Consider the following 144,179-nt stretch of genomic DNA (forward strand, 5'->3'; position numbering starts at 1 on the left):
TAGTTAAATATTTTAGAAATATTCTTTATGTCAAAACTTTTTCTAAAAAATTTATCAATATAATTGACTCTTCATATTGAATTAATCGGAACTCATAAAACCTATTTTCAAATGTAAATAATCTTATTTTTATTTTGCATCTGTACATTCAATTCTTTGTTCTTATTTAAATTACAGTTTTTATTCTCTTATAAAATATTTCTTGCATTATATCAAAATATTTATCGAAGACTCAAGTCCTTTTTAAATGATGAATTCAACCATAAATTAAATAAAAATTTTAATGTTTTTCTAATTAATGATATTCATCTTATTTAGATGAGAGTTGCATTTTGTTAAAGCCTCATGTTTTGATACTTTTCTTACGTGTTGTTTACTCTATTTGAAGAATCAGTGTGACTACAAGATATTGAGATCTTCTAAGTAGATCTAAGATTCCGAGAGATTAATAAGAGATTTTTTAAATTCTATGGGTTACGAGAATCCTAGGGGAGATTATTAATTGAGATATACCTGATTTCATAGTATCAAGGTAAAAAAATTCATTATATTTATTTTGATAAATTTTTTACTTTTTAAATAACTAAAGTAATTATCGTCAATGTTTTGCATTAAAATATAAACGTTGAAATTGCTGAAATACTGATTTTGACAAAAAAAATCAAACTATTAATAATTTTTTTTCAAAAGACATTATAATAAAAAGTAGAAAATAGTAAGCTCTAATATAACATAATATATCGTTTATTTTTTAATTTGCTATGTCACATAACGAATCGTTATAAAAAATTACGTAATGTATCATGTGTATGGATATGGACATATATTTTGATTATTGAAAATTTGAAACATATAAATTTTTAACTAGCTAATATTTAGGAGAAATACTAGTTTGACTCCCCTTTTAAATACATAAAATATTTAAATATTTAACTCAAAACACTACTATCGCCTATATACTTATGACAAGGAATATTTTTATATTTATTATTACAAATAACATTTTGCTTGATATCAATGAAAACAAATAAATTTTGATTTGTTAAATACTTGTGCTTTTACTGTTGGGAGTTTTGACAGAAAAAATTTAATATGATTGTGACATGTGTTATTGAAAATCACGCATTTAATCTATAATATATTTATTATTAATATACGGATAATATATATACACATACATATAAAAAAATTACATCATATATTTAATATATCTCGTTCATAAAAGTCATGATTAAGATTTGAGGAGCATTAAAAGATGGCACACCTTATCCTTAATCCTTATCAAGGAGAACGAGGTGAAAAAACCCCGTTAATTCGAAAAAGACCTATAAAAGAAAACTGAAAATCAAAAAAACACAATCCTGATAAAATTGAGACAAAGTAAAATAAGACATAAGACAAATATTAAAACTAACAAAATAAATCAAAGATTTGTAAATAACAACCATAAATAAATGAGTGACATGTATTATACTTCCTTCGTTCCTATATACTTGCTACATTTGACTTATTACATAATTTAATACGTTATTTTAATTATTTTTATATTGAACTATAAACATCTAAAAATTATAATAAAGCTTAAACGATAAATAGTATCAAAAATCGTAATTAACCGATTATTTTAGAATGGAGTAAGTACTCCATATACCAACTATATAGCGTGTAAGGAGATTGACAAACAGTATTAAACCATTACACTGGTGCTGCTGCTGCTACTACTACTACCAATATCTATACTTGTGTGCACTTTTTCCCTTTTTTTTCAACAAACCACCTCAAAAATTCCCTTTTCTAGGGTTTTGAAATGTTAGAGAAACAACAATGGAGTTAGGGTTACAATCTTCATCTCCTTCTTCGATTACCTGTCCTTTAGGTCTTTCCATTCATCAAAATAATTTGCAAATTACCTCTGTAGAATCTGATTCTCCTTCTTCTCCTTCACTTGATCATGATCATCACCAATCTTCCGAGTCTGTTGGTGGCGAACTAACTTCTCTTTCGATTCACGATACCAAAGTTGAAGCTGACGATAATGGTGAAGGTGATTGCGATCGTCGCTCCGAGGATAGAGAAGATGAAAATAACGAAGAAGAAAAAGGGGAAATAGAGGATGAAAGCAAAAATGAGGAGAGAGAAAACGGAGTTGAGGAAGAAGGTAACGGGGAAATTGAGAATGTGATTAAAAATGAGGAGAGAGAAAAAGATTTGAGTCGTAGGAAAAGTAATAATAATACTAGCAGGTTTCCTTTGAGACCCGATGCTGAAGATTGTTCCTTTTTTGTCCGTAATGGGACTTGCAAATTTGGAATGAATTGCAAGTTTAATCACCCTTCCAATCATAGGAAATATCAGGTTTAAAACATCAAATTTGATTTTGATTTTTTAGCTTTAGGGTTTGTTTGTGGGAATATATTAATCTTTGTTTTCACCATTGTTATAGGGTGTTAAGGTGAAGGTGAAGGAAGAATCTGCTGAATCTGCTTCACAGAAGGTGAAGGAAAACGATGAATCTTTGCAAAAAGAACAGATTGATTGCAAGGTATAAAATGTCCTTTTTCTTCAGAATGGGAAATTCTTTGTAATAATTGTGTGATAATTTTCTGTGTAATCAGTAATCACTACATTTTTCATGATATTTTGATTTTAAAGGATTTTTAACTATACATCATAACTTGTATCCCATAGTTTGCTGTATGTCCAATATTGGTATTGTGAATACTTGACTATTGGTATTGTTGAGTAAAAAATGATGCTTTTATACAAGTTGTGTTTGAATGTACTTGTGTGTTGCTATAATTCTTAGATGCTCCATGGTCAAGGTACATTCTGTCTGTTGGATTGTTGATACGTGTTTATGAGTAGCTGTTCCTGCAGCCTAAAGGCAGTGCTGAGTTTTTATCATTGTAGAAAATTTGGATGTAATGTGGTGTGAAAGGAAAGATATATGTCTCCACCTATGATCTTATGTATGTTTGGAAGTTCTGAATGATCCGAGTTATTCCTATTATAGATTTTCTGGCATTACCCGGAGGACAATTTCATTGCACCGTGCTGTTTCAAAATTCCCCAACAATTTTTCAACTAGCTAAACCTGTGATTGAAGCAGTGTTACATAATTCGCTGACTAATTTGCTTTTTAAATTCGCGATTCGTTCAAAATGACCCATAAATAGCCTAAAATCGACCATAATTCGCTTTTTTCGATGTAGCAGATTTTGGGAGTAATAATACTTGCAAGTTGCAATTTATTTTAGTATAATGTGAACTCTGAAATTTATGCATCATATCATAGGATAAGAGCAAGTGTGTGATGGATCTGCCCTGGAAGTTAGAAAGTTTCAGCATGATCAAAGAGTTATTTTATCCCTAGTTAGTTTTTTTTTATTCTAATGCATTATTATTTAAAGTTAATATCTTCAATGGTACTTTTAATTTCTAATACGTCTCCATTTAGCCAGATATCTAAATCTACAACTTTATCTGAAAAATTATGCATGTATATCATTATATGATCTGTTTATAACTACAATTCTATGTCTACGACCAAAAAACACCAAAAAATAATGTCCTCTTATATTTTCTTTATTTCGAAATGATCAACATTTGGACAAGTAGGGATCTCATTTTCATCTCAAATATGTCTTTGATTTCTTAAGCAGGATCCTCATCTTTTGGCTTTGACATTTTCATTGCTCTTTAAATAGTATGTCCATTTTTGATGGAGCTGATGTACAATTTTGTAGTTTGAAATTGTATTGTTTGTTTCATGATATATCCATTTTTGATGGAACCAAAGATATATAATTCTTTAGTTTGAAATTGTTATGGACTATTATAGAATGGCTAGCTAAATTATTTCTACTTTTATTTATGTGAAATTTCCAATGTGTTTGGAAGTAAGGTAAGGCTGCATTGTGTATGTCCGACCCACAAGTCCCCCCCTAGGCAGGACCCTCTTGGCATTGGGTACTGACACGTTGTTTTCATCTTATTTTTACTTCACTAATTTTGATTCGTGAAACTGCATGTTATTGCTGGAAATTGAATTTCGTTAATTTATTTTTGTTCATTGTAGTTACTTATTTTTCTTTCTTAATCAATATAGCTGATTTTGTTACTGGTCCGAACTGTTTTCTTGATACAGAATTTTATAAACTAAAGTTGAAGAGAACAGTGCCTCACTACGTTTTGCTGTAAGAGTTAACTGACTCTTTTATTTTTGTCCCCTCTTAATGCAGTACTTTGATCGTCCTGGTGGGTGTAAGTTTGGGAAAGCTTGTAAATTTAATCACAGCAGGAAAACAAATTCCACCTTCACGCTTAATTTTATGGGTTTGCCGATTCGTCCGGTACTGAAAATAAATTTTTATTATCTCGATCTTTGGCTATTAGAATTTTGTTATGGTGATTGATTGTCCTCTTTAATGCTTCAATCACCACGCACTGTCTGCATTTTATTTTTACCTTTTCTATTTCATTTTATGTTTTGTGACGGGATTGTCTTTGCAGGGAGAGAAAGAATGCCCTTTTTACATGCGTAATGGCTCATGCAAGTTTGCAGCTAACTGTAGGTTTAACCATCCTGACCCGACATCTATTGGAGGACCTGATGCCTTGCCCAAATATGGTAATGGAGGATCTGTCTATTCGCCCAATGCCTCACAATCGAATAAGCCATCCTGGTCTCCTCCTCCTGCTTTGAATGAAAGCCCTCCTTATGTATCTATTATATTTCCGCCTACTCAAGGTGTTCCTATGCAGCCAGAATGGAATGCTTACCAGGTAGGCTCTACTAAACATGCCTATTATGTAGAATATAAGTGTTGAAGAATGACAACAAAGTCTTAGTTGACATGACAAAGTACGAATATGACCTGAACCTAAGAAGCACACCAAATACCAAATGTACATGATTATGGACTACACAGCCCGAGATGACCAAACTGAGATGTAATACCTGAAATCCGAACTCAAAGCACCAAATTTGATAGCTCTAGTCGTGGTAAATTGCCTTGTCTTTGATGCTATAAGTAGAGCAAACAAATTATAGGTGTATTCTACTCTATCTTGCTCCATGAGTACTAAACAATATCAGAAGAATGTGATTATTTGATATACCATGTTCGTGCTAATGATGTTTATCTTTGGCGAGGGGTGATGAGAAATTAAAGTTGAGAAGCTGAGAGATTTGCTACCAAATATGGAAGAAAATGAATTAGAAAAGAGAGAGAAAAAAAAAGAATTTTGCTCCTTTCATCCAAGTGTAGTTGCCACTCATGAGTTTCGGATTGGTTTGGTAGGATTGGGAAGGTAATGGAAAGTTGGGTCCACTTACATTCCTAGGGCTGTCTGAGGTGAAGTAGGATAATAGTCAAGGTTGGTTAGGTAGAAACATACTAAAAATGATGAATGAGAAGGTAATGGAAAGTTGGGTCTACTTATATTCCTAGGGTTGTGTGGGGCGAAGTAAGAAAATACATAAGGTTATGTAGAACATACTAAACACGATAATCTAGCAACTAATTTGGGACACCATAAAAGGAATATGTGGCAAACTAAACATGGATGGATGGAGTAGTGTTATTTGAGTTAACTTTCAGATTGTCTTAGCAACAATTATCACATCTTTCGTTTTTGTGCCCCCTTGAAGGCTCAGGTATATCAACCTCAGAGGAGTATGCACCTGCCACCAACGTATACAATGAATAATCAGCTTCCTGAGAGGCCAGAGCAGATGCTGGGTGATGATTTTCCAGAAAGGCCTGGCCAACCTGAATGCAGTTACTTCGTAAAAAATGGGAATTGTAAATACAAATCTGCATGTAAATTCCACCATCCCAAACGTGTGATGGCTGTGTCACCTTCGTGTCATCTCAGTGACTTGGGCTTGCCTCTAAGACCTGTAAGTTAAAATACTTCTGCAACCTTTTCTCTTTTGGGTTTATTGGTTTATGCTTATAGTATTTTTTGTGTACGAAGAACCTGCTATATTTTGCTTGATCAAACTTGATAAGGTAGATATATATTCCTCCATGTAAGGTGCAGATTATTTTGATACATGTCGGGAAGCAGCCTAGTGTTCACCAATGTGATCCCTTTTTAGACCTTCTAGGCACAGTGCAAAAGTGCATTTTTGATCGCGGTCACCGTGACGTCTCAAAACAGCTTTGTGGTCAATGTATGGGCTTTGCAGTTGTCTAAACCTATCTAGGTCCTGGTAATCTTAAAACCTCTACAATAAGGTCATGATATAATGAAGCGCAAGATATTTTTACACTTCTACAATAAGGTCGTGATATAATGAAGACCATGATATTCTTACACTATGCTTGGTGGACCAGTAAGGCTCTAAATTTGGATTGTGTTGGAAGAAAACCAATGAAAATAGCTAATAGCTGTGCACCTGTGATGATTTTAAGTATATAAGTGCTAAAAAAGATTGTCTTTGAAAAAGAACTTTAATTTAATAACGAGTTTATGGAAAAACTGTTTGCCTAACTGAGTATAAGCGATTTTGATGAATCAATTTATTGATATAAATCATAAATGTCTATTTTGTTGGGAGAAAGAATAGATTTCCACTGGACAAAACAAACCGTCTTACCATATTAATCAGTATATGTGAGAAGCTTGGTTTAATGGAACTATACCTGAAAGTTATGATCATTTATTTTATGTTTTGGATATTATATTTTTTTGTTAATTTTCTAATTTTGATTACACTTCAGGGTGAAAATGTTTGCAGTTATTACAGTCGATATGGAATTTGCAAGTATGGACCTGCATGTAAATATGACCATCCAATAAACCATGTTCATTCACCAGATCTGAGTGTCTCAGAGGCAGAGGTAGATCAGACTCCTGTTATAGGTGATTCTAGGGTCAACAACCAAGCTATCGCCATGGCAGCCAGTAGCTAGCGTCTCTAAATCTTCAGTCGGTAGCAAACATTTTTAAAAATGCCATGTAAATTACAAGCTGTAATGACATGTTTCTGGTTAGAGAGATTTTATGAAAACTTTTGCTGTTATCAAGTGCTGGTTGAGCTTGTTCAGAAGGCTGTCTAATTTAATATTTTCTTGATGGCAATCTGTAAATTATTATTCCAGATTATAGTATGTAAAATATTAACCTGAAATTTTCATTTATGGGAACTTTATGTTTAGAGTTTTGACCTTCTGATAGTCTTATCTAGTACAATAATTTCCCAAAGTTGGTATTGAGGATATGTGCACTCCGCGGTATACATCAGATATTTGGTGACGGTTACATTATCACACTTTCAGCAGTTTCATTATCTTTGGTGACGGTTTGGTATATTTGGTGACGGTTACATTATCACACTTTCAGCAGTTTCATTATCTTTGGTGACGGTTTTTTACTAATTCTACGGTTACCATCTTGTATTATATAAATATTGGTTGGAGTTAATGAAAGGACAACACAGATTATTCCCGTATTATAGTTTTCTCATGGTATCGGAGCCACGTTAAACACTAATTTTTTTTTTCTCTCAAGGATTTTTTCAGTAAAATGGTGGACAGTGAAACACCACCACCGCCGCCACCTCAGTTTGATTCCACCTCTTGGATCATTGACACCGGTGCTACACATCATGTTACAGGAGATATTTCTTGGTTGTTCGACACTGAGAGTTTTAATTGTCTTGTTGGATTGCCCAATGGTGACATTGTTAATGCTTCTTTAATTGGCTCTGTTCGCTTGTCGGATAAACTCACTCTCACAGGCGTTTTATTTGTTCCTAATTTGCGTTGCAATTTGCTTTCTATTTCACAGCTTAATGACAATCTTAATTGTACTGTTCAATTTACTCAACACATTTGTGTCATACAGGACCCAACGAAGGAGCTGATTGGGACGGGAACTAGGAGAGACAGATTATACTATTTTAGCAATACGGAATTGGTTCCTCAAGTGGGTGCGATTGAAGCTTCGTCCCTGGATTTATGGCATCGTCGTTTGGGTCATCCTTCCGAGAAAGTAGTAAAGTTGCTTCCTCAACTTCGTAATAATAGAGATGTTTTAGATAAGGGGTGTGAAATATGTATGCGTGCTAAACACTCTAGAGTTCGTTTTCCTTTGAGTACTAATAGAGCTTCTAGAATTTTTGAAAAAGTGCATTGTGATTTGTGGGGGCCGTATAGACATGTTTCTTCTTGTAAGGCTCGTTATTTTCTGACAATTGTTGATGATTATTCTAGAGCAGTTTGGATTTATTTACTTCTTGATAAAATGGAGGTCTTTAAAATGTTTATGATGTTTGTTGCAATGGTTGATCGTCAGTTTAATCAAAAAATTAAAATCGTGCAAAGTGATAATGGTAATGAATTTAATTGTTTGTTTGAGTTTTTCAATGCGACTGGAATAATTTTTCAACATTCTTGTGTGGGTACGCCTCAACAAAATGGGAGAGTGGAACGTAAACACAAACATATTTTATCTGTTGCCCGAGCTTTGAGATTTCAGGCCAAATTACCTATTTACTTTTGGGGGTAGTGTGTCCTTGCCGCTGCTCATTTGATTAATCGCACACCAACTCCACTTTTACACAACAAAACACCATTTGAAATCCTCTTTAACAAACTCCCTTCCTTTGATGCCATACGTACTTTTGGGTGTTTGTGTTTTGCGCATAATCAGCAAACTCATGGCGATAAATTTGCTAGCCGTAGTAGAAAGTGTGTGTTTGTGGGTTATCCTTACGGTATGAAAGGTTGGAGAGTGTATGATCTTGATTCAAAGGTGTTTTTTGTTTCCCGAGATGTGAAGTTTGTTGAGGATGTGTTCCCTTTTGGATCCCCGGAAGATGTCCATATTACTCCTAATACTTTTGATGGACCTATTCCTGTTCATGATGATTTTTTGGAGTTTGAGACTTTAGAAACTTTAGATGCGGACAGTCTGCAGCCAGCTATTTCTCCTTTGCAGCAGCCACATTCGCAGCAGTCAGCTCCATACGCTACAGATTCCCCGAGCGTAGGTAATGGACTACTGCAGGAGCGCGCGTCTTCCTCTCCTTCAGCTGCTGATCAGCAGCCACAGCAGCCAGACAACACTGCTTCATTGTCCCCTGAGCCTACCACTGACTTCTCTTCTCCGGAGCCTTTGGGTCGTGGTTTTCGGGATAAGTATCCCTCGGTTTTGCTCCGTGATTTTGTTGATCCTTCTGGGAAACCATTTGTTACTCATTCCGTCATTGCTCATAATTCGTCTCTTTCAAACTCTCGGTCTAATCATGCTTCTTCAGGTAATCCTTATCCTCTGGCACATTACATACATTGTCATAAGTATTCTGTGAATTATAGGAAGTTTATTACAGCCCTTGTGATTGACAAGGAACCAAAATCTTTTAAAGAGGCTATGAAATCCTTGGATTGGCAAAAATCTATGCAGAATGAAATACAGGCTTTGGAGGACAATGGAACTTGGACTTTAGAACATCTACCCGCGGGTAAGCGTGCGCTTGGTAGCCAGTGGGTCTACAAAACCAAGTTCAAGTCTAATGGCGAAGTTGAACGTTTGAAGTCTCGTTTGGTTGTTTTGGGCAATCATCAGCAGGTCGGAATTGACTATCATGAGACTTTTGCTCCCGTTGCTAAGATGACTACAGTTCGCGCTTTCCTTGCTATTGCGGCTTCTAAGAATTGGGAACTTCATCAAATGGATGTTCACAATGCTTTTCTTCATGGTGATCTTGACGAGGAGATTTACATGAAACTCCCTCCTGGTTTTGAGAGTTCTGATCCGTCCTTGGTGTGTCGTCTTCGCAAGTCTTTGTATGGTTTGAAACAAGCCCCTCGTTGTTGGTTTGCTAAGTTGGTCTCTGCTTTGAAAGGGTATGGTTTCTTACAATCTTACTCTGATTACTCTCTTTTCACTTATACTAAAGGCACAGTTCAAATAAATGTCTTAGTATATGTTGATGATCTCATTATTTCTGGTAATAATTCCGCTGCCACTGGTGTTTTCAAAGCATATCTTAATGACTGTTTTAAAATGAAAGATCTAGGTTGTTTGAAAGATTTTCTGGGTATTGAAGTTGCTAGAAGTTCACAGGGTTTGTTTCTTTGTCAACGTAAGTATACGTTGGATATTATTTCTGAGGCCGGTTTACTTGGGGCGAAACCTTGTGGCTTTCCTATGGAACAAAACCACAGACTAGGTCTAGCTACAGGAGATCGCCTTTCCGATCCTGCACCTTACAGACGACTTGTGGGTCGTCTGATTTATCTTACAGTAACTCGCCCAGATTTAGCATACTCGGTGCATATTTTGTCTCAGTTTATGCAGGAGCCTCGCATTGATCATTGGGAGGCTGCCATGCGTGTAGTTCGGTATTTGAAAGGTACTCCTGGACAAGGTATTTTGTTGAGTGCAGACAGTGAGCTTTCTTTACAGGGGTGGTGTGACTCTGACTGGGCGGCTTGCCCTCTCACTCGTCGGTCTTTGACAGGTTGGTTTGTGTTTCTTGGGCATTCTCCAATTTCTTGGAAGACCAAGAAACAGCATACGGTTTCTAGATCATCTGCTGAAGCAGAGTACAGGGCTATGGCCGCCATTACTTGTGAGTTGAAATGGTTGAAAGGTTTGTTGTTGAGCTTGGGAGTTCATCATCCCAAAGCTATTCCCCTTTTTTGTGACAGTGAGTCTGCTTTGCATATTGCCAAAAACCCGGTTTTCCATGAGCGTACGAAGCACATTGAGGTTGATTGTCATTTTGTGCGGGATGCTATTTTCGAGGGTTTGATTACAACATCTCATGTTTCTACTTCTTCTCAATTGGCGGACATTTTCACTAAGGCTCTCGGAAAGTTCCAATTTGAGTTACTTATGTCCAAGTTGGGCATTTTTGAACGCCATGCTCCAACTTGAGGGGGGTATTGAGGATATGTGCACTCCGCGGTATACATCAGATATTTGGTGACGGTTACATTATCACACTTTCAGCAGTTTCATTATCTTTGGTGACGGTTTGGTATATTTGGTGACGGTTACATTATCACACTTTCAGCAGTTTCATTATCTTTGGTGACGATTTGGTGACGGTTTTTTACTAATTTTACGGTTACCATCTTGTATTATATAAATATTGGTTGGAGTTAATGAAAGGACAACACAGATTATTCCCGTATTATAGTTTTCTCAGTTGGATACTAATGTTTTGGTATACAATACAGGAAATTTTATGTCTGGCGAATTTGCAATTGTGCAGGACGTCAACAGTTTTCAGTAGGACCCATAAAAGCTGATTCGACCTAATATGATCTGAATCTAACTCAATGATTCAGTTTGAGTTGAGATTTTTGATTCAATTAATTAAATGTATCAATTTGATCTAATTTATTTATTAAATGGGTTTGTTCAAGTTAAAATTTTAAACCTGAACTAAAAGTGCATAACCCAATTAATGTGTTAATTCCAAATTAAATAGTAATTTAATATTATCTTATTTTTCATTGTAAATATAAAATAAACAACTAAATGGATCAAGTGGATTGAAATCAATTCTACTTGATATGTTGCTGATCAAGTTAGGATTGTGATTTTCAAACCAATCAATTAAACGGATTGGTTAAAGTGTTTTGACTTGTTTATATATTATCCAAATCTGAACCTAACCTAATATGTTTGACGGACTTAAAATTTTCAACTATGCCTTGAAGATTTGTAAATAAGAATGAGAAAGGAAAAAATATAATAAATTTAGAGCATAGTCCTCAAAGTTTTAAAATGAAAACCAGCAAAAATCACTCTTTTAGCCAATATATTAATTAAAAAAATATACTCCCAAACATCACCATCGTGTAACTTTTGTCTTTTTATTATGGGCTTTACTCACTTTCTTTTTATTGTATCGTTATTTTTATTTGTTGAATTTTTAATATTGTTCTTAATGATCTTCATAACTCTGTCTCTATAACTTCTCTTTAAAAACGCTTTTAACTAAAATTTAACATTAAAACAATATGGTTGATGAATTGGATCACTTAATTAATTATTACTATTATTAATTATACTAAAAATTCATGCATATTAAAATATCAACTAAATTATTATTATTAACTAAAAACTAAAATTATTAAGTAAATAAATCATGAACGATAATACAAAAAGGAATAAAATTGGGTTAACTCATACTAAAAACTAAAATTTGACACATGTTTACTATTTTTGCTATAACTTTTGATTGAAAAATCACATTAATACAAACTTTGCGACATTAGAAATTAGACCTCTAAAGCTTTTCAACTATATATTATACACCAATTCTAAATTAAAAATGACAACACAATATAAAGGGTGACAAGTGACAACGTATAAGAATTTCAATCATTTACGGACAAGTCCACCTTATCCAAAATTTTCCATTAATCATCTTATTTTCTTTATAGTGAAAGAATTAAATAAAAACAAATTTAATTTAATCATATTTGTTCATTCGTTAATTAATTTAATAAATTTCACATATTACAATTACATTAAAAAAAGAAATAAGTAGATACATTATTTTGAAGTTACTTCATCAGAGGGGCATTATAGAGAAAAATATAAACATCAGCGATTTTGGCCATATTCATAGTTGTTGCCACTAGGGATTGCATTTGAGTTCGTCACAAGAAAGTTAACACCTTAGAAACAATACCAATTGAGCAACTCTTGTTCCAAAAAAAAAATATTCGTATTTAATAGTTAGGTTTTTCATTAATATATCACTTTCTACTAGAAAATAATCATGCAATTCAAATTAGGACCTTAGGAGTATGATTTGATTGATACTGCAAAGATGAATCATGTATTAGAGCTTTGAATGAAACCATAGTACTAACGGTCAAAATCATTAAAGTCTCATAAATATATCTGCATCTAGGCATTTACAAAAACCCCTCTCCAACCAAAAAGGGATGAAACTAGAGACATACCAAGATGCATGAGCTACAAAATATTGGCATCTGCAGAACCAGTAGAAGCAGTGCACTTTCAGATCATCCGAGCACCCGATCATTTCAAAATACATTTTTCTATGTCACAGTTCAGAGACCCGGAAGAGCTTATGACATTCCTCATAACTGAACATTGGCTTTGTTTCCAGCAAGGATCTTTGAGATTTCGAGACCTCGACTGAAGGCTTGGTTGAAGAGAAGCCGAGACTGGAAGGTTGAGACGAATGGAAACCACGACAGGATTGCTACAGGTACAAAGATGATCATACCCATCCCAGCATCATATATTCTAGCAAACTCTCGAATGGAATACCACAAACCGATGCTTCTCACCACCTTCTTCCAAGTGATTGCAAGCTAGAACATACAATATTGAAAGGTAAAAACAGGGCAGGCAGGTGAAAGGTTATACAAACAGGAAAGCAAAGCGACTAACATTCTCCATGCATAATTTGCATTTCATACAAACAGGAAAGCAAAGCGATTAACACACAAAAAGAGTAAAGGCATTTGCATTCAGAAAGGATGATCCTTGTTTGTCAACGGTACTAAACTGTTAGAATAATACCGATTCACAGTTTGTGCTAGGCAGCTAGCTATCACTGTACAGGAATATGCATAACCCTAAAAAGTCTGGTAAGTCGTAACGGAAGGGTCATTCTATATAGTAGTATATGGCTACTTACATTTCTATTTGATGAACCAAACAAAGCTAACCCATTTAACTTTACACACTTGACAATACATCATTCATATCCTTAGCATCTCTGATTGTGTATAATTAATTAAAAAAATTTCAAAAAGTTAATATTAATAAAACTTACATTAAAATGAATCAAATAAAATCTCATTTGACTATGTACCTATAGATTAACAATAATATTCAACTTAAAAGTGACAGATTAATGGTCCAAAAAACAAAAGAGACTCATAGGCGAAAGAGTATTACCTGTATTTTGGATTCAGGAATTACTATTTATATTTGGGAAAATTGTCAGAAATTACCTTATAAATTTTTTTTTCCTGAGTATCTAACAAAAAAGGTTTTGCTAAAAAGTACCTAACAAAATTTTTTCTTTTCCAAAGAATACCAAGTAACGTTTTCCTTCAGTTGACCATCAAGTATAAGATTGACTGGTCACATGAAGTTCACGTGAATACTTAATAACTCTCTATTTCCTCACTCATCTTCAATTTCCTTTCCAGTTCAATTTTCTCAATCATCTTTTTCCTCTACGTTGACTTCACAATCGAAAATTCTACCATTAAAATCGAAAATTCTCACAAGTGACAAGCTTTCAGAAGCCATGGTGATGCTGGGTCTCAAGGCAACACAAAGAAGAAAAAGGCCATCATCTCAACTCCTCCAATTCCTCAACCCACAAAAATTTTTCCCACAAAATCCAAAACACCACAAATGCATCTTTTCTTACTGAAATCAATCAAAAAAGAACAAACAAAAATGGGGAAAGATTTGAGTGATGAACAAGTAAGTTCATTGAGAGAAGCATTTATGCAGCTGAGAGAAGGATTTAAACATAATACGAAAAGTAATGTAATTAGGCATTGAAAATGAACTTTTTTGCATATTTTGAATCAATTCCCAGCATTTGTCAAACTCAAAAAACTTACCCAGTATATCAATCAAGGAATTGTAATTTTTCGGTTGTGCTGAAACCCACAATTAGTTTCGACCCAGTTGAAAAAATCAAGTGCTTTATTATAATCATTGTTGTAAGATGAGTGTTTTGAACATACAGTGATGAAATATAGACATTTGGTAGGAGATGGGTTAGAAAAAGGTTGTTCAAAGATGGAAAATGTTGGGTTTGCGAAAATTTGATGAAAAGAGGAATTTGATAAGATTGTAGGGGATGGAACGAACTAAGGGTGTTGCATAGTGTTCGAATTACGAGAATGAATTGCAGAGAAGACGAGTCTTTCCATTATTTTATCAAGTAATCAGAGACTGAGCTGAGAAACAGTGAAGTTGTTCTAGTCTAGGTTAACCTAACTTCTAATGCCGAAGAAGATGAGTGAGGAAATTTTCGATCTTTTAGCAACTGGGTATTTCTTAATTTGATGAACATTAACAAAATTGATTGAATCAAGAATTTTTTATTTGGAGTAAGAAGTAGAGGAAGAACATGAGTGAGGAAATTGAATTGGAAAGAAATTGAAGATGAGGAAGAAGACTTTTCGATTTTGACCAATCAACCCTTATATTTGACGGTCAACTGAAGGAAAACGTTCCTTGGTACTCTTTGGATTACAAAAAATATTCTTTTATTAGGTAGTCTTTACAAAAGAAATTTTTTATTAGGTATTTTTTGACAATTTTTCCTTTTAAGTATGAGATTTCGATTAGTAATAACTCGGAAAAAAAAATTCCGAGATTTTCTAAGAGCTGGAAGTCACTTTCTAGTTTCATATCGATTAAACAAAATGCAAATTTTTACTTTGACTAAAAGAGGTAGCATTATTTTCAGGTAGATACTTACACATAATATACCCCATCCGGTTGCAATGAAAGCAAGGACACAGGCTAGCACGTCTGGAATAGTGAGATCGGTGAGCATGATAACAAGAGTGATGGCAGCCACAAGTCCCAAAGCAGTGACTCCCTGGAAAAAACGCATCCACAGCTGGAATCCAGCATACTTTTTGGGACTAAAACTGAATATCTGCAGAACGTCAAAACTTCATTAGCTTTGCTTAAAAAAAAGAAATTTTTTCTATTTGAACATGAAATCAAACCTTAAATATGATTACGATGACTGATAGAACAATCCAGGAGAAGCCATATATCTGGGAACATAGCAGCAATGGTCAGGACAATAAATTTCGTCAGCAGTAGGTGTTAAATTCCATTTCCAACACAAGAAAAGCAACATAAAAACTCAAACAAACTTATTGTACACATGCACCAAAATGATAATCACTACTAAAATTGGTAAATCTTTGCTTGGAAACTTCTGTGATAAAATAATGGATCAATGCAAATACTGCAGAAGGTGAAGTGTTTCAGATTTTGATCACTTCTTGCATTGAATAAAATATCCGGATCAAGATTAATATATAACCCAGCATACAAGCATCTTGATCTAAATCCAACGTTAAAAAAAGCAAGAAATAAAAGTAAGATTTACAATTAAGACCAAGAAACTAACCGCCAAAGATGTGTTTGATGGCATAACATGGAGCTTGTAGACAATTCCATACTGAAACATGAAGAACCTCAGGCTCAAAATTGTTTCTAGAATACGACCTCTCCAAGTATGGATATGCATCTGCAAGAGCATAACAATGTTGAGATTGGTAAAAAAAATATGGGGAAATCGAAAAAACTTTTGGAAAAAAGAAAGCTTAATTCCCAATACTTATATTTAGATTAAAAAAATGGAAACAAACAATAATCAACTTGATGAATCTGCATAGCTGTCAGAAAATTTGCAAATAATCTTAAGTATGTTAAGAGAAAACGCGAACCTAAACTGATGATAATTGCCTTATAAATATTTTGAGGGAAAACATGTTGTCAACACTCTTTTAAGTAACACACATAAAATTCAGCAAAAATTTCCACACTTGCCCTTGATTTCATGAAAATTTAAATTACTCAACAGACAAATCAAATGAATCTCCATAAACTAGGCCTTCTAAAAATAGAGGAGAAACTGAAAGGCCTTGCTGCATAGGGAGTCCATGGAATGGACCTTGGTTTACGCATTCTGGTGAAACAACCTAAATTTCACTAATGTGTCTCTTTAACATGGGAAACAGCAGGACATTCAGCACTCTAAAAGTTCTGCCTCAGAGTTGCTTATTATATTTAACCATCTCATTGTCTAACGCAACAAGAAGTTCAGAGGTATAGCTGATCTAGCTTATTTTATGAAAGCACACAACGGCAATGTCTGCAAAGCAGACACAGTAACCAAGAGAAACAAGAACGACGACATACAGAATAACAATTTTCATGTAGAGTTTGGTCCTAGTTAACACAAACCTGTTCTTCATCCCACCAAGATTCCCAGCTATGTTCACCTTTAATACCAATTCCTCCCTTGTAGAGAAGCCAACTGACCCAGTCATCAAAATCTTCCACAGTCCTGATGTAAACAAAGGAAGTGACTCCAAATTAGAGATATGAAGCATAACAAAAGCAACGGCAAGTGAAGGCATCAAGGAAAAAGCAGAACATGAGAAGTCTTTTCCTGGACTGTAGAAAGTTTGCATGGCATGTTATGTAGACTTCTAAAAATCTGACCGTTGTATTCGTAGACTTGTCAAAAGCTGACTGTTATATTCCAACTTGAAAACTAAGCTCAAAAGTGAGGGTTTGAACATGAAATTGAAACCCGAATATATTAGAGGTCTAATGTAACAGGATTCGTCGACTAATTCGCTTTTGTATTCTTGATTTGCTCAAAATTGCCGAAAAATAGACCTAACCAACCATAATTCGTTTTTTTGATTCGCATTCGCAAGGAAATTAGCAAATCATGTGAAACCGGTCTGAACTCCATGAGCCTTTGTAATTTTGGGTTAAACCAGACTTAAATCCTTTCTGATACCCTTTGAATATTACATTTAAGCAATCAAGTGACAGTGAGTATTTCCCTAATTAAAAGTTGTAGTTACCTATTATTTGAGTAATTGGATTTTTGATGAACTTGAGCATCATATTTTGCACTAGATTTGCTATAACTCAATCAAGTGACAAAGTAAGTACTACATTTAAGCAATCAAGGGACAAAGTGAGTATTTACCTAATGTAAAATTATAGGTACCTTCATTTATTTGTGTTATTGGATTTTTTATGGACTTGAACATCATTTTTTATGTTAGATTTGCTATAACTTAATCTTTCAAATGTATATTTAATATGTTTTCTTGAAATAATGTAGTAATGTTGCACTAAACAATCGAAATGAAAAACTATAAACAAATGTCTTTGCCATTAGGTCAACCCGAACCCGAATGTTATAGGTCTTGAACAAGAAATCTCAAAAATGACCTTTCCCCACGAAAACCCAAACGTAAAATAGTTGGGACTAAGCTTAAATATTTTAAAATATTTTACAATAATCAATTGGCCTAAACTTAAATCACATGTCATAATTGGCCTTTTGGCAGTCTAAACCAACAAAGTCGAAATTATCTACCATTGTTTTTTATCCCCCTCGATACTTATCCGGATGGGGGCCAATTGGCATTGGTAGGTTTGTCGTTTTCTAAATTATCGACCCCCACTTATAGACAAAAGGCTAGTGATCCTAGAACTTCCTTAGATAACAATATGCCAATCCTATCATGGGAAAATTCTATTTACTAAGAATCCATAACTATATTAATCAATATCAAGAAAACAATTAGTACCAACAATGAAATATGACTCCTATTAAAGCAGGATATGATTCTGGGGAGTTCCAACTAAACTTGGCCTTCCTTTCCCACAGGTAATTGAGTTTAAATCCTAATGCATGTACTTGAGTCCCGGTAACAAAGAATTTAGCTGTAATGTTATGTATCTCTCTCCATCCTTGACATGAAGGTCATAGTTAGTGAAGCCCAAAAGCATATATTATGTCTGTTATGCAATCTCGTATTCTATTCCTTTCCCACTTGAGGAAAAAGTAGGGTTGAATAAAGATGAAGATTATATATATATATATATATATATATATATATATATATATATATATATATATATATATATATATATAAATGAAGAGAAATTAAGTGTCCTGAAAACATTTGTTTATCAAACTTACTTTTGCCATTCAAAGCCTGACGGATTAAAGATATATGGAGCAAAGAGCCAGGAAATCACAAGGAACCAACTGCTGAGTGTCAACAGCACAAAAGAGACAGCACCACCCCTTGTGTAGCCATACGCAATGTAAATAGTGAGCAGCAATGCCACTTCAAGCCTGTAGCAAATAGTGTTCATTTTAGAACATATTTTTAAAGAATGCCCATTTCAGCCAAAAATATTCAATAAGAGTAACAATAACAGTAATAGTAACAATAGCATTTGCAATAACAATTAAAATACCAAAACCAAAACCAAAAACAAAAACAAAAACAAAAACAAAAACAAAAACAATAACAATAACAATAACAATAACAATAACAATAACAATAACATTAACAATACCAATAACGATAACGATAACGATAACGATAACGATAACGATAACAATAACAATAACAATAACAATATGAACACTTACGCCTTGATGAAGTGACTTCTAGAATAAAGTCTGTAGTTCTCAGCAAACTTGATATGCTGGACAACAAATCCCCTACCAGTAGCCCTATACTGTTCACAATAATTGGCAAGAAAAAAGCATTAGTACCCATGATTTGGCAGAAGCGATACAAATTCAGTAACCAAAAAGACAGTTTATGCACAGGAGAATTAGTTAGCAACATATACTTTGGCACCTCCATGCAAGATAGTGCGACCAAAATAATGAGTCCTTGTTCCTAATGAGAAAGTGAAGAAGACTGAACATAGCTGCAGCTGCATGGTAATAAAACTGAAAATAGCCTGCATTCATCATCCATAAATCCTTTACAACTTGTAAAAACAAATTGACAAAATAAAGTAAAACAAAGAAAGGCACAGAGATACTCTCAACAGAAATGACAAATGAGATTATGACGGAAATGGACAACACCAAGAGAGTTCAAGCAACTGTTACACAGCACAAATGAACTATTTAATAACAGGAAAAACATAAGCAGTTACCTTTAACAATCCAAGCTCCAATATGAAGCCCATTATCATGGGCACTGCTGTGAAAACTCCGATTTGAACTAAGAATTGTGTATTTAATACTGCATCCAAAGCCGTGCTTCCTAGTGTTCTGGCATTTCTTGCAATCCCTTCATCAAGTCCCGAGAATGCCTGCAAAAGTATAAACCAAAGTTTACCTTAACGAAATTCGATTTGATACGAGAAACAGAAACGGAACCGAGAAATGTTAATTTATAGTTTCGGAAACAATAGGAAATGTAGGTACAGTTTTAGTCTATATTGTATTTTATTACAACTTTAAATAAATGAATAAAAAAAGTATAAAAAGAAATGATAAAAAAGAAAAGAAAGACTTTGCTAGTTGAAATGAAAATGAGCTATAAATAATAATGCCTAGTTAAAGTTTACCTACAATTTATGATAAGCCCACTATTGTAAAGTCTACTATCATTCATAAAAAAAAATAAAAAAATAAAAAAAATAAAATAAAATCAGAAAGACGAACAGATTAAGAGTAGGCTGCCCAAAAAAATCAGATGGAGGAAGAGAAATGGAGCGGCAACCCTCAAAAATAGAACGAGCAAGAGAAAAGGAGTCGCAACCCTTAAAAATCAGACATTGAACATTGATTCTAACTTCTAAAAGGTCGCCGGAAAACGGATCCGGGGATTCAAGTCGTGCTCCCCAACAATTATGGTTTGGATGTTTACAGCCGGAGACCGGAGCAGCGATCCGCATTTCGCGCTTCAACAGTGAAAACTCTTGGTACATCAATAAGAACAAAACAACCTTGACATGAATGATTCAATAACGGTTCAACTTGATAGTCCACATTGCCTAATGTACTCATGAATCTTGGACCAAATGCAATTAAATCCAAAATTATTTTGTGTTCACTGTAAATAAACTAATTTTAAGCATTCAGGTAAATGGTTCATGCTCTTACACAAAAGGAAACAGGTAAAACAAAATTATCCTCATAAACTTACCAAGTAGACCCTTCCATACAAGAAGATATATACAGTAAGAACTGTCATCTGTTTGAAAAACGAAAAGATTAGTCTCAGTAACAAAAAATAAGCAAGACTGGAAACAGACACACTCATGGAATATAAGTAATGCAAATTTACCATCGTGCACACATAATAACCCACAGTAGTGAAGTAGAAAGAAAGCATCCTGAAGAAGTCAAATAGCTGCCCCAGCCTGTATATGTCTCTGCTGAGAACCTGCTCTCCATTTCCTCCAGCAACCTTACCCTCAAAGAGAGCAATCTGGTTAAGCCCAACATCTCTTCCTTTGCCAACCTATAGAAAGAGGAATATATTAGCTTGGGTTAGTACGTAGGGTAAAAAAATTTACCTTGTCAAAAACAAATGCCATTTACAAATCTTAACTTATAAAGAGTTTTGCCAGGTTTAAGAAGAGTAGAGAGCATGAAATTTATGGAAAAATTTTCCCAGAGTAACACATAAACTATGTCATTTACTTTTGAGGACAGAGAATGTAGACACAATAAATAGTACTCTTATTCACCAAACCTGTATGTACTCATGATGTGTGACATTTCCCTGCCGCAGGGTGGAGTTGAAACCTGAAATAATTTAGAGTAAGAAATAAGCTTGTTTCTTTTTAATTTTCCTCTAGGGAGAAAGGCAAGGGGGGTGGGCAAGAATTATGAGCAAGTTCTTTATATTGTAGTTACATATCAACAACGAAAGAATCCAAGCATCAGATGGAGCTTTGCAACTAAATCAAAGACTTGAAATTTATATAATTGAAAACTACAATCTTGTCTTATCATATCATCAAGGTAAGGTATTAGCCAATGTAATCAGGTTGTAATTTTTAATCGTTGAATCATAAGTTTTACAATCCCACTACACCCATATGAGTTGAATCAAAAGTGGAATCAAACTCTACTAAATCACATGTAGAATCGGTAGAATAGTGAGAAGTCACAAAAATTGGTCGTAGAATCCTATGATTCTATGAAATTCCCTAAAAATTGAAATTGGTAGTACAATACCTCTATGCCCATATGAGTTGAGTCACAAGTAGAGTCAAATTCCAGTAAATTCACATGCAGAATCGGTAGAATCGGTAGAATCCTACAATTCTATGAAATTCCTAAAAAATCAAAGCTGGTAGTACAAAATTGGGCCCATATCACCATATTGTGAAGCTTGATGTGATTGAAACATAGGTAGACGAGTGTCACTTGATTCGTCGTTGGCTTCAATTCGTTGTACAAATTCAGGTTCATGATTTTGTAGTTGGCAAATTTGTTGTTCTCTAGGTTGAGTAGTTGAATCATGTATGTAATTCATTTGGTCCATTAGATTTTGTTTTCCAGTAGTGAATAATTCTACATAGCCCACATATAAATATTTGGGAATATTATAGACAACTTATTTGGGAACTTTATTTCACATAATATTATACGTCAAGATTTTACGATGTAAAGTGAAATTACAATCTTAAGATTCCACCTAAGGATAGATCAGTGAGAAATTTTAGTGAAAGACAACCAATGCCTAATGAAACTAGCAGCCAAAGGTGACACCATGTCAACTCAGAAGAATTCAAGTTACTATTCATTTGGCTTTTCCTTCAATATTTTAGCAAATATAAGGATGCATTATCATTATTCATCTTAATTAATGTCAAGATTTTAGATATTTCAAGAGTACCTACTCAAAAATCTCACTCATAGTTCATTAATAGAATTCCAGATTCACAGAAATAAGGATTTCCAATTCTTGGTCAAAAATAATGCCCATGTCACTATGAAAGGCTATTTTCCAACTCTCCTCTTCAGTATTTTTAATAGTTGTTTTATTTAAGTTTTTGAAACTTTTCAGAAAAAACACCTTTGCAATAATTTTTTTCTTTCAAAAACCACCTTATTGAACCTTTTGCAATAAGAATTTGATCATTAATAGGTTTTAACCAACACATGGTGGCAATTGACATCATTAAAATCTTATTTAATCAATTTTCAGACCATTTCAACAATTTCGGGCCATTTCAGATTCTTATGATTTCATGTGCTTTCACATTTGCGTGCAATTCCCCATCTTGACTAAGGGCTCTCCTCATAAAGAATTATCTTCGAAATTTGGCTAGGGCAGGGGTCGATCTTCATTCCCCTTGTTCGCTTTGTGTACGAAAGTTCTGTGAACAACATTAAATAGTCCAAGATTAAAGGAAGTTTTGGTGTAAAACTCAGCGTCGATGAGATTCCAAAACAGGCCCCTACTTTTGTAATGGACACGTCTCTTCTGTTGCAATACACCTATATTTCAGTCGGGAACTTCAATCTAAGGCTCTAAGCAGGTCCAGAATATGGAGAAGCAAAAGCAAACCCACGCGGGCAACAAATGGACAATCCTGGAGGTTATTCAGGTATTTGACGATAAGATCAATTGGCAAAGTTTGGAAAAAACTTCAAAATTAGAAGTTGTGACTTCGCTATTAACCATAGTACAAAAACACGAAAACAGTTATGATCGCGGTAACAGAATTGTGACGTGGTAACGAAAATGATGTGGCTATCAAAATGCCTAAATATTGGTCTGAAGCTTAAAATATCCTCTTATACAGTCCAAAACATGTTTTTCTTCACCTTTATAATGCGACCAATGTGATGCAATGCGACCTTGTTATTGTCCTTTGTTGTTAATAGTGTTGGGTTATTGGTCAAGGGAGGAAGATCCATTCAATAAACTTTTGGCTGCTTCAGAAACTTGTGAGTTGTCTACCTTAGAGAAACTTAGAGAATCAAGACGGTGTGCAACAGAAGTTAGATGCCTCGGCAAGGGACACGAAATGAACCCCGGTGATAATTCATTAGGTTTGTTACTGAATAATTCTATGCGAAATTTAAGGAGACGAATGATGGAGGATTATAGGGCTAGAAAAAGAGACGTGTACATAGTTTTTATTGACTTGGAAAAATCATACAAGGTACTTAGAGAAGGACTTTAGTGGACAAAAACAAAGAAGGATATTCTCAATAAATCATCAATATAGTGCAAGATATGTATCAAGAAGTAAACAAGAATGTTAAGCCATGGAGAGGGGCAACAGAGGATATTCCAAGGACAATTGGCCTTCATCAAGACCCAAACCTAAGCCCTTTTCTTTTTGCAGGGGGCCTAGATGAGATAACTCAATAGATTCAAGAAGATGTGCCTTAATGCATATTGTTTGTTGATGACACTAGAGAGAGGTAAATGCTAAGTAAGAGTGATTGAGACAAGTTGGAAACATGAGGTTTCAAAATAAGTTAGAGCAAGAAAGAGTATATAGAGTGTAATTTTAGCACAAACGAGATAACGAAATGCAAAGCTAAATGAAAAAGAAATCACTCAAAGTGGATGCTTTAAATACCATGGGTCCTTATTTAAGAGCACTAGGGACAAAAAGATGTGACCCATAGAATTAAGTGTGGATGGCAAAAATGAAGAGCGACTACAAGAATGTTATGTGATTGAGGTGTATCCTTCATGTTAAAGGTAAAGTTTTATTAAAAAGTCGTGAGTCGTTAGACCAACACAACTAAATGGATCAAGATGTTGGGCTCCTAGAAAGGATCATAGTAGAAAGATAGAAATAGCGGAAATGTGAATACTTCAATGGATGAGTAGGGAGACCTTGAAGGATTAAATTTGAAACAAAGATATAAGGGTTTAGGAGGTGCAAATATTGAGGAAAGGATGAAAGATAGTCATTTAAGTTAGTTTGGACATGTACAACGTGACATAGTAGCAAACCAATAAGGAAGGTAGAAAGTTGCAGCACAAGAGACTTAAAAAGAGAGCAAGGAAGAACGAAGATGAATTAGAGAATCTTACAAATTATGATGGTAGAATTGGAATGAACGGAGAAGAAAAATCCATGTAGACGACCTGTGGAACTGATATATTGGTTTATGTAGCTGACCCCAATCTTTTGGGATTAAGACTCTAGTATTAATGATGTTGATGTGGAATTTAGGGAGATAGTGAGGAAAATCAAACCCATTTACAATAATAAAAGCTAATTAATTTTTCAATGAATGAACTAAAGCACTAGACCTTGGAACATGAAATGGTTTGCAATTAAGAACGTGTTCCCCATTGCTCCCAACATTACGAAACACAAATCATCTTAAGTCAAATTGTTAGTTCCAGTTTACAAGAAATTCTGCAATACATATGCAACGATAAATGTTACTTTACAATTTTATTCATATTAAACTTTAGTAATGAATGTAATTTAACTAATTTATTCATCTACATTTAAGTGTAAGAATTAACAAGCCTAGCATTCTAAAAAGAGTGGCAAAGAAAATAACATGACAAAAATTAACTCTAAAAAGAGTAATATCACAGCAATGCAGTCAAATTAATTGGATAGGAAAGAGGGTGGATAGGATACACCATCAAGCATGAGCTGCATATGAAATACAAGCACCTATGCCAGAATTGTACGTACCAGCATAAATATCCTCGCTGATGTTAATAACACGAGATGCTTTGCTAATGCCACCACGAGATATGTGAAATATGCGGTCAAACACATCAGGATGTCCATAATGCATCCGTACCCTGTAATATTTTTAGCAAGGAAAACTAAAATAAGTGGTAAATGGGGAGACTGTTAATATCAGTTCATTGCAGACTGCGAGAAACAAATTGTTGGTGCGCTGTTTAGCTAACCAAGTTCAAAAATAAAAAGTATTAAATAAGTAAAGAATAGCAAAGAGATGAAACATGCACTTTTTTCTTAGTTCAACATTGGATGATGTGCTTATTTTATTCATCATCAGAAGACAGTATGTTGTAATAAAAAAAACCCAGAAAATCCTAGAGAATATTTCTGTTTTTGTCATTAAGTTTGTTAGAGAAATTTTTGCTGAGAGGTATCCTCACACTCTTGTATATAGAAGGGAGAGAAGCATGTAATGTACAGACAAGTAATGTGTTTACACATTTGGGATCCTTGAGCTGGTTGAAAAACTCGAATAGTTCACTATCCTCTATACAAAATACAAATCATTGTTTTCTATTTCATATTCTGCTTTATACCACAAATATGTGTAACGTTACCTTCATAGACCCCCACCCCATCCCATACACACCCTCTACCAAAGCCACACCCCACCACAAAAAATAACAGTTCATTACAAAATTATGCTGGATGAAACACATAAGGTTAAACTTTAAAGACGAGAACTTCTAACTTAGTTTGTGTGAAAGAGGAGTTTTTCCTTCTTTGTAGATTATTAAGGAATGGGAATGATAATATATAATCATCAAAGAGAGACCTCAAATAACGATCATATGACATTATTTTTTGATGAAGAGAATATTTTGATAAAAATTGAAAGTACACATAAAGGGGCAAAATGTGCCTTCCATAAAAAAGTAACAAAAAAACCCTCAGTTCACATGTCAAAGATCTCTCAAAGAAACATCATTTAAGAATCCCAAAGCTATCGTCCATAAAGATGCTAAATAAATAATTTTCTACCACATTATTTCATTCCTGAAAATACGACGATTCAGTTCTAACAAAATGGACCAAATGATAGCCATTAAACAAATATTCCAAAGCTTATGAAGGATAACAAAGACATGTGGAGCAATTCAAGATTTCTCTTTGATGTGAAAGAGTCTATCACACATTTCTCTTGCATAATCACTGAATGACTAAATGATCATTGAACTCCTAACTTTTACGGCACAAGATAAATTGATAAGGATTGAGAGCCAATTTGGCACGACGGTCTGAAGATTTTCCATTGTGTTTAGTTCGCCTAGAGCCACAAGCCAAGCTAACGTCCTAACCTTAGAAGGCAATCTAGCCTTCCAAATAAAATTAGCTGCCAAAAGAGGTTCATTATTTTGTGATGGACTCACTAACTAAGAGTCAAAAGAGGCACAAGAAATAGGGACCATGATGGAATATATGTCTCTCAGTCTCTATCAGGGGGGGAGAGGGGGGATGAAGAAGAAATAGGGACCATGATGGAGTGTAAGTCATCTTATTCCAAAAATAAAAATATACTATCAAGGCTGAATGAAGGGAAGAGAGATGGTACAGTCTAGGAAACAACCCACTGAGAAGTTGAGGATCCACCCACCTAGCAAAAAGAATCCCCCAAATCAATTTTAGGTCTAGTTAAAGCGAAGAATTTAGAATGTACCTATGAAATGGTTTTTCAAGGACTAGTCCATGAAGAAGCCCGGTTGACCACCATGTCCCAAGAGAGAAAATGTGAACTTTACTTAATTCTAATAATCTTAGAGCTCATTTGGTTGACAGCAGCTAGCATAGAGATTTGAACTTCCTAGGAAATGCCAAAACAGATTGTGCTGGAATAGCAATCAACAGAGATTTAAAATTCCAAGGGGAAGTTAGTTCCTACAACTTGTAGGAAGTTAATTACCAAGGTACCCCTAGGTAACTAGAATTTCATGTGCTAATTGCAAATTTCAATGTGCTGCCAAACACAGAAATCGACTTCCAAGGATTATTATGAGGGAAGTTATCTCCTAGGAAAAAATACTTCCTATGTCAATTAACATCCAAAGAATTCGTTTCTTGAGGATACCTCCAAAGCCATTTCCCAGGTAAAGAGCAATTCTCAGATGCTAGATTACCAATTTTCAGCTCCCAGTTGTTTATTGTCAAGTTCACCTTTTGCTAACCCACCAAATGATCCTTTTTTCATCTCCTTTCCCATCCCACCAAAATACATTACTAAGCAAAGCAAGTTTTACAGAAGGTTTTTTTTGTTTGTATCTTAAAGAAATAGAGTGAGTTAGTCATCTTTCTCATTAATTATTCTAAATACTAGCTTTGAATGTGTTGTGTTCAGCCTTGCTACATGAAAAATGTATTTGTAGCTAGGAAAAACTAGAAGAAAGTTTCACTGTTGGAAGTACAGAAGATAGCTTCGCTCACAGTTTGGTGAAGCTGCACATGGATACGAAGAAAGCATTAAGTTTTTGAGGGCATAGTCTCTCCTGTAGATGTTTAAAGTTTAAAATTGATCAGGCTACTGTATAGCTGGAATCAAGTTTTACTTTCTAAAATATATTCATTACTTGTTTTACTAGAATCTATATATCATAATAGAACAAGGGCATGACCCTTTTGGTACCTTCAGGCGTCTTTCAAATATATCACTCTTGCTATTACTCGTTAAAATAAGGAAAATTGATGAGATAAGTCTTCCATTACCTCTTCTTTTTTCACTTGCTTTTTTTGACACCAATTGTTATACAAATACAGAGTCAAAAGTAAGAATAGATGATAACCACAATAAGCAGATAAATTTTACAGTCCTCAGCTGTATGAGCAAATAGGAGGAGAAGAGCCTCATCACTATATGTACAGTAGACCATGACAATACTACAGTCTACAGTAGACCATGACAATAAAAGTAAAATGACCAAACACTACAGTCTATAGTTGACCATGACAATAAATATGGAATGACCAATCCTTCAAATATACTCAAACTCAAAAAACAGTAAAATCAAAAGTTTATAAAATTCAAACGTTAAGTTTCTGTAGATAGAAGTGCCACAACAAAGGTAGACAAAGATGGAAAACAATGCGTTTAGAGAGAAGTTGGCAGTATCCTTAGCTCCCAACAGTAGTGGACTAGAACTCTGATTATAATCACATATCGGATAGTGAATTACGACAACAAGGCATGCAAAAGAGAGGGAATAAATATGGGATCCTAGACTTGTCTATTCCACGATCTAAGCTAGCTGCAAGCTTGTGCATTAGATTGTAACTTTTTTTGATATAATGAATGCGGAAAAATAAGGTTTCAATTGAATGTGACAATTGACATATCACAGCTACAAGTTCAACAGGCTGATGAATGGAAAATATATATAAAAAAATAAAAAAAAAATAAAAACAATCAATAAATATGCACATGTTTTTAAACTATCATAGATTGTAAATTTGTACTACATCTTTTCCTAAAAAAGTTTTTTTAAAGCTTGAAGAATTTACTGAAGCTGTTATGCCTGTAGGGAACTGGGAAGTCCCAAAAGAAACCTGGCGAGTAAGTATGAATTCAAGCAAGTCAGGAAGTCAGGTAATTACATTCCCTGTTTCTAGTGTATCCTGGTTACATCTTTTTGATATTTTTCTCATACAAACACACAATACTACAAGCAATATTTGCAATTCATGAAATGGTAGTGGCACATGTGCATATAATCTGTATTAAGCTCAGAAGTTTCTTTTGGATTACGGAAGACAATTTAAAATACATCAGATTTACAAGCCACGTCAAATTTCAAAAAGATAAAATTGTCACGAAAACAAAACTCATCAACAAGCAATGAGAACTCACTTGAGAGGTTTTGCCAATACTCGTTGACCTAATGTCACAAAGCTTGTCTCCTGATTCGACATAAACCAAGCAAGAGAAGAAACACTGCACAGCAGTTTACGATATGGTTTAGAAAGAGGTAAGGAAAAACAAAATAGAAGTGTCACTACAGGCAGAAGAAACAGTTTTACCTTCCTGTAAAGACATGCTCCCTTACACCAAGAATAGTTGGAGGGCGTATACCGTGTTTGGCATGAAATTCCTCCAGAAGGTTGCGCATTTTCATTGCCTCCTCAAGGTAATTGTCCTGAATTAAGTATAAAAAGAAGTGATGTAAAATACAAAGCACATCAGACAATCTCATTCAAATTTTTGAAAGGCGACTTGGAATTAAGTATAAAAAGAAGTGATGTAAAATTAACAAACAAGACCTTTGACTAGACAAAGACTAAAGTGTAGGAAAGATTCCAGGGATATACAATCAAGTATTGTATCACATTCACAGAAACCAAGACCAACAGCACAAATTTGAAGCTTTACTCTCATGAAACAATTACCTATTCCTACAAACTAGCTAAACGAAACTCACACAGCTGAAAATTACAGAAATATAGGTTGATTTATTATATTCATGAAGATCTGAAGATCAACTAACCGCAAAACGGCCACTTGATTTCTAGAGGTACACAATCTCTAGAATAAAAGGTTGAATGAAGTGTCGATTGATTGTGAATGATACTCTGTCCCTCCTATTTATTACATCATTTTCCCAAGCCGCCTTCTTCCCCGATCTACCAAGCAGATGTAATTCCCTATTCCTTCATTCCCCTTTATCCACAATTCTATAAGTAAAAAGATTCTTATAATCTAGGTTCTATTTCTTTACTTGTCCATGTCTGCCACTTCAGGAACAGTTTGTCAAGATGTAGGTTTGGCAGGATTGTATAGCAATACTAAAAAGAAAGATATGAGGAAAACACTATAGTGTGTAGTCATGACTCGCCAACCATAATTGTGTCTTACACTTGAAAATGTGGTCTCAGCTTCATCAAAGTTTGGTTCTCAATTCTCATAAACTACACTTAAGTTCAAGTTAGCTAAAGACTGAAACAAAAGGCATGCTTATCAAAGTTGAGATTGACCAAAAAAGATTAAGCAAATTCACAAAGTTTTGGAAATTTATAATTGTACTTGATATAAAACAAAAAACTAAAAATTAGTTGTTTTGTTCAGAAATTTAACCTATATAGAATAATAAAGATACCCAGGAAGGCCCAAAATCATCATTATTTACCTGATTCATATCAATGGTTTGAATAGCTTCTCCACGTGTAAAAATAATAGCATGGTTCTGATTTTCAGGCTTTCCTTCACCAAGTTTTGGGTCTCCTGGAAGCTTAATTGAATATATTTCCTGTAAACATGATAAAACATATTGAAAATGCACTAGAGAACTATAACTAAAATAAAGAAATCTGGATTTATGAGCACATTCCACCTAGGAAAGATTCGAGTGGAGTAATTGAGTTAAAACTTGAAGACAATCCGACACGGACACCTGGTGGCTTTTTGGATCGGTTCTTTCAACTTGTCCAAAGAAATTTTTTTGGAAAGCATCAAATAAAAGGTTTAAACAAGAAGATCATCAGATCATCACTTACGTGACATTTTTAAACTTTCGAAAATATGTGATAAGAAATTAACATTAGTATTCTACCTCATCTCTTCCATGTACGTCCGCTTTCACAAGCTTGGAGTAATATTCCTTTATAACGTTATTATCAGCTCCAGCCTTTTCTTCAAGGTGAATAAAAGCAACCCGAAGTGCCTCATTTCTGAAAAAGTAAAGTACTACTTAAAAAAATACAGTAACAAGAAAATAACAATTTGTGCAAGTATTCTGTCAAACAACCATGCTGCAGGACAATTTGTAGCCAATTTAAACATGTCATTTGGGGTATAGTGAATACGATAAACTTCTCAATGAGAAAAATATAAATGCTATCCATGATAGAGAAACATGATTATGTTTTTGCTGATAGGTTGAACACAAAATCTGCATAACAAAAAAAAGCAATAAACCTAGAAAAATTGAAAATGAATATGAAAGGGTAAGAAGTCAAATTCAATATTGGCCTTAGTTATTTGGATTTTCCTCTTGGTGGAAAAAGATCTACTTTCCAATGAAGAGGATCACTCCAAATTTAATACTGTTGGTAAACCACTCTCCTGTACCATCTATCTTTTCAAGATTCAACTGGCTGTTGCTAAATTAAATGTTATATTTCTATGTCTGGTACTGGAAATGTAAATGACAAGAGGTATTCATTCAGTAGTTCAGTAGAGCTTCAGGTTAGATATTTCAGGTTCAATTTTTTGCATGTTCCTAGTTAGTATGTCAATTCATCTGAGTAATTACAAAATCTATTGCTCCGCAAGGGAAGTGATATGAACTTGTACTTCTTGAGCCTCAGTATCAATTATATGGGCTGCGTAAAAAATGGCTGGGATGCCCAGGGTGCTGCCAGAACTATCCATGATTGTTCCTGCAAAATAATCTTATTAAGATTCCACACTTTTTCCCATTTGGTCTAGATTAAATTTGGGTGGTCAACACATTTTTTCTCTTGAGAAGACAGAGCATCCTTGTTGCAATCATTTTCATAATCCTAAGAACATTATTCTTGCCTTCACCTAATAATATTTCTGCGTGAACATCTATATCTCAAGTGCTTAGGAACTTGCATAGGCAAACTCATGACAGGTGATTAGAGGACCCATGATTTACCAAGTACATAAGTGCAAATGCTGAAGCTTCAACGAAGGATATTCCAGCTGTTTTCCTTGTATGATTTCTTTTTTTAACAAAACTCCACACATATTTAACTTTTCTAATGGTAAAGTTCATCAATAAGGCAAAGAGGTCCCACTAAGGCCATGCCTAGATCACCCTTCAAAAAGGAGTAAAATGTTTTGCAAAATAATTCCGGGCCTAGATTGTAAGAAAATACTTCTTGTTAAAGTAATCTTTTACCCTCATATCACGAGTAAATATTTACCCTACTATACAAAAGGGTAAATCTCCCACTTAAAATTTGGATTCACTTTTTCTACCCAAATATTCTTTGCCGCAATTGTCATCTTCCATAGCCATTTGGCCACTACCATCCACCGTCATCCACAGCCATCCACTGCCATGCCATCCACCACTGTCCATGTCACCAAAGGATGGAAAGAAGTCAAATCTTTCCATGTTTTAGATTTAATTTCTCAATTTTAGAACAATTTGAAATATGTGATTCTTCCTTCTCACACTCAGATTACAATTTTATTTGTGATTACGATTGTTTTAGAATTACTAGAAGCTTTTACTTCCTTTTTTATTTTGAGAACGTTTAGTTTGGGCCTTTGGGGTAATTAAAATTTTCCAACCAAAAAATATCGATGTAAATAGTTCCCAAAAATAAAGAGGACAGTGCGGTTGGAGTAGAACTCACACGATTTTCGTGGAGTTTTTGTTACATGTTATTAGTTGTCGGAACAAAGCAACTTAAGTTGCATGATCATGGCTTATAGCAGCAAGACGTCTTTTGGAGTTATACGGCTGAGAGATTTGAATGAATTGGGCTACTTGATACTTTATGTCTTTGTGTCTAAGGACAGCTTGTCCTCTTCTATATTGTATCGGACTTTACTGTTTGTATTTATATACTTTTTGGCCTTTAGAAGAAAAGCATGTCGAACGATAGAGTGCTTTTAAAAGTGAAAATGTGAAATGCATCCAAAAGAATAAAGCATATCATGTGAGAACATGTTCTGCGATACAAACAAAAAATTAAATTTAACATAGAAGCAAGCCTATGATCTACTATGATTCCAACAATACCTCTGTAGCAACAAATTAATATCTGTAGCCTCTGGAAGGTTTTTTTGCCTTTGCTGTCCATAAATTTGGCATGAAACAACATAAGTAAATTTCAGATCTGCTTGTGCTCGTGCCTCACTCGATAACTCAAACCCGGGGCTTGCTAACTGATTCGTTATGGAGCTACTTCCCTCATCTAACCAACGAAAACATAACTACATGATACATCAACACATATTTCTCATCAAGTTTAAATCAACTTTGATATGATACCTATCAATCCTCTCCTTTCTGTGAAACTTTGAAGCATTAATGCTCTTCTGTAGTACATCATACCACGAACTGCATTTAGGCATGAAGAGTTAGTACTCTGCCACTGCTGTTTTGAAATTGGAATATGTTCAACAATAACAATTACAGTAAGAGATGCCGCCTTTCCAAGAGAAAAGGCTGACCTGTTCTAGCCAAGGTCTGTCCACGATATGAGACCCAAAAACGCAGCTCCAATTTACCACTAGAACTTTCCTCAAAATCTACATCTCCAGAGGACTCTCCTTGATTGATCCGCTCTAAGAAATTCTCCCACTCGTCTGCAGAAAAAAAAAAAAAAAAAAAAAAAAAAAAAAAAAAAAAGGAGATTACAGGGATGTGTGGGAAGTAGGTGACAAAAGTACAAGATACACAAATAAGAAAAAAAGTGGCAACGGGAACCCATAAAACCTGGAAAAATCTTCTGAAGATAAAATAGTATAGATACTCCATCCTCATTTTCAACTTGTAAATCTGAAGAGCTATACAGCACCGTCTCACTGTAGTATGGAGTGAATACACTGACATATTTGGTTCAGAAAGATAGGGAAAATATTGGAAGCACCCTGTTAGAAAGAGTAAGCAGCTTCTGTACAAATTACCTTTGTGAAATAGAAATATCAAATTACCAGAAAGGTATCATTTCTGACACAGGTTTTGCAGAAGGCATGTCCATGAATAATGAGTTTGTAAAAAATTCTAGCCGCCTCCTAGCTTCAAGGTTTTTTGGTATGTTAGCTGCCGTATCCTTCACTGTAAGTAGCAAGTGTAGTCTTTTCACTAGCTCCTTCTGCAAAATAGAAGTTCATTACAAGATAAACTAAAGTCATCTTTACAACAAATACTGAAAAAACAACAAATTGTATGATTGGATATTATACTAACAATTTCTGGATCCTTTGGCCACTCTATCCGCGAAAATAAGCGGCCTTCGTTTCTGGCTTTAGCCAAAATATTCCATGAATCAATTTGTTCCCTATGGGATCATAAAAAGATCAATACAAAGATTCTCAATATTGTAGAATCACTCAAGCCATGATTATACAGAAAAATTACCCGAGATCAGTTGACAGCAAATCATGTGTCACCACCTCATAGAAATCTAAGAGAGCTTTTGCAGCACCTTTTGCGAGTTCAGTTGTTTCATTCCTTATCTAAACTTACATAAATTGAAATTAGCCTGTAAAAATCACACTACATCATAGATTTACAGACTACCTTTTACATTCATAAACTTACCAAAAGACCCGTCAATGCAGTAAATCTTGACTGCACTAGAGGAATCTTCTTTAAGGACAACGTTATAACAAGTGAACGCTCGTTAATGCTATCGTTGATCTCCCTGTAGATCCTCTCAACCCTACAATAATATTTACATACACAGAAACTAAGAGAATGCGAAACCTATTACATAATCTTAAATTTTCAAATCTCATAATATACTTGATGTAAAAGTTAACATGAACCTGTCAAATGCTTTTGACTTGGGATTCTCACTAGAAAATAACCTTATATAACATGAACCTGTCAAATGCTTTCAAAGATAGTGTTGTTTTGGATCCTCTCATGCACCCTTTGTGGAGAGTTCATTTCCATACTACCCAGTCGACAATGCATGAAAAGATCCATTAAAAGATGAACGTGACTCTCCTTCGACAGCCTTGTCTTGGTGACCAATCTTTTGGTGCAAAAGAACATACCCCCACATCTAACATTTAAGATTTTCATCCTCTACTACAAAGAGAAAAAGAATTTGGAGCTACCTAACCTCTGCATATAAAAGGAAGAAAGAGTCTAGCCATGAAGGACCTCAAAAATATCAGTCCTTTCTATTTATAGCTGGAAATAACTTGCTGAACTAATAGTGTAAAAAAAAAGGTCGCAAAGCATACAGTGTAAAAAACAAGGTTACATCGCATTTCATCAACCGCGTCGTAACGGTTTTCAAGAAAAACGAACTGATATTTCCCGTGTATTAAAGGTGTAAATAGAACTGTGTTTTGGCCATATCAAGGTATATCTTATGATTCAACTTATATTTAGGCATTACAATAACCACATCACTCTGGTACGCGATCGCCGGCCGCGTTGTAAAGGTTTTCAAAAAAAAAAAAAAACCATTTTCCAAGTAAAGATGTGCGTTTTGGGTTGTATAAAGGAATATCTTATTGTTTCGACCAATATTTAGGCGTTAAGATAACAACATCATTCCCATTACCGCTTCACCATTCAGTTACCGCGATTGCAACCATTTCCACGATCGCAATCGTGATAACAAATTTTAAAATATATAGTTGAAACTGTGGACTTTTTACAAAAAAAGTATTAGAAATAAATAAGTCGCAGGTCGGCTAAGAAAAAGAGTTGGCTAATATGTGCAGGCTTTTAAATTTTTAGGCCCGCGGGTAGGTTTTAATCTAATGTGACAGTGGGGTAACATGAAGGAAAAATATACCAGCGTCTCCCTTCACCATCCACTATGGCGTGTAAGATCTTCTCTATACTGTAATAGCACTCTTGAACTGCATAAGCCATGTAATCATCTCTGCATATTCTATTCCATAAATCTGCTTGTGTGTCTTTGCAGTCCAAAGCCAGGTCAATAGCCATCAGAATCTGCAACATCAACAGCTGTAATGAGGTGCAATAACAAACACTAACAGAACAAACAAAAAAGGGTAAAGGAATCATTTAAATTAACCTTGCTACTCAGAAGAAAGAGAGGCCACTGAACAAGAGGAAGTGTACCCGTGTTGCTAGGCATATAAAGCAAGTCTTTTTCCCTAAAAGAAAATCCATAATAGAATGTTTCAAAACCATGTGGCACATGAATGCCGCATAGACCAATCTACTTTAGCAAGCTGGAAACCAATTTAAAAGAAAAGGGTCATGCTGATTTGATACCGATTGCTGATGAAATCTTCTTCACGTAGACTTTTAATGATCTCATTCCAGAAGGGAGCAAAAATGGCAGCATATGTCTTGTTATTCTCTTGTGCGAACTGCAAGGAATAGAATAGAACACATAAAATACCACATATAGGATCCCAAGCGACATACATTGACAACTCTTCACTAAAGCTTTATTAAAATAAAAAAAATTAAAAAAATAGAATCTGAAATTCTACAATAAATCACTAATTAGATTTCTTTCAGAGAACAAGTTATTTACGGCAATTTTAGTTGATATTATAATTACACAGACAGATCATTTCTTCAATCGCAAAATAAAACAGAAAATTGTCAGCCAGAACCAATAGATTATGAATACTGTCCCTTAACCCTTCTAGATCCAATTAGCTCACTTAATGATTCATAACAAACCAGTCCTAACCGAATAAAGTTTGCAATTCCAATTATCATCAACCAATCTCTTAAGTATTTAGTTCCTCAATTAATATCTTGGAATACCAAATATTCAGGTGGAGTTTACATACTCAAAGAGACTATACTAAGAACCATAAGTGTCATAAGCCATGTAAGATAGATGCTTTCCATTATAAACATTCACAAAGGTTATCAGATCCTCCTATAATCTTATTTCCAATTATTTTATCAAACCAAAGGTTCCGTACAAACTCGATCCATAAGACCATTGCTTTTGGGAAAGCAGAAGTCAAATATGCATCTTACACTGATAGATTTGTCCTTTTAGCCAAAGTTGGATTTGTTTTCTAATGGCTAGCATATAAAAACTTCTTCACTAATTTTAAGTACTAACAAAAAAAATACCCATCTAAAATATATATGATCCGTCTAAAATATATATAATATAGACTAATTCTAATGTAAATTGTACATACTCGTAGATTGTGTATCAAAACCCCACTAGGTACGCAACCTACTCCAAATAAAAAGGTTACAAAACAAAAGTTGTAAAAATTTTCTTTTGAAATAACAGTTGTATAGAGGTCTCTTAGTTTAAGAAAGGCCAAGGCGCATGAATTGAGGTGCACAAGGGTGTCAGAGCCTAAGAGTAAGGTGCATCAATCGAGGTAAAGGAGAGTGTTGGAGCTTAAAAAAGTCACAAGGCAAAAACTTATAATATAATTCTATAGCATATTTGAAAATTAAAACACTGACTTTCATATTAGGAAAATTTGCTCAAAATAATCTCAATTATCACTCATTGGCCAAAAATAATCCCAACTATCACTTATTTTTTAATAATCCCAACTATGACTACAGTTTGTTCATAGCATACCCCTCCCTCTTGTTACCGGTTACAACAGGTCAAAATGAATTTAATTTCTTTTTTCTTTTTTTTGTTTTACTGTACTCTTGAATTCAATCTTCCCCTTCAATTCAATACTCAACTACTTCCCCATTAATTCCCTCCATAATTTCATACCTAATTCCTTCCCAAATCTCTTCCTCCCCAAATCAAATTTGTAACCCAAAAAACAAATCTTTCGGTTTAGATTAATGGCAGCTTCTATGTTTGTTTCCATGTAATTATAATGGATTGTTGGTCTTAGTATTATGACAGCTTTTATGTAATGCTAATGGAATTTTTGCAGTATTGAAATGTTGATTGAACTCAAATGAAATGTTGGTCCAAGACTAATGGCAATTACATCTATATTGATAATGCATTGTAGTACATTGATTGCAATTACATCAAACAAACTTCTACAATGCAAACTAAGAAGAAATACAATCACAAACAAGATGAACCATGAGAACACCATGGTAGCAAGTCAAGGTTCCTCCATAAAGTGGACCCTTAGATTTGGGGTTTGAAAACTTAGAAGAACAAGCATAATTCATTAGTTTTGGGGGAAGATTATCTGAATTTGGAGGAATTTGGAAGATGTTGGAGATATAAAGTTTTAACAATTTCTAATTTTCATTTTAATTATTTGGGGGTTTTAGGGTTCATCAATGAAGGGAGGAGTAATGGGGAAGAAGAAGAAAGATTTAAATAGCTGGAAGGGGTGGGTTTTAACAGCACAATTGTAACTGATTGTAGTAGGTAATAAAGGGGATGGGTATGCTATGAACAAAATGTAGTCATAGTTGGGATTATTAAAAAAAAAAAGTGATAGTTGGGATTATTTTTGGCCAATGAGTGATAGTTAAGATTATTTTGAGCAAATTTTCCTTCATATTATTGTTGCATAAAGATCCAAAACATTTGTTGTCATTTTACTAAGCCGCTAAAATAATGTAAATTGGCACAATAGGATATTTTTTAAACCCACATTCTAAGGAATTACGTCTAATTGTTTTATATCTGGTTCTTATCACATTGTTATTCAATAAGAACATAAAAAAGATGGATACATCAAAGACAACTGGAAGAAAAAATAACGAAAATTAACATAAAAACCAACAGAATGAAGACAAAGAATCGAAGAAAAAAAATTATAAGAAAAGAACTAGAAGAAGCCAAAGAAAGAAAAGAAAAATGATAATGAATCTCAAAGTATAAAAAAAAAATTTTTTAAAAAAAAGGATATCTATAAGAAAGAAGAAAGAAAATTATAAAAGAGAAAAAACAGAAAACAAAAAGGAAAGCTACCTAATAGTACCGGATTCCAAACAAATCATCAATTTTCCTTTTTTCGTTATCTCTCAGTGAAAACAAGAGAAATCCCTCTTCATTTTCTTCATGTCTCTTCGAAAATGTTTTTTGTCTAATTGCTCTATGACAGTTTATTTAAATAGTTTATCCCTAAAAATGCCAAAAGCGCAAAAAGCAATAGAAGCACAGGGCGCAAAAAATACACAAAAGGGCGCACACCTTACATATCTTGTTGATCATAGTGAGAAAAAAAAGGCAATTTTTTTAGGACTTCTCTTAAAGGCACACTTTTTGAAATTAAGAGAGGTGCTTAATTTTCTTAAATCAGAAAGGAAACACATTTGAAATCACATGGTAGTGAGGAAGTAAAGGCTATAAAACTAAAAAGTAAAGAATAGAAACAAAAGAGTGTCATCCTACTCACTTTTCCTCCACAAAAAAAAAACTTGAAAAAGCAACCAGAAAAAATGAAAAAAGACGAGGTCTTGCTGGAAAAAATGTAGTAAAAGCACACTGAGCTTTCAACTCAAATGTGTGAGGGCGAACGGTCAGATTTCGTCGAATTTTGTGCTCATATCCATGTTTGTGTCATGTCGACACGGATACGTCTGCCATATATGACGTGCATGGGTAACATAGCTTTTATCTTCCATTGGGTAATGTTAATAAAATACAAATTGTTTATCTTTTTCTGTTTTATAAAGAAAACAGAAAAGGGAATAACCTAAAATATTACAAAAGTAGTATAGCCTTTATTCACTTATTGAAAACCCCACGAAAATATTAAACCCAAGTAGACAATAAACGCAAACTAATATTTTGATTTCAGCATAAATCCAGAAACATAAATATAAAGAAATCGCATTTTCAACATGGACATAATGACCACAATCAAGGAGATTGTTTAAGAAAAAAATTAGAGACAACTCTAACTCTTGTAAGTCGTAACTTTAAATAAAAAGTTTAAATCAAAATATACGGGTGTTCTCTGGATGAATGGTACACATATCAGATGGTTGGCCTTGTATCTTGATAAGTATATAGATATTAACAAGAATAACGTACGTAATCACAATATATGGGACCAGCTACGAGAACAAAAGAAAATCAATATGAAAGATTGTCGATAGCAAATATTGGACTTTATTTGACCCAATTTAATACTAATCTACAACTAAGAAAACTAGTTTCAATGATTATCCACATGTACTCTCCTCCTCCATTGATCCCTATCTATTGATATAAGCTCTTTCAAATGCTTATTTTTTTAATATATTCTTCACTCCTATAATTGAGTCATCCAACTTCTTCCTCTTCAAAACCCCTCGAAGTTTCAACCTTCCACTTTTTAACTAATGCATTCTTCAAACATTGCCTATTACTAAACCAACACTAACGGTTTCCTGTCATTTGCACTAGAGGAATTTTATTTTAAATACACTTAAAAAGTTAGTGTATAAGCTGCTTCCTCCTAAGAGGGGCCCAGCGATTTTCATCAGGTGGATTTTTTTTTCCATATTTCTTGATAGAGAATTCTACCAAAAAGGAAAAGGCCAATTTAGAGTAATAAATTTATTTTTTGTACATAGGAGTGCTACATAGAACAGAGCCATAGAAAAACGTGGTTTTAGTAAATATCCTGCATACTATAAAGTCCCCTTAGTGACAAACACAGGCATATGAACGAAGCAAGCAAATAAGAATTATATGTCATCTGTGTGCTTTTATTTTCAACAGAAAGGGGTATTGGCTTTTATACAATTTTTACTGAAGTAAATGATGAAGTTGAAATGCGTATGCATCAATGTACCTCAGGATTTTGCTGATCAAAAGGAATTCTGCACAATACCCGAAAAACATAAATTACATGAGAACAATGCGAGAGAAATTTGAAGACAGATATCAAGACACTATAAGAGAAACATGGACAGTTCTTGTAAACAATAGCCTACATTCCTCGCAATACTTTTCCAACAAAATTTGTCTCTATATTTCATTGATCTTCACCTTATATTTGTTTATCTGCAAAATTTATATGAAAACCCTACGGTTGTTGGTTTCCTACATGATGGACACAAGAATTTAGAAATCCACTTGATGACCCGCAGTTATAGTTATAACATAATCAGTGACCTTTACCCCTGTATTTCGTCGAGAAAACCGGAACAATATGAAAAAAGAAATAGATAATTTGATAGTTTTAAATGTCAAAAACCTTGCAAAATCAAAAAAGGTAAAAACAAACAGAAAACCTAAATTTCTCCCCCCACCCCCCAAAACTACTGCTTCTATATTCTTCATTTGCTACATTTTGGTCTAGTTGTGTAGTTTTGCACGGTGAAATTTGATTCCTTATTCAACTTTAATTCTTTGATTATGTTTTTATTTTTTGCATTGTTTGTCGCTTTCCAGTTTAAAAAAAAAAAGAGCCCTTCACCACCTGTTGCCTACAGGCTACAACATGAATCCTTACTGATTTGTGGCGGGGATCCAATGGTTTAAACAGGATATCTATACCAGAAAACCACACACACAGACGTACACTCACATAATCTGTCAAATCTTTAAACTATAGCACTATATCATGTACACCATCAGAATGCTAGAACATACCTTCTTGTCCTCGCAGATGCTAGATTTTTCGCAAAGGCTCCAGGGAAGCTCTCAAAACGTTTATGCACCATATCGATTGAGCGTATCTGCAACCAAAGCAACATAATAGAGAGGAAAAATAAAATCGAAAAATAAATAAACAAGAAAACTTAATACGAATTTGAGGAATGTTAAAACAATGGATACACGTAAGGAGTCAACAAACTTTACTCCCAATAACTTACAGTACACAGGGATCTCAATAATTACCTCGCCTAGTCGAGCTCGAGCACCCATAACACCACCAACAAGGGCCGACAAAAGTGTGTACCATATGTGAATATCCATTAGATAAATCTGTACATCAATAAAAAAAACATAAGTCAATTCTAACAGAAAACAGTCAGAACAGGGTATGTTTGTAATGAACTCGCTAATCGCTAATATGATAAGCAATGAAGATTAGAGTTAAGAGGGAGTAAAGGGATAAAAGGAACAAAAAATGCAGATTAAAAATAAGAGAGTAGGGAAAGAGGAGTTTAAGAGGAAGAATTCATTTTATAATCATTGCATAGCCTAACCAATTATTACATCATCATATCTATAGCTAACTTGGATACACAATATTCCTTTTCTAGACTCATTAAAAGAATACTCTACCCCTCATATGTGAATATTGATTCATCACAATGTTGAAGACAATTCAAATAGAAAAGCTACATTAATAGAACAATAGAAAAGCAACAGTAGGTGTACCATATCACTCCCGTTACCGCATTTTTACTCTATGTTCCTAAATTATTTCATCTCTCCTTTAAACATAAAGCTCCAATATATGAATTTCTGTGAGGAGGATAATCAATTGAGCCGGAATTTTTCCTTTAGGAATGAAACCCAAGTGAGAGATTGGCAATCTATGGTTAAAATTTTAGACATACTCCAGAATATTCATACTTTAGAGTATGGACCCCTGATCAATCTAGATACTTCTCGTGTACTTCCTTTTATTTTGTATGGTTCCCCTCCCTCGACTACCTTCTATTCCCTTATCCAGAAAAGTTTGGAGTGTGAAGATTGCACTAAAGGTTAGAGCATTTATATGGTTAGTTCCCAAGGGAAGCTTAACACTATGCTTATGTTGTATAATGGCAAGAAAGTCATGGCAGAGACTCTTTGAAATAAATGGCGAAGATTGAGTTCCCTCAAGGAAGATAGGAGAATTTCTTCAAATCAGCCATCTTGGATTTGGATATGACAGTGAATTCAAGAAGTTGTGGACAAATTGTTCTTATGCTGCTTTATGATCACTTTGGCTGGGATGGAAGTTTGAAGGATCATTTTCTCCCTAGTTTTGAGATGAAGTGAAATTTCTTGCCTCTCTTGGGGCAAAGGAAAGTGGTTATTTCGCTCATTGTCTTTTATCTAATTTATGTAAAAATGAATGGAGGAATTGCAATGTAGATCGGTTCTTTGATTTAAAAAGGCATTCCTCATCCATTATATCAAGATATATTTTTTAAAAGAAAAACAAAAATCTCCCGCATACAGTTCTTCTCTTTTAGTGTTGCTAATGTTCAAGTTTATCGGTGAGTAGCCTACAATCAACTCTCAACTTACGCAAAATAACTTATACAGAAAAATGCATTTCTCCACTGCATGGAAAAGGCAACACACTTCTTGTGTTTGTAAATAAAGTTACATATTGCAACTTACCAGGCAGGATAGCCCCTTTCACCTTTCTGTTCTCCCAAACCCACACCAAACGAAACAAAAAGAAGTAATAACAAGTGAACAAGTTATCAAGAGAGCTTACAGCAATGACAGGTGCCCAAAGACTAGCTACAGTCAGCGCATTATGATTATCTGAAAATTATATCACAAGGAATGCATCAGAAACTAAAAGGCTTATAGAGCAACCTATTAGAAGATTCCACTCTGAATAAAATCTGCTTTACAATTGAATTACACATACAACACAAGAAATGCATTATTTAGTCTTACTCTTAGAGAAGAAATCATGCCATGAGTATTGAATAGAAGGAAGTGTCACAATAATTTTTGTAGGCGTAACCAAGGGCTTAATCTGCAACATTTTGCTTCGTTACACCACATGAAATTCACAAACAAGAAAGATGCAATAGACAATTTTTTTTAAAACAATGACGTAAAAAATGATAATGAAACTCAATATTAGAGTTCCTACCTTCCAACAAAGGTGTTGGGGTTCCATTCTTAATTTAATTACCCCAAACTTCTCGGTTGGGGTGTTATAGTGGTGGTGGATAAATTTAATTAGAAGTCTAAATGACCATAGTTTCCTGGAAGCTAAGATTCTCACTTTATAAGATTTAACAGTATAACAGTCAATTAAATAAGAAAATAAAAAATAAAAAAAAAACGTAAAAAAGCTAAAGGACGAAGTCACTAACCTGGAGAAAATAGGCAAAAGTAAATTTACATGCAAAGATCACCAACCAAAAGAGTACATATCTGCACAAGTTTAAAAGGTAATTCTTTAAGATAAAATAAAATTTATCATCAAAAAGAAACAAAGCTCAATCAAGTTGCAAATACCCCAGGGCATATTTATATGTATTATGCAAAAAACAGCGTATTGACGACGAGAAATAAAAATTTCACGGTCATTCTTCCATACAACTCAAATCAAGGGACAACTTTCGAAAGGACTTCAACAATAATAATGAGCATCACCACTAGAAATTGACAAAAGAAAAACTAAAAGGCATATGAAACACCGGAAGTAACAGAACAAGAAAACTACGAAGCCACGTAGATGATGCTTATAGTACCCGTGTTGTTTTATGCTTTATAGAATCCATTATCGCTATTAGTACTTAAAGTGCGAAAACATGTATTATAAGGAATTCAAAACCAAGACAAAAGCAGCTGTCAGCGAAGCAAAATTAAAAGTTTTTAAAGAGGTGTTTGACGAACTAGATTCTACAAAAGGAGAAAAAGATAAATCTAGGATGGCAAAAAGGAGACGAGCAAAAACTAATTACATAAGTGTGAAGCGTATTATGGATAAGGATAAGAACATTCTAGTTCAAGACGAGAACATCAAGGATCGATGGAGAGAGTATGTTGATGAGATATTTAAAGAAGAACAAGGGCATGTTGTAGGGGACACAAAAATCATTTTCTTAGATGAAAAAAGAATTTAGGCGAAGAATACAAAAAATCGGAGATGGACAGCATTTTGAAAAAAATGAAGCCAAAGAAACGAGTTAGGCCAGATGGTATACCTATTGAGGTATAGAGATGCCTAAGGACAATTGGCAGGACTTCGTCTATTCAACAAGATTTTGGAGACAAACAAGATGACCAATGACTGAAGAAAAAGAACTCTAGTGTCGATTTATAAGAACAAAGGAGTTGTCTAAGTTTGCTCTAACTATCAAGGAATAGAGCTCATCAATCATACTCTGAAGTTATGGAAAAGAGTGATAAAGATACATATGCGCAGATGTACATCAATATCAGAGAACTAGCTTGGATTTATGCTAGGGACATCTACAATTGAAACAATTCATCTCATAAGACAAATGATGGAGTATTATAGAGGTACCAAAAAAGACTTGCACATGGTTTCTGTTGACTTGTAAAAGGCATACGACAAGGCACCAAGAGAAGTACTTTGGTAGGCAATGACAAAGAAGGGCATCCCCAAGAGATACATTAATATAGTGCAAGGCATGTATCGAGAAGTAAAGACGAATGTTAGGACATGTGGAGGGGCAACAGAATATTTTCCAATCACAATTGACCTTCATCAAGGTTTGGCCCTAAGCCCCCTTTTTTTTTCGCGGCAGTCCTAAATGAGACAAATCGATAGATACAAGAAGACGTGCCTTGGTGCATGTTTTTTGCTGACGACAGGAGGGGATAAATGCTAAGTTAGAACGATGGAGACAAGAGTTGGAGTCAAGAGGTTACAAATTAAGTATGAGCAAAACGGAGTACATGAAATGTAAATTTAGCACAAATGAGATAATGAGAGGCACTATAAAGATAGAAGAAAAGAAATCTCTTCTAGTGGATGTTTTAAATACATTGGGTCCATATTTGTGAGTAATCAGACATCCAACAAGATGTGACCTATAGAATTAAGTGTGGGTGGCAAAAATAGAGAGCGATTAGTAGAATATCATTTAATTAAAGTAAGCCCTTAAAGTCAACAGCTATGTTTTATCAAACAACCATTAGACCGGAGCTACTAGGACTTTTTTAAATGATTATAGTCGAAAGATAAGAGTAGCGAAAGTATGAATGCTTTGATGGATGAGTGGGCATACCAAAAGGGTTAGAATGCGAAATGATTGTAGTAGAAAGATAAGAGTAGCGAAAATGTTGTGGAAGTGATATTTATCAAATATAAAGAATATTATATCTTCCCACTCAAAACGATTTTTAAAATCTTTCTCCCCCTTCTAGTTTCTTTACTATTCTCATCATGACCATTTATAGCCAATTAGCCATAATCAATGATTAAGCATGAGCAATCTTGTCTTATCAATCATTAATTTCCCTTTTCGTAAATAGTTATGTACTCATATAAATAATTATAATTTACTAAAAGAAATTCATCTATGAACATGATCAAGACTTCATATAAGTATTATTTATATCCATCAACACATTTTACAATTTAAACCAAATGCCTTATGTTCCCTTATAAAAATTCGAATTTGAGGAGCAAGTTTGATCATATATTATTTCTTAATTAAAAAACACATGAAGCGCACAATACTCATGACTCACCAAAACCTATGATCATATATCACAATCATACACCGTTTCCAACCCAATAACCAAGTGTTCAAGCTTTACAAATTAGCTACTCTGACATAAAAAATGTCATCCAAGAAAGTACATTGTCTTTAGTTTTGATTGTCGGACATCATTCCAAAAGATAATCTCATTTGTGTAAGGTAAAATCTTTATGCAAGTTTGAGCAAGTTTGATCAGATATTATTTCTTAATTAAAAAACACATGAAGCGCACAATACTCATGATCATCTAATACTCATGACTCACCAAAACCTATGATCATATATCAAGATCATATATCAAAATCATACACCGTTTCCAACCCAATAACCAAGTGTTCAAGCTTTACAAATTAGCTACTCTGACATAAAAAATGTCATCCAAGAAAGTACATTGTCTTTAGTTTTGATTGTCGGACATCATTCCAAAAGATAATCTCATTTGTGTAAGGTAAAATCTTTATGCAACTTTAAGGTTACTAATTGTGTGACATGAAGTATCATATATAACTATACATTGAATTGAATTTTAACATAATTAAAAATAATTGATTGAATGTTGAGGGTAAAATAATTAATCCTACCATCAAAACTAAATAATAAATAACTTATTGTCAAAGAAGCCATCCCCGTAAGTGGGCAATGAGTTTTGCTACTCATCACTCGACTCCAAGGATTTATGCATCTTAGTTTTATGACAGAGCCTACAGAAGAGCAAAAAGGTCTTGGAGCCTAGGAGTCAAAGTACAAAAACAAGGATGCATCACTGCATCGCAACTGTATCATAAAGTTTTTTGACTTTACGACGATCGAAATATAGGCCGCATTGACCGTAAATCATCCGCAATGACAACAAAATCTCTTTTGCAAAATGCTCGTCTCAAATCGTGGGTCAAATGCGACCTAGATTGCTAGCAACCCCCATTCGTTCCAATGGAGAACTTATGGAGTGGAGCTTGTTTTTAACAGAGAAACTAAGAGAAAAAAATTAGAAACAAGGAGCTTACCTCTGGCTTTAATGGAGAGGAGAGAAAAGTGGAATCCGCAACTTAAAACTAGGTTTACAAAAGTCCAATTCTGTTGGGTTGATAGTTTTAATTAAAAATAAGAGATAAAGTATAGAGCCCACTAAGGAGACATTCTTTATTTTTCCTTTTACGGTATTAAACTTGTTCTACTTAATTTTCCTTGTGCTGGTAGATGAACATCATGTGTCCTTTGTCTCTCCTTATATTTTTAATGTATTATAACAATTTATTTTGCTTTTACTTTTACTTTCCTTTTTTTACTATTAATACTTCAGAAGTACTATTTTTCTTTAATTTCAATTCTTAAAACTAATTATTTAGAGTAAATTATAAAACCAAAAAATATCCATCACTCCGGAGTCACCTTGGATAGCATCCCGCGTACACGTTTCTGTCCCACGTCCCCAACCGTATGACGTTCCAGGTAACATAGACTGTGACTACTTTCGAAACCGTAGTTTTGAACTATGCTAGAAGTAGGACAAAAAGCAAAAGTGTAAACTATACTAAATCCAAGCTGAAATTTTCTTAAATTTTTATTATTACCTAAAATAAGATAATTTTCTTGTCTTCAGGATCAAAAATGGGTTTGGCTAATTCTAAACCAATATTTTTGGGTCAGTACTAATTCAGATCTCAGGTCAGTTGATCTTTGACTAGTGTTCTTGTAGAATCTTTCAAACATAAGTTGCTGGGTTTAGTGTGTAGTGAAGAAAACAAAACTGATAATATTTTGCTAACCTTGCATAGTCCATAGGTTTTTCATAGAGACCACGTCCAACAAAGTACCTTTCCTGAAACAAAAGAGGATACAAGTTAATGTGCATGAATGAAGGCATGCTCATAGGTTACATTCAAGACTAGAGCAGCAAGTACCTGATAAATCCACTTAAAAAATTGAAAGAACGACTGATCAGACTTTTCAGAGAAAACATGACACGCAGGGATCTTCAATAAAGAAGCAAACACTAAACGCAGCCCAGCATAAATACCCAACATAAGAATGTAAATGCGGAAAGATAATGAATTTGTCTGCTGCTGGTTCCAATCCTGCAGAACCCTCCTAATATTGATTTACAGATGTGCAGATTTAGTATGGAAACAGTTTATGGAGCAAATAAAACAACAGTTGACTATGGAGATTCACTCACAGATAGAAATAGAAAACAGCTACAGCACTCAAGCACCACCAAAAGAACCTGATAACCAGCCTAGAAATCGCCATGCCTCTTGCCGTTGTGTATGCACCAAACATTAGTAAAACATCCAAGCAACCTAGTCATAAAATTAACAAAGTTCAATAGTGGATAGTGAAAAGAATTATAGTGGAAGGTTGAAAGAAGATTTACTCACTCTCCACAAAATTCATGACAGCATATGTGGGCCCAACACTCAGCAGGATCTTAAATGTATTCAGATTAAGCTGATTGTTGAAAGCTATGATCGCTAAAACCTGAAACGATCCAAAAGATTTTTTGTTGCTATGATCAAGCTACAAAATAGGTAAGCTGGTGAAGGTGGGGAAAAAAACCTGGAACATTATTGCCAAAAAGATCCACATGCGATGGAAACTGCGATATAAGTGGAAAAAAGTCCGGTGCTCAACAAAACTACTTTTTGCTGTCTGGGTAACAACCAACATGAGCATAAATAAATATCAAAGACGAGAAGTGCCATGTAGAAAGGAAAAACATATTCATGACATGATCTTAAAGCCTTTAAGCAGTATAAATAAATAAACAAATATATATACATACATACATACATACATACATATATATACATACATATATATATAGGCGTAGGATCACCTGAAAACCACTTAAGTGGTGAAAACTGAACCAGATTGAGATATACATATTGTGACAAAAGGTGTATATACTATCTTATAGGGTGTACATATTTTTATAAAGGAAAAAGTTCATATAATTTACAAAATTGTCATCTAAAGCAATTATGTACACCATTAAAGCTTTGATGTGTACCTGTTTTCAGTTTTCACCACTTTAATTGGTATATATATATATATATATATATATATATATATATATATATATATATATATATATATATATATATATATATATATATATATGTACATCTGTTGTGAACATCGAAAAAGAAATATAAGAAAAACAAAATGTGACGAACCAAAATTAAAAATCATACATGGATTTTCCTTTAAAATGAGAGAGAGGGAAAGAGAGAGAGAATAAAGGGCTTAGAAAAACTATTCCCTAAACATGCTAATAACTCCGAATCTTCCTCAACACGCCTTTCTGACTTGCCTCCCACTTTTCTTATTTTGGCAATAAATATAAAAATATTAAAATAACTCCACCATTTCATAGCCCGTAAAATATAAATCACTAAAATGTTTAGATCGTCTCAAATAAATAGATCAACCAGCATAAATAATCATACACATTTAGAAGTTACCTACACACAAATAACAATAACTTTCTATTGAAAAGGGTTAGCACAAATCCACATTCAAACAAACTTGGATATAGCATATTACAAAGTACTAAACTAACCCTTTTCCATTTTTTAGGTCGCCTCAAAAATGCTGATTCCTTTATCATTGGCCATCCTAACTCAAAGCAAGTTGGAGACCTACGCAGAGGGAAAAAGTAGAAGTATATAAAGTTTATAAATGCAGCAACGTAAATGAAAAGAGATTAATATGGAAAATAACAAACCAGAAATATTCATTGAAATCATCATAGTTTCTCCACGCCGAATGTGCTGCTCTCCCATTTTTATTGTTTTCAGCTTCCTGCACATGCAATACATTATAGTTCTTACAATATTAAGAAAGAATTCAATGCTCTTGCTTCATTATTCAGCAACTCAAAACAACCAAGTACCCATGTCCCACTTTAGCATTTTTAATCTATCTTGTTCATGAACTAGCCACGGGAGGGGTACAGCTTGAGAAGTTATATTTTAATACTTTCGGGAGCGGGTGAAATCAGCCACTTGATGTAGTTTGTAGACACTTTGAACTTTCTAACCTCTTTTCACTAAATCCAAAATAGAAATATACTTAATGTACAATGACACACTATAAAACTCAAACAGCAATGCCTTATTTATAGGTATCTTTATTTCCTAGAGTTGGCAAGCAGAGTAATTACAGACTTCTCTCCTAAATGACGTTCATGGGCAAGTAACCAGACATGTTGAACTTCACAATTTCAGACATTCTGCCATGCAGAATGAACCAGTTTGTACCTTACATACGGAACAAGTCATTTAGGTATTGTTCCTTAATTTTCTTTGACTATTGTACCGTTCATATCTACATTTTTAACATATTTTTTAATAGCATAATAACAAGGATCATTGGGTAAATATTTGCAGAGTTAGTCATTGTGCATATTTTCAGAATTGACTTATTTTAACAGATGATTAAAGATACTACAGAATACTTGCAGTTGTAGGGCATGGCAAGATTAGATACACCTGTCCTAAAACAGTTAAAACAATTCTCTGTGAACCTACTTCTACTCAAATTATAACACCTTCTGGAAGAAGATAGCTTAAATGACCATTATTCGTAACTTTTAAGTCTCAATAAAGTCTAAAATGTCTTCAGCACCGTTACAGTTTTAGTTCCGTTGATTTATGGTGAAAAGAAAACTAGACTTGTTTGATACTTTTGTTTCAATAAACAAATTTTGTGTTGTTTGATAAATTAATGTCTTTTAACTACCTCCATCCGTTATGAAGACTAGCTGGATTCTTCAACACCACCCCTTTACCGTGCCACGATTCATATCAGTGTACCTTCGAACTTATATATTGAATAGAAATCCTAATTTACTAACCAAAGCCATCAATGGATCAACCCCCTCTCTCTTCCCTTGTACTTGATTTACTCATCTCCAGCCTCCCTGTGAATTACTTATTTAGACAAGCAAATTATGGCTCATTTTGGTCTACTCTACCCAATTTGAAAGAATTGCAAATTAAAGTTGGCTTACACTAACTCATTGCCCATAACAATTGAGTTGGTCTTGTCCCTTCACCATATCCAGCCCTCACCAACATTACCACCAATTTCGTCTCATCCTTGCTCTTTCTAACGCCACAAGAACCATAAGATCTTTATATCTTAGCTTCCCAATTAGATCTCTAAAAAAAACCCACCTCAACCAATTGCACAACACAACCACTAGGCCAGCCACCCTATATTCACAATCAGCAGGAACAAGAAAACTGCTAAGAGCGAAATGGAGAGGTTTGACAATATTCAATAATATAAGATAGTCGTCATTCCATAAATTGCGGTGAAATAGGTTGTCAGGATTCAAGACATTGGTGGGCAATAGTTTGTGAATTTCTACTACAATAACGCCCTAGTTTGAGTTTCCACATTAATCACTCTAGGGTACAATTAGGTTGAGGACATTAACATAACTGAGGTTGTATTTAACGAAATACATATTTGTTACAGTAATGTAGCATTACTTTTAGACAAAAAAAATGTCACTTTATCTATTTTTTTTTAAAAGTAACACGTTTTTGCAAAAAAGTATCACCTTTTTTTAATAAAAAAGTAACACTTTTTTGTCAGGCAGATTGGTTCTCATATAAGTTTGGTTCTCACTTGAACTTGACCCTATACATACATATATGAAGAAGTTCAAGTGAGAATCATCCTTATATGAGAACCATGAGAACCAATCTATCTGACAAAACCGTGTTACTTTTCTATTAAAATTTGTTACTTTTAGGCAGAAAAATGTTACTTTTTCTAAAAAAAATAGTTGGTACTTTTTAGCAAAATAGTGTTCTTTTTAGAAAAAAAAATTATTTCTCAAAAAGATTTAATACGAAGTCACACGTTTTTTTCAAAAAGTAACACCTTCTATGCAAAAAGTAATACCTTTTTTGCCTAAAAAATCATCTTTTTTTTAAAAAAAAAAGTAATAATTTTTTACCTTAAAGTAACACCTTTTTAGTAAAAAAGTAACACTTTTTTGTTGGACGGATTGGTTCTCACTGTTCTCATATAACTGAATTGTTCTCTAGTATATACTGCCTTCACCATCTTAAAATAAGAAAGTGAAAAAAAGATGGAATCCACTACATGAACAAGGAAATGAAACCATAAAGAAATAACAACCTTAGCCAATGTTTCATAAATGGGGCATATCACTTTCTCAAGGAATGAAACTGAACCATTTTCCATTTCACAGCTTTTTGCAACATAAGCTTCTCCATGATCCAGGATTGCATCTAGCTCCTTTGCCATCTGCAAGCACCAGGTAAAGAAAATTAAAATTTTCAAGCCATGCATGACTAAGAATATGATACCAAAAGTCTCAACCCACACGTTTCAGTAATAGCAAAGTGGGGCAAGTTTTATGAAAACAGACAACAAAAAGGAAAGCAAGCAACTCAAGGGCAGACGTATACATGGTGGAATATGTAGCAAATGCATTCAGGGAGAAATCGAACATTTGCAGCCTCTCCCCATATAAGAAAGTACAATGAAATCAGAAAAAGCTTCCTCTCCCTATCAATTGCATCAGAACTGAAAAGGGAACCCAAATATATCAGTAAAGGAAAAACAGATTCATGACTTGGATGGCAAAGCAACGAATTTGATTCAATAGAAAATGCAAACTTCAGAACCTAGTCCAGGCCATTCGAGTTCGCAAATACTTGCACCATCTAAAATAATTGTCCAGTACTTTCTTATAAACCTCATTTACAGCTTTTTCATCTATTTTCTGCACAGAAATATTGAGGTATCAGTATGCGAAAAGATACAAACAATAACATGTGCTTCCTCTCATGCAATACCACAGCAACATTTAAGAACTCTAAACTCAAAATAAAGGAGGCTACTACGTCAATACCCATTGAACAACCTTGTACTAAAGTAATGAGTTACAGAGTTTAAATTTTACATGAAAATAAAGCACATATACCATCATTTATAACGATAATTAAAAACTTCCTGCGCCTGTTACCTGATCTGGAACCAGTGAACAGCTTCAAAGCCAGTGCATAACACAAATTTAAAACACCTACCTAATATACATTAAAGTAAAATTGTGACTACACTGCAGCACTGATATTGGAAACTTTATCCAGAGTACAAGAACCAACATCACCACAATTCCCTTACCCCAATGCCATTAAGTGGCTCCCAAAAATCACGTCAACTCTCTTTGATTTTTCCAAATGTGATTATGAGACCACTTTTCATCACACGTAAAACACAGTCCCTTTGCTCAGCTGAAGTAGATGTGAAGTTGAAAACACAGGCAAGTTGCAACATTATGTTATTTCAGGAGAGCCAAGTCCATTTTCAAGTTCAAAATTAAAAACTGAGCAAGACACTGATAATTGGAGCATGAAATCTTCTTGAAAAAAGATGGTTGTAATTATAAAAAGCGCAATGCATTAGGGAGTGGAGGGTGGAGCAAAAAATAAGCATATAGTTGTCATACTTTATGTCTTAACAAATCATTTTGCCCTCCAATGTTTGTATGAATAGTAAAAAAAAAACTTCTTTAATGGAGATTATAAATCGGAACAAGAACTAAATCCAACCCCCAACACAAACATAAACACACACACACCATTGACCAGACACAAACTAAGTACTAACACAAAATTAACCAAAGAAGCAGATGTCAAAGATTGAGAATAACTTCAAAAGATGAGAAATAACATACTACCAAAAAATATATAAAAACACAGGTACTCACAGGATCACGTGAATCTGGGAGGCCAAGACGAGACTGCGCATTTGCAATTATGAGAATTACATTTTCACGCTGATTTCTAACATTGTCTCTCTGCAAAATATAAGTTTCAGGACAATAAATGCAGAAGCCCAAACCAACACAAAGAGAATAAAGGTTCAAATCAAGTGTAGCCAGTAGCATTTACAAAATTGGCTGACCACTTTTTAAAAGTGACTATATATGAAGATATTGTTTTAAAGATAGAGCAATTTCTTCTCGATTTCACATGTTAAAATAAAGAAGAGCACGGTTGAAGCATCAGAGAGAAACATAGCTGTCGATCAGCATTCCAGCTAAATGGCAATTCTTTTATACAATAAACATTTCGGAATAAGATTTCTATGAAGGATTTTGGCAATTATCCCAATAATACGATACAGAAACCAGTGTGCCTCTACTTTTATAAATGGGTAGACGGATATTGAGATTTGAAAATTAATAACTAATGTAAACACCTAGGTTCTACATAAGCTTTATCTTTCTTATGTTAATTCCCCAATAAATCTCCACGGTACGCAAGAAAAGAACTTGATGAGGTCTGCATGAGCCAATTAAAAATGAAGAGCCAGGCTGCTACTAACAGTTCCACGGCCATCGAGTCAGAACTCAGAAGTACAGTGAGCAAGTTTCTCATAAAGGTGGCCAAACTTCAAGAGGACAACTTAGATGGTAACTTGTCAAACTTTGACATCCGACACGAGTTAAATTACCCCAAAAAAATTTATAGTAACTAGACCATCATTAGTGGCTCCCACATTGGCGGGATTTAAAGGGATCCAATGTACACAATCTTACCTTTATTAGTAATAACAATGAGGTCGTCCCGATTGACCCTTGAAAGAAAACATCATGTGCAACTTGACATAAATAATTAATATACATGATTTAAATGAGTCATTTTAAAATAGTATATAATAATCTGAAGCCAAAGAACTATTATTCTTTGGCCCCATAGTAAATGGAGAAAAGAGTAATCCAATTACAAGTTAATGATGTTTATAAACATTCTCATTTCAAGAGGAAAGAAAGGAAGTTGGAGAAAGGTCTTGGGAGTGGTAAGGGTTAATGTGCGAATGCAAAACGACAAAAGACCGACTTATTAGAATCAACAATTAGAACAAAAACATCCAACGCATAACAAATACATTAAACTCAAACAATCCTTGTCAAAGAAAAATCAAAATTCAAGCAAACAGGACAAAAGTTCCACAGATAAGATACTGAAGAAACCTGAAAGCCAAAGACAAATTCCAGAAGATCAAACATGTCTGCATCCCGGTGCCTAGGAATCTGAAACATAGAAGGAAGTCTAGGAAACCTTTCGATGTACCTTATAGCAGATATGGCGCCTCTAACCTGCAAAGAGGATGCATTAGACAGACTTGATCATAGAAATCCCACAAGTTAACATAGGGTGAATTCAAACACAAACAAAAGAAAGTTAACAACGCAAACCAAGTATCATGCACAATTAATGGAATACCATAGTTATAATTGTGGAATGTCTGAGAAAGCAAGTGTTTTAAGCCAAAATTTTCTTTCCTCGGCAATGGGCTCACCGTCTTCCCGGAAATTAATGTGGCTCACAATATTTCTTTTACAGATATCTTGTTATAAGCCCTCATGTATGGGAATAATAAAATAAAACCAAGTAAAAGCACAATAAACAACAATATTCCAAAACATTTGCAAATATTTTGCTTTTACGATCTCAAATGCAAAATACTCGGCATGGATTTACTTGATTAGTTTTAGTACAAAAACAATTAACAGAACAACAAGAATGGCACAACATGGACGGGCCAAAAGTCAAGCGAAAATCAGGGAATACATAAAAAGAATTTCAATTTTTAAAATTCATCAAAGAGGAGTGAGGGAGACATTAAATAAATACCCAAAAGTCTTAACAAAAAGAGAGGTTAAAAACACCATCTGCTTCCACAAAACAATTTCAACATAATTCATAATTTAAACTGTTATCCCAAAAGAAATTCTACAAAACTGATAAAAAGATATACACATTTATCTCCAGGGAAAGATACGTTCTAAATTTCTCACAAGCTTATAACATGCAAATAATTGGATAGGAAGAAAAATAACAGACTTAAACAAGTCTACAGTATTACCTCTGGGAAAACTCCAATTGCATTGGTCAAAGACGGTGCTTCCAGTGGAATGATGTTATAAGGGATCAACTCACCAGAAAATGTAGTATCTGATTTTTCAATTCTCCTTAACTGGAACAAACCCCAAAAAAGAGATAGAGTTTACATAGTGTAAACACCTCGGAAGATTGACGAGCAAATAAACCAGAACTTAGAAAGTGACGACAAACAAAAATGAACTAAAAGCTACATTCATAACATCAAAAGCAAAAGAGCTATAAAAAGAAGCAAAGGTGTATTTGTTTCCAACATATAACAAAAGGATCACTGATATAAGTATAAATGAAGATCAAGATAAAACAAAAGGACCACTGATATAAATATACTTGTGATAAGTTCAAGACTTGATGTTCTTTTCAAACCCCCTCTAAAGCTCATCATTAGTTCAGCTATTCGAGGGTTCTATTTGAAATCCAGGCATCAAAGCTTCATAGTTCACTATTGTTAAAATCTTCTCACACAATAATTGCTTCACACACTCTACCAAACTGCAAAAACCTTCAAATAATTTCAAGTTCTTCGTTTGTAGTTCTAAGATGGCATCACATATTCCCAAAAACTCCTACTGCCAACTCCTAAGCCAAAACTCAATCCATAACAAGCAGGATCAAAAAAATCTACTTGGTAACTCAGAGCAATTGCTGGACCATTTACATTGCCTTCATTCTCTATCCCTTCAACACCAAATACAAATATCAGTTGTTACCATTCAGAAATCAACGGCTAAACCAATAAGGTCTGGCATCAAGCTGATGAAATCCACCACGAACCAAACAAAGCAAGAGTGTAATCATTAAGAGAAGATCAAAATCCAAGACATTTGGTGCAGCAACAAAATCCCCAAAATTGTTTTGATATGTTTCACCAACGGATACCACAATGTCAAAAGCTATGTGGAACAAGAACTTCATTTAACCATTCGCCAGAACAACTTACTCATAACATCTATCATAATTTTCAAATTAACCAATATCCAATACCGTAGCCATTTGTATCTTGATACCGAACACCCTAATGATTGAGACGGATCTCATCTCGAATATTTAAGGGACATTTTAAGACAATTGGCTCTTTTTCAAATTAGAGAATTTCTTATTTCTTTGAAAGGAAATTTCTCTTGGTCTTCCTCACAGATGGCATTTAGCATTAAAAGCTCATCCGAAGGCTAGCTTTTATGCTATGGTGACAGCCAAAGAGAGTCCAAATAATGAAGGTCCTTGAGAAAACATGCAATCCACCATGATTTTTCGTAGGGAAAGTGATCATTTACTCTTCATGTCTTGCTATTATGGGATGAATTGACAAGCTCTTTTTCTATTCCAAATAATGAAGGTCCATGTGCAAGTCTCTTTTTCTAATCCTATAGTGTTCCATCATTTGTCGCATAAGATGAATTGCTTCCATTGTGATCTCTCTAGCATAAATCCAAATTGGTTCTTTAATATAGAGGTAGATGTCCTCATACGTATCTTTATCACTCTTTCCGGTAACTTAATACTGTGGCACATGAGTTTTATTTCTCAATAGTTAGAGCTATCCTGGACATCTTTGTTCTTATGAATGGGCTTTAGAGTACTTCTCAAGTCATTGGCATCTTATTTGTCCTCCAAATCTTGTTGAATAGATCTATTAGCCAAGTTACTCTAATCATCCATACGCATCTCTATACCTCAACAGGTATACAATTTTGCCCAACTACTATCTTAAGCTTCATTTTTTTCAAAACCTCATCCACCTCTGATTTTGTATTCTTTGCATAAATTCTCTATTTTCATGAAAGAGAATGATTATTGTGTCCTCTACAACATGTCCATGTTCTCCATTAAATAGCTCATCAATACCTCCATCGATCCTTGATGTTCTTGTCTTGAACTAGCCTGTCTTTATCCTTATCCTTAATACATTATAGTATACCTATGTCATTAATTTTTGCCTGCGTCCATTTTACCATCCTATATATATATATATATATATATATATATATATATATATATATATATATATATATATATATATATATATATATATATATATATATATATATATATATATATATATATATATATATATATATATCTTTTTCTCCTTTTGTAGAATCTAGCTTGTCAAACACCTATTTAAAAGCCTTTAATTTTGCCTTGCAAAAAGCTATTTCTGTCTTGGTTTTAATTTTCTTGTAGTTGACTATGTTTTTGCATTCCTACATTTTCCTGATGTAAGATAACATTTTTTCTTTTCCTCAATAACAGTCTTGACCTCTTTATTCCACCACGTATCTTTCTACACCAAGAAACTACCACTTGATTCTCCTAAGATCTCCTTAGCTATTCGATGATGCAACTTTTCATCTGTGTCCAAGTATCCTCGGCATCCGAAGTTAATTCTTAATGTGCTTCTTCAACAACTTTCTTGGCGAAAACTTAAGCATTATCCTCTTTCAATATCCATCATATAATCCCACGTTCTTCTTTGGCTTTTTTTTATCTTTGTGTTGCTTGAAGGCGATCATCTAGGATAATAAGTTTGTATCAGTTGGCTACACGGTCTTATGGGGTAACCTTACAGTTTAGGCAAATACCTTTCTCTATCGTTTTTGTCAAAAATTAGCCAATTTGGGTTGAGTTTACTCTAGTTAAAAAAAGTCACCGAGTGGCTATCTTTTTTCTTAAACTAAGTGTTAGCAACCAACAAATCATATGAGTGCAAAATACAAAATGGAGTCTCCTTCTGTATTCCTAGTTCCATAGCCAAAAGATCCATGAATATTTTTGTTAGCTAATACGACCTACCCCTAGCGCCCTACGTGCCCATTAGAGCTTCTCATTCATTGGTATGTTCTACACCACGTCATCGAGATCCTCCTAGAATTACTTTTTAAATAATTCGTTATCCCTACTTGCGGTGCATAGGCACTTATTAATTACTTTACTAAATCTGTTGATTCTAAAAAAATTTAAAAGTTAATCATAAATAATTAGGTAATAAAAAGCCTAAGTAATAACTAATAAGTAAATAAGAAAAAAATAGAAAAAAGATCTATTTTTAAAATCCACAAAATAATAACTTGTTTTCATTTTAATTATAAAAATGAAAGAAAAAAAGAAAAGAAAATAAAAAATATGATGCCACCTATAAGAAGATTAACTTAATTTGAATTACATTTGGAAAGGAAAGAAGATAAGAGTATAAGATAAATTCGCAATATATTTGTATTTTACATGGACTAGGGAATTTCCTCCCCCATGTTAAGCAAGAAAATGACACTTAAAATTACAAAAGAAAAGAAAAAATACGAAATATGAGAAAGAAAAAGTAAAAAAAGAATAGTCACCTAGGGTAGATTACAAGATTTAATTAGACAGATAGAAAAATCAAGGAAATGCTTTCTTTTTTCCAACTTTTTCTTTCTTCAACCTTTTACCTTTTATTACCTTTCTTTAGTAAAAATAGCGTGCTTCTTCTTAAATGGTGTGTTGTCGTGTTAGTGCTCCACATTTGTACCCCTGTCATGTCGACACAAGTACGGCATAGTACCCAAGCGTGTTTGGGAAACATATGTAATAATGTAGGCATTGCACTAAGATATATTACTTAAGAGCCATGTTATCCAACTCATCATAATAATATACTCTCCTATTCACAATAATTGTCCTGATTTTTGTATTGCTATGTATACAATCAAATGCCCAAAAGCCTCGTACATCAATCTTATCACCATACATCCAATGCAACAAAGACCTAATCCTATTGATTATTTCTCTCAATACACCAAATGCACTATTCTATTAAAAACTATCCCCACTGACCATAGTGTAAAAACAAGATCGCATCGCATCGGTCACGTTGTAAATGTTTTCAAATAAACGTATCAATAATTCTCGCATTGAAAAGGTATAAAAAATCAGGTTTTAGGCCGTATCAAGGGATATCTTATGGTTTCGACCGATATTTAAACGTTACGATAACTGCATCACTCCTGTTACTGCATCACCGTCCATTGCTGCACCGTCATTTTTACACTATGCCACACACACTACGCTTTTCTTTGTATGAAAATAGATCAGGTAAGACAAACATCATACAGCCGAGGAACTAAAAGTAAAAATAGAAGCTAGAAAAAAACACATCAACCCCAACAAATAAGCAAATCATACTTCCTCCATAATTAATCTTCCCACTTGAGGGGCTGCATCCTTGCTCAATTCCTTCATCACCTCAACCAGAGCCCTCAACGTAGCAAATACCTTTCTCATTCTCACCAATCTGAAACAACAGAAAATCAAAGTTTGGAATATTATCATACAAATACTAGAAAAAGAAAATGTAATAAACTCATGATTGATTAGTGATAGGAACTACAAATACTTCTATAATATAAGCATAGAGATATGAAATTATCAAGCATAATATAGTACATTACTTATCGAGATCAGATATGTACCCCATCACATCCACCTAAGGTAGTTGGTGCTTAGGTTCTTTAATTAATCACAAGTTTTACATGAGGATGAGATACTTGACACTTCAAAAGGACATGATCATTTGTACATTTGGATGTGACCAAAACAAGGAAAATCTAATGCTTCCCACTTCTATGAGCATATAAAGTAAGTAAATACCCTTCTCCGCATATCATAATATTGGAGTGTCCTCATATCCCAAATTAATTTTCCAAGTCAACCTCTAAATGAAAAAAAATATCAATTCAGTTATTGCATTCAAAGCTGAGCATCACAATCAAAATCATACGATCTCACTTGTTACTGACTTTGTGATTAATGTGTTATATGATTCAAGGAGGTTGTAGCACTCTCAAGAGATGACCCAACAATCTTTTGAGACATATTTAGTGCATTATATATATATAGGGGCAGGATCAGGTGAAAACCACTAAAATGGTGAAAACTGAAAACCAAATTAAAATTTACATATTAAGGCAAAAGGTGTACATACTATCTAATAGAGTGTACATATTTTTGTAAAGGAAAATTTTCATATTATTTATAAAAATGCCATCTGAATATGTACACCTTTATGGGTGTATATACATCTTTTATCAAATGTCCAATTATTTACAAAATTACCACCGGAATATGTACACCATTTAAGCTGTTATGTACACCTGTTATCAATTTTGACCGCTTTAATTGGTTTTTACATGATCCAAATCATATATATATATATATATATATATATATATGGTCAGGATCAAGTGAAAACCATTAAAGTAGAGAAAACTAAAAACCAAACTGAGATATACATATTGTGGCAAAAGGTGTACAAACTATCTTATAGGGTGTATATATTTTTGTAAAGGAGAAAGTTTATAATATATACAAAACTTCCATCTGAATATGTACACCTTTTAAGCATGTATGTACACCTTTTAGCACATACCTAATTAATTACAAAATTGCCACCAAAATATGTATACCATTTAGCTTTTAGGTAATCAATAGAGTAGTTGGTTTCTGTACAACATGAGTTGATTAGAACAGCTTATTGAAGCAAATCAGCTGTTTTGCTACCCGCTAGGAAACCCAGTGTTTTCAATCAGTGGGTTGCTTAATTCTTTCATACTCCCAAGGTTACCCACTCATTAAGCCATTAAGTTGGGACTTTAGTACTTATTATTTCCAATTTCTAGAAAATCTGTGTAAGTTATTACCCTTCATTTTTTTTTCCTTAATCATTTGTTATTTAGAATTTTTTGTAATTTATGTTTGGATATATGTATTTATTTTTAAATATTTATGCATTCTTTATTTATTTTCAATTACTAATTTAATTTTGTAAAAAGATTAAAATTAATATTTTAAAATTACAATACTTCATACTAATTATCATAAATAAATCATGACAAAAAGTTTACTGAAAATGTATACGGGTAACTAATTAATATTTTATTAATAATTTATAAAAAAAAGATAAATAAACAAATACTCCAATAAACTTATCATTAACTTTTTCATGTCCATATATGTCTTTTTATGCAAATAAGTTTTCAACAATCAGCTAAATTTTACCACTCTTAAATTAACCAGCTAATAAAATCAGTTGATCAAATAAGCTCATTAAATAATCTAGTCAAATCAGCTCTTTTAATCAGCTACCAGCTATCAGCTAATTGCCAAACACCCCCAATATATTAAACACATCATGCTATCATCAAAAACAACTATAAATGGAGCCAATTAGCAAAATTGATGGATAGAAATCAACCAAATAGATTTATAAATTGTGATAAACAAGAGTGAATTCGCATTTACTGTTCAAAATTGGTACTAAAGACTCCAGATTCCCGCCATTTTTGCTCTTCATGTTGAATGTCACCCACATTGTGTCTCTGTTTGTATTGACGATAAAACTCCCATAAGCGTTCAACATCACCGCTACGGTCTATTTGAGCTCCATCCCTTTTAGCAAGTTTTTGCTACAGAAACAAATACTTTCCATTATTCAAAAAAATAACTGAAAAAGAAAACAAGTAGTATACTCATGCAGTACAGCATTGCCCTCTAATTTTTTAATCACAATAAAACCGCTACCTCATTTTAGTTTTTAGTTTTATAAACTGAAAGTCTAGCAACAGATTTCAGTATTAGTTTTTTTGACTTTCCAAGACAAACAAAAACACAAAAAAAAAAAAAAAAAAAAAAAAAAAAAAAAAAAGACTTTACCAGTGTATTAGTTTAAAACAAGAGTCGATTAAAACAGGCTACAAAGTTAAAGCAATCAAAAGAATCTGTGTAATGCCTATAACAGAAACCGAAAAAACTTGAATAATCAAAGTCATGCAAAGTTCTTAATTCCTCCCTTCCATGTACAAGATTTATATACAAACAGCAGGACACAATCTTCGTGTCAATTTGAGGTGTACAAGAACAATTTCAAACCCTAAAATCTGAGTCAAATTAGCAAAAGCCATTACAAATCCTAAACGCATCAAAAGTAAATAATCACATACAATCACAAATTATGCTCATGATCAACGAAGTTGCTTCATAAAAAGAGAAAGGGAATTTCAGTATAATATCAAAAACCAGCAACTCAATCAGTTGACGGTGATCAAGATGTAAAGGTGATCCAAGAGGAATAAAAAAAAGACGAGTTCAGATAGATATACTATCAAAATAAACAGCCACCTTCAACAGGAACCCACCAACATCAACATCTTCCATCGTAAACTACAATAACCTTGTCCCGTTTGCCTGTCAAGGCCCTCACTTGACTAGTCACACCACTTCAGCAAATGAGATATAGGTCATCATAGTGCAAAAAGATGGTCTCAATAAATACATTTTATGCGATGAAACAACCAAACTCGTAAAACGACATTTAGTAGTATTCACTCTTCGTTTTAATTTTGAAAAAACCACCCAAAATTGGTTTTGAAAATGGATTTACCAAATGGGTTGTGTTTTGCCTTTGTGAAATTGAAAAGAACGCAGAACCAAATTGATGCATCTTCAACATCAAGAAACCACAATATTTGAAAGTTATTTAACGATAATTAACAGAAAATAATACCTTAATTACTGACATCAAACCAGTCTTGAACTGAAGTACACCTCTGCCTTCACTGTCTGGATCCAGATTTTGTGCCATAAAATAAGCCTGCTCACACACTAGAAGGTAATCCAAAATTTATCATCAGGAAACGTAGGTTATAGACAAGACATAATTTCATATTCCTAACAGTTAGTGTCAAAATTGCACCATAAGAGATTACAAATGAATGTTTGAAGTTTGAACAGAAGTATATGCAACAAGAATGGTTTACCATCAATAGGAAATGTAGAATCATGAGTTCACCTAAGCCTGAACCTCACACATACACAACTATATGCGTAAGCCCATTGCAAAGCACTAAACTAATGCCAAGGTTGTTAAAATCGCGATACGAATCGTAAAATCGTACGATTTTACGATTCCAATTGCACCTATCGAGTTGAATTGGGGTTAAAATCAGTCCTGGGTAAAATCGCTGGCAAAATCGTTAGAATCGATTAAAAATCGATAAAATCGTAGAATCGTAAAATCGTACCGATTATACAAAATGGGCATTTTCAGCAAAAATTCTTAAATATTATAGGTCATGCGACAATTCTCGACCTATTTGATACTTTTAAATTAGAAGAAACATCTTTTCACATCTTTTTCACATTTATTTGTCATCTTCTACAATTATTCTCATCATTTTTCTTCTTTTTCATATTTACTCAAGCTTTTAAGTCATTCTTCCCCAACCCTACATGTAAGTGATTTTTGTAATGCACTTAAATCAAAAAGTTTCTTAGTGGTAAAAATTTATCTGTGCACTTTATTTGTCTAGGTTTGTGTAGACTGCCTAGACTCTAAGTCAATTAGTCTGTTTTTTGTTAAATGATACAGAATTACAACTAAGAATTAGCTATTTTATGAATTATATTGCAAAAATATTAGATAAAAATGAATCTAAGTGTATTTTACATTGAAAATATCTCCACAATAAATACAAACAACAATTACATCTTAAACTTGCAAAATTAGTAGAATCGATCGATTTTACGATCCGATCATGAGAGCTATTTTCGATTCAAAGTAAAATCTCGATTTTAACAACCTTGGGTGCAACCATCTAAACCAGGTATGGCAGCATTACAAAGCCGTTTAATATGGGAATCAAATAAAGAACGTACTTTGCTTTTTTTTTTTCCTCATCAATCATTCCACGTTATTTCCACCTATTATATCACTCAATTTTGGATCCAACAAATACATACTAAATGTAAATCCTCTTTGAACAATAGAGGAAGGTTTAAAAATAATAATAATAACAATAATAATAACAATAATAATAATAATAATAATAATAATAATAATAAATAAATAAATAAATTTTAAAAAAGACACCAGCTTAAAGGGTCCAAAAACGTCCACCAAAAAGAGGTGTGATGTAGGCAAACCTTGCCCTACATTTCTGCAAAAAACCAGCTTAAAGGACTCGAACTCGCAATCTTTCAATTATAAAAAATAATTAAAAAAATTCCAACAATAAATATTTTAGTCCATCACAAATAGACTTAGTAGTAAGATATCATTGCACCATTTTTGCTAACTTATGGAGCTACCCACTTCAAAACATATTGCAAAAAATCGCTTTCGATCACGATTGCAATAATGGTCGCGATGACGACATAATGGAACTAATGCAGTTGTCATACCGTCGAATATCATAAGCGATATCCCATGAATCATCTTAACGAAGAGCTTTTCACGCCTTGATGCAGATGATTTGAAAACCTTTACAACTCGGCCAAAGTGATAAAATGCAACCTTTTTTGCATTACTAGGTATGATCAACTATAAAATACTCTCGTGAGTTTTCTACCAAAGGATTTGGCACAAATACGAAGAGTTAATTAATTGTAAAAAGAATAAGAGAAAAACTGATTGTGTGAATCTTATCAAAAGAAAGAATTGTGTGATAGAAGTAATGAAAAGGGTAGGAATATTTTCATAAAAAGAAAATTATAGCAAACTTAGTGGGACGGACAAACGTGAAAAATACTTCCCACAATACTTCCCAATGTTTTTAGTTGCCAAAAGGTTGAGCTTAGAAGTAACTAAAAAAGTTGAAGAAATTAGCATTTTAAGAGTTTTTCACCAAGTTCCTCATCTTTTGCCTATTGTTATAGCTAGCTACTTTCCTCAACAGCAACAAACTAACTTACCTTTGCTCTTCTTATATATTGTTTATGTCAATCAACACCATCAACATTGCTCTCACATTCTCACTTTTAGTCTCATCCAAAAATTTATTTTCTTTCTTAATCAAATTTACATATTTCTTTCATTAACTTGGTTTTTTGTCTTATTTTTCCACCATAAGTTAATAAACCCACCATATCCTCTGATAACAAAATTTCAAAAGGACAAAAGGAAATTTATCTTGGCTTAATAAATTATTAAGCTCTCAATTTAAGAAGTAAAAAAAAAAATAAAAGTGTTAAGAAAGTCTAATAATAATTTACTATACAAGTAAAATTTGAATATGATATCAACTTCCAACTATCTCACTAATGGCCATTTACCACTTGATTGGATATAAAAATTTACTTTTTCAAAAGTGAGTCGATTTGTTTTGTATCCAAGAAAATGGGACTTCATAAAAGGTGTAAGTTTCACACATCCAAATGGGCTGAATAAGCATCTCATACTTCTTTATTTAACAAGCAATATTTTTCAACAAAGAACTTCTCTTGGTTTTCCAAATCAACTAAAGAATCACCTAATACTTCCTTAAATATCCCTTCTCCGCAAAAGTTAGCCATTTTATCTCAAAATGTTTGCGATTTCTTTTTTACCACAAATTTTATAATCAAGCAAAAATGTGTTGATAGTCATAGCTTTGTGAACCAAAACAATGAAAATAACTCAACAAATTTCAATGTATAAAGAAAGACGATTGTTTTGAAACGTTGTATAAAGTACAAACAAAAAACTCTCTTATATGTATTCACAAATCATCATTGCCCATAAAACATTTGTCCACCAAAGTCATTACCATGAAAAAGGAAAACCTAAGCGACAATTATTTTCTCCAACCTCTTCACAAGTCGAAATCAACATGCTTAGCATGTAAGTGTACCAATTTGTAGCTCTCTCAGGCCCGACCCTATGAGGGGGTGAGCTAGGCCTGTGACCAGGGTCCACTTACTTTCAAAAGTGAGTAAACCTTCTGTTGCAAATCAAAGTCCACCGATATTTCAAAATCGGGAGGAAATTTTATTCATGGCTTGTTTTATCCAAAGACATCAACATCATACAAGGGCAGCTTTTGTGTGGACTATATCAAGCCATAACTCAATCTTATTTGCAATGCTAGTTCATCCTCAACAACTTTGGCATGGGCGCACCTTCCTCACACAACAAACAATCTTTCAATCCACCCTTCAAAGATAAACACTTAGTCAAGCAATGTCTTAATCAAATCTGAATTTTAATTTTTAGTTTCTAGTTAGTGTTTTATTTTATGTTTATTAAGGTAGGTCCATTTATGTTTTTAGTATTTAATTTTAATTATAAAAAAAACAAACAAAAATATGTCATTATTCTAAGTTTTTAAAGAGTCGTAAGCAAGTATGGAAGTGAACGTCAAGAAGAAAACGAAGACGAAAAACAAGTCAAAGTACGACAACAAGGAAGTTATTTTCAGCCCGTGTCAAGCCAAGCAAGGCGTGTGGAAAGCATGCGCAAAGTCATCATCTTTTAAGTCCGTCCATACTAGCTAGGTAGTTATTTATGTATGCAATAAAAGAAAATCAAAAATTTTAAGTAGTATCCTAGGTAGTTATTTTGGTTTTATGCAGTAAATTAGGAGTTATTGTCGGTTTAGTAAGTAGCTAATTACGGGACGGAAGTTACGTGAGAAGTTACTTGCAAAATGGACACATAGGAGGTAGGTACCAAGGAGTTACAACCGGCCAAAGTGGTAACTTCCACACGTCACTATGGCCGGTCATGTGCACGGTTTTTGAGTCGGTTTTCAGTTAGTTTCTTTCGTTTTTGCTTTCTTTATAAATAGTTCAGCAAATATTGTAATTTTCAATAAATGATTAATGATTAAGAAAACCCGAAACACTTTGTTTCAATTCCTCGTTGTTTGTATGATTCTTGGATTAGAGTCGTATTTGCAAATGTTCTTATACTTAGTGTATTTGGCGCATACACTTGTGTCTTAAGAGCATCATTTCTTGCTATGTGGATTCATAGTGAGTTTCGAAATCAGCCATCACTATCCTTCCCCTTGCTGTTCGAAAAATCAAGCAAAAATACAAAAAAATTAGTACCTTTCATTTGACATTCACCATCATCATTCCCTTCATTATTCTTTCTTTCGATCCTTATTTAAAGATTATAAGAACCCCTAAGTTATAGACGATCTTACAACACCTTCCAAAGCCCTAATTCCCAATCACAAACAATTGTTGAATTGCTGTATAGATTACTGAAAAGTCAGTTATTATAAGGGTCTAACAGGTCTGGGAAACGGGATTATTGAGAAACAAGAAAGCATTAATTAATTAATTAAGGTAATCATTGCATTCGGAAACTCCATTGCCCATTTTTGAGAGTTGAGAAAGGCCATTAGAGCACGATGTAATTACTTAATTCAAGTAAGACAGCATAACATTTACTGCTACGATACAAGTTACTACAAATAACAAATTACTGGGATAGAGAAACCAATTGCCCAAGTCGATTCACCAACCCACGTCAATGCAGCACCGCCGTTGGTCGTTGCTGATCACCAAAGACCAGCACACAGTGCCGCGTCGACCGTCGTCCCTCTCTAGCAAAGGTAACCGTATAACTTTTTTTATTTTCCTTCACAAATACTTGAATACAATTCTACTTTGATTTTAATTTTAATATATTATAATCAATTCATGATTATATCACTATTTAAAATTTGATTTGTAAATTAGAACCTGATAATCACAATTCACAACTTACATGAAGTAGTTTATAATTTATGAATTTGTCATGTTGGATTATTAATTTATTATGTTAGTAATTTTAATTTAGTAATTTTACTTAACAAAACTGTTGTGAGTATAAAAAAGCAACTTATACTTAAATTATTCATAATTGATACGATGATGTCTAAAAAGCTTTTACTTGGACGTAAAACCCGGAAAAAAAAAAAAAAAAAAAAAAAAAAAAGGCAACAGACATAGGAACCTTTGGACACTGTTTTTATTGATTTTGCATCAAAAAATACTCGTAGAAAAAAAAATCTTGATTTTATATTATGTTTTGATATAAATTTTTTAATGTTTATTTGGAAGCCCATAAAATAAATTTCGCCCCTGGCCCCTCAACGCTCAGGGTCGGCCTTAGCTCTTTTCATTGAGAGAGCACACAAGACTAAAAGCTCATCTCAAAAACCTTAAGAAGTGGAACAAGCACAAGTGTCCAGTAACTTCAACTACTTCCTTCTTGAGTTAAGATTAAAATCAATTTTAATCGGTACAAATCAGTTATAATTTACAACCAAAAATCAATTACAATTAGTAGAAATCATTTTCAACAAGTAAATATTAATTTCAATCAGTAAAAATTAGTTTTGATTTCAATCAGTAAAATCAGTTGAATGGTGAACTAAACAGAGCTTAATTGTACAATGCTTCGAACTATTACTTCAATATAACCAAGCATTAAAGTAAGGTTTTATAGAGTATAGTTAGTAAGGTTTTAAGCCTTGATAGATAAAAGTTTATCATATTGAAGATGTTGCAATTAATGAGACATCCTAAGAACATTATGTCAAGAAGCAGGTATACAAAACCTAGATTCAAAACAAGGGGGCAAACATAGCCCTAAAAGCACACACACTAAAAATATGAATATGATGAACTGCATCAAAGATAAACATTTACAAGGCACAAGCTATGCAAATAAAAAAGATTAAGGATAGATGGAGCCAAGGAGGACTAAATTGGCAAATAGTTAGATGAAATCGCATAAGAGACGAATCTATTGAGACTAAAAAAGAAAATGAGTTTATGTAAAGAATCTAAACAATCAAAGGTTAATGGAGGCTTCCAAATAAAAGAAATCAATCATTGGATAAGATGATACCCACTTAGGTTTGGCCATGCTTAGGGCCTAGGGGTTACTAAACCTTTTAACAATATTCAAAAGTCAGACAAAATGTCATGATATTGAGTAAAAGTATTCAAACCCATAGATTTGAGAACAAACGAGATGCACAATGCTAAACTAAACAACAAAATAATGCTTAGGAGGGATATCACGAACTTGTGCGAGTGAGTGATAGAACATTGTTTCATAAAGATGTAAGCAATTGAAAAATAATTTATGCTTATGGTGATTGAACTAATATGAAGGTTAGGTATGTAATGGAGTATCACAAGGAGAAAAACAAAATCTACACTAATTATCTTAACTCTAAAAAGGGTATGATAAGTCTTCAATAGAAATGCTATGGGTAATGGCAAAACGCCAAAATTGGATATACTTCATAAGTATATTAACATACTTAAGTACATAGAAAGTGGAAACAAATGTTTGCACATTTTGCAATTTGCAAAATTTTGAGAAGTTTCCAAACAATATTAGACTACGTTGTGGTTTCATAAAAATTTATGTACAAAAGAAATGAGTGGCAAGTTGGAATCATTAGAGAGAAGGGTTGAGAAAACAAGGCTTTAAATAGAGCCAGAGTAAAACAAAATACCTAGAATGTCACTTTGGTGATAAAGAGCCAAATGGAGATGCACATTAAGTCATTAAGAGGTCCCTCCAAATATTTTTTTCAAACTTAATTGGAATAATTAGTTGATTACGAGTGTACTTCTTAAACAAAGAGAAGCAACTCAGCTGATCGTCGTGGTGCATCAAGGTTAAAGGGCAAATTGTTTTTGTAACATGAACCATGACAAGAGTATTATTATATTGGTTAAAATCTTGGACATTTAGAAAGAAACATAACAGGGAGAATAGAGACAGACAAAAAGTGTATGCTAACATGGATACAAGAACTTGAGAATAGGATAAGAGAAGTTTGAGCAGAAAACATAAAGGATAAGATATGGCATTGGAAAATTGAATGTGTTGGTTCAAACTTGTGCAACAACACTAACTAGAGGATATGTCAAATATGACTTATAAGATCAATCTTTTTTGATGCTTACTTTCATTCCTTTTCTCAAAAGCATGTCTATCTAACAAGAAGTTTGCGTAGAAAGGAATTCTCCATGAACTATTATTACCAAAAACAACTACAAATTCTTTAAGGCCTTGCATCTCATAGAATATAGCTTCTACTAAACTGCTGCTTTTTTGAGCCGTGCAAAATAATATAAAAAAGTTCAGATGCATCCCACATCTGGCTCCAAATTTTTTTTATTTATTTTTGATAAAGAAACAAATTATCAAAAACTATAAGTGAAGAGAGATTAGGCATCAGTGAAGGTAGAAAGAACTACAATAAGAGACTTCAACCACTCTTACAAGGATCTCCTAAAGATTATTCCAAAAACAAAACATTAGCCATTGACCAAAGTGAGCATAGAAATTTGACTCTCCCCCAAACAACATCCAATGGAAGAAATTAATGAAAACTTTTTCTATTTCTCTCATCAAAATGGCCTAAAGAATGGCAAAGATGCAACATCTCTAAAGATGCTAAGGTGGCTCTCAGTTCCACTTGAATAAACCTCATTTAAAAGAAGGCTCCAATTGTCGAAGTTTCCATCCAGGCCTCTCCAACGACAGCTAAATAATTTGTTCCAAATTAAATATAGTACATTAAAATAACTTATTATCATGTGAAGTTGCATATGTAATCAGATAACATTGTAGACACCCCACCCCCAAGGTAGAAGACACTTGGTCAAGAAAATGTTATTATACCAGCAGAAACTAGCAAATAGCTTTTGCTTCAACTCCATCCTATTCTACATATACTAACTTGAAACATCAAAATCATGAAATTAACCAAATCTCTGATTAAAACTACTATAAATTATCGAGTAGAAAAGAAAGAAACGTACAAATGCGAGCCACAGTAGGATCGTCATCTTGAATCTCGTCAGCAGCTTGCAAAATAGAATCAATATTCGAAGCTCCGCCAAGCGAAGGCGGAACAGCTCCGGCGAGTCCACTAGGATGTCGCTCATGGCCACGTCCAGGACCAGTGGTTCGAAGCTGTTCTCTCCGCAGAGTAGCACGCACTAATCGTTCCCAGTTGTCTTGAACCCTCGCCATTGTTTCTCCTCCTGTCTTAAACGTTCAAAAACCCTAAGTTTTTAACGACATCAATGGAAGTGAGGAATCGAGATATGGAAGTTGTGGTTATGAAGGTTGAATTTAGGGAATTAAAAGATCTATAGAGTGAGAAACTGAAATGAGAGGGTTTAAAATGTGATTGCGAAAAGAAAACTGTTAAAGATACTCGTATTCGATGTTATTAAAGAAGCTTTTTCACAGTTTAGATTAGATTTAGATTGGAGACCGCGGGAATGGGAGCGGTTTCCTTTTTCTTCATTGTACGTTATGCGACTAGGGGTGAAGGTTAGGTTTTTTTTTTTTTTTTTGGCATATCATAAACATGAAATCAAAACAAATCAAATTTTATTTTAGTTTTTGAATTTTCAATCAAATTAAATTGAATCGCAATCCAAATCAAATTAATTAGTTTCAAACTTTTTCAGTTTAAATATCAATCTTTCAATTAAAAACAAATCAAAACTATTAATCGAATTAGATTACTAAAATTATAAAGCAAAAATATTTAAAATATTAGGAATGAAAAAAAGAAATTTTTAAATTATTGAATAAAGGTTTATTATTGTTATATGAAAGCTTACGTTGGTTTTGTTAGTATTGCCAATGAAAATCTTTTATTTGCACGTCAAGTTGCACAAGATTCACTCAATAAGTAATTTAGCTCAATGTAGAAAGTGAGCTTCTAATTTGATTCAGTTCAGAACTTTGTTTTTCGTTTTTTAGTATGGTCAAACCTAATCCAAACAAAAATATTTCGGTTTTGAAATTCCATTTCAAAATCAAACCAATTTAAAAACTCTCAACCATAGTTTTTATTCGGTTTAGATTGATTTGGTTTGCGGTTTTTATCTGAATAACTTTTGGGATAAAATTATTTTGGTGGTTATAGTCTTCTATATTTATGGATGAGATTATTTTTTGGTTGCTGAACTTTGTGTCTTCACATATCGTTGAGTTTATCAATCTCAAAATATGTCACTCATCAATATAAATTTAAAGAACAAAACCACACAGTCGGCTTAGATTCAAAGAACAGTAAAACCACATAGTCAGCTTAAGTTATATTTGAGAAAGCTTAATTTTTAGAAAATATGCTTATGTAATTGTTAATTTATTCACTTTTATTATAGTTTTAATTGCAAATACAAGGAGATTGATTAGTGGCTTATCAATAGCTTAAGGACTTGTTCTCTTCGTCTGATCTGAATTTACTAAGGTCTGATCTGATCTGATCTGGTCTGATCTGATCTGAATCTTTCTGATCTGATCTGATCTGGTCTGATGTGATCTGATCTGGTCTGGTCTGATCTGATCTGGTTTGGTCTGGTCTAATCTGATTTGATTTGGTTTCATTGAGTTTGTTATTAATAATAGTAGTTAAGGTATTATTATTATTATTATTATTATTATTATTATTATTATTATTGTTATTATTATTATTATTATTATTATTATTATTTATTATTATTATTATTATTATTATTATTATTATTATTATTATCACTATTGCTATTGTTATTATTATTATTATTATTATTATTATTATTATTATTATTATTATTATTATTATTATTATTATTTATTTTTACTATTATTATTATTATTATTATTTTTATTATTATTATTATTATTATTATTATTATTATTATTTTGATTATTATTATTTATTTTTACTATTATTATTATTATTATTTATTTTTACTATTATTATTATTATTATTATTATTATGTCTTATTATTAATATTACATACTACATAGTTTCTCCATCTAATAATAATATACATTACATTCTACAAATTAAACATCAAAAACTACGATGTTTCTGCTTCTCTTTGAATTGATGCCCAAATATCGTTGGCTATATTTAGTTGGATTCTATCCATTTCATTCTTGCGCTCTGTGTTAAACATGTTGGTATCACTTCTTGGTTCAATGCCCAAATACCTAATTAATAATAATAATAATAATAATAATAATAATAGTAATAATAATAATAATAATAATAATAATAATAATAATAATAATAATAATAATAATAATGGTATGGTTTGATCTGATCTGGTCTGATCTGGTCTGGTCTGATCTGATCTGGTCTGGTCTGGTCTGATCTGGTCTGGTCTGATCTGAAACTTTCTGATCTGATCTGAATAGTTCTGATCTGATCTGATCTGGTCTGATCTGATTCCAATAAGAATAAGTAATAAGTCAAAAAAATAAGTTGAAGAGAACACCTTCTAACTACTCTTGCAACAGCCTACTCTGTTGTAGAGGTCTAATGTTGTTACCCTAGAAGTTTACATGGGTACCATGCCAGTGTCGCCATAGCCACATCCCTTATTGGGAAAATGACTAAAATACACACTCTCATACGAGGTCATAAAAAATACCTCCACTCTAAGACTGATAATTTTTGTTTGGGTATTGCCTGCATACGAGGTCATAAAAAATACCTCCACTCTAAGACTGATAATTTTCGTCTGGGTATTGCCTGCATTCTGCCCTACATAATTAGGCTTGTAATGCGTATGATTACCTCAAATATAAAAATATATCTTCAAGAAAAACCATGAACTAAGTTATACTTATGGGAGTATTAACGTCATATCTGTTTCAAAGAAATAAAAATCAACTAGTCAAGTCAACTTTTAGTTATCAGTCGTTTGCAAAACACCCCATATAAATAATTTCTATAAAAAGTTCACTCCACGATCCCGTCCGATCATTAACCTGCAAAACAAAAATGCAAAAACAAAGACAGGCAACACTCAAAAATCAGAAAAATTAATATTTCCAGCTCCATCATGTATAATAATTAAATTTGAAAATATTTTAAGAAAATATTTGAATTGAAAACCAATTTGTACACATAAGTTAATATCACATTAGCTACTTAATTAATTAATATTCAATAATGACAATCACATTTTCTAATTATTAATTTAAGGTAACAAGAATCGTAGGTCAACGTTTTACCCTTATACCTACTTCATTAAAAAGATCGTCACTTTAAATAATTAAAGTCAACAGAGTAATCTGAATTAATCTTAATATACATATCCCTTCTATTTAGAACGCAACAAATAAAATGAAGGTCATACATCGTTTGTACCAGAGATTGCAGGAAACTAACTAATGAACTTCCAAAAAGGAAAATATAAAGAATGGATCATTTGAAGCATGAAGCAGAGTTTGCAGCAGCAAAGGATCAAGGTTAATTTGAGAGAACAAGAACGCTAATAAGTTGAGGTTTTATCCCTATACTTACTTCATCAAGGAGGTCATTAGTTGGGGTGAAAGTTGTTCGGATTAAAATCGCAAATCAAACCAATCCAAACCGAACAAGAAATATGGTTTAGAAGTTTTTAAAATTGGTTTGTTTTGGGATTGAAATTTCAAAAACGAAATATTTTGGTTTAGATTAAGTTTGAGGATATAAAAAACGAAAATCAAAATTCCGAATCAAATTAAAATAGAAGCTTACTTTTTACATTGAATTAAATTAGTTATTGACTAAATCTTATGCAACTTGACGTGCAAATAGAAGACTTTAATTGGAAATACTAAGAGAAACGGCGTAAGCAATCTTATAACAATAATAAACATTAATTCAATAATAAAAATCTTATTTTTTCATTCCCATTTTTTGCAAATATAATTTTAAATACGGATATTTCATGATATACCACTGAGTTTCTTCGAAATTCACCATATACCACACAAAATTTTCTAATTCACCATATACCATTGAGTTTACGTCCGTTAGCACAAAATACCATAAATGACACTTGCCGTTAGTGTGCCGTTTGTGGTAAATTAATAATTCATCATATACCATTTACTTTTTTTTATTTTCATCAAATACCATTTAAATCTTTTAGTCTTTAATTAGTTATTTTTAGTACAAATTAGATTTTTAATAAGTAATTAAAGTTCAAACAACAATTTTTCCCTTCAGGCCTTCCCAGACAACTACCTCCCCCCTCACCCTCCCTTCCCAAGCAGCCACCACCCTTAACCGGCCCGCCCCTCCTCCTATCCACAGCAGCCCATGCACAGTAGCCACCAGCAGCCCTTCCTTTTTCCTAAACCCTTCCATAGCAGCCCACAAACACAAACCCAGAACTCTGTTCATACCCTCCGATCTCCATCAATGGCGTCACTTCCATTAATGCCCAAAACCTACAGGTTGATGCATTAAATTTTCGGTTTGGCCAACGACTTTTGGGTTTTTCATGCACATTTTCTTCGATTCTTGTGCTACTGTTTCACTTCTTTTGCTCTCACTTCCTTCAACTAAACCATCTTTAATCTCTTTTCCTACTTCAATTTCCTTTACTATTAACTTTTCATCAAATACAAAATCAAAACATTCCAATTTAATACAATTTCCCAAACCCAAATCCCCAAAACTTCACTTAATCCACACAACTAAAGCCTAAAAATCAACAATTCAATCCCTTTCATCTTCATCATGGCTTCATGAATAACCCGTTGTTTATCACAATCAGAACTTTTATCCTTACTTTTCATGCAATTCCCACCTTCCATTTGTCTGGGTTTGATTGATTTCAAGTGATGAATAGCTGAATCATGGCTTGGTTTGTATGACACTTCTTTTGTTTATCATAATTCCATGTGGTATATTTTTTAGAAAAATGGTATTTGATGAAAATAAAAAAAAGTAAATGGTATATGGTGAATTATTAATTTACCACAAACGGCACACTAACGGCAAGTGTCATTAATGGTATTCTGTGCTAACGGACGTAAACTCAATGGTATATGGTGAATTAGAAAATTTTGTGTGGTATATGGTGAATTTCGAAGAAACTCAGTGGTATATCATGAAATATCCGTTTTAAATATTTTTACTTTACAATTTTAGTAATCTAATTCGATTTGCAATCTAAATTTGGTTTGAAAAAGTCTAAATCGATTTAATTTGGTTTGTTCGATTTGGATTGTGGCCAAATTTTGTTTGGTTTGGATTAAAAAATAAAATCCAAAATAAACTTGGTTTGATTTAGTTTTATGAAAAAAATCAAACCCCAAATCGAACTTTAAACCCTAGCCGTTACCTTCAGTAATCAAAGCCAACAGAGTAGTCTCAGGTAACCTTAGTATGCTCATCCGTTAATTTTGGATAACAAATAGAATGAGGACCAAATATAGTTTGTATAAGAGATTGAGTTCAAGAAGCTAACTTCTAAACTTCCAAAAAGGAAAATAGATCAGAATGGATCATTTGAGAATTTTTGAAATACCTAAGTTAAAAAAAAAAATTAATTAAATAAACTAAGTTTTAAAAAATTTCCAAAAGTAAGCGTGAAAATCTCAAACCTATGGTTTGGAGCTGTTCGCAGTTACTAACTGCGAATAGACCTGTTCTACAAAAACGCAGGTCAGTTTCATTTTTTCACATTTTTACCCATTTTCTCAAAACCCTAACTTCATTTGACATTCTCCCTCTAAAACCATTGATTCATTCCATCAATTCTTGCATTCCTCATTCAATTTGGCACTTCTAAATTAGTGTGGGATACTCTAGCTTGCTCAAAGGTAAATTTTTATTGTGTTTTTTGGTGTATATGTAGTTTTTTAGGGTTTTAACCAAATTTGTTTATTTTTTCAAATGTAGGTTTCTACTTGTTAAATCAAGACTATTCTTAATCATCCATAAGCATTGAAGGTAATTTTTGATTGTTTTTATAGCTTTATGTTGGATTTTGAAGTAGTCTTGTTGAATTAGTTGAATTCAATGTTGATAATATTATTAGAAATGTTGATGTTGATGTTGGTATTAGAAATATTATTTATGGACTTATTAATTGGTTTATTATTTGGATTTTATGTGTATTATATATGTATAAACTTAGTTATATTATGGATTTGAATAATTTTTACTCCAAAAAAGATTATAATCAAATGAATATAATATACTTGTATGGGCATGAGTTGATGTTGATGTTGATTTTCTTTGTATTAATGTAGAAAATGGCATCATTTCGCGTGACTATAGTATGTTTTTGGAATGGTTGTATTCGAGAAAATAGTGGCAAAGTTCATTATGTTGGGGGAAGACGTAAGTTGTTTGCTTGCAATTCGAACATGGATTTGAACCACTTTAGACGTTTTATATGTTCTAAGATTAGATTGGACCCTACTAGAAGCACCGTAAATATAAGCTTTAAATATGCCATGAGTGGAGAATTGATTGCCTTTCCTGTTGAGGATGATGAGGCTATAGATGCGATGTGGGAGCATTCAAAGTCCACCCAAATTCCCTCTTTGGAGTTATACGTAGAAGAAGTACCATTAGGGAATGTAGTTGCTTCTAATCCTACTCCTACACCTATGCCTATATTAACTCAAGAAACTGAAAATCCCGCCGTTTCTTCCGCATCTTGTGTTTTTTCTCAACCCCTACGAATCAAGTTCCAATTGATTCAATGATTAACTTATGAGAAATTGCTGAGATGGGACCTTGGGATGATGGAAATGAGAGTAATGAGTTCATTGACGATCCTTCTGAGGACGATGTGGATGTCGATGAGGATGCACTAGCAAATAACATGACCCTAGGCAACATTCCTACAATCATTCCTCCTACACCTTATGCCCTCTGTCCACCTTTAGACCAGTATGAGGAGGACAACTCATGGAGGACTTAGGCTTGTGATACCACATACACCGAAGAGGGAGAGTTTGAGAAGGGTATGATGTTTGATAGCAAGGAATCGTTGTTGGAAGCAATCAGAGTGTACTATATTCGCAGAAATGTGGAGTACAGAACGGAGACCTCGAACCAAACTGTCCTTACCTTGAAGTGCAAGCGGGGTTGTACGTGGAAGCTTAGGGCTACGTTTGATTCTTATTTATCTTCATGGCGTATTGTTACCTATAAGGGTAAGCATGGTTGTTGTGTATTGGGTAGTGGCACTGTTTCGACTGGACACATTCACCTGACATCTTTTGTCATTAACAATGTTAATAGAAATTGTGTTGCTAAAGACCCATCTATTAAGGTATCTACGGCAGATGGTTAAAGATCGTTTTGGTGTGGATGTGAATTATAAGAGAGCGTGGTGTGCAAAGCAACAAGCGTTGTTGTCCCTTTAGGGGACCTGGGAAGGTTCTTATTCACTGCTTCCACGCTTTTTAGAAGCTTTGCAAATTTTCAACCCGGGGTTAGTACTTGAGTGGCATTTTAAGGAGGATAATGACACGGGTGTATACGTGAGACCTAATATTAGGAACTTCCAACGTGTCTTTTGGGCATTTAAACCTTGCATTGAAAGATTCAATTATTGTAAACCTCTTATTGCCATTGACAGCACACACTTGTATGGTAAATATCGTCATACCTTATTGCCTGCCATTGCCCAAGATGGTGATAAGGGAATCTTTCCATTGGCCTTTGCTCTGGTAGAGAAGGGGAATATAAGTGCACGGTCTTGGTTCATGGCTTGTATTCGTAAGCATGTCACATAGAGGATGGGTTTATGCGTTATTTCTGATAGACACGCTGGTATTTTAGCAACCATGGAAGAGCCGGAGTGGCAACCACCTAATGCTTATCATAGGTTTTGCTTACGCCATTTGCTTAGTAACTTCAATCGTGCTATGGGTAATGTTCAGTTGAAGAAGTTGTTTGCTAAAACAACTGAGCAAAGACAACAAGTTAAGGTAATGAATTGTTTAAAGGTAATTGCGACTACAAAACGAGAGGCAATTTTCTGGATTGATGACGTGGGTGATATTTCTAAGTGGTCATTGTGTCATGATGGAGGTCATAGGTATGGCGTTACTAACACGAACTTAGCTGAAGTTTTCAACTATGTGATGAAGGGTGTACGTTTCTTACCTTTGACAACACTTGTTGAATTCACCTTCTATCGGGTAAATGAATATTTTGTTCAAAGACGTGAACGTGCTAGTGCATGGTTACTTGGAGGATACATGTATACAGCGCATGCGACCAGAATTATCAATAGAAACACCGAGAAGGCAAATTTCCATGATATAATCGTATTTGATTACAGGAGTGGTGTATTCGAAGTTAAGACTGGGAGGGGAACTAGAGGATCGTCTAAGGGGGGTAAGATTTAACATGTAGACTTGAATCAAATAAAGTGCACATGTAACAAACTTAAGATATACCACCTTCCTTGTTCACATATACTTGTTTGCATCAAACGACACCTCTCATATGAGAGGTTCGTTGATCCGTGCTATACTTCTCAAAGTTATGCAAGTACATACGAACATTACTTCATGCCAATGATCGATAAGAGGTCATGGCCGCAATACACGGGCTTTGAACTTAGACATGATCCCGATCAAATTCGGGGTAAAGGGAGGCCTAAGTCTAGGAGAATTGCCAACGAAATGGATGAGGGTAGACCAAAACGATCTAATTGTCGTCGTTGTGGGAGCGAAGGTCACAACACTAGAACCTGTAACTCAAGGTAATATGTTATATATATTATACTAGAATGATAATCTGTAACTCAAGGTAATATGCTATATATATTTTATATTATTACTTAATAGTAATATTAATTAAAGCTACTGCGAACACAGCACTAGAGCAGATGGATCCAGCAGCTCCAGGACCCCTATATCCTAGTGTCTTGACCATGCAGCATCAGCACAGGAGTACTCCTCTTTGGGATGCCCAGGTTAGGTGTACGATAGTTATGATTTACATTTTACTTAATGATAACATACAAGTAATTTACCTTTTCAATGTTCATAGGTGTCTGATGCGGAAACGCTGGGCACTAGGCATCCAGATTCTGTTCCATGGGGGATCGATGATAGGATCATCCCATACTTAGAGCTAACGAGGTTATACGACTTTCACCTCGTTGCATACGACAGAGTTGACCGTGCCATTATCACAGCACTGGTCGAGAGATGGCGTCAGGAGACGCATACATTTCATCTCCCTCTAGGTGAGGCTACCATCACATTGCTTGATGTAGCCTTACTAACGCGGCTTCCCATAGAGGGACATGCCGTGTATACAGGCAGACGCCAGCTATTAGGCTGGCGTGACATGGTGCATCGCATATTGGGAGAGCGCCATCCACCGGAAGTGTTCAGGGGGAGCGGTTTGCGATACACATGGTTGGTTCAGACCTTCTCGCATCTCCACGGAGATGCTGATGAGGCCACCATTTCGAGGTACGCCTTGGCGTACCTCTTAAACAACCAAATACAACTCCTGTACTTAACCTTACTTGACGACACGTGGGAGCGCATCGGCGAGTATAGCTGGGGCTCAGCAGCCCTTGGATACCTAATATAGGAGACTACGTGGTGCTTCCCAAAAGAACGTCAAGGAGATTGCGGGGCCAATAGTAATATTACAGGTAATAAAATTAACATTTAACTCTAATCCGGTGTAGTTGGATTATATACTAATTACATTTCAAATGTTCAGCTGTGGGCGTGGGAGCATATTCTTATCGGTCAACCTTACAGAACCGTTGGTCGTGGTGATACTGCTCCTCCACCGCAACCTGAACCAGATGTTGCGTACGGTTCGAGGTGGAATTTTTCACGTCGGACGCGCAAGCACACCGGCAGTGGTCTAGGATTCTACCGAGATTAGTTAGACCTGCTACGACCCAACCAGGTAAACATTTCATTACTCATTAACATTAGTACAATTTAATTAACATATCACTTACATTTTCATAACATGTATTTTAGTTTTTGTGGGACCCATACCCTGCGGAAGCCTACGCAGCTGTACCCGAACACTCGGGGATTCATTCAGGGGCATGGAGGGCTTCTGTGCCTCTCATATGCTTCGATATTGTCGAAGTACGTCTACTAGAGCGCGTAATGCACCAATATGGGTTGGTACAGGGCATTCCACCGCCTTGTGACACTGAATCCCAGCTGCACCTAATTTTGCGGAAAAATCAGGCTGGGGTAAACTGGATGGAGATCAACTGGCGTCACATCGCTCGTTGGGATCGAAGACTTGAGCTGCTGGCACAAGGTGCGCCAATGGTTCCTCTCCACCATTTTCATAGCGCACCTACTACACCAGACTACATGCCGTGGTTCCTCTCCATCACGCGCCGATGGATGACACCACGTGCCATCTTTGCAGCAGCACATTACACACCTGCTGCGCCTATGATGACCCAATTTGTAAGTCTTCATTTGCATTTATATGATTAAGTTGCCAATTAAATAATATAATATTAAATTAATTAAATATTAATTGCAAGTGCGGCAGACGTGATGCGGTACAGCCATGAGGAGCCGGTGAGAGAGATTGCGCATGGCATGCTCGTCGGCTCGCAGTTCCAGCACTTCATACCGGAAGTCGCTGTAGAGTCCTCAATGACTACCGCCCATACGCACGTCTCATCTCCTGCTTATGACTACCATTTGGAGGAGATGGATCACTCATGCCCCGTTGACGCTGCGGGGACCTCGCAGGCTGGGCCATCACAGCCATCACAGTACCAGTCCCCTCCACTGCCAGAGCGACACCCGAATGCCTCTTACTATCGTAGGAGGCGAAGGAGACCAACTCAGTTGGATAGGGTAGATAAGGGTCGTGAGCGTTAATGTTTAACTTTTTTGTATTTGTATCGACTATGTACATATATATATATATTTTAATTGAGTTGTATATTTCAAACATTTGTATATATTTTGTTGTATACATATGTTTAATTACTTTATCATAGCCTCCAAGCTTTGACTTATGAATGATCGGAGTTTTGGCGATGAATCATGTCGCCTTAAAGATACATCAACTTGTAATTACTTATTCTAATGCCTCTAGTGCAAATACAACAAACAACAACTCAAAAATAAAGGAAAAAAAATATTAATTAGATGTTCGCAGTTAGTAACTGCGAACAGCCATAAAAGACAAAACAGTTGTTCGCAGTTAGTAACTGCGAACAACTATTTTGTCTTTTATGGTTGTTCGCAGTTACTAACTGCGAACAGCTCCAAACCATAGGTTTGGGATTTTCACGCTTACTTTTGGAAATAGTTTGAATTTTAGTTTATTTAATTAATTTTTTTTTTAGCCTACGGATTTCAAATTTTCATCATTTGAAGCATTTGCAGCAGCAAAGGATCAATATATACAGGCTGTAAGTTGACTTGCACTGAACCAAATACATACATTATTCTACATTTTGGTGGATCAACCATAAGCAACAATATTTACAATTTTCAGGATTACATTTCTTTTGAAATCTGTTACCTGTACAATGTCATCCTGTTACAACTCATCTTATATAAGACCGATGACCGTCTCACGATGAGACTAACCCATATAATTAGCTCATTTCTGTAATTGATCACTTTAACACACTAAATATACACAGATCAACCAAATCGAGATGATCTCACCATGAGATAGTCTCATTTAAGAATTCGTGATCTTTAAAGCATTCATTAGATCAAGTACTCATAATACATTAAGAAGAGAGCATCAGGAACATCCTTTGGCAGACTGTTGATATAAAGATACAGATGCAATACATCTTCTTTCATTACCGTTGTTCGATCTACTACATCAGTACCGCAAGTGAGAACCCAAAGGTCGCCCGATTGAACTCTCTTTATTGAACCCCGGCAAAATGGGCAGGATTCTGATCTTATGTTCCTGTTATTTACAATAGCAAGATATCAGATTCTAGTGTGTAAGAAGTAAGAATAATACTCCCTCCATCCCTATACAATAAGCCGTAGACGGCAATTGATCGGGGTGATGATTTTTTAAGAATTTGAGTTAAAATAACACAACTATGGGCGAAGCCTGAAATTTAAATTAAGGGGGGCATATAGTCAATGTACTAGCAAAATGATTAGTCGAATCATCGATTGAATAGCAAAATAATTATAGTCAAATGATTAGAAAACTATCAAAGTAATTATCTAAAAACAAGTTAAATTTTTTTTTCACATGGAAATCTTTATGATACCGTGTCACCGTGAGACTGGCCATATAATAAGCTCATATTTTAATTGATCACTTTAAGATTATATATGATCACTTTAGGTTATAAGTAATCACTTTAAAATTATAAAAAGTGATCACTTTAAAATTATATTTGATCACTTTAGGTTATAAGTTTCCTGTTGTTAATAGAGTCTTCATAGATGATAATCTGTGACGGGCAAAGTGTCGTCTGCTATTTCGGAATGGATGAGCTAGTCATCATATAGTCACAATATAGTTTTCAAAGGCAAACTAAGTTACCGATCAACTTACCAGTCTCGGTAGCAGTTGATGCACATTGAATGACAACAATTCGGCAGAACCATTTTGGTACAAGGCTCCAAGCAGATTCCACACTCGTCTTCTCTTTCTAAATCAATGTCTGAAAGCTTATTACTCTCTTGAGAAATTCTTTTGACAGTGAGCTCTGAACTGTTGGTCACGTAAGCATCACCATCTAGCTCAGACAAATTCCCATGGAGTCGCTGAAGATAGGGTAAAATAATGGCTGCAGATTACATTAGAGTATAATATCAATTTCTGTTTTTTAAGAAAATAAAAATATGACTATTTCAGATGAGTTAGAAAGATTTATACATTTAATACTAATAACCAAGATGCTGACAGTTTTACAAGCAACATCCTTCCTTAAGTGGGAAGCAAGAGCAAATTAAAAAAAATCAACAAATCCATTCATAAAAAGATCCCAGTTTTTATATTATCTTACGGCATGAGAATCAAATCTAGATTCGACTTATTTTAAGAATAGAACTGCAATCCGTGCTTGAGTTCATATTCCAATTTTGATTCAATCCAAAAGCTACACGGGAAGCACATGAGGTGTAGCAAGAGGCACACAGCGGCGAGCTAGGACCAAGGAATAAAATAAAAATGTCTAATGATAATAATGTGTTTTTTCACGAACCTTTCTTTTCTAAAAGAACACCAAGAAGCACCTACGAACAACCCCTTACACCTTCGTGTGTCTCATACATTTTGAAACTAAGGTTCACACTTTGCATTTCCACCATCAAGTGATCAAACCACTAATTTTTAACCTTGATGCAGAAGCATCCCCTCCATCGCCACAAGATCAAACATGACCAAGCTCAATGGTCAGGCAAACCTTCTATCCACGGATTTTGCTAGGATTGAGAACCAGCAAAGGGAGCCCTTGGAAAAAAATATAAGAAAATACATTATCGAAGTTTGTTTCAAGGCCCTAGGACTAATTTGGTACTCCGACAAGAAATGATATAAACATTTGGTCCGGCTCTCCATTTGAATTAACATTACAATTTTGTCTTGAATAAAGTCCTTGTTAGCTTGGTTCTGGTTTCCTGTGGAGTTGTACAACCACCCCCATTGCGAAATAACTTGGGGAATGACATGGAATGACCAGGTGAGCAACAAATTATTGGGCATCAATGCTCAACCAATGAGGAAACAACAACCCTTGTTCAGTGGCCAATTGTTTTTCTTCTTTAGTCCAAGTATGGATAATTTGATATTCGCACCATGACTTTAAAATCCTTAGATGCTCGATAGTCATCTAGTTGATTGTTCACAATAATATACATATTGCATTTTATATATACAATTAGCAATGACTTGCCAAATGAAATTGTATCTTTTTGAATTACTTCAAGTGTCCTTAATATTTATCCCTAGAATCTTCTTTTTTTTATCTCAATTGTAGACGTAGTGTAACGTGATTCGCTAACTAATTCGCCTTTTGAATTCGCAATCACTCAAATTTGTCCAAAAATAGCCCAAAACTGACCATAATTCGCTTTTTTTGATTTGCGATTCGCGAGGAGATTAGCGAATTATGTGACACTGGTAAGGCGTGTACCCAAAATTGAGAGGTTGCTTGAAGTCGGTTAAATTAAGCTGTGTCCTAAGCAATTTATTTATCGATGCTCTTATGCGTATTCTAAATTCATTATTTAAAATTGCTTTAGGTATTTCCTAAACTTTCTACCTGTAGTAATTCTAGGTGTGTCCATTATTGTAGCTTATTCCAAATTGGTATTAGGTGTATAATAATCCACATGCCCCTTTCCAGGTGTGTATCCTAGCTCAAGTTGTTTTGTTTTTATCCATTTTCCCGTGATTGTGTTCATATAAGTTATGTTAGTTTTTAAGCAGTGTGTTCCTTTTATATACTTTTTCCCTCCATTGGCATATCTGCAAATCGGCTAAAGCCGGTATTCTTGCACTTACCTAAGTTTATATCTAAATAAACAACAATTCCCAGCCAATATTTTCACAACTGCACATGAATTTAAAAAACAAAATGAAAAAGAAAAAAAAATCAAACCAGCGCACATATATGGTACCAGAATGAAGAAACTAAAAGGTTAAAGTGCACACATTCATTGGCATACCATAAAATTCCCTCAATGTTGCTCTCCTCCCATATGACGACATATTTGGTCTGCCATCCACATTTACCTGTAAGCTATGAAAACATATTATTTGGGGCAACATGCTCATTTCACAACTATTTCTATGTTATGTCCCGAAAAACACAAAATGGCAGCAGTTGGATTCAAGCAAAGAAACTAACCTTATATATAACTACATAGAAAAGATTCAAGCAGCTCGGAAGCAGATATGTACATGAGCAATCTATCCACTGGAGCAAGTAAAGAACAAGTGGGGCCAAGTCATTATGAATCAATTTCATCTGCAAACAATTGTCACTTTTGTTTCTAGGAAGGGAAGCAGCCCTGAACAAGGGGGAACACAACGTCAAGGCATTTGACATAAATTACAAGTTACAACCAACTACAACAGTAAAGAAAACTTTGATAAATCATCTATTTCGTTTTTGAGATGCAAACACGGCAAAAGAATTGTGAAGACATCAAAGAAGGAACAGCCAATGTCCTTCCTTGCAATTACAACAACCACGGGCAAAGAGGGGGCCAATATTCGATATACCAGTAAAATAATTATAGCCGAATGATCAATATAATAGCAAAATAATTGTTTACAAGTTAAAATTATTTGTATGTTAATCTTGTACTTACTCTGTTCCAAAATACTTGCACCTTTTGACTTTTCATGCGGTCCAATGTGCTAATTCAATACTTAATATCTTTAATTATGCATAATAAATAATTATAAAAATTTGATATTAATAATTTTTGCATTGAGACGAATAAAAACCAATCACAAATTAAGGGTGATGAATGAATAGTGCATCATCTTGTAATATGGAATAGAGTAAGTATAAAAAATATCAACCATAAACCTCAAGTTTCAGTTTAACAAATTGGATCATTGAACTTTACTGAAATATTGAATCAGTCCATTAAGGTCGCTAGACTAAAAATACAATAGGTTGCATGCTTGGACCGGAGGCCAGGCCTCCTTCGGCCCCATGTAGCTTTGCCATGGAAACGACACTGTCCTTAGTCTCAACAAATGGGGTCGACTTCAAGTACCAAAACAAAATAACGTGGGGAATCGAATACACCCAACCTTATGAAATAACTCAACATAAAGCTCAATCCGAAAACCTTATTTAGCAAACTCGAACAATAGGTAAGCATTCAAAATTCAAGGTTCAATCTTCAGTCCATTATAATATGGCATAGCAAAACAAAAGCTCTCCAACAACCATATTTGAATAAATTATAATCAACTCAATTTGTAATTAAGTAAAAAATGGAATATTTAAAGTGAAATATTTGGCGCTTGTATCTTGTATGAGGAGAGGGTCTGCATCCACACTTTCACTTTTAGAGTATATAAGATATCATGGGCCTCAATGGGTTGGTTCCTTGACAAAGAGAACAAAGTTTCAACTACTATAAAATAACCACATGAAAATTTCAAAATAATACAATATTCATTTCTAATTCGAGAAATTAAACCCAGAAATCCATGAGTATGTTCACCCTAACACATATTCTAAAATTAAGTTAAACATAATACATAATCAAATAAAAAATAACAACCTTTGAAGAAATTGTCTAAAAATTCAATTATTCAACACAAATCAAGACTAGCAATAGCAAACAATCATTAGATAACTAATTATTTCTCTTTACTAACAAATTATAAAAAATCAAAGAACCCCAGAAATTAATTTAGAAAACTAACAGAAAAACTCCAAAAACAAAAAAACCCAGAAAAATACAAAATTAGACGGTAAAGATTGAAACTTTACAGCATATTAGCATGTTGAATATCAGCTTCAATGACTTTGAGAGATTCTTGACAAGAAGTAGACTTTACAAGTTGATAACCCAACATTGATTAAGAACAAAACCACCTTTAATCACTCTTATTCTTCACTTAAAATCAAATTAAAAGGGATAAAAAAAGGGTCTGATTAAGGCAATTAAAAGGAACCCATAAAAGTGAAGAAAAGAAGAGGTTTTTGGTTTGGTATACAGAGTCAGACAGACGCTTAGTCTTTTGACAACAATTTTTATTTTTGTTCGTTGTATTATTCCCAAAATATTGCAAAATAAAAAAATAATTCCTACTTTGCATTATTTGGGAAAGTATTTCCCACAATACCGTCCACGTGGAAAATTAAATTTTTTTTTTTTCAGATAAAACCGCCATCTCAAGTGGCGGTTTGCCTTAACCACAAAAACGCCATCTGAAGTGGCGGTTTGGTTTTGCTTGTGACTTTTTTTTTTTTTCTTTGCCTTAAGTTTTTTTTTCCTTTCATTTTAAAATAGTGAACGCAACATGCATTAAACTAGTTCAATACCATCTATTCCATAATAATCAATTACGAACCGGATTGTTTTGAAAAAAATAATTATGAAACTAATGCAAAGATATATTACAATTATGGAAACTCATACAAGAAGTTCAAATCGTATAAGAATATACAAAGCTTGTTAAACTACAACCCCCGACCCCTTTTGTTTTGCACACCGGTCGATGAGATGGTGTGAACTCGTCAACCTCCGCTACTGGGCCCGGCATCGCCATGATCGTTGAAACATACATAAGTGTTATTAAAATCATTTAAATATTATCAGATTGAACATGTTGTTACAAAATTTTTAAAAAAAAATACTTTGTTGACCTTCGAGGGCATGTTTTCTTATTATGACCACTACATCCACAAAAGGTACACGAGTTACGAGGACGCTTCAACGGTGCCTCTGTACTTTCCGTACAAATGTGTACCATCTATAAAAATAAGGGGACGACAGTGGGGAAAGCCCTTAATGGATGGTCCGAAAGCCCAGAACATTCGCTGAAACATCACTTTGGTAGGATCCATTGTTGGTTGGACTTCCCATTGCACCACTGTTCCTGGATTAGATTGCATTAATGCCTGCACGTACCGTGGAAGCTCCTCAAAGGACTTATCCCAATCCCCAAACACTTTTGTTATAGCCTTATTTTTGGCCAACCAAGCTCTAATCGCTGCATCTAGAGCTTCTCTTCTTTCATCATCCTCTTCTGAATCAGAATCAATATGCTCATCCTCCTGATCTAAAGAGTCAACCTCGTTCGCATTAAGGCTACCCAAGTGACTCGTGGAAAAGGTGTTCATTACACCACCACCAATGCCATGTGAATGAGTTGGAGAGCTATTCTCATCCAAGTGCTCATTAACGTAATTTGGGTTACTTAACATTTCTGTGAATGTATCATGGCGTACACTAGGACCTGATTCTGGAAGTTCCATGCTAGTCATGACTTCCCTCGCATTATCCAAACTTGCAACCAATTCAACATAAACCTCCATTGCCGTTCCAGGGGCTTGTGATGCCGCATAAGCAAGAGCACTTATGCTTTCATCATTCTTAATCGGGACTAACACATTTTTCCCAGTCACCGGATATTTCATCTCTAATTTTAACATAAAAGAGTTGCGATCACAACCAATTACATCATAGACTTTGCTAACAAACACCTCAAAAGTCGTATTTTGACGATGGATAAACATCACTGTATTTATTCCTCCATTATACCCAACATCGGATCCAGTATAACTTACTTCCCCACCCCAATACACTATAACGGGATAATGATCCATATTCTGCAAATACAAAGTAATAAACTTTCATTGAAGCATATCATCAAACACTTTATATGCATACAAACCAAATCCTAAAATTCAACTACAAATGTGTAAAATGTAAGCTTATATCATGAAAACAAGAGAATTTATTAAACAATCAATGTATTTATAACTTCAATTGAAAACAATAATGAACAAAATATTCAATTTGCAAATTGAAATAAATTAGGGTTATGTTATTACCTTAAATGATGATGAATATGAACAAGTAAAGAAGGAGAAGATGAGAATGTAGTTGATTAATTTAGTTAAATGAGAGGAATTGTGAATATGAAGTAAATGAGAATTGAAGAATTTTTTTTTTTTAGATAACCGGCAGCAGCGAAGGGAAGGAAGCAAATGAAATGAGTGAAGAAAAAGAACAGATACTGCCGTTTTGTACAGGTATAAAACCGCCACTTCAAGTGGCGGTTTACCCAATTTTTTTTTATTTTTTTTTAAAATAAAAAAATTACCAAACCGCCATTTCATCTGGCGATTTTCTTCAATTCCCTAAACAAAACCGCTACCTCAAGTAGCGGTTATATTAAAAATTAAAAAAAAAAAAATTTTCAAAATAATCCTACGTGGACGGTAAAGTGGGAATTACTTTCCCATTTTAAGGAAAGTGGGAATTATTTTTTTATTTTGCAATATTGTGGGAATAGACTCAATTTCTTACGCATGATTTTCAATTTAAGTTTTTCTGTTAAACAATACTCTCCGTTTTCTGATAAAAATTCCATAAGCAATGTTCACCATAATTAAAAATATAAAATATTCTACTAAAAAAATATAAAATATTTTTAAATAGTAAATTATATAGTTTTATTGAATAATAAATTTAATGTAGGAAAAGTAAGGTCATAAACATTAAAAAATATTAAAAAAAATTAGTGAAAAAATCATTGGGACCATAACTAATAAAAGAATATTTTTATAGAATTAGAAGGAAACAGGGGGAACTAGAAACCATAAAAAATATAAAAATGTTAAAATGATATCAGTGAAAATTATACAGGGACCATACTCGTTATTAAAATACTATTTCATATTAAGGAAGAACGAAGTAATTTTTGTCCAAAATTTATAATATAAATAGAAACTTCTTTATGAGAACAACAAATGGAACATCCATTAATGGCAAATGAGAACTTCTTTAAGGAATGAAGGAAGTGCTTTACTTTTTTCGTTACAAAAAGTTGTTCATATTTATCGTTTTGAGTTGTTATATTTGCTGCTTTCATTAAAAATCTTTCTATTTTATATCAAAAAGTTTGGACATAATTAACTTTGTTTATTCTCATCTTTCTATTTTAGTTGTTTATAGTGTTCACATGCTTTCCAATAACTTTATTTTAATATTATATTATTTATGGTTCCCACATGTTTTCCAATAACTTTATTAAAATATTTTATAATAGTTGTGGTCTACATATTTTTACACTAACTTTATTAAAATGTTTTATAATGCTTATGATTTTCATATTTTCTCCAACAAATTTATCATTCAAATAAAACAATATATCCAATGTATAAAAACTAGCTCTATCTTTTAATTTTCGTAAATATTTGTTATGAGAAAAACTCTAAAGAAGGAATCAACTACAAAATAAGTAGAACAAAAAGAGTACAACTTTTATGCAAATGATCTAATCACATTCTATAATTCACATTCATATAAATCAATTTTATTTGTAAAATCCTTTCAACAACGCTTTTTTTAAAAAATCATTCCCTTAACTGGCAAACTAATGCTACATAATCTATAATCCAAAACCAAAAACTATAAATTTTTAGCTTAATCAAAACAAGTTACAGTCTTTCTTGGTAAGCCACTAGACCGGATTTTAAGGGTGAATTGGACTTATGCTTGTTTGTACTCTACGTCTAGTTTGTAGTATCATAAATTTTCAAATAAGATCAGTATTAGGTTAATTTGATGTATATTTAAAGTCAATTATAACTTTAAAATTATGTTTTTTTATTTTTAGAAAGGTTACTTATAATCAAAGAGTTTAAGTACCTTCAAATAATTTCTAACAAATCTAAAGTGACCAATTATAGTTGTAAAGTAATCACCTACAAGTTTAAAATAAAGTATTAAAGTCATTATTAACAATCTTAATAAAATAATCATGCAATTTTATAATTTTACTACTAAATGACAAATAATAATCTCCCAGCCATCAGTTGCATATGCAGCAGGATTATTGGTCCTTCAATGGTAAAAGCAATTTGTTTCTAAAAATACATTAATTTAAAAAAATACATAGCTTTCAGAAATTATTTTGCATTAATACAATAGTAATAACATCACACATTAAAATACTGATATGGGAAAATAATAAACCTTCCGAAAATATTTTAGTAAGAAAATATTACTATTATTACTACATTTACAGGCAAATTCAATAGCTGTAAGAAAATATTGTACATCAAAAAAAATAGTCAAAAACCAATTAATTTCCTACGATAAAACAACACAGGATCAAAACACTTTCCATTTATACTAAATACAATATTTAATGCAATACATTCAAGGTGATTGCAGTAATAATATTCCAGTCAAATTGGACAACATTCTGCAATCATAAGAATAAGATTTCAGAATATATTTTCAGAACATTAATCATAAGTTGACCTAATTTTTAGGGTAATGTACACAAAATCTATCTCAAATGGTAAACCTATATGAGGCCCATTTAGGGCTACGCTGACCTAATTTCCATTACATATACAAGTTCATTCCTCTTTAATAACACATAAAACTATTCTTTTCTGCTTAGTGTTCTAAATTAGACGGCAAACAAAAAAGCAGTATGAGTATTCATTATCTAAACGGAATTAATGGTGATAGAAAAAGCGAAAATAACCCACGTGTGGGAATTTTTAGAACAAAGAATTGTCAGTTCTATCCATATAATTTTAAATTAAATCAAGTATATACATAATCGAAAAATACATACAAAAACAACTAAAATTACCTCTAAAAAATCGCCAATGGTTTGATTTGTTTAATAACATATACTTTGTTCATAAAAAAGAGAAAAATATGAAGGTATGGTAGTATGAGTGAGAGAGTGTTTGAATTGAAAATGAGAATGAAATTATGATATAAAAAAAGGTTAATAACTGGTAGTATTTTATAGAAAAAATGATAATGACAATAAAATTATGATATAAAAAAATAGGTTAATAACTGGTAGTATTTTATAAAAAAAATGATAATGACAATGAAATTATGATATAAAAAAATAGGTTAAACTGGTAGTATTTTATAGAAAAAATGATAATGACAATGAAATTATGATATAAAAAAAAGGTTAATAATTGGTAGTATTTTATAGAAAAAATGATAATGACAATGAAATTATGATATAAAAAAAATAGGTTAATAACTGGTAGTATTTTATAGAAAAAATGATAATGACAATGAAATTATGATATAAAAAAAATAGGTTAATAACTGGTAGTATTTTATAGAAAAAATGATAATGACAATGAAATTATGATAAAAAAAAAAGGTTAATAATTGGTAGTATTTTATAGAAAAAATGATAATGACAATGAAATTATGATATAAAAAAATAGGTTAATAACTAGTAGTATTTTATAGAAAAAATGATAATTTTGGGAAGTGAGAAAGGTTTTGAGGAAAAAGGGAAATGGGACTTGTGGAAGTGGGATTGGGATGTAAATCATGCAATTACAGTAGTTGTTTTATAAAACAACAGGTGAATGGTTTTGACATGTAACGGGTAATATTTTAATTTCAAAAAACAAAATAAAAAGTGACGTGTAATTACTTAAAAAAGTGACATCACATTAAAGAAAAAAGAGATATTAACAAATGAATATTTTAGGCGTTTAGTATTTTAAGAGTAATAAAGTCACTACTCACTTGGTCTTATTCAATTCACGTTATTTGTTAATTTCGTCTCTTTTTTTTTAATTTGAATTATTTTTATTTTAGACAATGTTTTATAATTTTCATTTTACTTTATTTATATATTTTAACTTTTTTTTAATTTCATCTACACAATTTATTCTTTATTTTTATTTATTATCATTATCCACGTTATTTAGGAAGATTTATACTTCTATACTTCCTCCATTCTATTATATTTACTACTAATGGTGATATTTTTCCACACAACATGTCACACTCGGATGCAAATATATCAGAACGGAGGAAGTATATTATATGAATTTAGACCATTGGTATTTATAATAAAAAAATTGAAAATTAGCGTCTAGAATAAAAATCCTACAATCAATATTTGGATATATTTAAAAGATATAATTATATTTTTCATCGATTATACGTATTTTTATATTGTTCTCAAATGGTTTTTGAAATAACTTTAAGTTTGTTCGAGTAACTTTTATCTCACTTTAAAATAATTACATGACAATATAAATGAGAACCCACAACAGTTAACTTCAAATACAAGTAACGGTGAGATTCGATTTTTTATACAACTATGTCTTTTTTGATTTGCATCAAAGAGAGTATAATTTATTTTTTACAAAGTGGTAATACAAGTAAATTGTGTAAATAAAATTAAAAGAGAGTTAAAATGTATAATTGAGATTAATAGTAAAAGGTGGGTGATTATACAAAAATAAAAATTATGTAAATTAAGTGGGACGGACCAAATGTAAAATATTACAAATTTAAAAGGATGAAAGGAGTATTGGTTTATCTAATAAATTTTACTTTTATTTCTAAAAATAACCTAAAAATCTAATAAATTATATAGTTACTTCTAAAAGGTATTTCAAAACCTATAAATTATTATTTTACACTATATTTTTTATATAAGCAACATTTTTTCTCATTTATTTAATCATTATTTGAGTAATTATGTTATAAACAATTTAAATATATCATTGCATTTTATTTAAATTGATGTAATTTCATATTGACAATATGCAATTGTACAATAATTTTAACTGATTATATGCAGTGACAAATCTTTAATACGACCCAACGAGAATTGGCCTCATAAAAATTTTTGGGTTATTTTATAAAATCACAATATTGTCTAATATATTGAATAAAAATATATACAATTTAGTGGTTAAAAACATAATTTGTTAAATTAGGCTGGACTTATTGTGAATGCCAGTATATTAACGGGGGGACACAAGTGCACACACTTCATAAGCCAAGGAGATATATACCATCCCAAAACCATATGGCAATGGGAAGAAGGTCTCTAATAGCTTATAAAGCGTGCACACCATTTTCAATTTATCGATGTGGGATAACTCATCCCAACATAATTTTTAATCATGAAGTTGAAAATACGAATTTTAACCCTTTATATATTGTTGTTTAGATAGTAGTTTAAACCCCTACATAAGAGTTATTGGTACCATTCATCTTTTAAGTTTATTTTATATATTGCGGCTAGTGTGTTAGAAAAAATACAGTCAAGTGAGATCTTGTTTGAATCGTCTAATCGTATTCTTTCATAAAATCAAATTTTTAGAATTTTTAGATAAACATTGATTAAGATATAAATGATCAAAGTTACGTATCAGATTGCATAAAAAGTAAAATATAATACTATAATGGGATGGAGAAAGTATAAAATGAAAGGCTACTGTTTTCAATTAATGGAACAATGTTATATGGTCCGTCCATTCCATGAATTGATTCATTTCATGACACCCAAAAAGTAAAAGAAAATTGTTTAGACGGAATAAAATTTGGTCCAATTAAAAAAAATTTAATATCTAATTAACTATGAATTATGTTTTTAGTGATTTAGGTTTTTTATATTGCAGTTTATAGTTTGTTTTATTTTTAAAATTTCAAAAATATCAAATTTCTTATTTTTGATGGTTTGGTTTTTATATCGTAAACAGGGCGGACTATGAGGATGGACTAGACGGGCCACTATTCAAGTAAAAAAATTAGAAGTACAATATGATACGAAACATAATATATTGATAATTACTAGAAAAATTCATGAAAATTAATGTTAAATGCATGTCAAAGAAAACTGAAAACGAAGTTATAAAAATGCAAATTATTGTAGAGGACTTGTGTTGCATTTATAACTCTATTTCAAAGGAGAGTGTTAGAGTATATAACATATTCTGAGCCTCAACCATTAACTTTAGCTTTTGTTGAGTTGACTCTTCAACGGTGTTATTGAGGGGTGGTTGAAATTCGAACCTGTGACTTGATCTAGACATTGGCTTCTGATACCATGTCAAGAAACCAACTCAACCAGAAGTTTAAACTGATGATTGAGGGCCCAGGATATATAATATATTCTAACATATGCATATATCTCTATTACAAATATATATACTTCCATGTCTCTTTGATTTTGCTATATTACAAATATCAAAGTAAGAGCTTTTTATATATTGGGTTGTATAATCAAAGAAACATAGAGTAGAAGTATGAATACAATAAAACTAAAGCAAGGCATTTTCATAATAAATCTTCTTTTGTCACCTAAGTACAGGACCATCTTGTTAATTTTGAGTGATACAGAGCAAAAGGTAAAAAGGTCTCCTAAAAAATTAAAATATTCCTTTTGTGTTGTATTGTTAATATTTTAACTATATATGTAAAAAGTTCTAATAACTTATATAATATTATACAACAAAAAATTACAAATTATATAATTTAATTCAAGTAATATTAATCAAATATATGAAAACATATTTTTAAGTCGTTAATAATTCGGGGCCTTAGATGAAGTCTAGTTTGTAGTTGCTAAATGGTCGCCCATGCCTAAGTACAAATATTTAAATATTGATATTCAAGGATTTATATCTGTGTTATTAAGTCCATCATCATCTTTTCCTTTAGAATTCTTCTTAATAAGCTTAAAAACTAACTTAACTACCCAACCAATCCAATCATAAAAGTGAAGAACAACATAAACCACAATCCCTCCAATGATCCCATTAGGTATTGAAGAAGTTAACGGCATCAAAATTATGGTAATGAAAGCAGGAATTGCCTCTTTAATATTACCCCAATTAATGTCCTTAGCTAGCTTCATCATAATAGCACCAACCATAACCAAAGAAGGGCCTATTGCCCATGGAGGCACATTAGACAATAAGGGTGCAAAAAATAAGGATAGTGAAAAATATAACCCTATGATCACTGCTGTTAGGCCTGTTCGTCCGCCTTCCTTAATCCCTGTGGCTGACTCTGCGTATGTTGCGATCGGAGGGACTCCAAGTGCCGAACCCAAAATTGTTACTGAGGCGTCTATCATGTAGGCTATGTATTCGTTCTCGAATGTTCCTTTTTCGTTTATGAATTCTCCGATTTCAGCTAAGGTGTATAGTGTTGCTGTGGTTGCTAGTATGTCTATGTATAGTAATGTTATAAGTGATACCCAAGTAGTCCCTTTTTTAAAGGATGTGAAGCTTATTTTGCCTGCTATTTTGTGTATTTTGTGGAAATCTACAACTTTTTTAAAGTATTTATACCTTGTTTCTCCTAATTGTGTCTTTGGGAAGTATGTCATTGGGGTGTTCCTAAACCATGAGATTATGGTCACAAAGAGAATGCCATATATCATACTACCCTGTACATTATGGGCTAATCCAATACCCATGATCAAAAACCCAAAAATGCCCAACCATAATGTTGGGCTTTTCATGTCTTTGATTTGTACTATTGAAGTTAGACTAGGTTCAATTAGGCCCACACCTTGTTCAGATTGAAGCCCAACAAAAGCCATGAAAAGCCCAATTCCTATGCCACATGCAAGCCGAATAGCCGGCGGGATGAACCGACCCAATTTGGCCCGAAGCCCGGTTCCTGAGATCACTAAAAAGACCAATGCCTCAACCATCCAAAGGCCCAATGCATTTGAGTATGACATAGACCCGGTCCCAGACCCGTGAAGCCCAACTAAGGTGTAGGCCATATACATGGTTTGGCCTGTTCCGGGGGCTAATCCAAAAGGGAGATTGGCCAATAGGCCCATAGAAAAACATCCCAATAATGAGACTAATGAAATGGCCACAATCAAGTCACTTTTAACCAATGCAACACAATTCTCAAAGGCGGGCCCATCTTGGCCCGAGCATGTCCCGCCCGTGCCCGAGAGCACGGTTGAGATAACTGTGATAACATACGCCATAGAAAGAAAAGTTGTGGTGGCTGCCCTTAATTCTCTTGTAAAACAACTCTTTCTTTCTTCCAATTTAAAGTACTTTCCCACCTTGTTGTTTGCAACGTTTTCATCTAAAATTTTCCCTATATTTTTCCATGATTTTGATAATCTTATCCAACATCCATGGTTAACTTCCATCCTATATAAAAAATATATATCAAATGAACAATATATTATATTTATTTTATATACGAAAATTGCTAATAAAAAAATGGATGGAAATGGGAAACATCATCTTCTGTATATCAAGTTTAAGATGAGGATTAGTTATATTGTAACTGAATGCTTATTTCATGAACAAGAAAAAGAACAAAGTAATGGGTTAAGTGCAAAATGACAAATATGGTTCATGCTTGAAAGGCTTCAACTACAATTTTAAAGCTCACTTAAAATGCTACTCCTTGTCTGCTTTTTTTTGAAATTTTTCTTAATTTAAGTAAAAGTATTCTAATAATTAAAAAGGCGTAATAAATATTGAATCATATATTCAGAAATGGTAAATGAATTTTTATCAAACACCCAAAATGCATAAATTGACGTGGAGGGCTTATCGCCAAATTATGATTAATGACTGTGCTATGTAAGAGGCTCCGGTGTAACTTTTCGTATAGGATTGGGTAAGAGAAGGCGAGGTTTTAGAGGAGAATCATTAGGGACGGGCATGTTATTTTTTATATTTATACCCATTTAAAATTATATTGTCATGGTGGGTAAAATTTATCCATATCTGCCAAATATATTTTCAAACTTATTTCTATTCAGTATGACTAATTGAGTATACTGTATACCCATTTCAAACATGCCTAAGGGCTAAGATCTACCCCTTGTTTACCTTATTTGTGCTCTATATAATTGCAATTTCTTATAAATTTAATTGTGTATCTAATTTTATAACATAAATTTTGCAATGTAATGACATAAATTAATATTTTTAATTTTTTATCAGTAGTTTTTAATAAAAAAACATTATAATGGATATAAAGTAGTACATTGCGGATATGATTTGGGAGGTATGGGGCGAGTCGAGTGATTATGGGTAAGACGGGTGGATATAGGCGGATAAGACTTCCTACCTACTAGCTACCCATTATTCATGACGGATAAGATTTTTCATACCCATATCCATTTACTACCAATCGAATTTATATTTATACCTGTCTTAATTGGAACAGATGCGATTCAAAACACGTAAAATTATCTGTCACCAATTCGTTGAGAAAGGCAATGAGAATCCAACATAACAGTAACTTAAATGTTTGATTTGACATGGAAAATCTAATTGAGTTTGTGTATAATGAAACTATGATAAAAGCAAAATGGAGGTAAAAAAAAGGAAAATGGAAAATGACAAGCTAGTTAGGAAATTAATCATTCAAGATTTTTTTTGGCAATTAACAAAACAATAGCATGTTATTGTTTTAGATATGCTAGAGAATCTCTACATTTACGGGTAAATAGGGGTGTTTAAAATAAATCCGATAATTCGATATTTATTCAACCTTGTAATCAAACCTGATATTGACTAGATTTCAAAACGAATTCACAACAATGAAAAATTTATGTGGACACAAGACCTGATTTTAAATCAATCCGAAATATTTAATCCAAAATCGAATCGATGACCAAATGAACACCTTTACAATCTGCATGCAAAAGTGATTTGAGAATTAATCCTTTTTGTAAGCGGTTAGAATTGTAGCTCTATTACAATGGTGATAGAAAAACCCTCAAACAACATACTAACTCATAATTCTGAATAAGATAACATTGTTATTGTATGATTGATTGCAAAAAACAATCTTGATTGATATATTTTCAAATAGCTTGATTTATTTCCTAATGATTAATATAAAACAAGATCAAAAAAGATTTTGTTTGATTTATCACCCCAAATAATACTCTTTATCTTTACTCACATTTATTTCCTTTTGATTGTCAAAATTCTTTTAAGTTTGACTATAAAAAACATTTAAAAAATAATTTCAACTCAACTAAAATAAGCATATTTGCAGTGTTAAATCAATCTTAAATTCAAATATTTCAAATTATTATTTATAAATTTTTGTATAAGACAAGCCCATATATTGTCAATTTAAATTTGGTTTTCATATATATTTCATTTTTAAATTTGAATCAAATCTTACTGATGTTCAAGTAAATACTTAATTGATTTTAATTAAAACAATCCTCTTCAACTATGTTATAAAAAGCCATGCAAAGTCCCACATTTTCATATTGGCCTTGCCATAAGTAGTATGTAGTGACTTACATGAGGTTTAGGCTTTCTTAATCAATACTATAATTGTTTGGACAAAAAAAGTTGATGAAATAAGCTATCATTGAGCATTTTGTATTAAAATCAACATTCCAATAAAATAAATTCATCATGGTACATTAGACAAGAAGATGCACAAAATGAATTCACAACTAAATAAGACTACTTTGTAAATTTTATAGAAATCAAATCAGATCAAATCGTTTTAGTCCTTACATCAGACAAGGTCAATTTGTTTATAGAGAGCTTAGTATGCATGTGTAACGAGCATGTTTGCTTCTCGGATGGGCATGTTCCACAACGATAATATGTTAAAATATTGAAAACCTTTTAGCGATGAAAAAATGGCGAGTCTAGTTGCGATGAACTTGCAAAGGGAAACTAAGTGGTCGTTCATATCCGAAACATGCGATGAACTAATTTGTGGCCACATGTGACAAAATTTGCTACACGCACCAACCGTGGTTGCTAAGCTAGTAACAGACTCAGTGAATAATTTGTTTAGTCGCTATCGTGGCGACGGAATGGTGTCCTTGCTAACAGTTTAGTCGCAAATTCATCGTTGTGTTCATCACAATAATTTGTTGGTTAGTTAAGTATTCACAGAGATCATTGTTATTATTTTCCTATGCATAATATCAACGGTAGTAGGTCGTTGAATGAACCCCTGCTTTATATATCTTAAACACCTATTTTAGATATTAAAAAACTCACTTTATTACATACTAAAAACTCATACTATATACATCACAAACACCTACTACACAAACTAATTTAAAACCCCTACTTTATTATCATAAACATATACTTTACATACTAAAAAAAACTCTTACATAATATAAACACCTACTTCATACATCTTAAACACCTACTACACATATCATAAACACCTATTAAAATCTACTTCACATATAATAAACAACAACTTCTCATACTATAAACACCTACTGTAATATTATAAAGACCTACTTTAATGGCTTAACAGCGAAAAGTAGATGAAGTTCATGAAGTAATTTAATGCTTTTTAGAGTAAATGAAATTCTAAATAAAGAAGGAGAGGAGCGCATGTTGGTTATTAAAATTTTTTGATTTTTTTTTTTTGCATTTTTAAAATTTTATTTTTTATATATTGAGCCAATTCAAATAGACGGTCTTTGAAAAAGATTGTCTCTTTTAAAAATCATTAAATCTTCTGTGAGACGGTTGCATATATGTGACCATTCACGGATCCAACTCATTCTACACACGATCTAATAAGAGATCGGCTCTTTCAAGAATCAGTGAATCTCCTATAAGACAGTTGCATACGTGTGACCACTCACATACCCAGTCCATTTTATGCACGACCCACTATTTTGTTTTTTCCTCAAAATAATTTTTTTTAAAATTTTCTTGGAGTTGCCATTTTAAAGTTTAGAATTGAAATTTTAGACCTTAGAATAAACATTTTAAGTTTTGGAATGAATAACTTTGATCTTTTGAAGTAGATATTTCAAGCCCTAGAGTAGTCATTTTGACCAAAGGTGAAAGAAAATCAAAGCTTGAAGTGAGACTTTAAACCTTAAAGTGGAGATCTTAAGAGTTCAAATTGACACTTTAAGTCTTGAAATAGCTTAAGCTCGTAGCGAAAAACAATTAAAAACTTGGAGTAGGGTTTTTAAATCTTGGAATTAACCTTTTTAAGTCTTGACTCTTGAGTATTTTAACCCTTTAGAGTTGGTAGGTCTAAAAATATTTTTTTAGGGTGTCCGTATAATTGCAAAGAAGCGGTAGCCCCATTTTCTTAAAAATCAGTTTCGAAGTCGATTTAAAATAAGAAAAATTGATATTAATAATCCAATGTTTCACTCATATGATGTAAATAATATTACATTTGGATTTTTTTTAATAATACAACCTTTACCCTTAATTTGCTATCAACATAACTATTTATTCTATGATAAATTAATAACACAATCTTTGTCTTTAATTTACTATCACCATAATGTATTATTGTGATGACAACAAACTAAGGATAAATGTTAATTTATCAAAAAATAATTCAAAATTAAAATTATTCATAGAGAATGATTGAAAAGTTAAATTATTAATGTTAATTTTTCAAAATAAAAAAGTTAGAATCAGCCACGTGTATGAAGTACTTTGAACCTTGAGTGTTGGGCCTCTCCGGCTCCATCCAGCATCACCCCTGATTTGATCCTTGAGCAACTCCAGTGTCAAACTCAACGGGGAGGGAAATTAGGTTGCTGTTAGAACAAGATGAAAGCAGTAAAATCCCTTTGTTTTTTAGTTTTTGTTCTTGGCTTATCTGCAGCTGAAGTTTCCCATACCCAAGATCAGGTTTGTTCTTTTTTTAAACCCTCCTTTGGTTTTTAATTATTCTTGCAACTTTAATTTTTCCAAGTGCGTAAGTTTTAATTTCTTGATAAATTGAAGCAAAATCTTCAAAATATAGATAATCACCGATATGTTTGAGTAAAGTATTATGATAAATTTTTCCCTCTTTTCAATTGATCATTCCCATGTTAACCGTTTGAATCATCAATCTGACAATTATATTAAAAAGGAGTTTTTGTTATTGCTTTTATTGTTGATTTGTATTGAAATTGATCCAAATTTACAATTTTTTTCATCAGGGTTTGAACCAAAATGCTGAATTTCGGTAAATATGTTATTCTTTTTCTTTTATGGTTTTATTATCTATATTTTCATAATTCTTCTGAAAATTTTTTGCCTAATATTGTTGGGCAAGAACTATAAATATGTGAATAGTTTAACTTGTAAAAATTGAATTGTTTGTTCCTTCACTGTTTAAATGTTCAGAGATTTAGGCAAGGAAAATGAGCATATTCATGAGGTACACTGCTCTAGGGAAAGAAGTAGGGCGGCTTGGGAAATCATTGAAACGGTATTACATTGCAATGCATTGTTGTTAATTGATAAAACTGGCCTGTTATGAAGCTAGAATTTTTGGTTAATGATAATCCGAAATTTGTAATTGACAGTATTTCATGCCTTTTGTGGAGCGGGAAAGATACAAAATTTCAGGGAGTTGTAGATTACACCCGGATAATGATCTCTTTAGAGATCAGGAACAGCATAAGATTAAGGCTGATGTGAATGAATGGCAATGTGGTTATTGTAAAAAAAGTTTTTTGTCAGAAGAGTTTCTTGATCGGCATTTCGACAGCAGACACTACAATGTTCTCAATATTGTAAGCTGGATTATTCTTTCTTGTTCTTTTTCGCTCTTTGACCAATGAGAATGCAAAACTACTACAAACTCGAACTAGTAATCTATGCTTTTAAGATGTTGCTGTGCTATGTGTTTTATGATCTAGCTGTCGATGAGCCTTGAAAATAGAACTCGTTTTGAGAGTTTCTGCAGTATATTTTATGGATGAATTCTTTTATGTCCTATAATTGTGGATTTTGTACGGTGATCCATGTTTGCTCTTAGAAGATGTGATTTATGTCGATGAGGTTTTGGTTCGTTTGTTTGGAGTTTTGACAGTGAGAGTGTTCTCATGTAACATGGAGAAGAGAATTAGTTTGGATTAAGCCATTAGGAGTTTGCTTGGCCATCATGAACTAATTTAATAATAGAATTTATAATTATATTTCAGACTCTGTAAGGAACCACTCTAACATTTATTTTCTAAAATAGTTAAATACAAGAAATAAATTATGTAAACAAAAATTAAACTAAAATTTAAAATTCAATGCATAAAAATTATACTAATGAATTATTTAAAGATAATTAATGAACATCTAATACTGAGTCTTGTCTTTGTTGTTCGTCAAGGTTGAATTGGAAGTTGGACCTCTTTGACTGCAACTAGTAAATTGTAGATATGCAGGGTGAGCATATCTTATCTGGCCCAGAAGAATCCAACGTCAGTTTGCTTGGGCCTTCTACCCATGTAACATTAGTTTTTTTTCAACTCTTTTGCCTGTATATATGGGCATATTTGTGGGTGTAAACTATAGCAAGCTCAAATGTGAACTTCACTAACTATCCTCTCAGATTCAATGCTTATGTATTACCTGTCACCCTTGACCCTTTACTTTCTTTCACAATCCATAGTTATCTCACCTTATGTAAAATCCTTAATATATTGTAATGGAATGAATTTAAGGCCTTTACAAGGTTATGAGACTTTGTCCCATACCGATTGTATGGGCAATAAATGTGGGGTATTTAGAGTAAATGAGCTTTCTCTTACCTACTACTCTACCAGGGTAGTCTTTTGAGTGAATTTTCTCATTTTCTTTATAACAATGGTATCAGAACCGATTCGGGGTGGTGGCCTAGGTTGTTGTGACCAACGTAGCCGTGACCAACGAAGAAACTTATAGGTGTTTGAATGTAATGGAATGGCTTTGAGGCCGTTACAAGGTTATGGAACTTAATCCCACGTCGATTTTATGAGCTACAAATGTGGAGTTTATAGAATAGATGAGCTCTCTCACCTACTAGGCTAGTCTTTTGGGTGAGTTCTCTCGTTTGTTCTATAACGTATACATGAAATGAGCTAGTAGCTCTATATCCCTTACACAATAACAATGCCTGAGCCTTAAGCCTATAAGATTAGGTGAGCTCTATATCCTTTAAACAAATAAAATACAAAACACTAGCCTAGAAGTGGACGTAACCACATTGGTTAACCTCGTAAATCTTGTGTTCTTGTTTTTTTTTTTTTTTTTTTTGCATTTCATCATATTACTTACATGATTGTCTATTTCAATAGTAGGCTCGTCGTGCAAAAATGTGGTAGTGGTGACAATGCGGTAACAGGGATGATGCGGTTGCCGTACCGCCAAATATCGGCCTAAACCATGAAATATAACTTAAAAGGCGTAAAAACGCGATTTTTTACTCCTTTACAATGCGAATAATGCAAATTAGTTAAATTTGTAAACATTTATGATACAACCAATATGATAGGGTGTGTGTTGTTTTTGCACTATGAGTACATGAGTACACCTTCAAATCACAACCTTCTTCGCTCCTCGTTTCTGTTCCTCAACTCGAATCATACTTGTTGCTAATATGCCCTTGTCTTTGGCTCATCACTTGTCACTTATGACTTCCCAAACTTATGAGTATTTCCTCTAGTTAGAAAGGTATGTTACTTTCAAGCTATCGGTTTGGTGTTGGAATTTTCTTAGTTTGAATATACCCTGGCTTTGTGATTTGGTTTTTAAGAGTAGATATAGGTTTGCATGTTCTTCATGACATCCTAAAACACACTCTTTTTCTTGTATAATCCTTTATTAATGATACTTGTTGTGCAAATTTTATTTAACCGCAAGCGCACGGTGTACGTGTAGCTGCGGGTCGAACACAGGAAAGCGGGAATAAATAGTTCGCTAATTTCTACCAATTATATTGCTCATGGAGAAAAATGTTTGATTGATTTTTATATAACAAACTAAAAATGCAATAAGAAAATGGGTTGAAACTATATGATAAAAGATCTAGGGTGTCGGGAATCCCCTAAATTTTTGTATGATCAAAATCTTATTAAGGTCTATGAAATGTCGGTTTAATTGTGTGATTAAACATGATCTTGTTAATTTCAAACTCTCGCTTTGTTGATTAACTATTAGATTTAGGCTCTATTGATTCACACGCTAATTTTATTGAACGAATTAATAAGAATTTAACTAGAATTTACCCTAAAGCAAAGTTGATCCTAATCTCACACGCTAGTTCTATTGATTAGTCCAACAAAGCATATTTAATTTAGGGTTATTAGCACAATTTAATCACTTTAATTCTAATTTAGTAGACACTTTCAATAATCAAACCATACTTGAATTATAGGTTCAAATCCTAACCCTAGAAAATTGATTTACTCACTATTCATGGTGGAAACAATGAACAAAAATCTAAGATGATACTAAACATGAATAAATATGATAATATTAAAACTTGCAAGAGAAGCAATAATTAAACAATAAGAAATACAACAATGAATTAAAAGATAAAAGTATGAAGAACAATAACACTTTAATTAAAGAATGATTGATTGAAGACAATTAAAGTTTACTAATGAAGGATTAACACTAGTACAAGAAATTAAATGTAAGAAAAATTAAATGCTAAAGGAAACGTACAATTCTCAAAGGAAGATTAATGACAAACTTAATGAAAAACTAAACTAAAAGATGAATTAAAGAGCAAAACTAATGGAAAAGAGTAAAAGAGAAGGAAAAAGGAGGAAGAGAGAGGAACCCTAATCAGTTATTTGGGCCTATTTATATCACTAATGAAAAATTAACCTAAAATTTAATGAAAAACCGCCTTAAAGAATAGCACGTGATGCTGGTTGCCTCGTTGCCGAGTCGGCTGCCCCTATAATGAGACAACCGCCGAGTCGACTTAAGGTTCTGGAAAGATGGGCATTTGGTCAGTGGTCACTCACTTCATCCTCACGCCGAGTTCGCGTTTGCTGCTGGAAAATCATCTCTTTTTCTTCATTGGCCACCGAGTCCGCGGTCGCAAATCTCCCCCTTTAGCCGACTCGGCTTTATCTACTGGAAAGTACTCTCTTTGTTTCAATAGCTGCTGAGTCGTCGAGGTCCATTGGCACCCCTTAGCTGACTCGGCTTTATGTGCTGGAGGGGATTTAACATTGGAAAATTGACTTTGAACCTTTTCCTTGATCTTTTCTCACATGGCTTGATGTTTTCAAGGGTTTGATCCCTTCTTGATGTCCTGTAAGCAGGATTAACCATAATATTCACAATAAACAACGCAAATGTATATGACCCAATTTGACCATGAAATACCAAATAGAGCAAAACAAGCTACAAACGGCCTTATCACCACTAAACCACCGAGCATATAAATAACCACAATAAGTACAAATAATTTCACTTATCAAATATCTCATGTAAGCTTGTAGATGCATTCTGGACACTTTCTTGCGTCATAAATGAAGTGGGGGAGTAGTCTATCCAGTTAATCTTAGATGGCTACTGCATTTGTCAAATAAATATTCAATTTAAGCTTCAAGAAACCTAAACTTCTAAGTTATTTTTTAAAAAACTTGATTTAATTATTATATTTGTTTTTTTGTTCTTTTTCACTTCCAAAGATGTTTATGTATCACATCTGCTGCAGACTGGAAGCAAGTGCTTGGCTGATTTATGTAGTGCATTGCATTGTGATCATGTTCTGAGTTCAAAATCGCCTCGAACCAAGTGCAATCCGGCAGCAGCTGCAAGAAATCGCCACTTATGTGAGGTTGTTTTGTTGATGTATGAGTTACTCTGTTTAGTAATCACAGAGGAGGGGCAGAAATGAGGAGTCTTGTAATTTCTTTCTAAATTTAGTTCATCACGAAAAGGGGGAAGCTTGATTTTTCCGATTCCCCTTCCTTCATTATTTCATATCCAAACAAGAAAACATTGGGCCCGTATTCTCCCTCCCCTCCTCTTTGCTTCAAATACCTTTGTCCAATACACTGTTATTGATTCTTGATACATTGGCTTGTTTTAACACCGACATGTAACGTGCAGAGTCTAGCTGATGCCTGCTTTCCTGTCAGTCAAGGACCATCTGCAAGCCGGCTTCATGGTACTAACATGTCATACAAAGTTTATTGTGTTGTTCTTGTTCCTCTTCATCTGTATTATGTATTGTTTTTAACAAATATTGATAGTAAGGCTTGAACCTGGGAGAATGCCGTCACACACTAATATTTTAAATAACTTAACCAATACACTTATTAGCATATTTAGAGATATAACTTGTTAAATGCTATTAGTTGAAAGCACTGAACTGGGCTGCATCCGCCCCCGAGTATGTGGGCATAGTGGAAATTCTGCAACGAAATTAAGTTGCACTAAAGAATTTGCAATTTCGGGATTACCCAACTTTCACTAATCTCATTGTCGAGGATTCTTAACTCTTGCAACTCTTCACTTTTCTGGCAGAGTTATTTTTGGAGCAGTTTTGTCACGCTCACGCTTGCACAGGAGGAAGAAAACCGTTCTCAAGAGGAGGAAGGGTAATGTTTCCTTCTTATTTTACAAGTAAATAAATAGCTAAAAAAAAAAAAAAACTATTATTGGGAATTAAAGCTTCTGTCTGGTTTTTTTCCATTCATCTTTGTCACAACATATACAAGCGTTCTTCTTATGTTCGGCAATGAATTCTGCGATCATCAACTCTATTTTTAGGAAAATAGATCAGTGTTAGTAACTCGTTTGCTAGTAAAATTTATCTACTGCTCGCTTGGCCTTAAAAGATATAGCTCATGTAAGAAACTTGAATAGTTATAGGTGAAAGACTCGAGCTGTGCGTTATAGAGTTATGTAGCAAGATTCAATTTTTTGTCAAATATGGGAAGCGAGATTTTAAGCTACTTTTGTGAGAGAGCGTCCCTCGGTGAGACGACCTTGCTAATGATCGTATTAGTTGGACTATTCAATCCATGTATGGAGAACGTCTCACGGTGAAACCGTCTCACAAAAGAATTTGTGCGAGATTTTAGCCCGACTGTAGATTTATTTTAGTACATGTTTAATTTGCTATTATACATCTATACAGAAGGAGACAAGTGTGCTGTACATGGCTGCCTCAATTATGTCATTGATGCTACTTCCCCTTTTCTATGTACTAGTGTGTTTGCACCAGAGGTAATCAGAAATATCTCTAAACCCTACATTTCTCCTTCTGCAATGGTTTCAGACTGAAATTAACAATGTTTTCCTTTATTTCAGTGAAACACGAAAAAATACGCAGGAGCTTAAGCGAATCTCAAGATTAAGTCGCAAATCAAAACCGTTATGATCAATCAGTGAACACTGCAGAAATAGGCAAATTGATGTAAGTACACTCAGTGAAACATAATTCGCTAGTTAGTTCGCCTTTTGAATTCGCAATTCGCTCGAAATGGTTCAAAAATAGCCTAAAACCGACCATAATTCGCTTTCATCAATTCACGATTTGCGATTCGCGAGGTAGTTAGTGAATCATGTGACACTAGTACAACTATTCAAGTTTCATCGTGTATTTGTTGCTTGGTCAAAACTCAAACCATTTGTTCAATCTAGGACAACTGTGAAAACAACTTGGCACACATTCATGCGCGGGTGAAGCTTCTGGATTTCGAAACTGGTTCAACTTCATGTTCATGGTTCCTCTTCCTTGAGAAATTGAATTTATTACGGTCTTACGGGTAGCTAATCGTAAGACGGGATTGAGCGTCACCTGAGAATTGATATACGGCATCTTTGTCTTCACAATATGAGAATCTAATAGTGTGCGTTGTTAAAGACGCACAGAAAGCACAGATATTACGGAATTCAATGAAGCAAATATTGCAAGAGTATGCTCAAAAATCATACAGCCAGTCCCAACAATCATCTGCTTCAAAGTTGTCATAGAAAATCAGATTACCAACATAACCTGTGTTGTAGGCCATTTTTATATTTATGTTTTATGTTCGAGTTAGAAGTGAGCGTCAAGTTATTTTTTAACTCTTCCTTTTTCGTTAGACTGTAATTAACAATCTTTTGGGATTAAGGATCTGACATTGTTGTTGCTGTTGTGTGTAGTCGCCTAGTCAGTAACTCAGTACTCTCGGTAGTCTGTAGGTTGTCATTCTACCTTGTTTTCTTTACTTAGAAAGTACACAGGTGAATATAAGTAGACTATAACAATGTCTTCTTGAATAGAGCATTTAATTGTGACAAACTGTTCACTTAATAGATAGCTTTCTTGTATATTTTTTTTCTCGGCAACAATTTCTTTACTAAATCATGAAAAAACAAAATGAGGAGCTCCTTCATAGGTATGTGGTCTCCATAAGATGGCATCTCATATGTACAGTCTTGAATAAATTTTGTGGGTTAAGTGGGTTCATGAGGATTATATCAAAAATAGAGAATGCTGAGACCGTGAGACCGAGAGTAATTGGTTAGTTTAGTTGTTAAATGCTTTCTCTTTCACTCTTATGATAATGATTTTTACCACTTACTATACTAGAAAAGATTGAGTTTCCCTCGCCTCATACTTGTAGGGGATTTTCAGCCTTAATTCGGAATAAAAAATGATTTTTGTTGTTAGGTTCCAACTCACGTCTTTGAATTTAGTTTTTCTTGAGCATAATCAATGCTCAATTAGAAAAGTTTATGCATCTTTGAATATTAATGGAACCATAACACATTGGAACAAGTGGTGTGGAATACTACATCCCCAAGCACAAAACTGTGTTGTGGACCTCAGAATAAGCTGCAAACTAGAAATATACTCTTCCACCCTGCTCGATTTGCCACATTTTTTGTTTTTGACGTGAGAACTTTTTTAGCTCAAACATTGCAAAGTGAGTGAGATAGAGGAGTATTTCAGCATTAGGGTATAAAGGGTTCATCTCATTGAGTCCTTGTGCCTCATTGAGGTCAATTCTTATAGGTATAAGTACAAGATGATGTCATAGGAACCATTGATCAAAATCATGAGGAAAAGCAAGCTAATTCAAAACCAAAGAATTTGAATTGTTGCATTCAAAAGTGTTAATTTTTGGATTTAGAGCTAGGATTATAGCCTTTTGGGAGGGGAAAGTGCATACCCCAAGGCTCAAGCTATGTTGTTTTGCAAATTAAAAATATATCATAGAGTAAATACACCTTTGTGAGGAAAATTCATCAAGTGAGCAAAGTTCGATAAACCAACTCCAGTTGATTTGTTTCTCTCATATAGCTTCAGCAAGCCCCGTTTTGGCTTCTTTTTTCGCTTCGTGATGGGAGAGGTTTCTCTCGTATAGCTTTTACAAGTCCTGTTTTGCTTCTTTTTTCGCTTCGTAATGGGAGAGATTTCTCTTGTATAACTTCTGCAAGCCCCGTCTTGGCTTCTTTTTTTTTTTCACTTCGTAATGGGAGAGGTTTCTCTTTAGATCCTTTCCCATTGTCTTATAGGTATATCTTTTACGATTGATTATACAATTATTTATTTATCAAAGAACCATGACCAAAAATGAATTTTTTTTCCTATTGCATATGATACAAAGTTATACATACTTCTAGTAGAATACTAGCCTAATAGATTAGCAACATGTAATCCACAAAACAAAGAATGCTGCACTTATGGAGCAATTACCCCAAATGCAACTGAAATCAGTTCATTAGAAAGAAGAAAACCCTCTGGATCACTAAGCCGGATGAACGCAACCTTATCACTGAACTTGTCCTCAGCAACGAGCAACGTGTTAACTTCAAATGCCGGTAAAATCTTCCTTTCTCCATCGAGGAAGAGCATATGTCCACTTTCTACATAAGGTCTATAAGCTTGCCCAACAGAATAGGCAAGTGAGGCACCGAAATCTTGAGCAAATGACTTGACATCTAATCCTCTTGCAGTTCTTAGTGATAACATCACAACATCTATTGCCTTATCCTTAGTATCAACATCGCCACTCGCTTCATGTTTCATCAGCCCGTTCTCCAAATTCTCGATATACTTTGCATATTCTCTCATTCTTCTCGGTCTTGAAAATCTCGAACCATTGAGATAACTCGCGGAACCAAGACCAAAGCTGTAGAATGATTTGTTCTTCCAATAAGTAAGATTGTGTTGACATTTAAACCCACTCTTTGAATAACTGCTGATTTCATAATGATCATATCCTGCACTTGTAAATGATTCTGAAGCCATTTTGTAGAACTCTGCAGATTGGGATTCACTTGGTAAAGGAAACTCTCCTGGTGTATACCTGCATTCCACCATTTTCATTCTCATTCAACCATAGTTATCAGAATTCCGATTCTAATCTACGATTCTACGATCCTACGATTAAAAAATAAGCGACCGATCCGGATCATAGGTAGGATCTTAATGTTGTAGAATTGTGCGATCCTACTTAATTCAAGTATTTAGGTGGTAGGATCATAACACAATCCTACGATCCGATCCTAAATGGGTAGTTTTAATTGTAAAATATTTTCAAATAATACTCTATACAGATTCCACTTACAATAAATATATATTTAAAATAATTATATTAATACCTTATAAAATTCAAGTTTTTCTTGATTTGCAGTTTAAAAATAATTATTAAAAGTATTTTTTTTCAAAACTTAATAGATGAAGGCAAATAAATTTTTACTTACACCTTAAAATTACACCTTAAAATTACAAAAGAGAACAAATATAATTGATAATCAGTAATCAAAACACATTAATGCATATTGTAGGATCATACTATCCTGCAATCCGATTACAGCGATTTCAATCCTACCCCTCAACGATCCTAGGTTGAATTCCAATCTTAATAACCTTGCATTCAACGACCATAAACAAGAATTAAAGTCTTAAAAGAAGTAAATTCACTTACAATACGCCAAATTTAGTATCTTTTTCAATTTGTAAATCATAAACAGATACATGGGTGGGGTTGGCATCAATTGTAAGCTGCAAGCTTTCACTCCACATTTCTGGGGTCTGGTTAGGGAGGGAAGAAATCAAGTCCATACTCCAATTTTCGACTTGACATGACTCGACAATATCGATTGCTTCGAAAACTTCGTTAAGCCCATGAGCTCGACCACAAGCCTTAAGCAACTCATCTTGAAATGCCTGCACACCAAGAGACACTCTATTCACACCCAACCCCATAAATTCCCTCAGTTTATCAGCAGTGAAAGTACCAGGATCCATTTCCATGCTTATCTCAGCATTCAAACACACCCCATATTTTGATTTTAATGTATCAAGAACCAAAGATACAAGCTTTGGTGGGACCAAAGAAGGGGTACCCCCTCCAAAGAACACAGTTTCAAGAAGTGGGCATTGAACAAAATCCAAAGTTGTAGCCTTAATTTCCCTGCATATCAACTCAATGTAATCAACAAATCGAGGGTCATCGTCATATGATTGATTTAGGGATGATCCTAAAGCGACAATAGGGAAATCGCAGTAATGACAACGTTTCCTACAGAAAGGAAGGTGAACATAAGCTGAAGTTGGAGGGAGCAGATAAATAGGAGTTTGTTTCATTGGGGCATTTTGTCGAACAGTAGCCGTGCATTGCGTTTGAAAATTTTTAACAGTTAAACATAATCTGGGATCTTTGCATTTCAAGTGAAGAATCGATGAAACAGGTGAGAAAATTGTTTTAAGCATCTTTAGTGCTAAGAATAAGTGGCTTTTGGAGGGAAATGCACATGAAAATTGAAATGACTAGTTTGGGACGTTTTGATAAGATAAGAATGTATTACAACACTTAGTGTTATCTTAGAAATAATAACTATCACTTTCGTATGTGAGACTTTGGATTTGGTTGTCGTAAGTCATTTTCTCTCGACTTACTTTGTAATTAAAAAAAAAATCAATTGTTAATGTATGATTTTGAAATAAGAAAATTGTCAATAATAAACTATTTTGTTTGATCTGCTGAAAATAAATTCACATATTATTTATTTTTAAATAAACTTACTTATTAGGTATATATTTGCTAAATATAAAATCACTTGTTGTTTATAATCATCTTCAAAACTTCTTTGTAAGCCAAGAATTAGAAATAACAATTGTTAGGTTTATTTTCAGCAATTATACCTATAGAGGTGAGTTTATAATTGAGTTTATTTTTAGCAAATCGAGTAAAAATTGAGTTACTCTTGACAATATTCCTTTTTGAAATTTGGAATACTCCCCTCCGTCCCTCTTGTATGTGCACTTTAGAATATTTGGAGAGATAAATTCAAATAAAAATTTTAAAGAATATATTAAAGATAATTTTTTGAAATTTTGTTAGATTAATCTAAATGTAAAGTTTTTTATTATACATTTTAATGATTTTTTTATGATATGTTTTCAGAGATATAAAGGTTTAAAATTTGCTATAAAGATAAACAAAAATTGAGCTGGAGTATTTTACTATTGGTATGAAATTCTTTATCAATATTTATTCATGTTGATAGCTCGATTTGTCATAACCTCTCTTGGCTTTATAAATTTGCTACATTCATATGTAAGTATTTGGAGAAGTGATGTTAGATAATAATGAAAAATGTGAACTAAAAAATTTTGAATTGAGTTTATATAATTAGTCTATTTTTCTTAGTAATTAGCCTACGATTAATATAAGATTCTGAAAAAAAAAATATATTGAAGTTTCTTCACAATAATAAGTTGGTAATGGACTACTGGACAGTGGTGGATCTAGGATTCGGAGTCTCAGGATGTACCAAGTAATGGACGAAATTTTGGCAGAGTTTTATTTGTAAAATTAACAACTAATTTTTTTAAAATCTGAAAAAATGACAAGTTGAAGCTCAATAAAGTTATAAAAATTATGATCTTATTCTTGAAAGAATTTCTCGTAATTAAGTAGTGTTTTCAATTAAAAGAATGATCGTAATTAACATTTATTTTAATCATATGCATTACTTGAATTAATAACAATTTGAACTTATTTATTAAATTCATTCCATTTATTCAAAATAATGTAACTAGAGAAAAATAGTGAAAAGTCAAATGAAACATATTGGGTAAATAAGAGAGTATTATGAATCGCTTGCTGTTAACAATGAGTGATGAATACATATTTTTTCTTTTTTTGACGTTTTATAATGGCCCTCTATAATACTTAAAACTTTTAAGAAATATATATATTATGATGACGTTTATTTCAGAAAATACTTTTGCCTCCCATTTAATTATTTATTTTTTTGGAAAAATTATCCTAAATAATTCCACCTATTGTCCATTTGTTGTGAATAACCTCTACTATTGATTATTTCTAATCTAAACTTTGTATATTTTTTGCTGACACCACTCCCCTTTACATTTTAATCGGCAACTATAGGTACCTACTAGTCGTTACATGATGTACAAATTTTATTCAAGCGTAAGCGCACGGTGTACGTGTAGATGCGGATCGAATACAAGGAAGTTAGGACAAGAAATTTACTAATTTCGATTAATTATATTGCTCAAGGGAAAAAGATATTTGATTGGTTTTTAACTAATAAGCTAATAATGCAATGAGATGTGGATTAAAGCTATATGATGAATAGATCTAGGGTGTCGGGAATCCCCTAAAGTCTTGTATGATCAAATTCTCATTAGTGTCTATGAAAAGTTGGATTAATTACGTGGTTAAATATGATCTTGTTAATCTCAAACTCTCGCTCTGTTCATTAACTATTAGATTTAGACCCTACTAATTCAATTCTCACACGCTAGTTTTATTGAACAAATTAATAAGAATTTAACTAAAATTTACCCTAAAGCAAAGTCGATCCCAATCTCACACACTAGTTCTATTGACTAGTCTTACAAAGCATGTTTAATTTAAGGTTATTAGCACAATTCAATCACTTTAATCCTAGTTTCATAGACACATTCAAGAATCAAATCATACTTGACTTATAGGTTCAAACCCTTACATTATAAAATGGATCTACTCACTAATTATGGTAAAAGCAATAAAAACAAACCCTAGGATGATACTAGACATGACCAAGAATGAAATAAATGACAAATTCAAGAAAATCAATAATTAAATACCAAGAACACCACAATTAAATCAAAAGGCAATAATTGAAGAACAAACTAATTGTTATTGAAGAAAGATTAACGACAAAAGTTAGAGTTCACTAAAGAAAGATTAAAACTAATACAAGGAATTAAACACTAAGAAAATTAAGTACTAGAGGAAACTTACAATACTTGAAGGAAGTTTAATGATGAAAGACAAAATTAAAAACTGAAAATTAAATGTAAACTAAAGAGTAATTAAATCTAATGAAAAATGAAGAAGGAGAAAAGAAGAACCCTAATCAGTCATTAGGGGCTTATTTATACTAATGAATTTAATTAACTTAAGGCTTAATGAAATGACGGCTGAAAATAAAAGCCCGCGTCTGAGATGCCAAACCGCCGAGTCGGCTTTCAAGAACAAGTCATAACTGCCGACTTGGCTTTTTCTTCTGGACAATTTGGTGTTTTGATCAGTCTTCACCGCCGAGTCGGCGGTTACTTCTTCTCCCTTGTGCCGAATCGGCGTTATATGAAGTTCAACAAATATCGCCGAGTCGGCTTTACTCTCTAGAAAAGTGGCTGAAGTCAGCATACAACACCGACTCGGCGTTTGCTTCTCCAAAATGCTTTCAAAACTTGATCTATTGCTCTTTTACTTCTCATGGCTTGATACAATCAGTAGCTTTTTCTTTCTCCGTATGCTTTTTCGTTGGTCTACCTTTATTCCTCTTTGATTGTAGATACCTACACTGGCCAGTATGAATGTGGTATAGGGTGCTGCCATATAAATTTTTATTGTGTCGTCATTTAAATTTTCCTCTATTAGATACCTCTATTCCTCTATTAGACAATATCATATAAATTTTCCCAATCCTTAAAGTTTGCCACCCTTTTCATTGTGTCGTCACCCCTTTCTTTAATGAAATTACTAAAATGCCCTTAAATCTATTTTTAATTATAAAATCAACCATCATTATTACTAAACTAAATTTATTAATAATAATTAAATTAAAATTTAAAAATTAAATTATTAAAGAAAACAATTTTTTAAAATCGGAAAATAAACCTAATCACACGTTTTGTGTTGAAATTTGATATTTGATCACTCTTCTAGCCAAAACATTTGACAGGGAAATCACATTACTGCAATGTTTGTAGTATTAAAACCTAGACTTCAAGATCTTTCCAATGACATATTATATGTCCAATGCCAATAACCGAGCGACAAATAATCTGTTAAAGTTTATTTGTGCTGAAATTTAATATATGTTCAATCTTTTGGGCATAACTTTTTATAGAAATATCGTATTAATGCAAGAGGTTTGTGGCATTAGAAACTAGACTTTAAGATGTTTCCAACGACATATTATATGCCCAATTTGGACTACGGTATGATCGCGTAAAATGCGCGATCGGACTGCGGTGTAGTCGCGCACTTTACGTGACCATTTCGTGGTCCGATCGCGCGTTTTATGCGATCATACCGCGGTTCGTTCGCGCGTTTTACACTACCATACCGTGGACTGGTCGCGTGCGACTAGATGTTAAAAATCCCTGCAATCTTTAAATAGTCGTCATTTCTCGCTCGGTTGTCAGAATTGGGCATATAATATGTCGTTGAAAAGCTCTTGAAGTCTAGTTTCTAATAACATAAATTTTGCATTAATACAATTTTTCTATAAAAAGTTATGCTCAAAAGACTGAATATGTATCAAATTTCAGCAAAACAAACTTTAAATGATCGTCATTTCTCGCTCGGTTATCGGAATTGGGTATATAATATATCATTGGAAAGATCTTGAAGTCTAGGTTCTAATACCGTAAACATTGCAATTATATAATTTTCCAATTAAAAGTTATAGCCAAAAGGGTGAGCATGTTCACATTTTAACACAAGCATTTTTTTGAAATTAACGATTTTTAGTTTTAGCTTGTTTTAGTTCAATGAGTGTTCGGAGAGAGTTTTTAGAGAGATATTAGAGATTGAAGGTTTGAAAAGTAACCAAAGGCAATCTTGAAAATTTGTTATATAAGGAATGACGTCAAAATGAAAAAGGCCGCGAAATTTAATAATTAACGTTCAGTCTGAAATAGTCTGGCCCAAAACCCATTTGAAAGCAAGTCGACCCGCCCTTCTAAGTGACCCAACTCATCCTCGCTTGCAATCATAATAACAAAGTAGCAATTTTGCTCTGCTAGTAAACTACAAAAAAATCGAAAACTCCGTAGTGAGTAGCCATGGAAGGTCAAGATGGTTCTCTAAATGCGCATCTTATACTTGCTAACAAGATTTTCCTTCTCACTCATTCTGATGTTCAAGATATTGAGAAAGTTCAGCTCAAAGATGAGGTTTTATCTTCCGTTAAATCTGACTGTAAGTTCTTAATCGTATAAACCCTAATTTATTACTTTTTCTTATTCTGTTCTATTTCGATTTGAATTGAGAGATGTTTAATTTATTTACAGCTATGGCATGTTTATATGAAACCCTTGCAAATAGAGGAGTTTTGGATTTAGATCAGTCGGTTTTGGATTCAATGCGGCAAAATATCAAAGAGGAGCTTAAAAAGATCGATGAAAAGTGAGTTTTCTTTGACTTGTTTTATTAGGGTATGATTTACTGTTAATTTGAAATATTAGGGTTTTGTTTGTGTTTTGCTGAGTTCAAATTGCTTTAAATAGATGGGAGTGTTACAAAATGTGAGCAATTACGAGAATTATGCACGTTATCTTGTTCACAAAATGTAAGGTTGATGGATCAATTTTATGCTGTTTTAATTGTTATTGGTTTTGTATTAAACTATCTTGTATCATAGTCTTTTGGGTTTTTGGTTGGACTGTAGGAGTAAACGCTTGAGGCTTTAGTTGTTTTCAGAAAGAGTAATGAACAGATGATGTGTAATGCTTGTAGTTTATTTTTGCTGTTGTGAATTTGTTTGGCAGAAGAGTAATGATCAAATCTTTCTAATTTTTTTTGGAAGAAGAGTAATGATCCAATGATGTAAAACACTCATAGATATCGTTCCAATTCCTGAAGATTGGGGCTCTATCGTAATGGTAAAGCTCTAGATGTGGAAAAGAAGAGACATATGAGGATCATTGCCTTCTAGGTGTTCTTCATCAGTTACACAAGTATTTAAATAAATAGCCTATTTTCATGCTATAGGCGTGAAAGAGTTATATCCAAGGTCAAATATAGTACACATCATGAATATTATTGCATGTATGGCCTATCAATAACCTATTCTTATCAAGATTCATAAATAAATTTTTTACAGGGGAGAGGCTAGGGATGTTACCAAAGAATCCTTTTTTTTTCAAAATTAGAAATTCTGCTGTGTCTTGTGCTAGATGTTTACTCTTTATGTAGTAGAGGAAAACTTCGATATCTTATACTCAAACCTATGGTACATGCTTAGTTACTTTGATAAATAATTGGTTGAAACCTGTAATTGTCCGACAATGAACTTGATTATGGATCATTTTGTTCAATTTATGTAGTAGATGGTTAATGTTTGATGTGCTGTTTGCTTTGTGTTGAGATGGGGAAGGTTAAAGCAGTTGAGTAGTGGGCAATTGGTTCATTTGTAGTTTTTCATGTTGCATAGTTATGCTTTGTGTATTTAATACTCTGATGTACATTGATATAGTAGCTTCACTATTATGTGATTTTTTTTATGTCGGTGTAGGATAACTGATGCTGAAGAAAACTTGGGTGAAAGTGAAGTTCGAGAAGCTCATTTGGCAAAATCTTTGTTCTTCATAAGAATTGGTGATAAGGTGAGAACTGATGGGCGAAAGCCTTTTCGATTGATTGTACCTAGCGACTTCTTCAGGGTTCTTGATGCTTTTGTTCTATAAATACTTCCATACCATTTTTGAATCTAGGATAATGCGTTGGAACACCTTAAAGTAACAGAGACCAAAACAGTTGCAGTGGGGCAGAAAATGGATCTGGTGTTTTATACTCTTCAAATTGGATTGTTTGATATGGACTTTGATTTAATTTCCAAAAGCATAGATAAAGCCAAAAAGTAAGCCTATGCTTAAAATTGTACCTCATTTATGTCTGTCAACTATTTATTGTTTTGTTTTTTTTGTTCTGTACTCGTTTAATTCTTAACTCATGCGAGGTTTCTTGATTCCAGCTTATTTGAGGAGGGAGGAGATTGGGAGAGAAAGAATCGTTTGAAGGTGTATGAGGGGTTGTATTGCATGGCTACCCGAAATTTCAATAAAGCAGCTAGTCTGTTTTTGGACTCCATCTCAACGTTCACTACCTATGAGCTGTTTACTTATGATACCTTCATATTCTACACTGTTCTTACCAGTATTATATCCCTTGATAGAGTTTCTTTGAAACAAAAGGTAATTTGGTTGGTTTATTTATGCTATTTTTGGCCTTTTTAACTTATTTTTATATTAACACAGATGTGTATACTAAACTACTAATGGTCATGGACATGTTGCAGGTAGTGGATGCTCCTGAGATATTGACTGTGATCGGAAAGATTCCTTACTTGTCTGAGTTTTTGAATTCTCTTTATGATTGTCAGTACATGTCATTTTTCTCAGCATTTGGTGAGTAATTTCTTTGATTTCTGTGATTAATTGTGTCTCATGTATTGCATTATCCACCTCTATTATGCTACTAGTCATCTTTTCGGTGGATTTATCGAGCATCATGGGCCACCTTTATTTCCTATCAGGGGAAGGGAGGCAGGCATACTCAATATGATTGCAGGAGCATTGATCATATCGCTGTCCGCTCTGTAGATTTAGTCCTACATTTACTTATTGCTATATATGAATGAATTTTGGTTTCATCAGCTTTCCTTTTATGTTGTTCAGCTGGCCTGACAGAACAGATAAAGTTTGACCGTTATCTACATCGACACTTCCGTTACTACATGAGGGAGGTCAGGACTGTTGTTTACTCGCAGTTTCTGGAATCTTACAAGAGTGTTACTATTGAGGCAATGGCAAAGGCTTTTGGTGTTACAGTCGAGTTCATTGACCTGTGAGTATTTGTTTACACTTTTTTCGTATAAACACTGCTCCTTGAAAAAAATGTTGTCTGATGGCTTTTCAAAGTCTCCTTGTGTTCAAGTATCTTTGAGTTTTACGTGAAAATTGTTTAAGAAAGTTCCTAATCAATTATATCTTTTATGCGCGAGATCTAGATTAGTTGGATTGAGGCCTTCATTCTCCTCGCTTCCTTAATGCTGAAGAACAAATTAGTTGTAATCACTATGTCACATGATTAGCTAGTTTTGTTGCAAATTGCAAATCGTAAATCATAAAAGCTTATTATCATTGTTTTTTCTTTTACTATTTCTAGGGCATATTGAGTGATCGCAAATTATGTTACATTGGTCTGTTTGGTTGACTGATCGTAGTTTCTAGAGGTGTTCAAAACATACTCGATGACCCGGTATTCACTCAACCTTATAATTATGTAAAAATTAATGTGGACACAAGACCCCAAACACCCGATCCCAAATAGTTCCTTTTTATATTATATAGTGTATCTTATTTTGAATGAATATTTAACCAGTAAAACCTAAAGCATTTATGTAATAATGTTTTTCTATCTGGTAGGGAACTGTCTCGTTTTATTGCTGCGGGAAAGCTGCATTGTAAAATTGACAAGGTAGCAGGAGTCCTGGAGACAAATCGTCCAGACGCCAAAAACGCGCTCTATCAAGCGACTATAAAACAAGGGGACTTTCTGTTGAATAGAATCCAGAAATTGTCCCGGGTTATTGATCTGTAAAACGTTTAAATCTAACGATTTGATATTTTGACAATCAGGAATTCTTCTTAGCTTTCCTTATGTCACTACTCACTTGTAGGTAGCGTCTCATTATGTTCATTTATTGTGACTTGTGAGGGAAAGTGACGATAGTCGATAGCAATTTGTTTGAACTTGAAACTAGGGTAATTTATCGAGTTTGTTTTAAGACATTTCGGATGTCTAGCACTATCCAACTAGAAAGGGGTTGGATGGGAAACGATATATTTTTTTTGTTTGGATATTAATTTTAAATGGAAGGGGATTTCAAAAAGGGAGTTTGAGAATAGCATTCCCTAAATTTTGTTTATATCAAAGTAGCAATACTTGCAAGAAAAATACTAAATTGGTATTTGTTATATTAGCTATTATTTCAATCTCTTTTCCATCTTTTACCTCAAAACAAATAAGGGAGGGTAATTTTTTTCATTGCCTCCATTCTTTCTTCCACCTTCGCCTTTTTTTCGGCTTTTCTTTAAATTTTTAATTGTTAAGTATGGTGACTCTAAGTAGTAGCACTATTGAATGGAGAGAAGAGTTATGGAGGAATTGTAGCTTGGTCCGCGGGGGGCGAAGCATCTGCTACCATGGTGCGTGGGGCGTGAAGAAGCCCGCGAGGCGCGTAGTGCGTTCTGTTTTCATGTCGCGGCTCGCAAAATGGCGGTTTCTTTTCACGGGAGCATTTTCCTTCATGCTTTTTCGGGTCGGTTACTTTGTGTTTATTATGTAATAACTTCCTTTCATTAGGCATTAGTATATAAACTCTCATTTTCGGGTTAGGGCATAATGATTCACATATTAAGAGAGATCACAAGAGAGCCATTATAATTTGTGAGTATGATTGTAATTTATCTTGTAAATTCTTTGTGATCATAGTGAAATTATTTGATCTCGGTGCCGGTGGACGTAGCTATCACATTGATAGTGAACCACGTTAAATCTCTTGTGTCATTTTCTTATTGTTTGCATTGAATTTCTTTATTATTTCATTATTGTTTATCGATTATTGCTTCCGCTGTAGCACAACATCATTCAAACATAATATTAATATTAATGTAAAATTAATTTATTCAGAAGCTAAATGAGCAATAGAGGTTTAAGATTGAAAATTGGAATTTCAATTCAACAACGGATGAAAGTAAGGTAGGGTGAAGAGGGGCGTTGCTTGATAATTTTTTTTGGCATATACTCATTCTGTTTTTTCTTAAATAAGTTCTTCCAATTAATCTTCACAGAATTTAAGAAAAATAAAATTTTTTAGGTGATAAATATATTATTTTATTAAATAATAAATTTGATGGAGGAAAAATAGGGACCATAAACATTAAAAAAAATATTAAAAAAAGTAAGTAGAAAAAATAGGGACTATTAAAAAAAATATTTTTATAAGCTTGTGAGAAACATGTTGAGATCAATTGTAATATAAAAATATTAAAATGAAGTTAGTGGAGTATATATGAGGATTATTAGCATTTTTAAAATATTCAAATGAATATGGACAAAGTTTATTTTGTTCAAAATTTGTGATATAAATAGAAATATTTTTTAAAGAACAAGAACAACTTAAATGATAAATGGGAAAAACTTTGAACAAAAATAGTACTATCTGTTTTCATTTGAACGAAAAATTCTAAAAAATTGATGTTTAGTAAGTATATAATTAAGATTATACTTCTTTTTATATAAATTAATGAGAAATCATAATTAAAGTTTAATACTAAAATTCGTAAGTTCTATATGACAAAAATATATGATAACGGAGGAGTGTTAAATAGCAAGGCAAGAAGCACAACCCCAAAAGTATAATTCCACATCCACGATCCTCATCATTTATATCAAAATTACCAACACCATTGTTTTGTGAGAAACAACCAAAGTTTAACCAAACCAAAGCAGCTAAAAGAATGGAAGCTGTGGGAGTAGCAAGTGGATTAAGCCCCTGCATTTCACCACCACCACTTCACTGCTCTCTCACCACCCACCTAAGTTCCCTCCATTTCCACCGCAACAACCACCATAATCAGCATAAATTAGCTGCATTTCACTCTCAATCCCATCTTTTTTCCTATTCTCCAACATCTCCTCTTTCTCCAAACAAACCCACTAAAACCCACATCTTTCTTCCTCGTTTGGTTGCAGCCATGGTTACTTTCTCTTTTCTTCTCAAATTTCTCATCTTTTTGTATTTTTGGATTGCCCAATTGAATTTATTTGCATCTTTTTGTCCCTTTTACAGGAAAATGTTGAGGAAACTTACATTATGGTTAAACCAGATGGAGTTCAACGTGGCTTGGTATCTTATTTTTATTTGAATAATTGACATTTTTCTTGTTTTTATTTTTCCTATCTTGTCAAAGCAATTTCTGGGTTTTATTGGATAGAGTTTTGAATAAGTGGGCTTGTGTTTTTTCCCCCATTTTTTGAAGGTAGGGGAGATTATTTCCAAATTTGAGAAGAAGGGTTTTAAGTTGATTGGATTGAAGATGTACCAATGCCCTAAAGATTTAGCTGAGGTTTGCTTATATTTAGATATTCTATGTTTCAGTGTTTTGTCTATATAAATTTGCTTGCTTCACTTGATTAATGTCAACATTTATTGCTTATGTTATTGATTGGATGTGATTGAATATGTTTGTTTCTGAGAAATGATTCATAATTGCTTAAATTGTGAGCTGATGGCCAATTAGGCTTTATTTTGATGGAATTTTTTGTTGTTGTTGTTGATAATATTATGAACTTTGGAAATGCAAATATTTTGTTCCTTGATTTCGTTCGGGGGGGGGGGGGGGCGCTTAGACGCTTAGTCCTATTAATCGAAACTACTATATGGTTCAATTCCATTCAAAGACCCCTGTAATATATAATAGTGTGACAATTCCCATCTCCTTCTCTTTGCTTGAGTTTGGTGTAGGCATCTATTACTTGGACTCGGAAACTGATGTGAGATATTGGTATGCGTCCAAGTGTTAGATATGTCTAAATATTAAATTTTACGCCTAGTATGAAGTGTCTAAGTGTTGTACCAATGTCTGAGTATCAAGGATCGGACACGGGTACGTGAAGCAAAATGAAGAGTCCGAGTAACATAGGTAGGATTATTAGTAAAAAGAACGGCGGCTATTAGTTGGATTGATAACAATGAGACATTATGTTCGTCTTGATTGAATAGACCGTATAGACTGTTGGCGTATCCAAAACGATGTACCAAAGTTGGGAAAACTTTGGTGTTTGTATGGTTTCTTATCAAGATTCATTTTCGCAGGAACACTACAAAGATCTCAAGGCGAAGTCATTCTATCAGAAGCTGATTGACTACATAACATCTGGTCCCGTTGTTTGTATGGTAATAGTCACTGCCCTGTGGCCTTTTTAATCTCCTTAAAAGTTAGCATCTTGCAATGAATATACAATATTTAAAAGTGGGATTCAATGTGTGTTAGGCTTGGGAGGGAGTCGGAGTGGTTGCATCAGCACGTAAGCTAATAGGGTCAACAGATCCTCTTCAAGCTGAACCTGGAACTATTAGAGGAGATCTTGCTGTTCAAACCGGGAGGTTGACCTCCTATCCGTTTAGTTACATTACCGTATCAACTAATTTTGCACTATCATGATGTTGCAATATTAACGAGCTATCAGCTTTACACTATCATTAATATAGCTTAATATTTGCAGGAATGTAATTCATGGAAGTGATAGCCCTGATAATGGCAAGCGTGAGATAGGTATGACTTCTATGCTTCAATTGCTGAGGCTGGCTTTCTTGATTAATTTATGGCTTTAATATTTACTTAATTGGTATAACTTCCAAATTAAAAAGTTGCATTTGATAACCAAGTATATATGATGTTCTCAAGTTTGATAATGGACGAATGAATGAACCAAAGTGTATCGCATCAAACCGGAAATCAAAGTAGAATTATCATATGAGCTAAAAGGTGTCGCCATAGTGTAAAAACAAGTCCGTATCGCATCGCATTAGCCGCTTTGTAAAGGTTTTTAAAACAAACGAGTCAATATTTCCCGCGTTGTAACGCGTTTTAGGCTGTATTAAGGGATATCTGATGATTCAACTGATCATTAAGCGTTACAATAACCACATTAATCTCGTTACCGCATCACCGTTACATTACCACGATAGCGATCGTTACCGCATTTTTACACTATGGGTGTTGCCTTGTTGTGAGTTATCTAGTGAATGGAAACACAAGTATTTGAAGGTCAAAGTCTTTTCAAGATAACACAAACAGTTGATTCTTAGAAAAGGTTCAAAAAACTTGTGGCTTTCAGAATAGCTTCGTTGTTAGTCTATGAAACTACGATTTGTTAGGAGTATTTTTGGGTAAAATTTAACCTCAAAAAACTTTTCTGCCGAAGAGATTTAATCATTTAATATTGGGGAAGGTGATCTTCATGTTTTACAAGAGCAAATGAAAATAGTTATAATCTGGTGGGGAAGGTTTTTTGGAAATGTAACCCAAAATATGATCCCACGTCGGAAAATTAAAGAGAGGTTGACTAACATATAAGCTTGATGGGCTACTCCTATAACCAATTGGTTTTAGGATGGATGAAACCTCATCGGATTTGTGTGCAGCAACTCTCCTTTTATGCGAGTCTTGCTGTGTACAAGCCTAATAACAAATGTATCAGGTTTACAAACACCACATTTCTCCTGTAAAGAAGACTAAAAGACGTTCATCCTTTCTGGTTACTAAGATCAGTTATACCTGACTACCTGAAATCACTCAGTTACTTATTAGTCTAGTCTTTGCGGATTGGCAAATGAAGACGGGCTGGGGGGTTCGCTAGGCAAAACCCCTACCTGGTACACTACTTGGTGGTGATACTGAAAAAGTTCAATTATACAGCGATTTCCTTTATTCTATTTACCTCCCTCTTTCTATGCAGATGTAATTTACGTAGTTCCGATATGAAGTACTTACCGAAACTTCATATTCTAGTCTGACTGAATATTCGTTTTGCAGCCCTGTGGTTTAAAGAAGGTGAAATATGTCAATGGACGCCTGCTCAAGCACCATGGCTGAGGGAGTAAAATTTAGCTCATCGTTTTGTATGTTTCTATTGATTGAGCACAATGCGCAGTTTTGAGGCTTTGTTTACCCTGGCTTAACGTTCTTTTAAATGATTTATGTTGATTCTGTTAGAGAATTATGTATGATTTTTGTATTTCACTTGTATACAAAAAACGCAAGTTTTAAAACCGAGTATGGAGTCCTCATACGAGCATTGACTGAACTAGGGTGATTTCCAACACTTTTCAATATCTTATATTATCAAGCAGAGATTCACGCGTAGCATAATCAGTTCACACAGCAGCTTGTGCCGCATGAGTATACAGACTAGGCGAATTGAACACATAAACCTTAAGCGTTCTTTTGGTTATTGGTTATTGATTCATGTAGAGGAGAATATTTCCTGTACAATTACTTACCCTTTAGCCTATTGAGACTTAAACCTTAAGCGTTCTACATCATGTTCACAAACTATATTAGTATGTGAAAAAACACTATGCACAACAAAGGTTGTAAACTAATACTCTGAAGTCTAAGGAGAAAACAAGGCGTCGTCGTCCTATCATTATTATACCCAGTATATCTCGTCCATAGAATAAAGAGAAAACAAGTGAATTATATTATTGAAATCATTAATCAACAGCACATCACTTAACTTGACATTACAAGAACATTGAAGAACCCTATTGTTGCAAGTTACACCCATGCCCATAAGTTATATCAACAAACAAAATGCCACAAACTTCCTAAACATAGAATCAAGCCTAGAAATTTTGACGGAATTCTGAGATCACGGCTTATGATTCAAAATGAACTTTTGAGGAACCTGTTGATCAGAATCACTTGAACAAGCAGAGATTTTCACGGAAAAACCTTTGTTGAAGCTAATTGCACCTTGTTTTTTGATGAGCAATGGCATACTTCGAAAAAAGATGGTGTATTGAGTTTTCTCCAATTCTCTTTTGTTCCTGATTAGGTCTTACAGGTACACTCGCGCAAGAACTATTACTGCTACAATCAGGCAGTCCTAGCTCGCTGCATAGCCCGGGAACTTTAGATGAATACTGAAATGCGTTGGAGTTGGATTCAACATCCATAGAATCTTGAGAGACCGGGCTTAATGTATCTTCGGAACTTAAACAACGTTGAGAACCTTTTTTGAGTTTCATTAGTGTAGCTTCTGCATCAACAGATGCGCAGCTCAATGACATTAGCACACATAGCAGCAGAAAATGAAAAGGTAGAAATTTTCTGTAGATTTTGGTTATACCCTTGAATCACTGAAATCTCATAAACAAAACACACAAATATTAAGATGAATTAACTTTCCCCATTTACTGGATTGGCAAGCTATTTGGGTACTTGAAATTTTGGTTCAGAAACAATAAATTAGGGTTTGCAGCTCAGTAATTCAATTGATCAAAAACTTAATTTCTGGATACAAAAATAACCCACAAAATGCAAACAATCCATAATTACTCGGAATTATTTTCACTGAAGAGTAGTCAAATTGATGCAAAAGTCAAAACCCTAATGGGCACTTGAGATTTTAGTCCAAAATTAATAATTTTTGAAATTACAGCTTAGAAAAAATAAATCAAAAACTCATTTCTGGATATAAAAACAACCCACCATATTAGAACAATCAACAATAACCGGCTTATTTGCATTGATGAGCAGTCAATTGATGAAAGTCAAAAACCCTAGATTGGATCCATGCGCAACAGTGAAAATTCCAAATTGGATGAACGAATTGATCTTCCAATGCAGAACTTAATTGAACAATACGACGAATACGTTTCGATTTACTCTTCAAATTAAGAAAGTAAATAGTAAAAAAGGGAAAAAGAGAAATTAAGAAGAAGATGAAGTAAAAGTACCATAGATGGAAAGAGAATCGTCTTTGTAAATCTTGGAAGGAAGGCGCTCTAATTCCAAGCACTCCACTGGCGATGGCGATGCTCTGATCCTTCCAAACATCTCTGGCTCTATCTCTTGATCTCTTCTTAGGTGAGAATGGAGAAATGAAGAACAAATCCTGCTTCTAGAATGTAGAAACCGATACCACTTAGCGGGAAGCTTATACTAAGAACTTGAAAGGGAGAACGAAAACGAAAGTCATTTCCCTCCTTTTCTGCTTTTTTTTTCTTTTAAATATATATTTTTTAAAAATTGGTGCTAAACAAATCAAAATACTCCATCCGTTTTAATATCTTCTTCTCAAATAGAATTTACGGATTTTAGTGTCAGATTTTGATTACGATTTTTCATCGATCTATAAGAATTAACATATTCATGTGGAATCTTGTTAGATTTTTCTCAATATATGCTTTTAAATATCAACTTCTTAAAGTTTTTAAAAAAACTCACAATTAAAATTATTTGATTTTAAAATTTGCATTGGAATCTACGAAAAAACAAAAGAAGTATTACATAGTCTTTATTTTTTTTTTGGTTCAACTTACTTTTACATGTATTTTAAAGTAAATTTTAAATTTTAATATCTCTAAGTGCGCAACTTAAAAAATTATATAAATTGTATATTAAAAATTAATGCATTAAGATAAATCTAACAAGATGTCACATGAAAATCAAATAAAATTTCACATAAATATATTTTATCTTCAATATATACTTCAAAAACTAATTTACACTCTCCTAATGTAAAAGAATTTAAAGTAGACAAATAAAGGGAAATTAAATGAGTTTAAAAATGCTCCATACAACAATTTTAGTTGTCTCGTTTGATTTACGTTGAACTTTGTACAAGATTTATCAAAACTTGAAAATGTGGCATTAATGTTTAATAACTTATTAAGAGACCCTAATATGAAAATATACCAAAATCAATAGGATCTGCCTAGACTGAATGTAAACTGAGTCAATTGACTGGATGAGTTAATTAGTTACATAATATGAGCATACTACAATCAAGTAATTTTTTTAAGGAAAAACAATTAAATTAATATTCATACTATTAAAGTTAAATTTAGTAAATATGGAGTATGACAAACCATGAAAAATAAAAGAAAATCATAGATGATACAAAGATTATGCACAAATTCTTAAATGAGAGTCTCCTGACATGTATATGTTTGGTGTGTTAAAGTGATCACTGACGATTTTAAAGTGATTAATTAAAGAAATTAACTAATTATATAGGCTCGTCTCATGAGGAGACACAAAACGAGCCAATAATTGTGAGGAAACAAAATGATAAAAGCTTGAGCAATGAGCAGGTGTATTATTGGCAGCAATTTGGTAGTAAAAGAAGTTGGATTTGGACAAATGACAATGGACATATAGTCGTCTAAATTGGCGGGGCTGCGCAATCTTTACATGATCATCACAAAAGTGACTTCACAATTTCTCACATTTACACAATAATCTAGCTGATACCTTCGCTTTTTTTTCAGGCAACTTCCCATATTTTGTGGGTACCTGCCCTAAAGATTGCTTTCCATAAAAAGGGCCATTTATTCAGCTCCAATCATGATTATAACTTCTGGGATTTTCTAGATTTTGAACAACACCCACTTCCCAATCACTAACCAATCCTTTTGTTACTACTTTTCATCAATGGATTCTCTCTTAGTTTCACTTCTTATTGCTTTTGTTTTTCTTACCTTTCCATCTGTAACCATGGCAACAACCAACACCAACAATCCACCGCCACTGCTGCAGCCGCCGCTTGCGTTTCCACCTGAACCATCACCGCTTGCACTTGAACTTCCACCGCTGCCACAAGAACCGTTGGCATCGCAACCTGTGGAATATTCACCCTTGACACCGCCACCGTATCACCATCTGAATCTTTCGCCGCCTCCATCCGATGAACTCTTTCTATTGCCACATTTTATGCCTCATCACAAAGCTATACATCCATATCATCTATCACCAAGGATTATTTTGCCACCGTGTCATCCATGTCATAAAATGCCGCACAAGTTCAATCCACCACACCGAAAACCGCACTTGATACCACATAAACCAAAGATGCTGCATAAGTTTAAACCACATCCGAAAAAACATAGACCGCGACCACACAAGTTCATTATACCACATCATAGACACCACCATGGTAAGAAAAAGCATCAACATTGGCAACCAATACATAAGCATCACTCTTCAAAGCATCGTCATTGGACGCCAGTACATAGTCATCACTCTTCCAAACATCATCGCCATGGGTCAGAACATCGTCATGAGGTGCAAAATGGACATCACTCTTCTAGACAACACAACCGACACTACCACTATCATTGGCAGCCGTATTTTGGACATCACCCCTTTTTCCATCCGCATTTGGAACCAAAGAAACATCACCACCATGGCCATCATCATCATAAACGAAGACATCATGGTCGTGGTCATCAAATGTCTCGTCACCAACGAAGGCCAGTTTACAAACCACGACACATTGGAAGGGGACAACAAAGCCATCAACACCACCATGGGATGGTATATCATAGACACCACCTGCCGGTAAATCACAATCATCAAACGGTATACCATGCAAGCCCTTCAACCATGCATCATCATGTGACTAATCACAGGCAGCACCCGCAAGTATCTCACCAACACAGGACAACATACCATGGGCATCAATCTCCTACACCTCATCATGGGAACCATGAACATCATAACCAAGATCAATATAATCATCAAAATCCTGGAACACAAAACCATAGACACAGTCCTCCTGCATCTGACCATCACGAGGAACAAAATCATCATACCCATAAGAAGGTGCCTCGAAAACATGCAAAACCACCTCATAGCCACCCCAAAAAGTCATCATCTAAGAAACACAGTGCATTGACATCGCATCATCACAGTACAAAAGTAAATCATCAGCACCACCAACACAATCAGAACCACCACCACCATAATCAACCTACCGCAGAAATGAGTAGCACGATGAAACATGCTGAGCCCCCATCATTAATGTGATCAATTGAGCACCTGATGACCAATGTCTTTATAACATCTCTTATAGACTTCTAACCTTTCTGAATGTAGCTACAGTTCATGGTCTCTAGAAAGCTTGATAAACACATGACAGATACAATTCAAGCAAGAACAACTTGAAGAACAGATTGAGTAGCTACTAGATTAGATCACAAAATGTCCTATAAAAGCACCCCATAAAAATTTCATGTCTTAAATTACTTTTAATTTTTATAATATACTGATATAGAAAATAAGCATTTCTGAATTCCGATTGTTAGTGTACACTCAAAGTATGTGCTTATTTTTTTATATAATTTTCATGTAGAGAAATTCCTTATGATTCCGGTACTATTTCTATTAGTCAATCATTTTTATTAGAGCTTTAGGTGTCATAAATATTTGATTGGCACATAAAAAGCGCAAAAAGCACACCCCTTACGTTTCTCGTTGAGCCCAGACTAAAAGAAGAGATTTTTCTAGAGCCTCGCTTGGAGGAGCGCTTTTTGAAACAAAGTTGACAACATTGCTAATAATTTAACCTAAGGGTAGCTCATTGTCTTCCCTATCGCTAGACTCATTATTATCCCCATAAAAGATTTTGATAATCTTTTGTATCTTAACCAAGCTCATTCCCAAGTCAAGTACTCAAAAACACTTTCTTCACATCATTGTGTAGTTGTGTACCAATAAAGTTAGTGTACACTAGTTCTAGAATAGGATCACAGCATTGAAGAACGCCAATAATCACTTCAACCACCGATACTTCAAAGTGTAAGAGAACAAATAAACAGAAGCCACTTAAACCAAGACCTAGGCAGCTTTTTTCACGGTCATGCACGTAGGGCGTTACTAAGTTGAACCAAGTCGCACATATCAAACATGGTAATGGCATAAGAACAAAAATCGGAAAATCTGAAAACTATAACACAATAGGTGCAACTTACAACTAAGTGCAATGCCAGTATTGAGGATGGAATCAAGTGAAGTTCTATGCTACTTAGTAGCACCATTTTGGGTCCTAAGAGTTTCATATTGCAATATCTAGAATGTATCACCTTTCCATTTTCTAAAGATCTCGAATTGCATTACAATACAAAAAGCAAAAATAAGAAGTCGAAAATTGCCATCACCGCTACAAGGTTTATTGCAATCACTATCACCAAAGATCAAGGCCGCGAAGCTAAGGTAGCATTGCAATCCAAAGTTCCATGTCTAAAATTATGACTTTGGAAGTTATTATTTTTTGTTTATGCATCAAAAATAAGTATCTTTCAAAAAGAACCCAACTTGTTATACTAAGGAACCTAAAATATAGTGACATATTAAATTAAATAAAAAAAAATTTGGTGACAAATAAGTTTTTTCAACAAACAACACAATGGAAAACAACAACATTCCATTACTCTAATACCATAAACTGAGCCATGGCTCCGATTTAGACGGGATTTAGGGATCGGATGCAGTCAAACCTACCCTCGTTTATAAGGGCAAAGAGTTTATTTCCAATAAAATCTTAGTAGAAAAATTATACTAAATTCTCAATCAACAACACAATGAAAATCATGAAAATTAATAAATAAACCAAAGATAACCCAATACTTATAATAAAAGAAAACCCATTCATATCACCACATGAATCCATAAAAACTCAATTCTAATAATAGTGCAAAAACACAAAAACCCAAGAAGTAATTCAATATTCAAAACTAATACCATAATCCAAAAACGTAAACAAAATCCAAATCTTGAAACAAAAGTGAGAGAGAAATACATCTAAAACAAGGATGTACCCTTGCCCTTCTTATCACCACCGATTTCAAAATGTTTGCAACGCTTAATTGGGTGCTGTGAAACATGTTTGCAAGATTGACATTGAAGCCTCAACACAATCTTCTTAGTAGTCTTAGCTTTCTTGTGAAAAACAGGCTTAGTTTGACCTCCATAACCAGATTGTTTGCGATCATAACGGCGTTTTCCCTGAGCAGCAAGACTGTCTTTACCCTTTTTGTATTGGGTCACTTTGTGGGTTGTGTGTTTTTTGCATTCCTTGTTTTTGCAATAGGTTTTCTTCACCTTTGGAACGTTCACCATTTTCGCTGGAAGAGAAGTATGAACCCTAGAAATTGAAATGGGGAAAATGGAAAAAATGGGAAAGAGAGATGTATTTCTTCGAGTGATTAAGGTTTTATTAAGTTTAGGTTTTGTGTTTTAACAACTATTTTTGAGAAACCGTAGATTGGTCCGTGCCTCGGTGGACCTCAATATAAGAATTGTCTTTCGGTTCGATAATTTCAAAATAACATTTTATATTTTTAAAATATTGACATTAATAATTAACCTTTCACACATTTATGTCATCTTAGAATTATTTTCTAATAATATAATATTTTTCATACATTTACTCACAATATACTACATCATTAATAATAGATAACAATTGGATTATTAAATCATAATCTAAAGGTAGTATAAATCTTATAATGAATCCTCTCATCCTCATACAACAATTTGTTCTCATATTAATTTCAATGGACTTTTACTCCATCACACAACCTCCTCTAAAACACAATAAATTATTGTATGAAACAATTTACATTGGGAGACGCGTTTTATAGCGTTAAATAGTCTAACTATTATAATTAGGAAAAATTATCTAGAATAATCCATCTTTTTCATGATTTTCCTATAATAATCAACTATTGATTAACTGTGAATAATCCCAATTTTATGGGATATTTATCTAAAGCAAACTCAGGTAACCGAATGACCTTCTATTGCACACCATGTTGAATAAGAAGAGCCTTCATCTTGACTTTTCACAAGCTAAAAATCTGATTTCTATCAAACTTCTCGATGTCTAACTTTGTGGAAGCCATATTAAACCCGATCATCAACTAAGAACTCAAAATTAATCATCAAGAAACCTTTGCTATGATACCAATTGAAGTTTAAGAGTGATATATGCACTAGGACACTTAATTTTACCAAGGATCAATGATAAGAAACCTTAGTCGAATTGAGAAAAATTGAAGAACCTAAATCCTAATAATTCTTGAATCAATAAATTATGTAAATCTAACAATAATTAAAATAACACAATAAATTTAAATGGTTCATCCAATATGAATTATGTCTACTATTAGTCTAGATGTTTTTAATGATGTGAAATAGTTTTCAAGAAGCATTAATGAAGGATTTACAAATGATTGTTTGAAGAACAAGGGGAAAAGAGTTTTAGAGAGGGTTAGAGAGATTGATAAAAATCAAGAGAGAGAAGGTTAGGGAAATTTTTTTAACCCACTTTTGTACCTTGTAATAATAAGTATAGAGTATAGACCTTATACCACAAGAGTCCTGTGGATCCAAGGAACCCTATAAAACTATTTCAGTTTAAGGTTATAATTGATCATTTTGAGATTGTATGCGTATATTGAGCTAGCCTAATATAAATGGTCTCACCATGAAACCATCTCATTCGAGAATTTGTAAACACTAGATAAATTTACGCGCCAAACATGATTTCTAATTTTAATTAAACAACTAATTATATAAACGATTTCTAATTTTAATTAAACAACTAATTATATAAACAATACATAACTACATTATTATGCAACTTACATTATTATGCAACTTTTAAATCGAAATAGATTAAAAATTATTAATTTATTTGAATACATTTAAAATATTTAATAACATGCAAATCACTGTTAGATCATAAAAATGTATTACTATTATATATACTCATTTCTTTTTTTATAATACTCCTTTCATCCCATATAAAATGTAACTCTATGAATGCATAAAAATTAAGAGAATTTCATTAATTTAATATTTCTTGCCATATGTGTACAATATTAGATCTTTTTATATTATAAAACGAGAAACATAACAATATAACACTTATTTTTGAATTTTAAAAAAGAAAAATATCATCATCATCAATCCAATATTTCGCTCGAAAATAGGGTCTGAGTGAGGAAGGTGACAGACAATCCATACCTAACTTATTGAGAGGGAGTGTCAAAGAAAAGCGGTCAATTTAACCCCTAAAAGTGAGAATCCTGCATAAAGAGGAATGTGATTGACATTATTCCCTTAAGAGCAAAACTACATGCAGAGAAATAACATTAGCCAAAAACAAGAGTTGAGACAATATAATAGACCCGTTGAGTAAAAAAAGGACAAAAATGGGCGAATAAGAAGCAACTAGACATCAGCACAAGAAACGCAACTGAAGAAACTATTAACAATTTAGAATGTGAATTTGGAGTCTCCAACTTTTCCTATCCTAGTTAGGTCCTCGAAGAGGTGCAACTTACTCAAGTCGTCCTTAATTTGCTCAACCCACGTTTTCCTAGGTCTTTCTCGACTCCTCTTACCTTCCACTATAATGGTTTCTATCATTCTGAAGGGAGAGTCGATAGGCTATCTTTGCACAAGTCTAAACCATTTTGACCTATTTTTACGCATCTTAGCAAATAATGGGGCAACACTTAGCTTCTCTTTAAACTCCTAGTTTTTGATCTTATCCATCATTTTTTACCGCACATCTATCTTAACATTCGCATCTCTGTTACTTCCATTTTTCGTTCGTGAATCTTCTTAACAGGCCAACACTCTGACCATACAGCAATGCTAGCCTAATGGCACATCTGTTTAATTTACCTTTCAGTCTAGCCGGGAACTTTTTATCACATAACACTCCGGTGACCGCTCACCACTTAAGCCAACCCGCTTGTATACGATGTGTTACATCTCCATTAATCTCCCTGTTACTCTAGATAACAAACCCTAAATACTTGAACTTGGTCTTACTAGCCACACTATCTCCTCCAATGGTCACCGCTTGACTATCATCTTGCTCTTTGCCACAGAAATTGCATCTCAAATACTCCGTTTTTGTACAGCTAATACAAACCCCGTTGCTTTCTGAAACCGCTTTCCAATCATCTAATTTAGTATTAGCCTCCTCACTAGATTTTGTAACCAACATTATATCGTCGGCGAATAATATGCACTAAGGTACAGTTTCCCAGATGGACTTGGAAAGCTCATCTATGATGACTGTAAAAAGAAAAAGGCTTAGTGTCGATCCCTGATGTAAACCTACACTAACTAGGAAAGACTTTGTAATCCCAACAGGTGTCTGTATGTTAGTTGATGCTCTATCATATAGGTCTCGTATAGCGTCAATATGGCTTTGTGAGATTTCTTATCCTCCAAGCTCTCACAGAAATCACGGTATGCTATCATAAGCCTTTTCCAAATCTATAAACACCATATGCAAATTCTTTTTTCTCTCCCTATATTTTCTATTAGTCTTTTTAAAAAAGAAAAACAAAATATATTAAATGGGACGCGGCTAGTATTTGACAACTACAAAAAATCATACAAAAATAAAAAGTGAATCTTTAGAGTAGTGAAATATTATTATATTGAAAAAAACATGTAAAGTATTAATTATTATTATATTGAAAAAAATATGTAAAGCATTAATTTGAAAATAGGTTTAAAAAATGATTATATATAAAAAAATCGTTCAATAAACAATTTAAATTAAAATAGAAAAAATTATCTAGAATAATCAAATCTAGAATAATCAAATCTTTTCATGATTTTCCTATAATAATCTTACTTATTGATTAATCATGATAATCCAAATTTTAGGGTGTATTTGCCTAGAGTAAACCCGGTAACCGGATGACTTGCTACAACAAGTTTTTTTTTAAAAAAAGATAAATTAAAATAAAATATCTAAATAATGTAAAAAAATTCTAATTTTTTTTATCATTCAAATTTTTTGATGTAAATTTAAAAAATTTTTCTCTATTACATTAGTTTTCAATTTACTTTTTTTGATAAATAATTACCTACTTCAGCAAGTTATTTGGTTACCTAAGTTTACTCTAGGCAAATACCTCATAAGGTTGGGATTATTCATGGTTACTCAATAGATGGGTATATTGTAGGAAAATCATGAAAAAATTAGATTATTTTAAGTAATTTTTCCATCAAAATATCTACATAAAAATAATAGAAAAATATTTATCATTATTATAACCAATTACACAAAAATACTCAAATGGATTAACCGTGAAAAGATTATTAAAAAAAATTTTGAAATTAATTATTTATTTTTTACATAATATTTTAATGTATAAAATGATTGTTTTAATTATATCTTCTTATCTTAATTCATTGCGATAATATATTTTTGATAATTTATATATGATACACCAATGAAAATACACATCAAATTATTATACCGTCTATCATCCCTACTAAAGATAAATACTTTTGTATTAATTTTATTTTCAATAATTATCTTCTATTCCTTGAAAGAAAACACACATATTCCACCGAAAATAGTTAGATGAAGCATATACATACCAAGTTTCGTTGCTTGTCTTTGTGAATGGTAATCCAAATGCAATTACAATCTGGTTTTGTCCTAAATTACAACCTTCTATCAAGTGGGGTTCTCAACTTAACATTTGAATATTGTTGGCATGAGTTATCCCACATCGATAAATTGAAAATGGTGTGCACGCTTTATAAGCTATTAGAGACCTTCTTCCCATTGCCATATGGTTTTGGGATGGTATATATCTCCTTGGCTTATGAAGTGTGTGCACCTCGTGTTCCCCGTTAATATGCAGGCATTCACAATAAGTCCAGCCTAATTAAACATGGTATCAGAGCCGATGGTTCGATCAATAATTTAAAAATGGTAGGTTCGAAAAGAATGGCGTTCCTACCCTAATTAATTACTCCCACATGCGAACTTGACGGGGGTTCGCATGTGAGGGGGGGTGTTGGGATGAGTTATCCCACATCGATAAATTGAAAATGGTGTGCACGCTTTATAAGCTATTAGAGACCTTCTTCCCATTGCCATATGGTTTTAGGATGGTATATATCTCCTTGGCTTATGAAGTGTGTGCACCTCATGTTCCCCATTAATATGCTGGCATTCACAATAAGTCCAGCCTAATTTAACAAATATTTTTAATTCTTTATAAATTCATACCTTTTTTGTTTAAAGGTTTTGCTACAATTTTTTTTCTTAAAATTTTTGCTATATCTTTATTGTTTTACAATAGTATATAAACTTTATTTAATTTTCATCTATAAATTTAACTTATGTTTACATTTTATTTTACATTATTTCTTTGTCTCAATTTACACCACTTTTTAATTTAGTAATATCCTATTGATTTGGAACAATTTTTTTACAAGGATCCCATCCTCCTTTTTATTCTAAATCTATAAACTTATTCTTTATCCCATAAGACATTTATTTCTATCATCTACTTGTTTATTATAATTATCTAACTCAATTCTCAGTTCTCTTAATTTCGTCAAAATATATGAGATATTTCTTCCGCAGCTCATAAAGTACTAGTAAGAAAGTCGTGCAATGCATGGTTTTTATAAAATTTAACATTTGTGAATACTCATGCAAAAATTTAATTTATAATTATTTAAGACTTGTATTTGAGTTTATGAAGTTTGATGATCAAAAGTTTAAAGTCATTTTTAAAATATTGGGTAAATAAGATTTTAATTTGAAAACTAAAAACTATCAAAAGATAATAATATTTTAATAGATCTTATTAAGTAACAATTTTTTTGGGATAAAAAATAATTTTTTATTAATTGAGTATAATGTAAATATTTATGTAAGTGAATCAAATTAAACATATAGAAAAACCACATGCATCTAACATTGGTAATAAAAATCAAATATTTGATTTAAATCTTTTTGATTTGCATGAAATAACTTACAAAACTAATATAATATAATTTTTTTCTAACTTTAATACATAATTAATAATAACTAACATCCACAAAAAGTCAACTGAGTTTATTTTGATCTACAAAGACTTTATTTCTAAAATTATTTATACACTCCAAGTTATTAATACCATATTTTTTACAATAATTCACAAATTATTTTTCAGTTCTTATCTGTCTATTTAACTTATATTTTCATTTTATTTATATTCTTTCTTTGTCTTTCTCAATTAACATCACTTTTCAATTTATTTTATCTGATCGATTTTGCACAATGTTTTTTACAAGGGTCCCACCCTTCTTTTTACTATCGTCCACCAGCTTATTCACCCTTCTATCTTAACCATTTATTCTATCATCCACTTATTTATTGTTATTTATTGTATTATTCTAACTCAATTCGAATTTCTATAATCCAAAATAGATGAGATATTTCTTGTTCAACTTTATAAAGTTTTTTTTCTCTCTTATAGTCAATTATATTGCTCATAAATTGTACATTAATATTCTATTATCCCAATAATTTTAAGTGGCTCTCACCTAATATAAGCTTTAGAAGAGTCGACTATATGCAATCTATCTTTATTAATGATAAAACTAAAAAAAATTATTTTTATTGTCACTTAATAATAAATATACTCCCTCCAATTCACTACTAATGTCTCATTTGTTTTATACACTTTATTCAATGCATTTATTTAAACATTAATATCTCTAATGGTACAAAATTAAAAATTATGAGAAGTTGATATGAATAATTCTTGCATTGAGACGAATCAAACAAAATTTCACTTAATTATATTTTAACTTATAGATTAATAATAAAATACAAATTAAAAACAAAAAATAAATAGTATCTAAAACGTTTATACCGAGTGAGAGTATATAATTTCGCTCAAATAATTGCCCATAAGGCCACAAAAATTATAGTTTTAGCAAAAGATGTGATTTTTGTCTAAAAAAAACCATAAGCTAAAAGTATTACACGTGACTGATTATTCCAATTTTCAACATTATATACCAAAATCCCTCTAAACCCTGCTAAAAAATACCCCACTTCCCTCTTTTCTGAATCTTGTTTTTCTCACTTTCCCACCTTGTATATGATCTCATACTTACATGACATAGATCTCCCCACTTAATCATTTTCTTAATTACTCTGATTATTGATCATCATCTAAAGTTATTGGGTTTTGCATTTCCTTAAATTACAAGCAAAAAAAAGCAGAGATTTTGTACCTGAAAATCATTGCTGGATGCTGTTTGAGCTAAGCTTATGACCCTAAATTCTCATAGAAAGGTAATACAATCTGTCTTGATTATTAGTTTCTTGTCCTTTTTTTGTTGTGTTTTCATTTATTGATTCTGGCTGCTGATTGGCTGCATCCTCTTTTTACGGGTATGGATTGCCGGCTTGACGCTGATCATAGTTTCATATAAATGAAATACAAGATAATTCATGTTGGTGATTGAAGTGACAATATCCTCATAAGGGATTTAAAAGACTAAGTGTGAATCGAATTGAACTCAAGACTTTATCTGAAAAATTGTACTCGCTCTTCAACTAATTCAAGACCCGATTTAGGGTTTAATCTTTTTTAGTTTTAAGTTTTGAGGTTGATTGTATTATTATTATTAATAATAATAATATTATTGGTGTTCTAAGTATTTTGAAATAAATTTATTAGTTATAATTTGATTATTGGAGTACTAAATTTGAAAATTAGAACATGGTTTCCAATAAAACTTACATTTTTATAATTTTTAGTATGAATTGGATTGATTAATTGATGGGTTTTAATTTATATTTGTTCAGAGAAAAAGGGTATCTGTAATTACCAAAATGGAAGATGGAATTCATCATTTGGCTAATTTCATAAGGGAGAAATTTGAAGCATTGCCCCCTCTTTGTTCTAAATGTTGCATTTATAAAGTCCCAAGAACCTTAAGAAATGTGAACTTTAGAGCATACAAGCCTTGTCTAATTTCAATTGGGCCCCTTCATTATGGTAACAAAAGGTTACAAGGAATGCAAGAGCAAAAATTAAGGTATCTTCAAAACTTTCTAAGGAGAAATGAAGAGAAATCACTCAATGATTACCTAAAAGCCCTTAAAGATTGGGAAAAAGATGCAAGGGATTGCTATATTGAGAAGATTAATTTAAGTAGTGATCTATTTTTAGAAATGATGTTGCTTGATGGGTGTTTTATAATTGAGTTTTTCTTGAATTGGTATTGGGAAACATTGGATGAAGATGATAGAATATTTGGTAAACCATCTTTAGAACATGTAATTAGAAGAGACTTATTATTGATTGAGAATCAAATCCCATTTTTCGTCCTTGAAGGTTTATATGATCTTGTGTTCAAAAATGAGTCATTCGAGAGTTCCATTGCACTTACTGATCTCACTTCCGAGGTTTTGTTAGGGAATAAAGAACTTTCGAAAAAGTTTAGAAAGCGCGAAATCTTGCATTTAGTCGATTTTTTGAGAACATACTTCCTACCCGAAAGGCTTAGGGACGATCTAAACGAGCTAAACGAAAGCGCTTGTTGGGAGTTTCCGCCTGGCGCAGGGGATTTACATGATGCCGGTGTGAAATTCGTTGTGAACAAAACCGATTCTTTGCTTGATATAGAGTTCATAAATGGTGTTTTATACATTCCCAAATTCGAAGTCGAAGATCATACCGAATGTATACTCCTAAACTTATCGGCATTCGAGCAATGTCACTACCATTTTGATTCATACATTGTGGATTACATACTTTTGATGGATGTTCTTATAACTACATTAAAGGATGTTGATATTCTTCTAAGTAGTGGGATTATAACCAATGCTTTAGGTAACAATGATGAAGTTGCACATCTTTTTAATACAATTTGCAGAGAAACTAACTATGATGCTCATAAATTCTATTACTCACGTACTTGTACGAGATTAGTCGCTCACTCGAAAGCGCCATGGAATCGATGGAAGGCGACGTTGAAGCATGATTATTTCAATAATCCTTGGACTATCATTTCTGTTGTTGCTGCTGTTGTGTTGCTCATTCTTACTGTTGTGCAAACTGCTTGTTGCATCATTGCTGCTAAACGATGAGTTTTTAGTTTTTACTACATTGATTCGAGAATCGAGATCGTTTGTACATAAGTTTTGAAGAAGTTATCGTGAATAATACAAATTTTTACTATTTCTCTACAATAGTTTAAACTTTTGATTCTTAAGGGGTGTTTGCCTATTTATTCGGGTCATAAGGTTGATTACAGGTTAGGTGTTGCAGATCGGTTTGAAATCAGGTTTTGGGTTTGTATTGTTTTTTACATAATTGTAAATCATTTTTAAAGACGGGTAAAATCGGGTTCAATTACATAGTCGAGTAAATTTCGGGTCATCGGGTCTATTTTGAACACCTCTACCTAGAATAATACCAACTTTTGTTTATATATATAGTTTGTCTTTTTGACAAAAAATAAAGGTGAATTAGTGATTAAACAAAATTTGGTATTGTTATATGAAAACTTGAGGTGTTCATTCGAATCATCAAATTCGTTTCGAGTAAGGTGTTTCGGGACGGTTAAAAATCAGTTTTTGTGTGCACCTTGGTTTTTACATACTAGTATATCCATTTTTAAGTTGGGTCAAAGTCGGGGTTTTATTACAAGGTCGAGTGAAAATTGGGTCAACAGGTCTGTTTTGAACACCTCTAATGAATGAAAACACCCGTAGGTAGGTTTATTCTGGGTTAATACAAAATTGATATTATTGTAGTGAAATTAGAAAAATTTGTATTATTTACGGTAATTTTTTCTAATTTTTTTGGGTATAGTCTCGTTTCATTCTTGTTCTTTTGTAAAAATTAAACTAGTTATAGTACTATCTCTGTTTCAGCACTTGAGTCATTCATTTGTTTTTTTGGCTCTGTTTAATTTGTATTTTATTTTTAATTTATAAGTTAAAATATAATAAAGTGAGATATTTTTTGATATTATATATATATATATATATTATATCAATACAAGTTTTTCTGATGAATTTTATTTGTGTATTTAAATTGATAAAAAAATGTTTGCAGAATTACTTGAGACTTATATGCCCGAAGAAGTATTTAGAATATTTTCTCTTTTCGGTGGTTTATTTATTGCTAATTTGCTATGTGTACCAATTGATCTCATGATATAGGATCAAGTCCAAAAAAATTATATTTGAACGTTTTAAGCAATGATGAATCAAGAATGAAAAATTGTTAAAAATTAACTAATAAATTTAATATTTTGTGAAAAACCCAAAATAATTATCGTATTTAATATATTTCTCTCATAGAAACAATGATTTAGGGAGGATAGAAGACGACATAACATACCCATAGAAGGATATTACTAAAGAGTTCCTCAATTGGAAAAAACATACTTCTTCCATTTCAGTGACTTTGTCTCATTTGGTTTTTTGACATTGTTCGTAGTTTACTCTTAATTTCTATTTTATTCTTAATCTATAAGTTAAACATAGTCAAGTGCGATCTTGTTTGATTCATCAACGCATTATTAATATCAATTTTTTTTATAATTTTTACTTATGCACCATTAATGTATATTAAGATTTCAATATATATTTTGGCAAACGTGCCCAAATAAAATGGGACAAAGCCATTAAAATGGAGAGAAAACAAAGGAAAGAATAGAGAACA

At 33.2% G+C, this 144,179-nt stretch overlaps 11 protein-coding genes across 11 annotated transcripts; 5 read left to right on the forward strand and 6 right to left on the reverse strand.

Annotated features, from left to right (window-relative positions):
- The first annotated feature begins 1,680 nt into the window (after positions 1 to 1,680).
- Positions 1,681 to 7,180, forward strand: LOC130827170 (zinc finger CCCH domain-containing protein 67). Its single transcript, XM_057692819.1, has 6 exons — positions 1,681 to 2,355; positions 2,444 to 2,542; positions 4,242 to 4,352; positions 4,513 to 4,785; positions 5,654 to 5,905; positions 6,732 to 7,180. The coding sequence occupies exons 1-6, from the start codon at positions 1,825 to 1,827 to the stop codon at positions 6,921 to 6,923; spliced, it is 1,458 nt and encodes a 485-aa protein (XP_057548802.1). The 5' UTR covers positions 1,681 to 1,824; the 3' UTR covers positions 6,924 to 7,180.
- A 5,154-nt stretch (positions 7,181 to 12,334) lies between these two features.
- LOC130827139 (callose synthase 10) lies at positions 12,335 to 72,200 on the reverse strand. The gene is made up of 51 exons (XM_057692777.1): positions 71,699 to 72,200; positions 63,663 to 63,760; positions 62,402 to 62,565; positions 60,287 to 60,395; positions 56,094 to 56,204; positions 55,198 to 55,323; positions 53,929 to 54,018; positions 52,844 to 52,941; positions 52,625 to 52,742; positions 52,332 to 52,460; positions 49,900 to 49,976; positions 49,735 to 49,813; positions 48,729 to 48,821; positions 48,551 to 48,650; positions 48,349 to 48,472; positions 48,074 to 48,260; positions 47,939 to 47,991; positions 43,809 to 43,869; positions 43,381 to 43,462; positions 43,193 to 43,242; positions 41,650 to 41,736; positions 41,401 to 41,486; positions 40,598 to 40,625; positions 36,165 to 36,262; positions 35,962 to 36,043; positions 35,716 to 35,876; positions 34,500 to 34,620; positions 34,317 to 34,414; positions 34,146 to 34,236; positions 33,890 to 34,050; positions 33,672 to 33,781; positions 33,407 to 33,541; positions 33,225 to 33,293; positions 32,973 to 33,147; positions 30,804 to 30,921; positions 30,381 to 30,500; positions 29,278 to 29,393; positions 29,108 to 29,191; positions 25,216 to 25,328; positions 21,276 to 21,328; positions 20,865 to 21,041; positions 20,724 to 20,771; positions 19,726 to 19,884; positions 19,411 to 19,524; positions 19,205 to 19,293; positions 18,743 to 18,901; positions 16,975 to 17,077; positions 16,136 to 16,255; positions 15,723 to 15,773; positions 15,467 to 15,649; positions 12,335 to 13,322 (listed from the first exon to the last, which is right to left on the reverse strand). The coding sequence occupies exons 1-51, from the start codon at positions 71,910 to 71,912 to the stop codon at positions 13,086 to 13,088; spliced, it is 5,709 nt and encodes a 1,902-aa protein (XP_057548760.1). The 5' UTR covers positions 71,913 to 72,200; the 3' UTR covers positions 12,335 to 13,085.
- A 10,766-nt stretch (positions 72,201 to 82,966) lies between these two features.
- Positions 82,967 to 88,337, reverse strand: LOC130827384 (E3 ubiquitin-protein ligase AIRP2-like). The gene is made up of 5 exons (XM_057693088.1): positions 88,107 to 88,337; positions 86,496 to 86,658; positions 86,314 to 86,380; positions 84,197 to 84,431; positions 82,967 to 83,587 (listed from the first exon to the last, which is right to left on the reverse strand). Exons 1-5 carry the CDS (start codon positions 88,190 to 88,192, stop codon positions 83,377 to 83,379), a joined length of 762 nt encoding a protein of 253 aa, XP_057549071.1. The 5' UTR covers positions 88,193 to 88,337; the 3' UTR covers positions 82,967 to 83,376.
- Positions 88,338 to 96,763: 8,426 nt separating this feature from the next.
- On the reverse strand, positions 96,764 to 98,278 carry LOC130826642 (adenine/guanine permease AZG2-like). The gene has a single exon (XM_057692212.1). The coding sequence runs from the start codon at positions 98,276 to 98,278 to the stop codon at positions 96,764 to 96,766; it is 1,515 nt and encodes a 504-aa protein (XP_057548195.1).
- A 4,291-nt stretch (positions 98,279 to 102,569) lies between these two features.
- LOC130826940 (uncharacterized) lies at positions 102,570 to 110,174 on the forward strand. Its single transcript, XM_057692572.1, has 10 exons — positions 102,570 to 102,755; positions 103,052 to 103,077; positions 103,239 to 103,323; positions 103,421 to 103,630; positions 107,548 to 107,670; positions 107,946 to 108,003; positions 108,363 to 108,436; positions 108,979 to 109,067; positions 109,152 to 109,257; positions 109,485 to 110,174. Exons 1-9 carry the CDS (start codon positions 102,675 to 102,677, stop codon positions 109,219 to 109,221), a joined length of 816 nt encoding a protein of 271 aa, XP_057548555.1. The 5' UTR covers positions 102,570 to 102,674; the 3' UTR covers positions 109,222 to 109,257; positions 109,485 to 110,174.
- A 1,224-nt stretch (positions 110,175 to 111,398) lies between these two features.
- Positions 111,399 to 113,688, reverse strand: LOC130826939 (uncharacterized). The gene is made up of 2 exons (XM_057692571.1): positions 112,763 to 113,688; positions 111,399 to 112,141 (listed from the first exon to the last, which is right to left on the reverse strand). Exons 1-2 carry the CDS (start codon positions 113,548 to 113,550, stop codon positions 111,514 to 111,516), a joined length of 1,416 nt encoding a protein of 471 aa, XP_057548554.1. The 5' UTR covers positions 113,551 to 113,688; the 3' UTR covers positions 111,399 to 111,513.
- A 4,384-nt stretch (positions 113,689 to 118,072) lies between these two features.
- On the forward strand, positions 118,073 to 121,979 carry LOC130827356 (26S proteasome non-ATPase regulatory subunit 6 homolog). Its single transcript, XM_057693048.1, has 8 exons — positions 118,073 to 118,285; positions 118,378 to 118,492; positions 119,601 to 119,691; positions 119,800 to 119,945; positions 120,060 to 120,279; positions 120,384 to 120,492; positions 120,763 to 120,931; positions 121,513 to 121,979. Exons 1-8 carry the CDS (start codon positions 118,150 to 118,152, stop codon positions 121,685 to 121,687), a joined length of 1,161 nt encoding a protein of 386 aa, XP_057549031.1. The 5' UTR covers positions 118,073 to 118,149; the 3' UTR covers positions 121,688 to 121,979.
- A 1,517-nt stretch (positions 121,980 to 123,496) lies between these two features.
- Positions 123,497 to 126,961, forward strand: LOC130827276 (nucleoside diphosphate kinase 2, chloroplastic). The gene is made up of 7 exons (XM_057692943.1): positions 123,497 to 123,849; positions 123,942 to 123,998; positions 124,132 to 124,218; positions 124,968 to 125,048; positions 125,146 to 125,258; positions 125,378 to 125,427; positions 126,691 to 126,961. Exons 1-7 carry the CDS (start codon positions 123,610 to 123,612, stop codon positions 126,756 to 126,758), a joined length of 696 nt encoding a protein of 231 aa, XP_057548926.1. The 5' UTR covers positions 123,497 to 123,609; the 3' UTR covers positions 126,759 to 126,961.
- A 373-nt stretch (positions 126,962 to 127,334) lies between these two features.
- LOC130827277 (uncharacterized) lies at positions 127,335 to 128,860 on the reverse strand. The gene is made up of 2 exons (XM_057692944.1): positions 128,619 to 128,860; positions 127,335 to 127,918 (listed from the first exon to the last, which is right to left on the reverse strand). The coding sequence occupies exons 1-2, from the start codon at positions 128,716 to 128,718 to the stop codon at positions 127,623 to 127,625; spliced, it is 396 nt and encodes a 131-aa protein (XP_057548927.1). The 5' UTR covers positions 128,719 to 128,860; the 3' UTR covers positions 127,335 to 127,622.
- Positions 128,861 to 132,030: 3,170 nt separating this feature from the next.
- On the reverse strand, positions 132,031 to 133,899 carry LOC130827340 (60S ribosomal protein L44). Its single transcript, XM_057693022.1, has one exon. The coding sequence runs from the start codon at positions 133,780 to 133,782 to the stop codon at positions 133,465 to 133,467; it is 318 nt and encodes a 105-aa protein (XP_057549005.1). The 5' UTR covers positions 133,783 to 133,899; the 3' UTR covers positions 132,031 to 133,464.
- Positions 133,900 to 140,461: 6,562 nt separating this feature from the next.
- LOC130827503 (UPF0481 protein At3g47200-like) lies at positions 140,462 to 142,688 on the forward strand. The gene is made up of 2 exons (XM_057693236.1): positions 140,462 to 140,791; positions 141,308 to 142,688. The coding sequence occupies exons 1-2, from the start codon at positions 140,768 to 140,770 to the stop codon at positions 142,592 to 142,594; spliced, it is 1,311 nt and encodes a 436-aa protein (XP_057549219.1). The 5' UTR covers positions 140,462 to 140,767; the 3' UTR covers positions 142,595 to 142,688.
- Positions 142,689 to 144,179: the final 1,491 nt, after the last annotated feature.

This window comes from Amaranthus tricolor, chromosome 11, assembly GCF_026212465.1.
Source record: "Amaranthus tricolor cultivar Red isolate AtriRed21 chromosome 11, ASM2621246v1, whole genome shotgun sequence".
Taxonomy (NCBI): Eukaryota; Viridiplantae; Streptophyta; class Magnoliopsida; order Caryophyllales; family Amaranthaceae; genus Amaranthus; species Amaranthus tricolor.

Bases quoted from the DNA above. Each gene is read 5' to 3' on its own strand.
- LOC130827170 (XM_057692819.1), top strand. From the start codon at position 1,825: ATGGAGTTAGGGTTACAATCTTCATCTCCTTCTTCGATTACCTGTCCT. The intron at 2,543-4,241 runs GTATAAAATGTC...CTCTTAATGCAG, and splicing joins AAGAACAGATTGATTGCAAG to TACTTTGATCGTCCTGGTGG. The intron at 5,906-6,731 runs GTAAGTTAAAAT...ATTACACTTCAG, and splicing joins TGGGCTTGCCTCTAAGACCT to GGTGAAAATGTTTGCAGTTA.
- LOC130827139 (XM_057692777.1), bottom strand. From the start codon at position 71,912: ATGGCGAGGGTTCAAGACAACTGGGAACGATTAGTGCGTGCTACTCTG. The intron at 49,977-52,331 runs GTTGTTATTTCT...TTGCATGTGCAG, and splicing joins TTTATGAAACATTGGCTAAG to GAAGCTGAAAACAATAAAAA. The intron at 43,870-47,938 runs GTTAGCAAAATA...AAACTTGTGCAG, and splicing joins AAACCTATGGACTATGCAAG to ATATGTACTCTTTTGGTTGG.
- LOC130827384 (XM_057693088.1), bottom strand. From the start codon at position 88,192: ATGTTGGGTTATCAACTTGTAAAGTCTACTTCTTGTCAAGAATCTCTC. The intron at 86,381-86,495 runs GTTAGTTTCTTT...CATAGCTTACAG, and splicing joins TCTATGTAGTTATATATAAG to GTAAATGTGGATGGCAGACC. The intron at 83,588-84,196 runs GTAAGTTGATCG...TGTAAATAACAG, and splicing joins ATCAACTGCTACCGAGACTG to GAACATAAGATCAGAATCCT.
- LOC130826642 (XM_057692212.1), bottom strand. From the start codon at position 98,278: ATGGAAGTTAACCATGGATGTTGGATAAGATTATCAAAATCATGGAAA.
- LOC130826940 (XM_057692572.1), top strand. From the start codon at position 102,675: ATGAAAGCAGTAAAATCCCTTTGTTTTTTAGTTTTTGTTCTTGGCTTA. The intron at 103,078-103,238 runs GTAAATATGTTA...TTAAATGTTCAG, and splicing joins AACCAAAATGCTGAATTTCG to AGATTTAGGCAAGGAAAATG. The intron at 109,068-109,151 runs GTAATCAGAAAT...CCTTTATTTCAG, and splicing joins CTAGTGTGTTTGCACCAGAG to TGAAACACGAAAAAATACGC.
- LOC130826939 (XM_057692571.1), bottom strand. From the start codon at position 113,550: ATGCTTAAAACAATTTTCTCACCTGTTTCATCGATTCTTCACTTGAAA. The intron at 112,142-112,762 runs GTAAGTGAATTT...GGTGGAATGCAG, and splicing joins GATACTAAATTTGGCGTATT to GTATACACCAGGAGAGTTTC.
- LOC130827356 (XM_057693048.1), top strand. From the start codon at position 118,150: ATGGAAGGTCAAGATGGTTCTCTAAATGCGCATCTTATACTTGCTAAC. The intron at 119,946-120,059 runs GTAAGCCTATGC...TCTTGATTCCAG, and splicing joins AGCATAGATAAAGCCAAAAA to CTTATTTGAGGAGGGAGGAG. The intron at 120,932-121,512 runs GTGAGTATTTGT...TCTATCTGGTAG, and splicing joins ACAGTCGAGTTCATTGACCT to GGAACTGTCTCGTTTTATTG.
- LOC130827276 (XM_057692943.1), top strand. From the start codon at position 123,610: ATGGAAGCTGTGGGAGTAGCAAGTGGATTAAGCCCCTGCATTTCACCA. The intron at 123,999-124,131 runs GTATCTTATTTT...CATTTTTTGAAG, and splicing joins ATGGAGTTCAACGTGGCTTG to GTAGGGGAGATTATTTCCAA. The intron at 124,219-124,967 runs GTTTGCTTATAT...TCATTTTCGCAG, and splicing joins GCCCTAAAGATTTAGCTGAG to GAACACTACAAAGATCTCAA.
- LOC130827277 (XM_057692944.1), bottom strand. From the start codon at position 128,718: ATGTTTGGAAGGATCAGAGCATCGCCATCGCCAGTGGAGTGCTTGGAA. The intron at 127,919-128,618 runs GTACTTTTACTT...CTGTTGATGCAG, and splicing joins CGATTCTCTTTCCATCTATG to AAGCTACACTAATGAAACTC.
- LOC130827340 (XM_057693022.1), bottom strand. From the start codon at position 133,782: ATGGTGAACGTTCCAAAGGTGAAGAAAACCTATTGCAAAAACAAGGAA.
- LOC130827503 (XM_057693236.1), top strand. From the start codon at position 140,768: ATGACCCTAAATTCTCATAGAAAG. The intron at 140,792-141,307 runs GTAATACAATCT...ATATTTGTTCAG, and splicing joins CCCTAAATTCTCATAGAAAG to AGAAAAAGGGTATCTGTAAT.